We start from the raw sequence: 104,357 nt of genomic DNA, 5'->3' as shown, positions 1-104,357 counted from the left end.
CATTCTCTCGTTCTTTCTCTCTGTTCACAGTTCTTTTTTTTCTTTTTTCCTTTTTCCTTCTTTTTCAGATCTGTAAATCGCCGTCGCCGGCCGAATCCTGTTGCAGGAGGCCCTCCTCCGCTGATATTGGAGATCGTTTCCCCCTTCGTCGAGCACCACCATATCGACGCTTGGTACAGCTGGCGGCGGCGCCTCCCCACCTTGTCGCCGCCTCCGTCGGATTTCTACATGGAGATTTCCCTTCTCTCGACGATGAATACCAATATATACTATATTAATTGGTAATTTTTTTTTTTTTCTCGAATTAATTGTCGAACTAGCAATAGAGTATGTTATGGATCTGATTTTCAATTCTATTATTTGTTTGTTATGAACGCATACATTGATTTTCAATTATTCTGGATTTTATTAAATTTTGTGTTATTCTGAATGTTTAGATCTGGAAAACTCATTGAATTACGAGATTAGTCGGTTGTAGTGCAATGTATTTTACAGAGTAGTCATATTTGACAGAGTAGTCATGTTTAACAACTTAGTTACATTTGTCCTTTTTTTTGTAGTGCTGCATATGTTCAACATTTAACAGTGTAGTCATATTTAATACACAAGATCGAACGGAAGATTAAGGGCGGTCGGTGCAACCGAGTTGGATACCGCAACAAAAAAAACATGTTCGATGGCCATTGTTGAAAGATCACATTAGTTATTTATTGTTTTTTTTAGTCATTTTTTTTTTCTTTTTGCAATGTATTTTGGTATTAATATTGCAAGTTTTTTCAAGTGCTGATTACTTGTAGTCACGTTACGCAGAACCTAGTCACATAATAGTCATATTCTCACTGTCCTGTTCAGTCACTGTTATACAAACCGTAGTCACATAATAGTCATATTCTCGTTGTTTTTGTTAAGAATCATACTTCTACTGTCTGTTAATTATAATATTTTACAAAGCACAGTCACATTCACATAATAGTCATATTCTCGCTGTTTTTGTTAAGAATCATGCTTCTACTGTCTGTTAATTATAATGTTTTACAAAGCACAGTCACATTCACATAATAGTCATATTCTTACTGTTATCTTAATAAATATGCTTCTACAATATGTTAATTACACTGTTATACATCGCGTAGTCACATAATAGCCATGTTCAACTATAGTTATAATCGGAGTTGTAAATCTGTCGAGGAAAAAAAAATCAATTTTTTGTTTAAATATATATATATATTTTTTGTTTAATCAATTTTCTAATAATTTTTTTTTATTTTTTAAAAAATTTTCTAATAAAAAATATAATTTAAAAAAAAATGGTTAAAAAATCCGAAAATAATAAAAAATAAAAAACATAATTTTTTTTTATTTGATTTGCTAGCAAATTTTTAGGAATTAAATTATTGTTATGGAAAGAGAGAAAAAAGGAATAATTGAGACTAATTATGCTAATTGACATAAGGGTAGAATTGGAAATACAAATTCTAGGGGTTTATCACAAAGAAAGATTTAAGGGGTGGACATATCACCATTTATTATCTATATGAGGGATTTATTGCTAATGACCCCTTTTTTTAATTAGTTGGCTAATTTCAAGGGATTTGAATATTGAGTTGGAAAAAAATTACTATTATTTTGGCATTATTTAAGGAAAGGGACGTGTATTACTGGGACGAATTATTTTTGGGTAGGAGATTTTCTAACTTCAGAAGGGTAGTATTGGAATTAATATTTATAGGGGTTTATCACAAAAAAAGATTTAAGGGTTGGACATATCACCATTTATTACTCATCCAAGGGGTTTATTGCTAATGACCCCTTTGAAGAAAATGAGACAAAAGTCAACGACTGGGCTCCAGGCGGCTGCTGGGCGTGCGGATGTGGGTCCCGCAACTCAGAGCTTGAAAGCGACGTGGTGCTGTTATTATAGAAAAATTTAATTTTTCTAATACATTAACCAAAAACTAGTAATTTCGTTCGTGCCATAAACGAAAAACATATATTTTGATATATAATTACCAATATATTTATGTTTTTTTCAAAAATCTGCACATAAGAAAATAGTATATTTTCCAAAAATTACAAAAATAATAAAATAACTAAATAATTAAGTAATATTTTTTAGGAATATTTTTAATTATTTACCAATTAGTAACATAAATAACTTCAAATATTTGTCCATATTCATTTTTTTTTTTTTGCATTATTTATTTTCTAGGGTTCGTAATGCACAAAGCATGACATCATTTTTGAATCATAAACAATTTGTTTTTCTCAATTTGTTACATACTTTTATTTATTTATTTGTTTTTGCAAAGTGAGAGAGAATAAAACAATGAAAACTTTTGAGCTGTTAATTTATTTTACAAGTATCTAATAGAGAGATATTGTGGACAAAACGAAGTTGGATGGGCCTACGCCCTAAGGCCCACCATGGATTCATCTTTCTGCAGCTGTCATGATTGGAAGCATATGTCAACTGCTCCAGTTACAATCAACACCTTAATTATGAATTTTCTTACACATTCTTCTTTGCAGTGTCAAATTTAGTGTGATATTCTTCAGTTTGTGCCCATTTTTACCACATTCAAGCTCCACAGTTTGAAACAAAATGATCATATGATGTGTCTCTTGGCTCGTAAATATCAGATTGTAGTGCATCAAAAACTGCATTTCTGCACAAAACGAGTACAAACTGGAGAACATTCCACGGAATCTAGAAGATGATGTTGAATTTGACGCCAGAAATATGGACGTGTAAGAAAATTCATAATTGAGTGGGGTGTGGTTGTAATTACCCATACATGATGATTTTTTTTTGTAATTTGACCTTACTATAAGGGGTGACCGTAATTTACCCTTTATATATATATATATATATATATATATATATATATATATATATATATACACTTAAGTACTAAACTTCATTTGTAAAAAAAAATTGGTGATTGTGATTTACGAACAAAATATTTAAAATAATTATTTGTTTTAAAAATTTTGAAATTTGAGAAATTTAAAAGAATTATAGTATCTGTTAAATAAATTTTAATTTTTATGAAATATATTCAACATCCTAGTATAATAAAATAAAAAACCTCGTGTTCTTTGTAATAATGGATGTTGTAAAGCTCGAAATGTTTTAGATAGTGTCAGGTGTCAACCGATTAAACCTAAAAATGATTAAATTCCAATTTTCTAGAGAAGCATGAATCGAACTCCCACTCCGCAAGCCAGCACGAACGACACAACATTACTTCGTGTCCTTTACTGGGTAAATTATAACCGCCTCCATGATATAAAGTGTAATTACAAAAAGAATCCCATTTTTTTGTGAAATTACATCCAACGCTCAGTTGTAAATTTCTTACATCCACCAGAACCACCACCTACTACAAAAGAGTGTTGACGTACAAAATCTACAAACTGAAGATGGTGGATGTAATTATGGGAAAATGAGGGGGGTTTTCATAAATAGACCTTACCCCGGAGGGACAATTGTAATTTCCGCTCTTTATTGTTGCTTTTGTACAATTTATTTTGGGCCTTGAATTTATTGGGTTGGTACCAACCAAATAAAATAGTTTCTAGACCCATATCGAATATTATAAAATTAAATATATTTAACCCACCGGGTGAGAAGTTGGAGCCCAGTAGGCCGAAATGCAATATCATAATAAAGTTGGGCCTCAGTTAATTATTTATTTTATTAGGTGGATCTGAACTGTAGATCTACACATAATCACACACATTATGCTTAGTGGATAGTTATTTAATTAAATCTAGCCAACTCCTTAAAGTAAGTTCAAATTACAAAAATACCCCTCATGTTAAGGTAATCACAATTACCCCCTTCAACTATGTAATTTCTTACAAAAAAACCCTTCCTTTAGTAGGTAATTTTGACATTGTAAAGGTGGACGTGTAACACGATACATAATTGAGGGAGATGATTATAATTTGCGCTATTAGTTACGATAATCGAATCAAGACTCCCCTTAATTAGAATTCTCAAACGGTTAAAAACTTAAAATTAATTTCAAGAATTATTGTAACTTTCATATTTAAAGAAAAAAAAAATATTGGATATTTAAGGCATGTAATAATTCAGGAATGGAACAGGTATATATATGTACCACTAATATGAAGCACTAAACCGACAAGTGTCGTAATAAAACAGTAAAAAGAAGATAAAAGAGCAGTTGCAGAAAAAACCCCATAATCACAAATTCATCGACCATTGCTCATATATTTTACATTCACTGCATGCATGCATTACATTAACTGAATTGGTAAATAAAGATTGACGCAAACTTTGGCTTTTCGTAGCTAAAGGTGTACTATGTGTTATCCCTTTATTTTCAACAAGTGGAAAACATTGAATTAAATAAAACATATATATATTGGATTTATGTGTGGTGGATATTGGAATGGAATTTTCGAATTTTCCTATTCAGAACTGAAAATATCTGAATTTGGAACTATTGTTGCCCTTCTGATTTCTGATTATTTTTTGAACGGAATTGGGATTGTATATAAAATTATCGAAATTTCCGAATTTTGATCTGATTTTAGTTCCGTAATAATTTTCTTCTATAACATTCTACAATCATTTTCTTATGTTGAACTTTATTTTTGATGTATTCCATTTTGCAAGAAAATTATGCAAAGATTAGAGAAAATTAGCGCAAATTACGGCCACTCCCCTGAGTTATGGTCAAATTATGGCCACTCTCCCTCCTGTTTGGGTAATTATAGCCACCCCTCAACTATGATTATCTTATGAAAAAAACCCTCTAACAGTTAATTTAGGGATGTTAAATCAGTAAAACCGAACTGAAATTTCGGTACGCCAACATTTCATACCGTTTAACGAACTAAATATACGATTTGGTTCGGCAAATAATCGAATTACATAAATTTTATGTATAAATATTTAAAATGAGGTGGGTGGCTGTAATTACCCAAACAAGAAGGATTTTTTTTCATAATTTGGCCATACCTCATGGGGTTGGCCATAATTTGTCCAAAAAATTATGGAAATTCCTATTATATCCAAATTTGGAACAAGAAATTATGAATTAATGTTTTTTTCCGAAATATCTGAAGTTCCCCAATTCCGAGGCTTTCGGATATCGGAATGGATTTTTGAATTCCGGGTTTTTTTGAACGAAAATTGGAACGCGTTTTTAACTTCCCGAAGTACATTAAAATCTTTACGAAAAAATCATTTCCGATCTGTTCCGTCCGATTTTACACCCTTAGATTTATGTGATTATATATGTCACCCCACCTTATCAAAAGTTCATCTTTTCTTGGAAAAGCAAAGCATACAATGTTGAAATGACTTGCACTAGTACAAAACAATGTACTGAATTTATGCTGCCATTTTAGATATATATATATATATATATATATATATATATATATATATATATATATTAGGACATGTACTGAAAAATATATAGCATGATAGAAAACTGACCAAGAAAAAGTAACACAAAAGTATTATTACTGTGTAAATGTAGGGCTATTGAGGCTCAAATGTTATAAATGGTGCCACTGAACTAGGGTACATTAACTTATGGGCATCACTGTTTTATTGTTATTTGTTTTTTTTTTTCAAATAAAATAATTGACCTTATAAGTTACGATTACGCTAAATCCCGATTTTATCGACCAATTTGATTACTGCAAAGTTTTATATTCTTCTAAAGAGAATGATTTTTTTTAATAAATTATTAAAGTTAATTTCCGCCGTATTTGAGGTTTCGCTGAGAGTAGTGTAGGCTTTTATTTAAATCTATGAGTCATTCTCGATCCAAAACTATTTCGTACACATATTCTAGACCAAATTTATTATTCTTCGTTAATTTTTCAGATTTTTACGACTAGTGATATGATAGAAATAAATCTTCGAAAATGAAAACATCGAAGCCATTCGATTTTCTTTAACTTTTGTGCTATTTTCTTCACTTAAAAAAGCTAGAAATATTAAATTAAACATGTTTAAAATGTCTAGAAATTTGTCTACCTAATTAACATGCACCTAAAAAGGGCAAAATCATAATTGATACATCATCATTATAACTAATTAATCTACATGTACGTAATCCCCACACATCAAAAGCATATAATTAGTTACATATATTCAATTTTATACATTAAGGGAAAAAAATGGTGCAACCTTGATAACCTAATTCATATGGTGTCATAATCCTAAGCAAATTAAAGCAATTGCATGTGACAAAAAACACTTTTTGCATTGATTTTGTGCCTCAATTAGGCCATCAATTTGAAAGTCTAGCACGTAATTTTATTGATTAATAATAAGGGCTAAATACAGTTTGCACCCTTAAAGTATAGGGGTGGTAACACTTACCCCCTTAAAGTTACAAATGTAACACTTACCCCCCTCATTAATGAATTTAAAGGTAAAACTTTGACTTTGAATGATGTGACATTTTTTCTTCCCAAATTATCCTTCTAGCTATTATATAAATAATGAATATGTAATAATAAAAAATTCGGCAACTTTGCAAAAACTAAATTTTATTATTTCAATATTGTAAATTTACGAATGAAAAAAATTGAATTTTAGTTTCATTTTTGCTTTACCTTGTGTTCATTTATAGCTAATAAAAAGTTAACAATTATTCGAATTTTAATAATGATTTTATAGTTTATATAGTTATATTAATTCGTATATGACTCTAATATAATCATCTGACTTTTTATTTTGAGAATCACAAAATGTATTCAAAAGTTAATAAGAAATTATAATTTAAACGTCTAAATATTTAAATATTTTTTTATTAAAATTTATATTTAAGTAACTGAAATAAATTTTCAAATCAATAATTATTATAAAAAAAAATTGGACGTTTAAGTCTTGAAATTATTTTTTTTCTTGCAAATGTTTAACGTATTTTAAATATTTTTTTTAAAATATTGAGATTTTTATTTATATTAGGGTCCATAGTAATTAAAATGTGGAGTTAAACATAAATCAAAATATTTTTTTAATAATTATTACATTTTATAAAATTTAGTTTTTGAAATATTATTGAAAATATATTATTATATATGCATTAATATAATAGCTACAAGAACAATTTGGGAAGAAAAAATGTCACATCATTCAAAATCAAAGTTTTATCATTAAATTCATTAATGAGGGGGGTAAGTGTTACATTTGTAACTTTAAGGGGGTAAGTGTTACCAGCTCTATACTTTAAGGGTGCAAACTGTATTTAGCCCTAATAATAATTATGTCACGTTTTAGGCCGGACTCTTATTAGTGCCCGTTTGGCTGAGCTTATTTTAAGCAACTGATAACTTCTAACATCTGGTAAACTGTTTTAAAAGATGATAAGTTGTTACGTCTTATTTGCAGAATCAATTTTTTAAAGTATTTAGATAATAATTTTATAAGCTAATTTTACTCATTATAAAATCTTAAATAAAAAAGTTTGTAGCTTATTTTTTGAATTTTTAAGATTCTTTTGAAAAACAATTACCAAACACTTTGGAAGAGCTTATAAGCTCTTTTTAACGTTTTATAAGCTATTTCTAACATCTTATAAGTTTAGGCAAATTACGACCAACCCCCTGAGGTATGGCCAAATTACAGAAAAAAGAAATCCTCTTGTTTGGGTAATTACAGCCACCCCCTCCTTTTAAATATTATCACATAAAATTTATGTAATTCGGTTATTTACCAAACCAAATCGTATACTCAGTTTGGTAAACGGTATGAAATGTTTGCGTACTGAAATTGCGGTTCGGTTTTACCGATTTAACATCCCTAAATTTACCTCTGGAGGGGTATTTTCGTAAGATAATACATATTTAGGGGTGGTTGTAATTACCCAAACAGAAGGTGGGTTTTCGTAATATGACCATAACTCAGGGGTGACCGTAATTTGCCCAATAAAATTAGCCAAACATACTCTAAGAGTACCTTAATTTTAATATTTAAAAAAAAAATTGGATTAGTGATTGTATTAACTATGGCAATATCTACCTTTTGGTATGCTAGAATAGGGACACGAGTTTTGGGACCAGATAATTTGGTCTCTTAAGTAGGATTAATGTTTGTTAATTAGAAGATTAAGGAAGTGGGGCATTTGCCCTATTTTTACGTGGGCTTAGGTTTGGTTTAATTAAGATTGTTTGGGGATTCTTAAATAAGTTAATTAACCCACCTCTTTCCCTTAATCATGGGACATTATCTTGTGTGAACGTGTGTTTATGCTCAAGATTTTCTTCTGTCTTTTGTTATTTGCCATTATATGAACAACTTTAGAATTAATAAGTAATTATTAATGGGAAGACAGACATGGGAAACGGTATATCCCAAAAATGGGGATGCAGAAGTTTGGGGGAAACGTTTAAATATTAAAAGTATATGGGTATATTTATAAATATGCTATGTAAGCAATATAAGTTTTTATTTTTATATATTTTCATGCAAACATAGTCAAAATATAATTTTTCTATCAACTATCAATTTGCAATTGATCGTTAAATCATGTAAATAATTAGGGGATCGACAAAAATATTTGAAATTTTGCTATTGAAATATGTTTGTTTTTTTTTTTTAGAAATTGCAAAATGGCCCATAGGATGTTCGGCAATTGTCTTCGAGTATCCGACACGGAATGTGTCCGAAACATAGAATCTTAAGAAGTTGAAGTTTGTGTGCTACATAGAACTGGTATTATTCAACCAAAATTTTGATGGTTTATCGTTATGAAAGGGAAAAAAAATACCATTTTCATCCATTAAGTTTGCATCAATTTCACATTTGGTCTCCTATGTATTAAAAATTAAACACTTTTAGTCATTTCCGTCAATTTTTCATTAAAACCAACGGAATCAAATCATGTGGCCCTCACTGCCTTAGCTGACGAACTAACAGTAAATTGACGAAAATGACCAAAAGTGTTATATTATTGAAATATGAGGGGTCAAAATACATTTTTTTAAACGTAAGGGACCAAATGTGAAACCAATGTAAATTTTGCGGAATAAATACCGTAATTTTCCCATTTCGAAATTATCGAGAGGTTTCTCCGTAGGTAGTAAACTTTTTCACTTAGTTTATGTCGACAAACATCACATCTTCACCACAATAGAAGGTGCTTCGAGTACACATAAAGCTTAGCTAGCTTGCATCATTAATTATATATTTAACCACATTGATTTCAGCAAACCCTTAATATGTATTTTCGAAACTTTAAACGACAATTAATTAATTATTTTGAAACACAATGCGGATTTTAATGCATGGGATATTAATAAAATTTGTTTATTTATTTATTTTTTCCACTCGTAAAATAATAATATGAAGATAGTCAACGGTCAAAGATATGCACAACTGTTATTATTGTCGCCCACATCGAAAAAAACCATTCCCAGAAATCCTCAGAACCTCATATCTGCACCAAGCACCACACACCTTCCCTTGTTATTGTCTCCTTATTCTCTTTATATATATATATATATATATATATATATATATTAAATTCCGGTGTAAATGAGTCGGTGAAAAAAAATAATTAGGGTTCGAGTATTCAGAAGCTAAAAGTTAGAGAGATAATGGTAATGATTTGATACGTTTTGGGAGTTATTTTTATTTTATTTTGGGAAATATGTTAGAGAGAATAATTGAGACTGAAAGTAGTGTTTGTTTATGATTTGAAATAAGACAAAATAAACTGTAGCGGCCAAATCATGTTTAAGAATGTTAGGAAAATATATTTTAGAAGAAGAATTTGAAAAATAGAGTGATGTTCGTTTTTTTTTTTAGAAAAGGGTATTTTTAATAATGTTTTTTTTTTACCTTTTTTTGTGATTTGCAAATAATATGCACTTATTTTAGTTGAAAAAAAAATAAAAGAAATAATCATTTTATTTATCATGTGTGACAACGTCGTGGTAAAGATAAGATAAGATAATACTAGTGTAATGTAAAGACATGCTTAATTTTCAGAATCCACTTGATTTTATTCTTTTTAAGGTAAATTACATCTATACCCTAGAGGTATACTTAAATAAGTTTAGGGTCCCTGTAATATCGATAATTACAATCACCCCTGAAACATTGTTAGAAATCGTAATGGAATAATGCATTGGATGAGTTATTTTCGTCTATGGTAGCATTAACATCCCCGCGAAAAAACTTATATAGTGAATATCGGTCCCCAATACACAAAATCTTGACTCCGGTAATTATTTCAGGGGTGTGTCTGTAATAACCAATACTACATGGAGCTTAAAATTATTTTAGCATACCTCAGGGGTGTAGGTGTAATTTATCCTTCTTTTTAATCATCTTAGAAATTACATTTTGAACTATTAGGCATTAGCGGTTAATTAATCTGCAGCTGCGGCGTACCGTACGAAAGGTACAGGTAAATGTAATCCCGGGAATGAAAAAAAAATATAGTCCCCTTTTTTTGTGTTACCGGGAAACGGAGCTGCCGGTGTGTGGAGAAACACCCGCAGTACAAGCACGCATGTAATGTGTGCACACAGTGCGCGGGTTTTACTGGATATTGCCGGTCAATTTCCTGCAACCCAAAGCCGCCATGAGAGATCGAGGAAGATGACGTGGCATTATTACATTTTTGATTTTTCACCACTCAATGAGATTTTCTTTTATTTTAATATGTGAGAAATAAATATTAATTTATTTAGAGTATTAAAAGTCTGTACATTTCTTGGTTACCAAGATTAGGGGTAGTAAATTAGCTGAGTTGGCTCGCGAATTCGATGAGCTGAGTCGGCTCGTGAACTCAACGAGTCGGTTCGACAAAAGCATCCCTTAAGTAGATACAATCAGGGATTAAAATTAAACAAAAGTACTCAACTGAAAATTGTTCATATATGTAAAGCTCGTTTTTTTTTTTAATATGATAAACCAAGTTTTATATATATTTTTTCATTCGATAAAACTATTTAACTCGAACTAGATAAATTAAAAGAAGAAAATATGTACGCAAAATAACAAGTAAGCTATTTCGTGCTAGACTTGTTTGATAATCAAGCCAAGCTCAAATACAACTCTAAAAACTCAATAAATGTCCACAAACCTTTGTGTTCGATACGACTCGGTTCACTCACACCCTTAAGTCGTAACTGCAATTTGTGGGATTGTAACAAATACAAATATATATTTATTATTAGAAATTAAATAAATAAAACATATATATATATATATATATATATATATACACACACACACACAGAGAGACAGAGAAACAAGAAGGAACATGAATTAGGCAGAGGGAAATAAACGGCTAACTAATTTTAGAGTTTGCTAAAAAACATTTGCTATAAAGTTTCACGTCATATTAAAAACAGAATAACAAATTTGCCACTAATCCCCATCTCTCTATAATCACAATCATGCCATCCCATTTATTTAGTTACTTATTTAATTATTTAATTAATTTATTAATTTTAATTTGTTGCTCAATTTGCGGTTTCAATTTTCAAACCATACAATGTGGACCCCACCTTCATCTCTTCCGCCTCTATATAAACCCCACTTCTCCCCTCTCTCTTTCCCAGCACCTCCGCACTTTCTCTCTCTCTAGCTCTCTCTCTCTCTACATATACATACACAAATACACACAGAACGTACGTAACACACGCCACCATGCCTGAAGCACCAAAGCAAACTCAGAACAACCACAGTAGTAATAATAATCACTACAGTGACGTGGCACTGGCCGACAACAAAAAGACGAAGCTCGATTTCATCGAGGAAGTCACCAGAAACGCCGGCGAAGTACAGAAGCGCGTCCTCGCCGAAATCCTGTCGAGAAACGCCGGCGCAGAGTACCTGAAGCGGCATAACCTCCGCGGCGGCCAAACCGACGGAGATACCTTCAAGAAAACAATCCCCGTCGTCGCCTACGAGGACGTTCTGCCGTACATCAACCGCATCGCCGCCGGCGACTCCTCCCCCATCCTCTGCTCCGACCCCATCTCCGAGTTCCTCACAAGGTTTATTTTCTATATATATACTATCATTTCATATTGGGTTGTAATTGTAATAATATATTATAGGGCAAATTTCATTTCACCCCCTACATGTTTTTAATTTTTACACTTTACGCCCTAAAATTTTAAAAAAAGTGAATGTCCTCCTTCAAAGTTTGTATTTTCACACTTTAACTGGAATTGAGTGATTTTTTTAAGTTGCCCTTTTAAATGTTATTTTCGTTGCATGTTGGCTCATTAAAAATATTAGTTTTCTATACATTGCCCTTTAAAAATATTTTTTTTTCTGCATATTGCCCCTTAAAGTGTTATTTTTTATTGCACGATGCCCACCGAAAATTAGTTTTTGTAGCAAAGTGCAACCAAAATAATATTTCGTAGGAGAGTTGTCTATTTTCTGAATTTTTAGGACGAAAAGTGCCAAAATGAAAAATTTAGAGGGGTGATGTGCATCTTGTCCTGTATTATATACTATAATATTTTATTTGAAAAATAATGTAGATAAAAAATAGTCGCACAAAGTAATAATTTGAGAAAAGTGGGATTTTGGTCCTTCATGTTAGTCTACTTGGGGATTTTAGTCCTCTAAGTTATTCTATTTTAGTTACACATGCAATAACTTTTGAAATATAGCATTTCCAGTCATACTTTGCTTGAATTTTTTTTTTTTTTTTTATTTCGTGATCTTAATTTTAGCTGCACAGATTCTTTTTATAAAATAAAGATTCATTTATAATAATTTAATGAAATCGTTAGCCACGTAATTTTAAGCAAAAATAGGACCAAAAAAGCTAAATTTGCAAAGTTAATGCATTTCAAATTGAAATAGGATAACTTAGAGGAACAAATCCCTAAATTGAGCAATATATGGGGTCAAAATTAAATTTTTCCTTAATAATTGCTCACTTCAAGTCAGATAAAAAAAAATCTTTTATATTTTAATATTTTACGAAGTATCTTTTAGTTATTTTATCTCTAGATATACCAATTAATTTATATTACGCTATTTCAATATTTATTTAGTAATATTTTAGGGTTAATTATGAAAACACCTAAACTTAGATAAAATTACAAAAATCACCTCCACCTATTCGTAATTATCAAAAACCCGCTGAGGTTTGTTTCTGTCTTACACTGTGACTTTTCACTGATTTCTTTTATTCCACAAAATAGACTTTACACGATTTCATATATTTTCTTTTATTTCTCACATATTTTAATTTAAATGCTAATTTTTTATAATTTTTTAAATCAGTTCCGGAACATCCGGAGGAGAGAGAAAAATGATGCCAACAATCGAAGAAGAACTAAGCAGAAGATCTTTACTCTACAGCCTACTAATGCCGGTTATGAGTCAATTCGTACCCGGTTTGGACAAAGGCAAAGGAATGTACTTCCTTTTCGTAAAATCCGAGACGAAAACCCCGGGCGGGTTGTTGGCCCGGCCCGTTTTAACGAGCTACTACAAAAGCTCCCACTTCAAGGAAAGACCCTACGACCCGTACACCAACTACACCAGCCCGAACGAAACCATCCTCTGCCCCGACTCGTACCAAAGCATGTACTCGCAAATGCTCTGCGGCCTTTGCGAGCACGCCCAGGTACTCCGGGTCGGGGCGGTTTTCGCGTCCGGGTTTATTCGGGCCATACGGTTCCTGGAGAAACACTGGACGCTACTCTGCCACGATATACGGACTGGGTCGGTGAATCAGCTGATCACCGACCCGTCCGTGAGGGATGCGGTTGCCCGCATCCTGAAAAAGCCCGACCCGGTTCTGGCGGATTTTGTTGCAACCGAATGTGGGAAGGGGTCTTGGCAAGGGATTATTACTCGGTTGTGGCCGAATACTAAGTATGTGGATGTTATTGTGACGGGGACAATGTCGCAGTATATTCCGATTCTTGATTATTATAGCAATGGTTTGCCGCTTGTTTGTACGATGTACGCTTCGTCGGAGTGTTATTTCGGCGTGAACCTTAATCCGCTTTGCAAACCTAGTGAGGTTTCGTACACTATTATTCCGAACATGGCGTATTTCGAGTTCTTGCCGGTTCAAAAAGATGACGAGAAAGAAGAAGAATTGGTTGACTTGGTTGATGTCAAAATCGGACATGAATACGAGCTTGTCGTCACCACTTATGCCGGTAAATTTTCAATTACAAATTATCTTAGATTTTATTGCATGTAGTACTGTTAGAATTATTTCGTGCAAATTAATTATAAATTTGTGTCCGATAAATCCCAGATTCAGTTTTAGCTACTGTTCTACTGTTTTACGAAGAGTTGCAACTGTTAATGGAACAGTAATAAAAAGACACAAATTTTAAAGTGGTTCGGATACAATTGTACCCTACATCCACGGGGACCTGCAAATGAAATTCACTAATTTTTAGTTTTACGAATACAGTAATAGGACTTAATCGAAAATGCAAAGACTCCCTCTTTGTCGACGCCGTTCTTGTATCCTACGCTGAATTGTCAATCTTCACTTTGCAGCACGTCCCTTTCCGCACGGTTGAAATTTCTTCAACGCTGAGTCCCTCAGTCGGCGGATCGACCTCCTCCCGAGATCTTCTGAGTTCTTCTCCCGAAGAACCGATCTTCTTTTCGCGTGAAAGAAGCAAATCGTTTGCTGTGTTTTTCTTCTCGAATAAGATCACAACTCAGGTGCAGCAACGCAAGAGCAGAAAAAGTTTTTCTCTCAAATAAAAGGGACAGTCTGTAATGACGTTGATGCTCCCTTCTTATAATTCCTTAGTTGTATTGGTAGAGCCCTACAAAATTAGAGCCCATTAGGTTAGATAAATTCTTCACGTAAGGAACAAGGAATTATGACAACAAGGAAAGTCTTAGTCAAATAAATTCCTTGTTAATAAAACACTAAGGTAATTAAATAAATTAATGACAAAATAAGAGTTTAAAGAACTAAGGAAACTTCCCTAGTTTTTATACACGTTTTTCGCACACGTGTTGAAAAACCGAAATAGAATCCTCTCGGATTCTAACAATCTCCCCCTTTGTCATCTATTTATTATAATCAAGTCCTCCCCCTTGATCAAATACCTGACAAAACATTAGACTGCATAATAGAGTAACTGTTAGAACAGTTAAAGGAAAAAGCAGTTAACGAAACAAGAAAAAAATTAAGCCTAGCAGACTATTAGAGGCCGTTGTTCAGAAAATCAATTCGACAACCACAAAAAAAAAAAACTACTCCAGAATATATTCAGCATCAACGAACAACTCCTCGTCATCATTCGTATCAACTTCAGCTGATGTACCATCAACTGTTGGAACAGTTGGAGCAACAACAGTTCAGTAGTAGTTCCAGCAGATGCATCAGCTCCCCCTGTATGCAGTTCCTCCTGGGTTGATGCGTCGTTGTCAACTCCCCCTCAAGAATAATCTCCCCCTTTCTGAGCAAGGGCAGTAAAATAGTCGAGTTTCTTCTTTGTAAAAAAAAACGACCTCGACAATCAGAGACCCCACTAGGTAGGTTGGCATAAAAATTATGAACCACTTGACAGACGCCACCGGGTTTGATGCTCTCGGAGAAGGAACCGAGAATTAAAAGCAGCGACAGCAGAGATAGGCACCACGGGATCCGGTGCAGAGTGACCTGCGGTGGTGCAAGTAGCGGAAGGCGAGGCAGAGTGAGTAACGCGTCGACGAGAGCGGCGAGGTGGCGGGGTGCAGGTGAGGCCGGTTTGGGTGGTTGCGATGGCGGTGCACACGGTGGTGGTGACGATTGGGCCGCCGGCGAGTGTGGCAGTAGAGGAGATGGTGGAGAATAGATGAACGGTCACGGCGGTGAGACTGGCGGCGACAGCGGTGGAGAAAACCTAGGGACCAAAATTTTCAGCGGAGGCGGCCGTGAGAAGGAGTGGGGGCTCCCAAAAGGCAAGAGGCACGGCATCCAACGGCTCTTCGAAGGCAGGGCGGTCATCGGAGCGGCGTCGCGGCGGAGGAGCTGCCGAAGACGCGGTTGCTGGTCGAGATGATCGTCGTTTGGACGAAGAAGACGATCCACCGGTGCTTTTTCGTTTCCCCATAACTGTGCTCTTGGATTCCTTTGATTTGAGTGCAGATTTGAGATTTGCTGCAAAGGAGAAAGAAGGAAAAGAGAGCAGTAGAGAAGAAAACCAATTTGGAGAAAAAAACGAAAAAGGGGCATAAACATAGGTAACTGTTGGTCTTCTCAGGGGTATTTTAGCAATTTAGGAAGATTATAGTGAAGAAATTGCAAGTATTATTCTGCCAGTAAGGAGAGCAATTTTATAAAAATTAAATTCAGGTACAGCAACTCTCAACCTTCACATATGAAGCCCAATCACAGTTCAAGAAAACTTCGAGAAGAAAAAAATGTTCAGAAAAGTGGGTGACTTCAAAAAAATGATTGCCGCCAAAACATATACGAACCCACCCCGTTTTTTTTTTTTTTTTTTTTTTTTTTTTTTTTTTATATATATATATGCCTAATATGCAGAATTAAATTACTAGGACGAGAAAAATAAACGTGAGAAAACGAAAGAGAGTATGAGTGAGTAAACACGAGTGAATAGAATACTATTAGGACTATCAAACCCATGGGGTTTATCTTCAATTTTAACAAAAAAGCAAGCTCCGAAATACAAACTAACAAGACTAACAATAAATTTAATACTCTCAAATCAAGCACAAAAACGCTCTTATTAGGTAGCATACACACCCTACTAATGGTAGCTTTTTCATGAAGAACAGAGCAATTTAATTAGCGAGATAGTTGCGGTCGTGCAATGTGTAGTTCCCTGGGCTTTCTAATTGAGTCGTATGGTGAGGGTTCGGTCATGAGGTTTACCGGCTCAACTCAAAAAGGCTTCGAACTATTCACTGACCATATAAAAGTTTACAGTGGTCGTGCAATGTGTAGTCCCCTGGGCTTTCTATTTGAGCCTTGTAGGAGCTTTCGGCCACGTGATTTACTGACTCAACTCAAAAAGGCTTCGAACTATTCACAAACCGATTTATTATATATAGTTTAAACAAAAATTCAAGAGTAGCTTTCACTCATTTGGAGAGGCAGCTTTTCCTTATGAAAGTGTTAAACCATGACGAGATTGTGAAGAGTATTAAATAAACTAAAGCCTCTATAGCCATCATTCGGGGATTGATGAAGTTTTACCTCACAAAGTTTGAAAGTACAGATAGTATCCAATACACAAGAGTTTTCATCACATGCAGCATGACTAATGCATAACTTAGATGAACAAAATGCAGTATGTGTGATGTGTCCATAAAAACCTAAAAGTTGCAAGTCTGGACACAGACAGTTGCAACAGTTTATGCAGCTGCACAGATCAAACAATACAGATTCCAAGCGAATTTCGCAAGGAATCGAACCTATGTGCATCAAGGGGTTTAGTAAAGATGTCAGCAAGTTGTTTTTCTGTTGTGACATACTCTAATGAGACAGTTCCTTCCTCTACCAGATTTCTAATGAAGTGGTACCGGATTTCAATATACTTAGTTCGAGAGTGCTGTACTGGATTCTTGGAAATATTAATTGCACTCATATTGTCACAATAAATATGCAATAAATCTTGACTAATACCATAATCACATACCATTTGTTTCATCCATAAGAGTTTTTTGCTGTACCAGGACACGAGATTGTTCCCAAGATAGAAGCATCCTCCAGTTGTGCTTTTTCGATCATCTGCATCACCTGCCCAATCAGCATCGCTAAAGCCTCGGGTTTGAATTCCTTCTTCTACCGGACCAATGACTTGATCCACTGGATGATTCTTCTTGACTCTTCTTGAGGGTTCCTTGTGAGTTTGATCATCCAATTCGAGAGGCCTGACTTCAGCTTCGTCTCCTGTTTCAGAATTGACGTCACTTTCTTCTGAAATGGTAGAGGCTGCATCAACTGTTGGAACTGTTGGTGCGACACTGAAGCTGTTTTCCGATTCCTTTGTTGGTTCCTCTTCCAGTAGTCCAGCAGAGACAAGAATATAGCAGTTGTCAGATGATCGAGTTCCTTGAAAAACACAATTCTCGTCTTTGTCTAATACTCGACATGTGAATTTGTTGAATCTGACTTCAAGATCTTGATCACATAACTGGCTGATGCTTATCAGATTTGACGTGAGTCCTTCTACAAATAGTACATTCTTCAGCTTTGGGAGATTCTCATGATTTAGCGATCCTTTCCCTAGCACTTCACCATTTTTTCCGTTTCCAAAGGTAACAGCTCCACCGGTGATTTGTTGATAGTTTTTCAGAAACTCTTTAACACCGGTCATATGTCGTGAACACCCACTGTCAAAATACCAATCATTAGTAGTACTTGCTTTTAAAGAAGTAATCGCAGATAAGCATTTAAACGTGGACTTTTCATCCCAAATTTTTTGCTGAGGTCTATTGGAAATATCGATTTTATTTTTGGGTTTTTGAGAGGGTGAAGGAAAATAATCAGCCCTAGCAGAGTAAAGAGAACGAGCCACAAGCTTTTTCACAAGTTTTAAATATTTGAAGCATCTAGGACGTATGTGACCTGGATTTTGACAGAAAAAACAAGTGGGAATAAACCTTTTCTTTGAATTGTGTTTCGTTGCTTCAACAGTTGCAACTGTTTGTGAGACAGAAGCTTGTTTAACAAAGTTGATTTTTCTGTTTTGATCTTCCTTTCGCTTTAGATCAACTTTGGGTAGCTGACTCCCTCCTATGCCTAGACGATTATAGTTTGGCTTGTTGTTGCTTAAGATTTCATCTAGATTACCTCTACCCAAGTTCAATTTTGCAATTGCTTCTTGAGTTTGAGTAAGTTTAGCCTGCAAACTATTTTTCTCTTGATCACTAGATATGATCCTTTTCTCAAGAGTAGAGATTCTTACCTTTAGTGTCTTGTTTTCCTCTATAAGCACAAACTTCTCCTTTTCCAGGAAGTTATTTACCTTAACGACGTCGAGCCATTTTTGGTACATTTTTTCATATACCTCCTTTACTTCATCCAAGGTTGGTTCTTCCTCATCACTGCTGCTGTTTAGATCCTCTGCAAAAGAAGAATTTTCGTTTAGATTTTTGTCATAATCAGAACACATATTTTCATACCTGGATTCTGTTTCACAGTCTGTTGCAACAGTTGAAGCAACAGTTGATTCTGAGTTGTCCAGAGGAACTTTGCTGCTGAATGCTACAAAGTTAGTGACTTGATCGTTGTTTCCTTGGTCATCATCAGATTCTTCTTCATCGCTCCAAACAGTAGTAAGTGATATTTTCTTCTTTTTCTTCAGGGTGTTTGCGCATTCTGATTGAATGTGACCAAATCCTTCGCATTCTCGACATTGTATTCTTCTTGGTTTTGACTCCTCTGAGTTATCTTGATTTGAATTTCTCCTCGAATTTTGAAAGTTCACGGTTTTCCCTGTGCTTGGAAGATTTCCCCTTTTACCGATCTTTTTGAGAAATTTCCCAAAATTTTTTGATAGTATTGCCAAGGATTCCTCTACCGTCTGCTCATCTTCTTGAGTTGACGAATTTTGGGGTGTTGCATATGAAGTTTCTGCTTGAAAGGCTATCTTCTTTTCTCTAGGCTTTTCACGATGATTTTCACCATGATTGAGTTCTTGTGCCAGAAGTTTCCCCATGAGTTCGTCTAGTTTGAGCGTGTCAACATCTCTGACTTCTTCAATGGCAGCAATTCGGTAAGCAAATCTTTCAGGTAAAGAGCGCATCGCCTTTCTCACCAATTTGCTTTCAGAGTAAGGTTCACCGAGTGCATATGATTCATTGGAGATATCACATAATTTAGCATGGAAGTCAGTGATCGTCTCATTCTCTTCCATCTTCAAATTTTCGAACTTGGTGGCCAGCATTTGTAACTTCGACGTCCTCACAGTTGACGTTCCTTCGTATGTGACTTGAAGGATTTCCCAAGCTCTTTTAGCAGATTCACATGACGCTATTAGTTTAAATTGATTATCATCAACACCACTAAATATTGCGTTTAGGGCCCTTGAGTTGTAGTTTGCGAGTAGTATCTCTACGTCACTCCAATCTGCTTCTGGTTTGAAAGCTTCCATTTTGTCTTCTCCTTTGACCATGGGAGGTGTCCAACCAGTTATGATGGCGCGCCATGCTCTCTCATCTATGGATTTGATAAACATCTTCATTTTTGATTTCCAATATGAGTAGTTTGGTCCGATTAGGAGAGGTGGGCGAGTAGTTGACGATCCTTCTCGTTGAGTATTCATATCTGCACAAAATAAGAGTAGTTAGTTCCCAAAATCTCACTAGATGTATTTAGTGACAGGCTCTTGATGCCAATTGTTAGAATTATTTCGTGCAAATTAATTATAAATTTGTGTCCGATAAATCCCAGATTCAGTTTTAGCTACTGTTCTACTGTTTTACGAAGAGTTGCAACTGTTAATGGAACAGTAATAAAAAGACACAAATTTTAAAGTGGTTCGGATACAATTGTACCCTACATCCACGGGGACCTGCAAATGAAATTCACTAATTTTTAGTTTTACGAATACAGTAATAGGACTTAATCGAAAATGCAAAGACTCCCTCTTTGTCGACGCCGTTCTTGTATCCTACGCTGAATTGTCAATCTTCACTTTGCAGCACGTCCCTTTCCGCACGGTTGAAATTTCTTCAACGCTGAGTCCCTCAGTCGGCGGATCGACCTCCTCCCGAGATCTTCTGAGTTCTTCTCCCGAAGAACCGATCTTCTTTTCGCGTGAAAGAAGCAAATCGTTTGCTGTGTTTTTCTTCTCGAATAAGATCACAACTCAGGTGCAGCAACGCAAGAGCAGAAAAAGTTTTTCTCTCAAATAAAAGGGACAGTCTGTAATGACGTTGATGCTCCCTTCTTATAATTCCTTAGTTGTATTGGTAGAGCCCTACAAAATTAGAGCCCATTAGGTTAGATAAATTCTTCACGTAAGGAACAAGGAATTATGACAACAAGGAAAGTCTTAGTCAAATAAATTCCTTGTTAATAAAACACTAAGGTAATTAAATAAATTAATGACAAAATAAGAGTTTAAAGAACTAAGGAAACTTCCCTAGTTTTTATACACGTTTTTCGCACACGTGTTGAAAAACCGAAATAGAATCCTCTCGGATTCTAACAAGTACGACTGCGTTATATCGAATTACTAAACAATTATCCATGTTATTAATATTAGCAATTAAACTCCTTAGGATGCTTTGTCTTTTTACGTGCAGGGCTATACAGATACAGAGTCGGGGATATTCTCCGTGTCGCCGGATTCAAGAACAAAGCGCCGCAGTTCAAATTCGTCTGCCGCAAGAACGTCGTTCTAAGCATCGACACGGACAAAACCGACGAGGTGGAGCTCCAAAACGCCGTTAAAAACGCAACGAACCATTTAGTACCGTTCGGGGCCTGTCTAGCCGAGTACACTAGCTATGCCGATACAATTACTACAATTCCGGGCCACTACGTTTTATATTGGGAGCTAATTCTCGGCTCCAATAAAAATAATAATAATAATATCAAGATTGTTCCTCCGTCCGTTATCGAAGATTGTTGCCTCACCGTTGAGGAATCGTTGGACACCGTTTACAGACAGAACAGAGTTTTCGAGGCGATTGGCCCGTTGGAGATCAAGATTGTGGAGAGTGGAACTTTTGATAAGCTCATGGATTATGCTATTAGTTTAGGTGCTTCGATTAATCAGTACAAGACGCCTAGGTGCGTTACATTTGCACCCATTGTCGAGCTTTTGAATTCGAAGGTTGTTTCGAGTTTTTTCAGCCCGAAATGCCCGAAATGGACCACTCCGGGCCTTAAGCAATGGAGCAATATTAATTGATCACTAGTATACTTAATTTTTCGTCCTACTTAGGTTAAACCAAAAAATATTTATTTATGTATCTTTTGTCTTATGAAATTTTATGGTATTTAATCATGATGGTTGGTGTTGTATACAAGAAAAAAACAAGTTTCTTTTTCAAGTGTCACTCCAATGGTTTATTTTAAGTCAAAAATGTCATATATATTATCTGAACATATATATGGGGTAAATTACGATCATCCTTGAGGTAAGGTAAAATTTCAAAAATCTCCCCTCATATTTGGGCAATTACAACCTCCCATCGACTATGAATTCTCTTAGACGTCCACTTATGGTGTCAAGTTCAATATAATCTTCTAGATTCCTGGAATGTTCTCTAGCTTGTACTCGTTTTGTACGAAATTGCAGTTTCTGATGACCACAATTTGGTTTTTACAAACCAAAAAACACATCTTACTATCATCTTGTTTCAAAATGTGGCTCAAATGGGGTAAAACGGGTACAAACTAAAGAATATTCCACATAATCTAGAAGATTCCACTAAATCTGACAACGCAAAGGTAAAAGTGTAAGAAGATTCATAGTTGAGGCGGGTGGTTGTAATTACCCAAACATGAGAGGTGTTCTCATAATTTGACCTTATCTATGGGGATTACCGTAATTTATCCGATATATATAATATCATACAAAGAGCAAGATAGGAAAAAAGATAAAACATAATTAACAAACCAAACGACAGATAGGATAATAAAATGATCCCTATTCAGAAATTGTTCCACAGTTTGCCCCTGCAGAAAATTAAAAAAATATATATATATTTGCAGGATTTCTTCAGAAAAATAGACAATTACTGTACCTGCACACAACATATATATTTGCAGGATTTCTTCAGAAATTGTTCCATTTTATTCTTTTAATTATAAAGTATATAAGATAAGATTTTGTCAAAACATCCAATAACATGGGATTAGAAATATCGGGCTTCCATGTGAGGCCCAATCAGCCAATTTGAAGGCCCGATTATTGTTGCGTACCAAAAAAAAAGAACTTTTTCTTCATGAACTAAAATAATGTAAATATTTATTTAGTAAATGAAATATAATCTAGCAATATTAATTACTCCTACAAGAATAAAATAATGTACTATGTATACTCTATCTCAAGTTATTTCTTCTAATAATAAGGTTGAAATGTGGTCATTTTTCGAATGTAATTAAAATGACAAGGGATCATGATATAAAAGAATTAATTATCGAATTTGACTTTTTATTTTCGATTATCTGTGCAGTGCCCAAGAACTTCAGTGTTGTCCTTGAGGGTGTTGACTAATTTTGAAGACATTACAGTGCAGTTTGGGTATCGTGAGATTAACGAAGCTACGAATACACTTACAAAGATGGGCATTATTTTGAAAATCAATGAAACCAGATATTTTGAATCATGTCTTCCGTTTTTTTGACTTGCAACGTATTTGAATCTTATTCTCGCATATATTTGTTGTCCTTGTACCAGAACCGTTATCTTTGAAGTAAAAGCATTTCAATTGTTCCTATGCTAAAAAAATGTAGAAATATGTTTGTCTTGTCATTATAGTATTAACAAGGGTAAATTACAAACACCCCCTGAGGTATGGTCAAATTACAAAAACACCCCTCTTGTTTGGATAATTACAACCACCCCCTCAACTCCTCAAATTTAGTGGAATCTTCGAGATTATATGGAATATTATCATTTTTTTACCCGTTTTATCCCATTCAAACTCTACATTATGAAGCAAGATGATCATAATATGTGATTTTTAGCTTGTATATATCAGTTTGTGGTCCATCAGAAACTGTATTTTTACACAAAACGAGTACAAACTAGAGCACATTTCACGGAATCTAGATGATTATGTTGAATTTGGCACCATAAGGGTGGAGGTGTAAGAAAAAAATATAGTTGAGGGGGTAGATGTAATTATCCAAACAAGAGGGGGGGGGTTTGTAATTTGATCATACCTCAGGGGGTGTTTGTAATTTACCCTATTAACAAACCTCATGGATTTAATTAATGGTTATTTTGATTAGATCAACTCATATCAAAAGTCCAATTCCATTGAGAATTGAGAAATTGTCCTCTCAAATCTTTTAAAAATAAAATTAAATTTCAATAATTTATTTTTAGAATTTACACCAAATAAAAAAAAAATGGATATATAATAAGTTTGAAGCAAATGTGACACGTGTCATCTTCTGGTCTTTCCACGAATATGAGAAGTCTCTTTCCTCGGTACAATATTCTCCCCCTTCCTTTTCGTCTTCAATCCACAAAATCATTTTCCCCCTTATATATACAAAATTTATCGATCAATATCCAAATCAGGGTTTCATTTTCATTCCCTAATAATCCTTAATTCTCCAACTATGGGAGGCGGAGCGATCAGGGCGGCGGCCAAGGTGGCGGGGATGACCGCCGCCGGCGGTCTCCGAAGTATATCGGCGGAGCATTTTCCGGCCTCCGTCTCAGCCCGAAGGGCCGTTTCAGCCCGTACGGCGGCGTCGACGCCGGAGGAAGTAAAGCTGGTGGCATCGTCGAATTCGGGGGTTGGGATGCAGAGGCCTTGCTCGGAGATGGACGATTGGGTTTTCGCCGGAGTGGAGGAGGAGCAGATGGCGGCTGCCGCCGCCGATCCGATCCCGAGGCTCGTGTTCGCCGGAGTGCCGACCATTCAAGAAGCCAAAGAGGCCACTTCTGAACTCTCGGTCGCCCTTGAAAAGTATATTCTCTTTTTATATTCTTTCTTCTTTGTACTGAGTTTGTTAAAAAAATCGAAAAAAAATAAAAATTTAAAGATTGGATTTTTAAACCATAGTTTCTCTTGAATTATTACCTAATTGTCCGAATCTTATGTTGTTATGAAGCTGATTAGGGCTTCTGCAATTATTCAATTCAGTATCGATTATGCGAATTGTTGTAGTTAAAAGCTCAATTTCCGAATTCTCAGGGCGTATTTGTCACCTCCTAGTTCAATCGGATATGAGGGCTCGATTGTCGGAGATGGCGACTCTAGTTTGTCTGTTTCGGACAAGCAAATTATAGAGAACAGTGGTTCTGTTTCCAATGCAGTTCCAGCCACCGCGATTATGGCGTTTCGGTTGCTACACGAAAGTCCTATGGCCAAGGTTTCTAAATTACCTTCGACTTTAGTCTCGTGAAATTTCATGTTATATTCGGTTCTGAACGTTTAAAAAGTTGGTTCGATGGGATTGTCGGATTTCTTGTCTTTCTAGTGAACCGAAATGTTTGGAAGCGATTTGGGGCTTATTATCGTTTCATTTTCGGAGAGATTTTTTGGTCGAAGAATTTAAACATAGAAGTAATGTTTGTATAAGAATAAAGTGATTTTTTTTTTTTTTTTTTATTGAATATACATTTTTCATAATGAAGTAGTGGAATCATGATCGAATGAGAGGGAATTTCTTGGAATTTTCTAATGGAATTAATTATATTCGATTTCATCTATCTTCTACTACTTGATTATTATTAATTTGATTCTTTAATCGTTGGTAGAATGTTGTTGCCTCTATTGCTTGTGATCCAAATGTTTGGAATGCGGTTCGACAAAACCAAGAGCTCCAAGGGTTTCTGCAATCACAAGGGGCAAGTAAGTGAATTTTAAGTTCTAAAAGAAAAAAACCATGATTTGAAATGATGATGTGGGACGAAATCATTGTTATGAATTTTTTATTTTTTCTTCATTTGTAGGTCTGGTTTTCTCCGATGAAAATTCGTATACAGAGCTAGCCGAAGACTCCGAACCGATAGATCATTCAACTCCAAAAAGCGTTGACTCGTCGTCCGAGAACGGAGAAGCGGGGCCCACTAATGTGTTTACGAATGTCTTTCAGAAGATAAAGAATAGTGTGGTTGATATGATGAGCAGCTTGTCTGATTACTTCCAAAGCTTCTTTGGAGGAAAGGGCGGAAATGGAGTGACGTTAAATTCCGACGGAACTGCTAACTTAAGTGCCGAAACAGTTATGCAAGGTTCGTTTATGGGGTTGGCGATCATGGCCATACTTGTGATTCTGCTCAAACGTGCTTGATCGGGTCTTTTGTGGATGAATTTGTCGAAGTTGCGTCTAGAATTTATTTTATGTCGAAAACTTTTGGGAGTGATTCTCCTTTTTTTTCTTTTTTTGGAATAAGTGGCTAAGATGATGGACTTGTTACTTGTTAGTGTTGATGTTTGTTAACAGGTGTTTGATTAATCTTTCATATCTTTATTTGCTTATCTGAATATTCTGAGGAAATTCAGGCATGGCTGGCATATATTTTTTTTGGTAAAAGATTTTTTATATTATGAAAAATTAAGTGATTGTTCTAATACATATCCATATCCATATATTACTTGTGGACTAAGCATTAAAAGAACACGTGTCTTTCTCTTGTTATTATTTAGCATGACAAGGCTCCTATGATTTGTTTGTATATATATAGAGGCATTTCTATTGAGAAAGAGACAGCCTTTTATTAAGCAATATTTTCTTGTTCGTGTAATCAATTTTCATACAGAGAGTTGTTTGTTTAGCAAAGTGGTTATATTTAATTCTATATATGTTGAGTTATTTATTATTCTATAACACGTTATCAGCACGAGTTTTTGCTCGATAGGAATTTGCTATTTTCGTATTTTTCTTTCTATTTTATTTTACGAAAATCCAGATCCTCGATTTATTGTCGAAAAGACAAATGAGAATGATTAGCGAATACTTCGGTATTTTATACGCTATCATTTCTCAAAGGATATGACGGATTCGTGTATATTAATCTATTGCTTATTTATTTGTTGAATTGCTGTTGAAATTTATATTTGCAAGCTTGTGGATCCCAAGCAGTATTATAAACACGTGCTATATCAACAGATCTGTGGGCCGACTTAGAGGCCAAGATATAAACTCCGAGCCTGAAGCTCGTGGAGTTGGGGAAACAATAATCTCCGTTTAAAGCCGATTTAGAGGCTATCAACTCCGGGCATAGTACCCGTAGAGCTTAACAGAGACCGTATAGAGGTCATACTATAACTCCGAGTGAAAAACTCGTTGAGTCAAGACGTGATAATATCCGTCAAAAGCCGATTTAAAGGCTAAATATCTGAAAACAACTCCGAGCCTGAAGCTCGTAGAGTCATTAGACGAGGTAAAACCCGTCAGGAGCCAACTTAGAGGCTATTAATATTTAATCACAAGTCCAAATTTAAGGGTTTTGGGTTATTTTGTACCCACTGTATATAAATGTCTCTTGGAAGGTGTGATTCCCAAGATTGAGTTGTTTTGAATAAACCCACATGTACATATCTCCCTTGGAGGATAAATACCCGAGGTCGAGCTGATTTTGTTGCACGTACATGAAATTATGGACAAATATGACTATTGCCTACTCGATAGTGCAACTACACACTCAATATTCAATAATAAAATATATTTCTCGAGTGTGACTTTGTGCAAGGCACAAGTTAAAACCATAGCAGGTTCCGCGGAAATAATAGATGGCTCCGGGAACGCAACAATTGTGTTGTCTAATGGTACCACTTTGCATATTGAAAATGCATTGATATCCGGTAGATCAAATAAGAATCTACTGAGTTTTAAAGATGTGAGACGCAATGGGTATCATTTAGAGACACTGGTTGAAAATACCGTGGAGTGTCTATGCGTCACATCATATGTCATGGACAAAAGAATTGTTCATGAGAAGTTCGAAGCTACAGCTTCTGGACTGTATTGTGTCCAAATTCGAGCTTTCGAATCCTACGCCACTATGCCATGGAAACTTGTTAATCCCGATATACACGGGTTATGGAATGATCGACTGGGTCACCCAGGAACGACTATGATGCGTAGGATTGCACAACATACTAAAGGACATCCATTAAAAGATACAAAAATCTTGATGTCCAATGAATATTTATGTGAATCATGTTCACAAGGAAAGCTCATTATAAAACATTCCATTGAAAATGTCGGTTATGAATCACCATCGTTTTTACAACGTATTCATGGTGATATTTGTGGACCAATACACCCTGCAAGTGGGCCATTTAGATATTTTATGGTTTTGGTGGACGCATCTTGTAGATGGTCCCACGTATGCTTATTATCTACGCGAAATGTTGCATTTGCGCGTTTGCTAGCACAAATTATTAAACTCCGAGCACATTTCCCTGATTATCCCATAAAAAATATAAGGATGGATAATGCCGGAGAATTTACATCAAAAACTTTTGATGAGTATTGTGCAGCACTGGGAATAAATATCGAGCACCCAGTAGCATACGTTCACACTCAAAATGGACTGGCGGAATCTCTGATTAAACGCGTCCAAATGATTGTTCGTACTTTGCTGATGAGATCTAAACTCACTAGTGCAGCATGGGGCCATGCAGTATTGCATGCATCAACACTGATTAAATTACGCCCCATTGCTTATCATATGCATTCCCCAATGCAATTGGCATTCGGCTTTGAGCCCGATATTTCGCACCTTCGCACATTTGGTTGCGGTGTGCAAGTGCCAATTCCTCCTCCTCAGAGGACTATAATGGGTCCCCAACGCCGACTTGGCATATACGTTGGGTTTGATTCACCGTCGATTATTAGGTTCTTGGAACCAATGACGGGTGATTTATTTACCGCTAGATTTGCGGATTGTCATTTTGATGAGACATTATTTATACCGATTGGTAAGGATATTCAGAATATCCGTGATAATGATAAACAAAAACCAATCGAGAATCTCACATGGTGTGAGCAACATTTATCTCATCTCGACCCACGTACCTCTGAATGTGAAAATGAGATTCATAGAATCATTCATTTACAAAATATTGCCAATAGACTTCCTGATGCATTTAATGATGCCAGTAAAGTTACGAAGTCTTATATTCCAGCTGTGAATGTGCCAGCTAGGATCGCTGTTCTTGAAGAACATGCGAAAATGAATGATGATCCCCCACGACAAAAACGGGGTAGACCTATTGGATCAAAGGACGTTGTTCCTAGAAAGAGAAAGGGGAAAATCAATGAACCCTCAAATGAGGCGATTCCTAGTGAGAATGCTCCAGATGAATCTGTTGAGCCTGATATCGAAAAAGCGATATCAAATCCCGGGAATACCGAGAATCCCATAAGTTATTGCAATGAAATATGGGATAGAAATGAGATAATCATCGATAATATTTTTGCATTCTCGGTTGCACAAGAAATAATGTATGATGATTATGATAGTGAACCGCGTTCCATAATGGAATGCCGCCAAAGAAATGATTGGCCTAAATGGAAGGAAGCAATAAAATCTGAATTAGCTTCCCTAGAAAAACGGAAAGTATTCGGGCAAATCGTTCAAACTCCGGATAATGTAAAGCCCGTTGGGTATAAATGGGTATTTGTCCGTAAGAGGAACGAGAACAATGAAATTGTAAGATATAAAGCCCGCCTTGTAGCTCAAGGTTTCTCCCAGCGGCCTGGGATTGATTATGATGAGACGTATTCACTAGTGATGGATACGATCACTTTTCGTTTTCTTATCAATATGGTCGTCCAATAGGGACTGGACCTGCGTCTAATGGACGTTGTAACGGCCTATCTATATGGTTCACTAGATTCTGATATTTATATGAAAATTCCCGATGGATTTAAAATGCCAAACTCTGGCGCTCCTCGTGAGCTGTACTCAATCAAATTACAGAGATCATTGTATGGTCTAAAGCAATCCGGTCGCATGTGGTATCATAGATTGAGTGAATACCTTATCAGGGAAGGTTATAAAAATGATCTTATTTGCCCATGCGTTTTTATTAAAAGATCAGAAACCGGATTTGCTATTATTGCGGTTTATGTAGATGACATGAACCTCATTGGCACTCCTGAAGAGTTGGCCAATGCTGCTGAATATTTAAAGAAAGAGTTTGAGGTCAAGGACCTTGGAAAAACCAAACTCTGTCTTGGTATTGAGCTTGAGCATAAAAATAACGGCATACTTATACACCAATCTGCATATACTAAACGAGTGCTCAGAAAGTTTAATATGGTAAATTCTAATTCATTGAGCACCCCTATGGTTGTGCGCAATTTAGATCCTGAAAAGGATCCGTTCCGACCTAAAGAATTTAATGAAGAGATACTTGGCCCAGAAGTGCCGTATCTAAATGCTATCGGAGCGCTAATGTATCTAGCACAATCCACTCGACCTGATATCGCTTTTGCGGTAAATGTGCTTGCGCGATACAGTGCTGAGCCTACCTGGAGACACTGGAATGGTGTTAAACATATTTTTAGATATCTCCGTGGTACTGCAGATTTGGGATTATTTTATTCAAAGAATGCAACTAACCAAGGGTTAGTTGGTTATGCCGATGCGGGATATAGATCTGATCCCCACAAAGCTCGCTCACAAACTGGATATTTGTTTTGTTATAATGGTGCAGGTATATCTTGGCGATCTACCAAACAGACATTGGTGGCCACCTCCTCAAATCATTCAGAAATAATAGCTCTTTATGAGGCAGGGAGAGAATGTGTTTGGCTACGATCCGTTATTTCCCATATACGAAATTCCTGCCAATTGCATCCAGTTACAGACACGCCCACAGTCATTTACGAAGACAATGCTGCTTGTATAGCGCAAACAAGGGGCGGATACATAAAAGGTGATATGACCAAACATATATCACCAAAGTTCTTCCACACACATGAGCTTCAGAAGAATGGAGAGATCGATGTTCGACAAGTTCGCTCATGCAACAATCTTGCTGATTTATTTACAAAGTCCTTACCGACTTCTACATTTGAAAAGTTGGTATACGCCATTGGAATGAGAAGAGCCAATGTGAAGCAAGATTGACGGCCGATTTTGGAGGTTATACTGTTCATTTCAGGGGGAGCAATAGTGCGCTGCACTCTTTTTCCCTTTTTGACTGGTTTTGTCCCGTTGGGTTTTCCAGCAAAGGTTTTTAATGAGGCAGCTTATGCACACGGCTTGGATTGAGTTATGTACTCTTTTTCCCTTCTGGCCGGTTTTGTCCCACTGGGTTTTTCGGCTTGAGGTTTTTAACGAGGCATACGACATTTTACTCATCCAGTTTACAGCCGATACACTAATGCTTAGTCCAAGGGGGAGTGTTCTAATACATATCCATATCCATATATTACTTGTGGACTAAGCATTAAAAGAACACGTGTCTTTCTCTTGTTATTATTTAGCATGACAAGGCTCCTATGATTTGTTTGTATATATATAGAGGCATTTCTATTGAGAAAGAGACAGCCTTTTATTAAGCAATATTTTCTTGTTCGTGTAATCAATTTTCATACAGAGAGTTGTTTGTTTAGCAAAGTGGTTATATTTAATTCTATATATGTTGAGTTATTTATTATTCTATAACAGTGATAAGTTTGTTTTTATCAAATTATGGCTAAAATCGTTGAAAATAACTAAGGTCACCTCAAGTCACCTCTTGAGGTAAAGTTAAATTATAAAAGAAAACTCTTTTGATTGGGTATGAATCTTCTTATACATTCATCTTTGCGGAAGAAAATACCGGTTTTATCCGTTTCGAGTTTATATTATGAAACAAGATGATCATGAGACTTGTCTCTGGACTTGTAATCTGCATATTGTGGTGTATCGAAAACTGCATTTTCTCGTAAAAAGAATACAAATTAAGGAACATTCCACAAAATTTAAAAGATTTTGTTAAATTTGAGCTTATATAAGGACTGGCTGTAATTTACCCTATATTAAATCATTTATTGTACTTCATAGAAACAAAATTCAATATTTGGTTACAACCATGTAATCCAGTCACCAATTATTCCAGGTACAAAAGTAATTAGACAAAAAAAATAAAAAAATAAAAAAAGAAAAAAAAAAAGGAAAGCAACAACAACTCCAAGTGTAAGGCACATTTCGGTCGACAAGCTGCTCTGTTATGCAACGACCGATGAACAGTTGGCATATCGGTAATTTCCTCAGTCCTGCCCGCCCTCACAAGTCATTTGCATTGTAGGGTTCGATGTTTGTTTGAAATCGTGAAATCGTTGTAGTGTTGTTACATAGTATTGCCGTTGATGTATAATATATCCTCCTTCGATAGCTGCATCTTACCTTTGTCTCTTCTACTGTTCACTCTGCCCTGATCTGGTTGTCCTCTCTAAAACAAAATAAAATAAATGACGCAAGTCAATATTTAAAATGCTAATAAATTACTTAATTAATCGAGAATTTATTTAATGAAAAACTAACCTTTCTTAAAGCGAAAGAAAGATACAAGTAGGCCGCATCCCATTCGTCTGGCGATAATGTACCTGAAAGCAACCGAATTAGCAACTTGATATTTGTTTTATTTGAATAATAATTAGGGAATTAATATTTTAAGGCTAAAATAAAATCGTACTTTGGTCGTCTTTACCGTCACCCAAAGCACCGAGCCTACGCATGAGCTCGACAAATTCGGGTTTCTTCAAGTACTCGCCCACAAACACGTGTGAGTTTTTGACGAATACTAACTCCAAATCATGCTGGCATATTTGGAATATAAGTATGATTTTTTTTTTGTTAAAATCGGAATAAAAAGATTTATATGAATACCTCTTCAGCCAATGCTTTGAAGACGTGAAAAGGGACGACCCACTCGGGACAATCCACAGCATCCTGCAAAGAGATATTACACAAACTCCTAACAACCGGAACTTTTCTGGATATATATATATATATATATATATATATATATAGAGAGAGAGAGAGAGAGAGAGAGAGAGAGAGAGAGAGAGAGAGAGAGAGAGAGAGAGAGAGACTTTTGGACCAAGAAGGCAAGTAGTCACATACCTCCAAATGGAACTTGTACTTAATGCCGAAGGGACTTTTTGTCTTAAATTTCTGGAAGAGAAGCAAAACGGAGAAAAAGAAATATTGTAACCAGAGAGGCTAACCAAACAAGAAATAATCTTGTCGGAAAAAAAGAATTTACCTTTCAGAATTTTTTTTTACCGAAAATAGAACGTGTCGGAAAAAATTAAGAATTTACCTTGCTTTCGAATTCTTCATCGAAATTGATCCAGTACACACTATTACCAAATTCTAGCCCCTGAGCTGCATCCAATTCGGAAAAGATTAATACAAAACAATGAAAAAGATCTTTACATTTACGACTAAAAACTGATTTATTCTAGAATCGAACAAATGACAACAAGATAAGTAAAGATCACGAGAGACAAAATAAAACCTTCTCTAAGCTTTTTGATAATGACATTTGCATCTGGCATTGTTCCGATGAAAATGCCACCTGGCCGAAGTAAAGCCGATACGTTGGCCAAGGCCCGCCTCGCACGTGCCTCAGTAGACCATGAGTAATGCATGGCAAACTGCAAATTTTCAGTTACGAACAATTTTATATTATAATCACAAAACTTGATAATTCCAGCTATCATTATTTAATCGACGAAGCAAAAGATGTTTCCATGTGAGGAAACGCAAAAAGTAAAAACTCACCTGGCAGCTGCAAATATCGAACGGAGCATCTTCTGCGAGAATCTTATCCAGCGGGACCTACAATGACATGAATTAGTTACTAATTTCGACGACAATTAGTTGAGCTGTGCACAACTATCGGAAGCGTAATTTTTAATTGAATAGAAGATAATTAATCTTTAGTCTGAATTTTACCTCAAAGCAGTCTCCACAAACGAGTCTGGCTGGAAAAGAGAACTTCTTTCGACGTTGATGATGGTCTGCATCGCCATTATATCGAGTGCGACAGTCTTCTATCTGATATCGGAATAACCATCGATTTTTTTTATATCAATTATAAAAGCAAATGCATGCTTGGCAATAAATGAAAATAATTGAATTTAATGTTGCCAAAATCATGACAACTGACAATGAAAAGGGAGTTTAAAGAATCGATTTTTTTTACCGAGCCATCAGCTATATCGATGCCGACGTAATAACCAACCCTTGCTTTGTCCCATTTGATTAGATCACCGCCCTTGTACGAATAAAAGATTGCAAATTAACAATTTTGCAAGTACATATATCTGTCGAACGAATCTCAAGATATATATCCAGCTTGTAAACTACCTTTCCACACGCTAGATCAAGAACTGCGTCTCCTCGTTTGGCGTACAGCTGGATTAAGACACTCTTTATCTATTGGATAACAAACGAATGAGAAAAAACACTTCTTGCTAATATACTCGATTGAGAATATCGGTAGTGAACTACAATTAAATTTCAATTAAGTACCCAGTTATTGAGTTTCTTCAAGTGAATAATAGGGCTTGCTTCTCGTTCTTCGAGAGTCTGGTTCGTTCTTGCACTGTAATGATCAGCCACTTTCTGTGCAAATATTTTAGTTGTCTCGTCTTCTAAAAACTCGTCATCGCCTAAACACAAGAAAAAAAAAAAAAGGTACTTCAATTTTACAAACACGAAACAAAAATGCTGACACCCAGCACAAAATCGAAACTTAGCAGCCAAAAAACCGACTTCTGATGCCCAAATTTATATACCCAGCACCAAAATCCAGAAACCGAAAGTTCGCAAACAAATTCGCAAAATTTCCTTACAACCCGAATTCAACGAGAAGTTGTAAACAAATTTACCCTAATTTATAAGAAATTGCAATTTTTTTTTCATAAAACCCTAATTTAGCAAACGAATTTGCAGAACTTCTCTTACAGCCCCAATTCGTTTTTTCCGTCTAACCTCGACGAAAATACGCATCAAATTGAAGGTTAATTCAATAGCCCATCACGAAAAACCAAATTAATTTCGTTAATTAATTCAATAGCCCATCTAAACAGAGGAAAATCGGGCGCCCTAATTCAAAAATCGGATTGAATACCTTCAGGGTTCTGCTTTAATTTGGAGTGAGGGGGCCCTAAAGAACCCGAAGAAGAAGAGTCTTGATAACCTCGCTTCATGTGTGTGTATGTAATGTGTATCTATCTATATACAGAGTGTGATCTAAGAAAACCAGTTCCGATAAATTAGCGGAGGGTTTTTGGTGTAAATAAGCTGAGTAAAAGAAAAGCGAGGAAGAGAGAGAAGAAGAAGAAGAAGAGAGAGAAAGCTGTGAGCGTTATTTGGCAGAATGATAGGAGTGGAACAAAAACGGAGCTAACATATTGAAAATTAAATTAGAGCAAAACAAATTCGAGTTTTTTTTTTATTGATTTTAATTTTAATTATATAAGTTTTGATTTTAGAATAATATTTTTAATTGAAAAAAATTTATGTTTCTATTTTTTTGGATTCGACTAGTAATATAGTTCGATAATTTAATATTTTGCTAAATGAATATAATTTTGTTAGTCCCCACTCTCTTAACTAAAGGGGTTTAATTTAAATGTATATGAAATTTCAAATTTTAATAGAGTTGATTTGCTCGACAATAATACATTTATAATTGCATTATCATGTATTTATATTAACATTGCATAAAAAATAAAAAAAATAAATAAAGAATTCCGAATTAAGATTAAAAAAAAAATACTTACGAATTTTAACTCGAGCTTTTATTATTTTAATTATTTTATTATTTTATTATTTTATTTCTCTCAATTAATATTTTGTTAATTTTAATTAATCCAACACATTTCTTTTATAGCCCATTTTAAAAACAATTAATTATTGTGCTAAAAATAAATCAGCTTTATTTGCACACAAAAAAAAAAAAAAAAGCCCAAAATAAAAAAAGCCCAATCCTCCAAAACCCTATTTATATTCCTCCGTCGTTCATTTTCACTCTCCACCGCCGAACAACACACACTGAGAGGAGTGAGAAAAAATGGGTCGTGTGATCCGAGCACAGCGTAAGGGAGCAGGATCCGTATTCAAGTCCCACACGCACCACCGCAAGGGCCCGGCCCGATTCAGATCCCTCGACTTCGGCGAGCGCAACGGCTACCTGAAGGGCGTAATCACCGAGATTATCCACGACCCCGGCCGCGGCGCGCCGCTCGCACGCATCACCTTCCGCCACCCGTTCCGGTTCCAGCACCAGAAGGAGCTTTTTGTCGCCTCCGAGGGTATGTACACTGGCCAATTCATCTACTGCGGGAAGAAGGCAAATCTCGTCGTCGGAAACGTATTGCCGCTCAGATCAATCCCGGAGGGTGCCGTCGTTTGCAACGTCGAGCATCACGTCGGTGACCGTGGTGTTCTGGCTAGGGCTTCTGGAGATTACGCCATTGTTATCTCCCATAACCCTGATAATGGAACCTCAAGGTATAATTATCATAAGTAATTAATTTATTTGGATCGTAGCCTGCTTAATCCAAATAAATTAGAAAAAAACATTATTGTTTTTTTTTTTCCTAAAAAAATTAATTTATTTGCAAATAATTGCTATTTTATATTTGGGGAATTGTTTAGGAACTGTTGATTTAAGCAATTCATAAATTTTCAAAACTTGTTCGGAAATGTGTCTCATGTTAAATGCCAGACTTCATTTTTGCATTAACATATCAAAATGTCTTGATTATGTTTAGTTGAAATTTTCGGTTATTAAAAAAAAAAAACTATGCAGATTGTTCATATTCAATCCTGATTTTTCCGGTTGGTATTGATTTAATCTCTAATAAATTTTTAAATTCTTGGATCAAGTCTTTAATATGCTACTACTATATTAGTCGTTCGACCGAACACAAATCTGTATGGGTGTGTGTGCGCAAATGAATCATAATCTCGTGTTATGATGTTACTTTAAATTGCTTTTGCTGATCACAAAATGAAGATTTTGTTAGTTTGACGAGTCCTTTTTACTTTCCGATTGAAGGATTAAGCTTCCGTCGGGTGCCAAGAAGATTGTACCCAGCGGATGCCGGGCAATGATTGGCCAGGTTGCCGGAGGTGGCAGAACAGAGAAGCCTATGTTGAAGGCCGGAAATGCATACCATAAGTACAGGGTGAAGAGGAACTCATGGCCGGTGGTTCGTGGTGTGGCTATGAACCCAGTTGAGCATCCCCATGGTGGTGGTAACCACCAACATATCGGTCACGCTAGTACGGTACGCCGTGATGCGCCACCTGGACAAAAGGTTGGTCTTATTGCCGCCAGAAGAACCGGTCGTCTTCGTGGTCAAGCTGCTGCCACAGCTTCTAAAGCTGATAAGGCTTAGATTTTTTTTACTTATTAATATTTAATTTATGGATGGAGATTTTTTCTAAAGTTTTGTTTCGATTTTTTATTCGACTTAGATTTGCATTGGTGAGTACTTCTCGTTTGCTGAGGATATGTATACTTGGTTTTTTTGTTGGGTTATGGAGATTATTTTTTACTCTTGATTCTGGCTTTGGATCAAGACAGTATTTTTCAGTGTTATATATATTTAGCTGTTTTTTTTGTTGATGATGTTCATATACTACTATCAATATATATATATATTTTAATAGTTCGTATATTTATTAATTTCCTTAAAATGTGTACATCAACCTTAAGACAATTATATATTTTGTCATGGAGAGGTTAACATTTGTAAGTGTTTGATGTAGTAATAATTAGATTTCATGATCAAAATTGCCACTTATTATTGGTATTATGATTCAACTTTTTAGGGCAAAATACCCTTGTATTATTTCCTATGTAACACTTACCCCTCGTACTATGAAAAATACACTTACCCTCTTATTTTAACGGTCAACATATTTGACTCTTAACGGTATTAGAAGTAAAATAAATTTAATATATTTTTAATAATCCTTACTATGACACATTTTCTTTATTTAAAAAAAATATTACATGTACTATGAATATATTAAATAAATACTTAAGATACCACTTTTTTTTTTTATTTTGAATTAAATATAATTTACTTGTTAAATATTTATATTAAAAATTAATATTTAGATAATATATTTTTCATATATTATTTTATACAACCAAGTAGCAACTATAATTTTTCATATTCTGGATTAAATTATTTAACTCATTAAACATTGTGTACATTGAATTTTTAATATTTATTTGTAACATTAAATTACGTATAATGAATCCTAGATGTAAAAGGCTTAAGTGAATTTTGATGTTACAAATAAATAAAATAAATCATTAGCATATATCGTTAAAAAATATTACTGTAGAATTACAATTTTTAATACAAATATTTAATGAGTAAATATTTTAATTATATATTTAAAAATTTATGCATTTTAAATATTTTTTTAATATATTTATCCACAATGAAAAAATATTTTTTTAATAAAAATAAGGTGTCATTTCTTATGAATTATTAAAAAGTAATAATATTTTTCTTATTTAATCAAAATTTAAAAATATTATTATCTTAAATATTTATTTAATTTATTCACAGTACATGTAATATTTTTTTAAATGAAAAAAATGTGTCATTTAGTAAGGATTGTTAAAAATATATTAAATTTATTTTACTACTAACACCGTTAAGAGTCAAATAGGTTAACCATTAAAATAAGGGGGTAAGTGTATTTTTCATAATACGAGGGGGTAAGTGTTACGTGGGGCATAGTACAAGGGGGTAAAGTGTATTTTGCCCAACTTTTTATTCGAATCTTACCATAAATGCCAACTAAACATTTTTCAATAAATGCCAACTAAACATTTTTACATTAAATTTGTCGAGGTTATATTGTACAAATAGAAGTGACTCTAATACATGGAGCTGTAATCTATCTTCAATGGCTTAGTCTCATGACAGTCCAGCCCTTTGTTCAGAATATCGAAATGGAAGTAGCACCAGCCCTTTGTTCAGAATATCGAAATTGAAGTAGCACCAACATGGCAACATGTTTCATGCACAAAAATATTCACCCATACTCAAAGGCTCAGTCTCATGACACAGTCCAACCCTTTGTTCAGAATATCGAAATGGAAGTAGCACCAACATGGCAACATGTTTCAGGCACAAAAACATTTACCCATACTCAAAAACCCTAGATCTATTCATTCATTACTGAATTGACTAACCAACATATGCACAATCAATCAGGAACACTCTCAATTATTCACCAAATTTAGCATTTTTCATTAAGATATATTCAATCTACTCATAGAAGACGAAGATTGAAGTCAGAAGAATGTTTGAATATGAGAGGAGTGTGTTACCACTGCCCCTCTCTCTCTCTCTATCTGTATAAATAACAACGGAGGCAATGGTATGTAGCATTAAATGTGCTATTTAGTGTCAAAAAATCACCCATTCTCAATAAGGATTGTAAAGATGACGTCGGTAAAAACAAGGGATGACAGAGGTACAGTGAAAATAGGGAGGAGATGAAAGAGAAAGTGCAAATAAAATGAGAAAGATTAGGATTGGAAGAACCATTTGAAGAAATAGTTGGACGATCAAGATCAGTCAAAAATAAGAACGGGTGGTGAAGATCACTCAAGATGAATTCTTAATCCGAGTCTGGCATGAATCCAATGTTGAGATCCACTTAACGAAAAATGAAATCGAGCTCATTAAAAATAATTCATGTTTGGGCCCAAATTCCTCACTACATGTCATCAAATATACTACAATACCGTATTTCAACATTTATAAAAACTACAATTAAAACTAAAACTAAAATTAAAATTAAAATTAGAATTAAAATTAAATATCTTAACATGTACTAGAGCAAAATTATTGGGCCGTGTAAAGCCCAAAGCCCTCACTAATTCTGAGAAGCACAAATTTACTGTTTGCACGTGTCCTTTTTTACACTCCAATTCTTCTCTCTCTAGAAACCTCTCTCTCTCTCTCTTAAACCCCCAACCCCTTCCAGACGAAGGAGCTTAAACCCGGAAAATGGCGATGAAGGCGGCGACGGCGGCGATTTCAGCCAATTATCAGATGTGCAGAGGAATTAGGGCTTTTTGCTCGTCTCCGTCCACCTTCCCATTCAACTTACCCAAGACTAATATCGAGAAGCCTCCTCCCGCTGAACCGTCTACCAATCTCTTCGTCTCCGGTACTTTCTCTCTCCTCTCTCTTCAATTTCTCCATTATTAAATTTACTTTTCACGGCTGCATTCAACGTTCCCGCGCTGTCATTTTGCCCTAATTGGTTTCTCGAGTTCGATTCGTCGCACTTTAATGGTTTCCCCATAGGGTTTTGTTTATTCCTCAAAGTGATCTGAGGTTTTTGTTGTCAATTGAAGGAGTTGGAGCTATGGGAATTTCACTGATGTAATTTAATTACATTTACATATCATTTTAGTTTACTGTATGTTGTTTGTGAGCTGCGACGCAGTTTCGATCCTTGGATACTTACTTCGATTCACCTTCTCGATCATTGTTTATGAATACTAAGTAGAAATTTTTAATCTTTACGATATTGTCTAGTAATTGCTTTCAGATAATAATTTTGTCCCAGCATCGAACCTTCACTATCGTTTCGATTTTTTGAGGTTAGACATTGTTTAGATACCGTCCCGACACAATCGAACCATTTATTGTAGATGTTCAAGATGACTATCTGCAATAAATTACATTTTTTTGTTCACTTCTTGTGAGAACTGATTACAGGTTGTTGTTTAGTTTAGCGTGTAAAATAACGTAATAGAGATATTGGTTTGAGTGTCGAGAACAAATTAATTTTTTTTCTCCCACATTGCACATTTATAATTCTCTATGATCGACGATTGCAGCCTTTCTATTTCATAATTCAGTTAAATGTTCGATCATCTACGAAATTATAGGTCGTTGATTTATATACGTTTGTGGGTTTTTCAGGACTTAGCAAACGTACAACAACAGAAGGTCTTCGTGACGCCTTTGCTAAGTTTGGTGAAGTTCTTCACGGTACGTTGGTTCTTTTTTTGTTTCTAATTAAGGATGAAAAAAAACATTATAGTACGATGCTAAAAGAATTCCTAAATTAATTTTGCTATCTTGTTTCTTCACGCAGCTAGAGTGATGACCGATCGTGTATCTGGATACTCGAAGGGTTACGGTTTTGTAAGATACGCAACTTTACAAGAAGCTGAAGCAGGGATCAAAGGCATGGATGGCCAGGTGAATTTAAAATTTTCAAGAAACCGTATTTCATTTTTTTTCTAGACTTTTCGATAAATAATATAAATAGCTAAAATCGAGTGATTTTTCTTATTTTATTTTACTTTTTTCTTTTTATAGTTTTTGGATGGTTGGGTTATTTTTGCCGAGTATGCGAGACCAAGACCTCCTGTGCCCCCTCTAAACAATAGACCTCCTCAGGGTCAGTGGTGAAAAGAATATACACAGAGAACAATGGTACAATTTTTCAACCCAATTCAATATTTCTGTCTAGGATTCAAACACGATTTGGTAATTATGCCTATTCATGTCGGGTTTAAGGTATTCATGATTCATACCAGAGTGTTGGTGTTTGGAAATGTTTTAACTAGAATTGAACTTGTTTTGGCTATATATGCATTCGATTGGGAAAGCTCGTTTCCCCGCTATTTATTTTCCTTTTTCTTAAATATTTGTCGACTCTTTTTGGTCATGCAAAGAACGTTTGGATTTTCATTTAAACTTGTCGAAATATAGTCACCCATTCGCCCATAGTTTTAACAATTAGACTTGCAGTGAAGTAGTTACCGTAAAAGTTGAATTTGTCGACCTTGATCGTCATTTCCGTGTAAAAATTTCAGAGTTCATTAGTGATCGAAGTATACGCTATCTTGAATTCCTTAATTTTCTTCTATTTCTTCCCCAAATAATTCGAAGTTGACACACGGGGGATAGAAGGAATGTGACTATCGTGTTGCATTATGATTCATGTTAGGCATAAGCAATATTAATATATATTATCAGTTTCTGGTTTTTTTCGGGTTTTTTTTGTTTTTTTTTTTTTCGGAACATAATATGATTAGTAGATGTTAGATTTTGAATTTTGATCTGATTTTAATTTTCCAAAAACAGTTTTGAAAATTTCCATTTTTCCCCGAAAAATTACACAATATATTTTTTTATTTTATATTATAGATGACTAAAAATTAAAAACGGAAAATCCAATTCCGCCGTTTTTTAATTTTTTATTTTGTTTCAAATTTCTTCAAAACTGATTGAAATTAGTGACATCAGTTTTTCACTGTTCTATTTCGACCCGTCCAATTACCACTCCACACACACACACCGACAAAGTAGCATGTTGGTAAATATCTTGCACGTTGGATTTATTTGATCATGGGCTCGAATTACCCGGATGGGAATTGGGGAACCAGAAACTATCTTTCGCTATAAATAAATAAATAATACGTGTATGGTATGGTGAAATATTATTATTCTATTTGATAAGATGTAGTAGCATCAAACGAAAAGATATTTCAAACATTCTAGGACCACCTAATAATACTTGGAACATTGTACGTGGTGGAATATGTTTGTAGCACGGTAAGTTCTTCCCCTTCATTAACAGTCACCACCACCACCAGTCTGTATCTCTCTTCTACATCACTAAATTGTTCAGACAATATATATGTATTTATGCAAAATGTACAGGTGGCAGGGAGTGAAGAGAAGGGCCAATGGGTGAAGAGCATATATATATGCCTTCATCTACAAGTAAACTATAAATACTTAATTCGAAAGTAACTTCACAATTGATATTTTTTTTAGCTGATTTAATTACAAACATATGCAGTTGGATGTTGCGTAAATTAAACAAGAAGCCACACGTCTGCGTTTCTACACAAATTATATATTTATTTTAAAAAAAAAATATTTGGATATCGAATCCATGTCATTTGAAAATTCCGTTTTTGTTCCACTCCTGTTGCTACACCTGGTTATTTATACCGGGCGTTTGTTAACCGATCTTGACCATCCTAATCTCCCATGGACTTGTGGAGTTGACTAAAGTAGGTTTGCCCTTCGGAGAGGAGAGAGGACAACTTTTTGTGCACTAATGACTAACTTAATTAAGCTAATCTATCCCTAATAATAAAATTAGGGATAAAGACACTAATTGATGATAAAATAATATCTAATCTAATCCAATAATAATCCCTAGATTCTCATCGCCGCCTTAGCGACCGCCGACGTCGAGGCAAAAGATGCAATTTTAATTACACATGAAATTGTAATTTGGTCGTGTTCTATATATAAAAATAAGGGGCTCTTTGAGAAAACCCCCTCATTATTTTTTTTAATTGAGGGAGGCCCAAAATATTTTAGTCCATTTGAGAAAAGTCCACACCCATTTTCAGCCATTATGCTTTCCAGCTTTGTCCCCACCCGCCACATCATCACTGGGTCACGCTCAGCAATTTTTTTTTTTTTTTTTTCCGTTTTTTTTCTTAATCGACTATGAAGCATAGTCGATTAAGCCTTAATCGACTATGCTTCATAGTCGATTAAGGAAATTATTTAATTATTTAATTTTTTTTTTGTTTTTTTAATTTTATTTTTCTATATCAGGTGTATTAATCGACTATGATGAAGCATAGTCGATTAAGAATCTGCTACTAAACATAACAAATTACAACTGCGAAAAAATGCAAAATCAACTATATTTTAGAAAGAAAAAAAAAATATACAAACGTTATAAATGATTTATACAATTGAAACAATAAACAAGAAATCCAAAAAAAATAAAAAGAACTGGAGTCGATCAACCTTAATCGAATACCAGAACATAGTCGATTAGCTTAATCGACTATGAACATGTACATAGTCGATTAAAAAATAAATTCTATTTAAATTAACCTTCCGATATGCTCAACACCGACTTTGGAGAAGGGATCGCCCGCCGCACTTCCTCCGGCCGTTACGTCAGCTACTCACACGACGACCTGGACAGCGAACTCGGCAGCAACGACTTCCTCAACTACACTGTCCAGATGCCGCCCACACCTGACAACCAGCCCAACAACAACACCACCGGCAACAACCCCGGCTCCGCCCAAAAAGTGGAGGAGCAGTTCGTCTCCAACTCCCTCTTCACCGGCGGCTTCAACAGCATCACCCGCGCCCACCTCATGGACAAAGTCATCGACTCCTCCTCCGACGCCAATTCCCACCACCCCCTAATGGGCGCCGCCGCCGCCAAGGGCTCGTCGTGCTCCGTCAACTAATGCGACGGCAAGGCCATGATCGATACCCTGCCGTACGAATTTGTGTGTGTGTGTGTTTTTATGTGTGCGAGAGAAAGAGGAGAGAGAGAGAGAGAGAAAGAGAGAGAAGAGATAAGAGTGAGAAAGGGTGGTTTGGGAATTATTAAATAATATTTGAGTAAAATATTAGGTAAGGGGGTTTTCTCTAATTATTTTTGGGAGGGGGGTTTTTCTTAACTCATTTACCTAGATGAGGGGGGTATTGCTAATTATCCCTAAAAATAATTAATGCTAGGTCAACTTAAAAACTCCAATGAATGTTCGTAGTTTTTTTTTTTTTTTTAAATATATTATTTTTTGTATCTCTTTTCTTTTTAATTTTGTTATCTTTTATTTTCATCTTTTTTTCTCCAACGAGGTTCATAGCAAATCACATTTGCTCTCAAAAATCTTAATCCACTCTGAATTTTTTTAATCTTTTGTTACCAACACACGAATTCTAAGCGGCATATTTGTTAGATCAAAAAACAAAACTTGTTGGCGAGTTTCGACCTAAGAAGGAGCTTAACAAATCAATAAAAATGTGTGTCTACGATAAACAAAGATTAGTTGCCGTTGCATCTGATTTAGGCACAAGTTTCGTATTTTTGACAAAATAACGTCATCGAAAACTTAAAGAATAAAAAAAGGATTTGAAAGAAGAAAAATAGAGTGAGTGTCGGACTTTGATTTTTAAATAAGATTTCCTACGCATTTACTAAAAATCATTAATTTTCTATCAGGTAGTATCCTTATGTCTCGTTTGGTTGTCAAGATAAGATTAGCTAAGATAATATTAACTAATCTAAAACTCAATTATTTTATCGGACATCGAGTGCAACAAAAATTTCCTAAAATACAAGATAAGTCATGATAACATAATATTTGCGGTTCGACCCAGCGAGTTATTGAGAATACCAAATATCAAATAACGTCTGATTATTTATTTAATAATGGTTAATTTCCCCAACAAAAAACGATGGCCTTACATTATTATTAATATAACTAGATTTTTGGCCCGTGCGATGCACGGGAGTGAAGTAAAATTAATACAAAGTAAAGTTCAATTTAAACGATAAAATTGAAGTTTTAATTCATTTTGATATTTTGCTATGTATATTGATTATAATTCCCATCCATAAACTTTTTTTCATTTTGATATTTATTAATTGAACTTTATATTTATTATGTAATATGTGTTGTATATTTATCTTATCTCAGTTTATGTTGAAGTTTGACGAATCGTTTTCTTTATCACCCATAACGGGCTTCAGTAAATTTACTGTAAATCAATGATGCCATTAAGAGGGTGTTTGGCTAAGCTTATAAGATGTTAAAAGGAGCTTATAAGATGTTTTAGAGCTTATAAGCTCTTCCAAAGTGTTTGGTATTTTTTTAAAAAAAGATCTTATTTTTTTTTTAAATAAGCTGCTGGAGACCAAATAAGATCTTTTTAAATAAGTACCTCTCCCCACCTTTTTATTTAAGATCTTACAATGAGTAAAAATAGGAAATAAGCTCATTATCCAAGCACTCTAAAGAGTAATCTTAAAAATAAGATGTAACAGCTTATCAGCTCTAAAAATATCTTATCAGATGTAAGAGCTTATCAACTGTTTAAAATAAGCTTAGCCAAACACCCTCTAAATCTCAAGAGTTTATGAGGAACAACTTTACTTTTATTAATAAGATAAGAACCAAATATTTTTGTAAACAATTAAATTTTCCATCAAATTAATATTAAGTAAAAATGACAATTTTGGTGAGAAAAATACGTAAATTTGGGGCGAAAGAATCTGGATACTTAACGAATTTTATTAAACTTGATTATATTAAATATATTAAAACAAAAAAATTGATTAATTAAATAAATGACAGTTATAATTTATAACTATCAAATGAGTGAGAAAATTTTCATAGGGTTTAGCAGGAACAACCTTACCTTTATTATTAAGAGAGGAACTTTACTTTTATCAATAAGTTTTATAATCATAGTCGAGTTTATTAAATAGTAATTAGAACAATTAAATATATTTACTTGTCCTTGTAGTCCAACACTTCCTTCAAATCCTGATTGATCAATAAGTTTGACACATTCAGAGCATTCGATAAACCCGTTTTTCCTAATTTTTATGTGGGTGTGAAATAATCAACAATATAATCTTACAAAATAAAATAAAACAATTATGACTGATCTAGGGTTCAGGGTTAAAAAATACCTAAATAAGTCTTGGTCCTAAAAAATTGAAGGATGGCCACAATAGGTCCATTGTGATCATCTTTGAGGAGATATGCATCGATTCTTTCGGCAAAAGCTTCCCACAAAGTGCATCTAACAGTATTTTTCCTGAAAATTAAGTAAATTGTTATGAATAACATTAAGAGATCATCACACAACGATCTATATTTTAAATACTCTAAATCTTGGACGACAATCTCCAAAAGCTTGCTTTTCTTGTCCTTGTCCTTTATATTGATCTCTTTTATAGGGTCTTTCTCAACCACGTGTGACGTGACCAATTATATCTGCAACATTAAATAAATTAGCAAGTCAAAGGAAAACACATCAAAATTTAATGATATAATCAATATCAAATTAGTAGACTAATATGAGTAGTTACATACCAAACAGTAAGCTCTCATCCACGTTCTGTTTGATTGTGTCAAAGCTAGCAAACTGAAAATGGGTTGATGGAATCTTATCGACTGATGTTTCGATAACTTTTCTGTGCATACCATAAAGTTCAGTTTAACTTATGTGTTGTTGCTCTAAAGCCACCATTTGAATTAACCACAAAGAAATTCTTTACAAATATAGTTGGTGCCTTCTTTTATCAACTCTTCATACTTACGAATGAGCATTTTTTTTATGCTAGCATGAATCCGCACACCTTGAGATAAATGTCAGACGGATAATTATGTTTTGAATACTCGAAACATAAATATATAAAACATAAACATAATAAAAATATAAAAGCACATTCACCTTCTCGTCAATAAAAATCATTTCGATGTCAGCATTCTCTTTCGGATTCCACTTATCTGGTACGAACCACAAACGTATGACCTGAACCAATATTTTCCAATCAGTCTTTTTGTCCGAAACAGTAATGAAGGACGTGCTGGTAACCATGTTTCCTATTTCTGATAAAGAACACAAAAAAATATTACAAAAAAGAATTAAATTATTATAAAGAACAAAAAAAAATATAAAAAATGGAATTAAATTGTGATAAAGAACACAAAAAATATTAAAAAAAAAAAAGAAGAAGAAGGAATTAATCTAATACTTAAAAAAAAAAAAAAAAACAGGAAAAAGAACCGTGAAGGAGATGAAGTGCATAGGAGAGATGAAAAGTGGGGGTCATGGGGAAGAAGAGGTAAAGCAATAAACAACAATAAATATTAGACACGGTAAAATTTAGAATTAATTAAATAAAAATTGAAATAATAAAATAATAAAAGTAAGAAATAAACAATAAAAGTAAAAAATAATTAAATGACAACAAATAAAAGTAAAAATTATTAAATGACAAATATAACTATACAATGAGCGGGAAAAAAACCCTAGGGTTTCACCAGAACAACCTTACTTTTATTAATAAGATTGATCAAATTTCGAACCTATCTTTATTCACCAAGTTTCAAGCATAAATGGCAAATATTTAATACACATTAACTATATTATTACCTATTGTATCAAATTTTATCCTTATTTAAAAGTTTCTATATATATTAATAATAAATAAAATAACACGCACGCAGTCCTATCACAATTTGAATTACATCTTCTCTCCCAAACAACGGCGCCACACACAGAGACGTATAACAGAGAAATATACCAATTCGGGTCAATCTCTCTCTCTCTCTTCTTAAACCCTAACAACTATATATATACCCCATTCGGGTCACCCGGTTCGTTTAATTATCTTCTCTCAGGAATCATTGTTTTCCAATCTTCTCTCTCTGTTTATTTGTGTACGCAATTATGAAGTTTTTATTGGAATTCGTCGCGTGTGGTGGGTCGTGGTCGTCGGCGGACGAGACGATAATCACGGCGGTGCAGGAGGAGCCCCAGCGCCCAATTGGACGGAAGCAGGGCAAGGGGAGGGGCGGCGGCCGCGACTGGCGGCCTTCGCTGACGCCGATTTCGGAAGACGTGTCCACGGCGGAGAGGGTTAACAATGTCGAGCGGACGACGGCGGCGGCGGGGTGGCGGCGGACCCTCAAGCGGAAGATTTCGTCCGTGTCTCAAAGAGATCGGACTCGTTCTTCAGATTGCGATTATGGCCGGTAAAATCTTCTACCATTTACTTTTTTCTTTTTTTTTTTAATTCAAATTTTGGTGTTGATATTATTAAGTTATGGTTTCGTCGATTAAAAATTATATAGCCGGAATAACACTCAGCAATTCCATAGCTCATGAAATTAATAAATAATAGGGTAAATTACGGTCACCCGATAGTTACGGTTAAATTATGAAAAAAATCATCATGTTTAGGTAATTACAGTTGTCCCTCAATTAAGTATAATTACTTTACAAAAAAACCGGTCAGAGGTAAATTGAGGGATGTTAAATCAATTAAATTGAATCAAAATTGGTATGCCGTTTACCGAACTGAATATACAATTTGCTTCGGTAAATAACCAAATTACATACATTTTATGTAAATTTTTAAAAGGAGGTTGTAATTACCCAAACAAGAGACTTTTTTTTTTCGTAATATTGTGTTTGAAAAAACTATCTGAAACTGATTGTATTTTAGAACCTCGACAAATTAATAACCTTCTTAGATAATAGTTGTGTTTGAAAAAACTATCTGAAACTGATTGTATTTTAGAACCTCGACAAATTAATAACCTTCTTAGATAATAGTTTCTTTCGATCCCGACTTCGTAAAATTGTACTAAATTATTAGTTCAACGTGTAGAGAGGAGTTCAAATAAGAAGTTATTTCTTTAAGATTATATTTTTATGTCATATATATATATATATATATATATATATAATAGAATTAAAATAAAAAGAAGCCCCGCACTCATGAGTTCAAATTCGAGTTCAAGTTTTTGTCGAGTTGATCCATCCAGCACACGAGTCATCTCAATTCATTTAAATGAAACAAAAATGTCAATATTACTTGTCATTTTCTTTTTTGACATTTATATTTCTAGTTTAATATTTACTTTTATTTTTTGAGTAATTAATTGAAGAAATATTAATTTGTTGTTATTTATGTGGTTTGCAGGAGAGCTCCACTTCCACATGTCATGCCAGCATTTTCTCCAACTCCATTCATGTTTTGAAGTATAGCAGCCTCTCTCTTAATTTATTTTATTCTCATTTTAGAATGTGTACATATTTATACATAGCTTTGATACATATTCACATATAAAGTTTATTCTATATTACATAATTATACTTGGTGAAGTTTCATAGCTAATATCCAATCATATACACTAGGAATATAGACGAGCCGAGCTTGCAGTTTTTTTTCTTTTGTTCGATCTCGAGCCTAAGCCATTTTGTGTATTTTTTTTTAATGTTTATTGATATTATTAGAAATTTTATTGTTATAAATTATAATTAAAAACAGTTTATTATTATTTATATGAATTTATTATTTAATTTTATATTAGTATATTTAAAATAAAAGCCGTCTCAAGAGCTCAAGAACAACTAATGATGAGTTCGGGCTCAATTCATCAAAAACGGCTCAAGAACAATTAAGAATGAGTTCGGGCTCAATTCATCTGAATATTAATTTTTCTGATAATTAATTCGAGTACTACACAGTGATAAAAACAAAAAGCTCAAGAGATAAATAGTTTCAAACACAGAATCAATTAAAACGCAGCGTTTAATAGGTAAATAAGACTTAAAAAAAAGTCATGTAAATCGAAAAGAGAGATATTTTATTGATTCCAACCAATTAGAAAAGGGGGAAATTCATTTGCATACTTCTTCTTCTTCTTCTTCAGGAGTCGATTTTCCTCCACGGAAAAAGTCGGCGAATGTAGGCAGCTTCATCTCACCTTTGTACGACATCGGAATCGTGAAGTTTCCGATCACCGGCAGATCGATAATCAGCCCTAATTCCAGCACGTAATCGATGTCCCAATCGCCGCCGACGTCGCGGATCAGGCTGACCATGGCGCCGTGCGGCACCTTCACCGTCACCTCGAGCATGGTGTCGCCGTTCCCCTTGATAGATCCGGGATCGGGGATTGTGCCGGAGACGATGCATCTGTCGGCGCTCTTGACGGCGTAGGCGATCTCTCCGATCGGGATCGGGACGGAGTATGGATTGGTGATGGAGATCTTCGCCAGGAGAGTTATTCCGTCGAGTCCGAAACCCTTGAAATCCACGTCGGTGATGTCCGCCTCCGGCTTCGGCATGTTCGCAACTTTTCCGGCGACGTAGTTCTTCGCTTGCTCCAGAATCTCCATTGTTGATTGATTGCAATTGAGTGAGAATTGAGAATTGAGTATTGAATGAATTTACAGTGAGATATATATTGTATATATATAGACACAGTGTGTATGTATAGGCGACGACTGTAATATATATAGCAAGGGGACGCGTTATTTAGCAGCATGGATGGGTAGTGGGGAATCCGTGTTTTGAGATCCGCATTTTCAATTTTTATTTATTTATTTTATTATATAGAATATCTACATTTTCAATTATTATTATTATTATTATTATTATTATTATTATTATAATATGCACTAAAAGATAAAATTCAATTCTTCTCAAAAATAGATATTTTGTTTGAGGGTATGTCGGCTAAACACTCGAATCATATTGAAACGGAGTTTTAATCGAGTCGAACTCAATTTGAGATTGAATTTGTGTACATGTTTTATGATTTTTTCTAATCGAGATCGAGTTGAGCTTCAAACTTGTTACACGAAAATATTAGTGACAAATTGAGTTCAAATAAGTGTGCTCGAATGTAATATCAACTATCTTGATTTAATTTCAACCATGTATAAAGGTCGTTTAGAACTTATACCCGATAAGATACACCAATTTGGTGAGTACATAGTGAAATTCATCGAGTGTAAATCTAAATGAAGCAAAATATAGTCACACACACACACACACACACACAAGTAATCGCAAGTCCATTCCACTCGTTCGAACCGGTAAAATAACAAGTTCTTTTTTTAACGATTTATTATAATCCAAAATTCAGGTTGAAATTTCACGGGTCTCGATTTCTTATTTTTTATTAAAAATTTAGAAAGTTCATTACCATATAAGCCCTAAATCGACCCTATACTAACATTTTTTTTGTAACATATTTCAATTTTTTATTCGATTTTTGTCAAGTTGAAAATTCCAAATTTCGTCGATTTCGAAATAAGTTTTCTTTTATTTCCAATATTCAAATTTTCAATTTCCGACCCGTTCGATTTTTCAGCAGACTTTATATACAAAAAAAGTTTTTATTCCAAAAAGTTCATTAGTTTTGGAACCAGCTCAACAGAAATTGAAAACTTTGTTCCACAAGTGCAACTCTTTGAAAGTTGTTGCGTCGTTGCATATTAAATAAAGGGAGCCAAATGAAAAACATATAAAGTTAGAGGACTAGTAAGTAATTTTACCAATTTTAACATAATATTACGTATACTTGAAATACTCACATGTAAAATTTGGGATTTTGGGGGAAGAAATCGTTGAAGGAAAAAGGTTACAGATGGATGAAGAAATGGCGGCGAGGGTGTCACCGGAAGCAAAATCGAAGCTGGAGAAGAAATACCGCCTTCCAATTTCAGTCCAAGCTTTTTCTCTGGCCGTTAATGGCGTTCGATTCTTCGATCGCAAACATCAGCCCGGTTAGTTTATTTATTTTCAATTGCCTCACATTGTTCATATTTGTTGATTGCTTCGGATAAAATCGATGATAAGGAACCCTAGAAATTTCGATCAGAGTGTAAAAAAAAAATCACGCCTTTTATCACTAGAAAATGTTATGTGATGATATAACTTTTTTTTTTTTTTTAATAATTATAGGAGATGAAACCCTAGAAAAAAGCGTTGAAATATTGGAATGTGCATGCAAGCTGGTGCTCGAAAAATTGAAAAACTGCGCCCACGAAATCGAGTTCAAAGACAAGGCATACGAGCTGCGCCGCGCCCTTGTCGAACTAATTGAACTGCACAGGGACAAGCACCCGGATAGCCAATTATGGGTGGCTCGTTTGAAATCGGAGCGCGATTCTGCATCATTCTACATGGGGGACTTCTTATATCAATGGGACTTTGCGTTCGATCTGTTTCTGGACGAAAGAGCACCGAAAAAGATTAAATTGTACAGGGAATACGCGTCGAACATTGCTTCTCTATACTGTCCTGTGCTGAATAAGAGCATCTTGAAGGAACCGTCTGTCGTACCCCGTGAAAAGTCCAGTAACATTGTTCGGTTTCTCGATGATATACAAAGCCAGCTAATTAAACGTTTCAAGTGTCTCTTGACAGTCGAGGCGTGTCATGTTGCTGAGGTTTTTTGTCCATTTTAATATTTTAATTTTTATTTTTTTGAACTTGCAAGCTCTGATTTTCAACTTCAACTTCATGGAGGTGTAGGTGCTGAGCATGCGGACCGATGTCCCGGTCACTCAGATTCTTCCGTCAATTAACGATCCCAAGAGAAAGGCTATATACATGACGAAACAGAGGGTGGTGAATCAAGAACGCGCGATAAATGAAATTTACAAAACGTTGTCCGTAAGTGGACCGATTACTACCCGCCCTAGGGGTTCGTTTCTTCTTTTGGGTGGTTCTGGAGTCGGTAAAACAGAGATCGCAAAGGCTGTTGCGCTTCATTGGTATTGTGACGCAAGCAGGCTTGTAGAGATAGATATGTCAGAGTACGCAGAGCCGCCTCAATTGGAATCAGCAAATTGTGATCTAGTTGAGTGGTAAGTGCGTTGATTCCATTAATCAAGCCTATCGATTTCGAATTATTAACCGCTTTTGTACCGAACTTCTTCTTTTTTAGGTCAAAGAGAATGCATCATGAATTTGGAATCGTCTTACTGAGATTGTGGCGAAACGACCTTATTCAGTTATTCTTCTCGACAAAGTTGACAAGGCTTCCTCTATTGTCACAAGGATTCTCGTTGAGGTTTTGAGTTACAGTGCACCGAGTGATAGTAAGAGGAGCATTGTTGACTTCTCCAAGTCTATTATTTTTATGACATCGAGTGTGGGGTCCACACAACTTCCGCCGTTATTGTCGAGTAAAAATTGGAATGAAGATGTTTTGGAACAGCTTAGGCGCAATCCAATAGAATTCTACAGGGCCCGTAATTGTAATTTAAGGGACAGTTATGAAAGAGTTCTTCCCGAGGTTGGGATTTTTTTTTTAAATAAAGTTGATGTCTGGTTTCGTCAACTGTACGTGAGCGAATTCTCCTTTTGTTTTGTAATGGAATCTGTAGGCGAGAAGAATCTTCGATGCTGAGCTGTTAAATTCAGTAGATAAAATTCTTGTCGTGAGGAGGTTTGAAAATAAGAAGGCTGTTGCGAGGCTGTTGCTTAGGGAAATTGTGAGAGATATTTATGGAGAAAGATTTGTCGTGCATGCGTCTAATGCTGCAATAGATGCCTTATTTCTCAAGGCACCAACCGTACATGTAAGTAGTTTCTATTGAGTTTATTATTTGCTAGTTCTTCGTGTTTTAATTTATTGAAGAGGAAGAAATTGTCTACATGTGAATCGCTTCGTCTCTTTTAAACCGTAACTTCATTCACCTTGTGATCGTGTTTTTCTTGTTTTTTTTTTTTTTTTTGGTAGCTTGAAGCTGGAAAGGCTTTCCAAAAAGCATTGCTCGAGCACGTTGTTCCAAAATTAGCAACCTCAAAAGGTGTAGACAATGCTTCTGTATATATCGATACGTTTGTTGGAACTTCCGAGCTATCATTCAGATTCCAAGTACATGGAAAAAATGCTCCCGATTGGTACTTAAAGCTAGCAGATGGGACATTCGATAATTTGTTGGTCGGCTTAAAGAAGAAGGTGAAAACAGTGTATAAGATATTCAACTTTCGTAGAGAATGCTTGCGCGTGCTGCTTACTCCCCATAGTTTATTTTTGTTGGGAAATTTATTAGCAAATTCTTGCGACGGGCTCTTAAAGTGTTGCTTGGGAGACAAACCACTAACATGCGTATTTAAAGAGGTATGTTTATTATATTGTTTATATTCCATAACTTATATATATGCATGTATGCATATCGACTACACAACCAAAACACGTATGCAGAGAGCATCTTGGGACAATATTCTTCCTACAATTGATGAGAAGAAGAAGACGTTGAAAAGTCTTGTCGTAAAATTGAAAAAAAGAAACGATAGTGGTATTGCTAAAGTAACTAGTATTATACTAGATGCTCTAGTCAAAAAGAGCGACGACGCTGCGTCATTGGAATCGCCTAATTTGCCAGATAAGCACTTCCTCGTTGGAGGTTTGAACGGTGGTGCTAAAGCAGGGCTGATTAGTTCCCTTAACGAGTCGTTAGGGGAATCGCTCTTCGTGTATATCAAATTGGACGATAATTGTAGAGGCGAGGAAGTGAAGAACTTTCTTATCGATGAAGTGAAGAAGAGGCCAAGTGTGGTCGTTTTGTTCGACGGAATCGAGTTTGCCGACGACGTGCTCTATAAGAGCATACTCGAGATTCTTGATAAGGGTACACTCGATGAGGTTGACTTTTGGAGAAGTATCGTTATCCTTTTAACGGATGTGGAAAATAAACCTTGGAGTGCTGAGGCTGCGTTTAACTGTCGACTGAATGTTACGTCTATTATGGCCGTGAATCAGGTTTTTTGTTATTTCTTTTATTCTTTATACTTCTTTTTTTGTAATTTTCCCCGGGAAGGAAAAAAAAATTGTTGATATTGGATTTTGTTTTGGTATTTATGTTTTGGCAGAGTGTGAAGAGATTTAGGACGGAGTTGATGCATCGGGTGGATGGGATAATTGTTTTTAACCCTGCGGCAGAGGACGACGACGGGCCTTTTGTGCGTATTCCTGGTGGCAGCTGCTGCTTGAATAATTTGCAGTTATTTCGCTGTGCCACCAGCTTTTACCACCCTGGTTTCTCTTTGTAATGTTTGAACCATATATAGAGGTCTTGTATATCATATACCCGATTAGATACGCAAGTTAGTTGACAACACATGTACATAGTGATATTAAGTTCGAATAAAGCAAGATATTCGTCACACTAACAAACACACACACACACACTAGTCAAATTGAATCGCAAGTCCCTTATTACAACCGTTTGAATCAGTGAAATCATAAGTTTTTTTTTTTATTTTTTATTTTAACGATTTTAATTATAGCGAAACTTTAGGTTGAAATTTCACGGGCCTCGATCTCTTATTTGGTTATTTATTAAATTTTAGAAATCTCATTACCAAATAAGCCCTAAATCGACCCTGTACTAACAATTTGTATTGCATTCGTGTTTCTCGATAACTCACTCATTTTTCCCTTCTTTGGTATCTTAATTCCCTTCATTTATATAACAAATTTCAATTTTTGATTCGAACTTTTGTCAAGTTGGAATTTGCGAATTCTGTCGATTTTGAATCGAGAAATTTCAATTGCGAAACAAGTTTCTTCATTCCAATATTTGAATTTCCGATATGTTCGATTTTCAGCATTATCTATAACTACGACGTTATATAAAATATATATATATTGTAGTTCTAAGCAACCGAATCGTCATCCTTAATCTCACTCTTGAAACAACCGATGTGGTAGAAACACTGACAGTCCGGAAAACCTTGCACAATGTAACCGATGGAGAGCTAGGGTTTGCAGTGGATATGGTTTCTCGGGGAGAGAATCGGCTACTGGAGAGGAGAGGAAGGTTGATTGCTTTTTGGGGTTCTGGGTGTCAGGTCTACTAGGGTTCATGTGTCCATATATATATATATATATATATATATATATATATATATATATATATATATATATATGACTAATCTTATCTTGTCAACCAAACGATGTCTTAGTCAATTATAACTGATGAAAAAATAAAGCAACGCAACTTCTTAATAATATCGATGGGAGTAAAAACCCAAAAATGGTCATCTTGAACAAATAGTCTATCTCAAATTGCTCTATATGGGAGATGTATATGTACCTGAATGATAAGAATTGATTCAAGTTCAATGTGAAAGGAATCTTGAAATTCCCCACAGTCGACTAAGTTAAATATCTATTTATTATCCCCACCACCAAACATACCCATAACATCCTTAGCAGAACCCATTTGCTTCATCAAGCTTTGCAAGCCGCCCATGCCGCCAATCTGATTCAGCATCTGAGGTGGCAGCGCCTTGCTCAGTTGCTGCGCGTTCATATTTCTCGATAGCGCACTCATTTCTCCCTTCTTCGGAATCTTCATTCCCTTCATTTTCCCCCAAATCTTTGCCAAACGTTTATACTCTTCCAATAGTTCCATCACATCCCTCAATGGGCGCCCACACCCTCTAGCTATCCGCATTAATCGAGACTCGTTCATCATCTTCAGATTTGAACTATCCAGCTCTGCAATAGTTTATATGTTTTCTAATAAGTAACAAATATAGCTCTAGTGGAAATGGGTATTTTGGTAATTAAACTTGCCTTGATTAGTCATCGAGTCCATCATTGTCATATATCTTTTAATCTTAGCCTGGCTTTCCTTTTCACGTCCTTCGGGCATCAACTCTTGGCTAAATCCCGGAAGCATGGAGAGTACCTAACGAAGAGAAAATGAGGCTTAGTTACTTAAGCAGCAACCCAAAAAAATTAGAAATTTATTGTCAAGATAATGGCGATATAATCGAGTAATTGTTTTCACAGCATTCTTGGGCAGTCTATATAACATGCTATAGACAGGTTATTCCGATAATTCCTCTATTGAGAGTTGAAGATTAAAAATGAAATGAAGCTAACGGAACTCGAGTAGTGTAAACATGGACTCACGAGAAAGAAGAGGGATTAACCTGACTCATAGGACCCATTTTAAGTAAAGTCTGAAACTGCTCGTACAAAGTCCTGAAAGTAAAGTTGCCTTGAGAAAGCTTCTCCAGCTGTTGATCCTTCGGAACAACTTCTTGAATTCTTTCAACGAACCCAGACCAGTCGCCACCACCCATGCCTATAATAATATATAGAGATACACAAGTATTAATGACTTAACGGCAAAAAAAAATGTTTTGCAACAAACGATGATTAGGGAATGCCAACCTAGCAGACGGTTAACAAATGGCTCGACATCAAATACTTCGAACTCGTCCATATGTTCACCCGTGCCCATAAATATCACTGGACTTTTTGTTGCTGCAACTCTGCAAAACATGTTTGCCACAGTAAGCAAATCATCGAGTTTGGAATAGTTTAATTGATAAAAGAAATACAATTTAGATATATCTGGAAATCTTTACCAGTAATATTCTAATTAGAGTTTCTTACACCCTGATACTAGATACTAGAGACGGATCCAAAACCAAACGAACTTATATCAGGAGATATTATGTGCATCATTTGCATATTTAGCTAATATTATCATTAACTCGGAAAAAAATGTATAAGCTCTTTTTATAACTTACGCACTAAGAGCACCACCTCCCTTAGCATGCCCGTCCATCTTAGTGACAATTACAGCTCCAACCGCAACACTTTGCTTGAATGCTTTAGCTTGATCGAATGCAGCTTGACCAATACTGCTATCCATGACAAATATCACAAGATCTGGTTTCTGGAATTTACAAATGATAATGTCATTATTATTAGTATTATTATCTTATAACTAAGTCGAAATTAGAAACAAAGAAACAGGCGAAGCACAGAAAAGCACACCGTTGCTTCATAAACTTGACGCATCTCTTCAAAAAGAGCTGCTTCCTGCATGTGACGTCCACTGGTATCAACAATTATGAGGTCACAGTTTTCCTTCTTAAACCTTTCAACCCCTTCTACAGCAATGCTAACAGGATCCGACTCCGTGTAGCTGTAAAAGAATATACCATTTCATACTAGAGGACCAAAAGACATTACAATGGAAGCATGAAACAGAAACAAGAATCCGACTCCGATGAAATATTCCATATTGCAAAGCCACCTTTTGTTTAAGAATCAATATGCATACTTATCCTCACCTAGTAATACATACTCACGAGCATAAAATAAATGTTCATTCTGACAAATTTATCAAACTTCACTCTTAATCTTCACATAAACAGTTTCATGGCATTACTGATTGACAAATGCAACCTTTTGTACTTACTGGGCACTAATGAATTTATAAACCCAAAAAAAGAAATTGCCGCTTTGATTCATACATTGCTAATCCCCGCAACAAAAAAAAACATCAAAAGAATGTAATCATCCTTCATTTTTCATGGGATAACAAGGATTTTTTTAAACAAACACGAAGAAACTAATCCACCAAATCATAGCGAAAAAATGATACCTTCCATAGAAAGGAATTTTGGCTTTAGTGGCATTCTGCTTCAACTGGTCGAAAGCACCAGCTCTGAATGTATCTGCACAAACCAAGGCAGGTTTCCATCCCTTCTTCTGGTGGAAGTATGCATATTTGGTACAAGTAGTTGTTTTCCCCGACCCTATAATTAAAAATCAAGCATACGTCAAAATTTGACTCCTTCCTCTCAAGATATCAAAATTTACGATATCATCAATATCACATGCTCAGTCCCATTAAATGTGTATTTCATGATTAAACTGTGAGTCGAAAAGTTGAAAATTCCACCCAGAATGACACTATATACCACGCATAGATTACTAATACAAAATAAACAATATAGTTTAACATCATACCTTGCAACCCAACAAACATAACAACGCTAGTTTTCCCTTTCTTGGGAGCGAACGAAGGCTTCCCTGGATCCAATATCTTGCATAGCTCCTTCAAAATAGCCTACAAAAGGGGGGCACTAAATTCTATATTATAAATAAACATAGCAACTCACTAGTCAAAACTATCTAAACAAAATCCTCACACTCGCAGTCAAACGGAAAAAAAAACACAAATTTAATTACTCAATCCCAAAGCAAAGCAAAAGCTAATTGCATCAAGAGACTCTTGATTTCGTCATATGCTATCATATCCTCAATTTTCCCTCTTTCCGATTTTCGACAAACAAATGCATAAAACACATCCAAATTATTGAATTAACAACGCTACATTAAACACTGGGACTGAAAAACCACACCCTCATTTTATTAAAATAAAGCAGGGAAAAATGAAAAACCTTTGTGCTGATCAAATTCCAAAATTCCAAAATTCAAATCGGGGAAACCTGTTTGATAATGTTGCGTTTATTATGGCCGGCGGCGAGAGCGTCGAAATCGACGATCTTCTTGATATTGGTCTGCATATTGCGAACGAGCGTGAACTGCACGTCAGCTTGAAGGAGTGCGCGCGTGATCTCATTGAGGCAATCATTCAAAACCTTCTCGTCGATGATCGTCGCATTGTTCATCTGCTGAATCGCGCGCGAAATGCTGCCACCTAATTGCGCGAGCACCATTTTTACTGATTCACGGTCGGAATTGCGATTAGGGTTTGTGGGGAACTGATTTTGCTTTAGAAAATGGGGGAAACTGATGAATCGTATAATTTTAGGCGTTTTTCCTATATTATTATTGCACTGCATATATGTATTTAAAGTTTGGATTAATTTCTCTTATACCCTTATATTATACATATTGTTCACTTACCTCCTTTATATTATTTTAATCTTCACTTTTACCTCGCATGTAATATTAACACCTTTAAATACCCCCGAAATCAATTTGTTTGTCAATAATGCCCTTTCTCAATTTTATAAAGAGGTCTTAAGATATAGGTCCCTAGTGACAAAACTAATTAGAACTAAATGACAAGCTCAACTAAACATTTGTTTCATATCTTTTATTAAATTCATTCCGAAAATGCTCTTTCACTCATCTTTATTTTTTCAATTTACACTCTGCATTTGTTTATATTATTATAAACAATTTTTTTTCTTCTTTTTGTTAAATAATTCAGCAGATTTCAAAAATACTATGGTATACTATGTTATACTATGGTGTACTATCATTTCTACATTATTATTAAAAAATATTTTTATCTACAATATTATTAAAAATTACAAAACAAAACTTGTTTTTCCTTGTTGTTAATTCAGTATATATATATAATATTTTATTTGTTGTAATACTATAGTAGACTATGGTATACTACGGTGTACTACCAAACCCTAGCCACCGCCAACACACAACCCTCGTCAACCCTAGCCGTCAACGTCAAACTCTAGCAGCCAACGTCTACAGCCGTCGCAACCGTAACCTACCAACTTTGGGAAAACCTAGATTTACGATTTTGAACCCAAATCGAGAAAAATCTCTTGAAGATCAAGATCGAATCTCTACCATAACTACATCCCCGCCGCCATCTCAACCACCACAGCCGGCCGCCATCTCGACAACCACACCCACCGGCGCCGAATCCTCCACCACAGCCCCCGCCGCCGCCCACAACACCTCGCCGCCATCTCAACCACCACAGGTCGCCGCCGCCTCCTCCACCCCAGCCCCCCGTCGCCGCCTCTTCCACCCCAGCCCCCGCCGCCGCCCACAACACCTCGCCGCCATCTCAAAACAAAGCCCATCGCCGCCACCTCCTCCACCCCAGCCCCCGCCGCCGCCCACAACACCTCGCCGCCATCTCAAAACACAGCCCGCCGCTGCCGCCTCCTCCACCACAACCCTCGCAGCCGCCTCCTCATCCACCACAACCCTTGGCTTCGACTATTACCAAATTAATTAGCAAGAGAGAGGTATAGAGATAGAGAGGTGAGAGAAAGATGGAGAAAAAAAAACGAGATTGAAAAAAGAGATTAGAGAACGTGTGAGAGAGGGACGGAGAGAGAGAGAAAGAGAAACCAAAAGAACGAAATAAATCTGAATTGTAGAAACGAGAATATGTAGGTTATATAATTTAGGGTATAAGGGCAAGATAGGGATTAAAAAAAATTAGGGACGTGGCTCATATATTATTTCAAATTAAGGACTTAATTAAAAAATGAATTTGAACTTGTCATTTAGTTCAAATTAGGTTTCGTTTGAGGGGCTCATAGCATATTACCCCTTTTATAAAATCCTTTTTTTTTGTACTTTTTTTTTGCATAAAATTTAGGGTAAAAAACTCGTTTAATCTAATTTCGTGGAGGTGAGAAACTAAAAATCTAGGGTTTCACTAAAAAAAATCTAGGTGTAGACACATAAAATTAATTAATTGGTTAAAGACAAGTAATGGAGATAAATACCAGTTAATTATTGACCAATAGGATTGTTTATTTTCTTCCAAGTTATAAGAGATAATTATCAATTTAAAGAGAGCCAATCAAATCACGCCACGTCATCAAGAATATTTTATGTAGGACTTTTATTCTACCACTATAAATAGAGACCCTCCCTACACAATTCAACACACAACTCAAGAAGAAGAAAAACCGTAGGAGAAAATTCTCTCAAATTAAGGGCGTTCTTCAACCAATCAAGATCGAAGGAAGATTGAAGGGCCAAATACATCAAGAACTCCAAGATCTTCAAGTCAAATCTCGAATAACTCCAAGATCTTCAAGTTAAAACTCGAAGAACTCCAAGATCTTTAAGTCAAAGCCCGTCAAAGTTCAGCGTTCGATTCGAGATTCAAGTCGCAAGACCCTTGGAAGACGTTATTCAAATCCAAATCAAATCTAGAGAAGATCAAGTCAACGACCCGACTCTGAAATTCAAAGTGAAACACATATTTTTCATGAGAGAAGAATTAGATGATTAAATTAGAGTTTGTAACCCCCAATATTTTATTTTAATTCAATAAAATTATTTTTGTGCAAGTTTTTCTTGTTTGTTTAAATCGCAGATAAGAATTTGTTGCTACACTAGGGTTTCTTCAGGTTAGATTAGGGTTTAACATTATCACCCGCTAGAAGAATCGTTGCAAGAATCAATGGAGGAGGAATTGCTAAAGGTGTTGAAAGGAGCAAAACCGAAGTTGGAGAAGAAATATACCGTTCGGATTTTGGTCTGCGCTCTTCGTCTCGCCGTTCACGGCGTTAAATACTTCAATTCCGGCAAACTGATCTCCGGTTAGTTGATTATTTTTAATTCTCTGTAATTACGATTGATTATGTTTTTTTTTTGTTTTTTTTTTTAATTTTATTTGAATCAAAATTTCTCAACGAATAATTTTTCAGAAAAATCAACCTTCGAAAAAGGTCTCCAAATTTTGGACGGAGCATGCAGGATGGTGGAAAGCAAACTCAGAAACTGTGTCCACGAGATTGAATTCTACGAGAAGGCGTATCAACTGCAGCGAGCGCTTGTCGAACTAAATGAGTTACACAGGGAGAATTATCCGGCTACCCAATCGTGGGTGAATCGTCTAATTCTGGAACGTGATTCTGCAGCACTGTACATGAAAGATTTTTTACTGAGATGGAAAAACGTTACGACTTCGTCTTTGTTCGATTGCGATATGCTGGACGAATTAATTATTACACCATGGAGTAGTAGAGTGGCCGATGATCAGTTTCTGGATGATATACGAGGCGAGCTAATCGAACTCACTACAACAAAATTGGCTTTTAATAGCACCATCTTATAGCGTTTTTTCAATAAGTGTTATAATAACTTTTTCGGCTTAGAAGAATTAAAAAAATAAACGCTATAGATTAGGCGTTCCTAGGCCCAAGCCTTTTTTCGGTCTCTCAAGAATAAATTAGATTTTTGGTGAGAGAAAATTTAAAGTATCTTTACTATCAATTATTTCCTCACGAAGCCGGTAGAGAATGCTTCTCTCGTCGATCTGCCGACCAACCCGACCCTATCGTCTTCCCGTTTCTCTTCCTTCCAGTCCAGATCGAAACAACTTGTTCTCACATCTTGTTTTCACTATCTATTTCTCTCATTAATTTTTTACTTTCCTAGTTTTAATTTATTTGTCAAAATCCCTAATTCTACTCAATTCTTTTCCTTTTACTTTCGGTTGTAATTGTTCCTGCTGGGTAAAGTATGGGTTTTATGATTCCCATATATTTTATAGCCCAATTTCTTATGGAGTTATGTGAAAATTGCTTATGGGGCTTTTAATATGATGACTGTGAGAAATCGGTTCTTCTCATAAGGTTTTTTTATCCTTTCTACAAGATTCATTTTGTTGAACAATTTTGGTTAGTAAAATTTATATACATATGACACGCATTTTATCATTTGCGGCATATTTTATTTTACGAAAAAATTATGAATTTGATCTTCCCTCTTGTCTTGTGTAGCTACTTTGCCGAAATTATAAGCAAATTGCACAGATTCAAAATGGAGAAATGTTTTCGGTGAGTACTCTTCTTAATGACTTGGGGACTAGTTCACTAACTGCAAGTGTAGGAGAACTTGTATTATTTTTATTTTTATTTTTATGTTTATTTTCATTATGTGTTCATCTTAATATTGATAGTTTTGGCATGTTATTCCAATGATTTTAATATTATTGATTCATTACCTAAAAATAGGTGTACCTTTCCATGTGTTTAGAAGTATTTATTGATTGGGTTACTGATAACCGTTGAAGTTCGGTTCCAATTTTTGACTCATGGTATGGCCTTTTATTAGGCCTCTTATTTATGAATGTAAACTCTTAATGTGAGTGGTTGTAAGTTCTTCATAATTTATTTTGTAAGTTTTTACTCAAATGTGCAGTATATGTAGTTATTGCTTGTAGATCTAGTCTATATCAGCTTATTCAACGATTTATGGTCTTCGTTGCAGGGCATAATGTCTTTGCAGTAGTCATCTTTGCTACTCCAGTGAATTTCAATCACCCTCGCTTCATGGTTGGGTTGAGGAATCCGGCCAACTGATAGTGTATCGCTTTGAAATTCATAATTTTCAAACTTTATTACCGGTTGAAAGTGAGGTAAACTAATTACAAACACATATTTCCCAAATCACTTGATGTTATACTTGTTGATAAAAGTCTGTACACATGTAATTATATAGTACATTTCGGAGTGCCAGAATATGTGTTATTCAATATGGGAAATCGTATGCATTTTCTATCTGATGCGAACATCATACATATACTGCGAATGCTAAAGTGCACTAATCCATACGAGTTGTTTCAATTATTTAGTCTATGTTGAAATGTACTTAATCAGTACCTTGCAAAGCTTTTAATATTGTATTTCTATGTCATCTTTTACAGAAAAACTTGGAACCTTCGGAGTTCAGCGTAAGTGCTTGCCGACTTGAAGACATGACAACATTGTAGATCTTTAAATTATAAGTTTTTCTTCGTTTAAATAATGATAAGTGCATTGTAGACCATATTTTTTTATTGAGACACTATTTCTTTTCTTTTTGTTCTACAAGAATATTGAAAGATAGTGTTAGCCTTTTTATGTTCATGTATTAACTTGGTTAAAATATTAATGATAATTTTTGGTGATATTTTCCAGATCTCTTACAAAAATAGGATTATTATATTATTATGTTCATTATTTTGTTGAACAAATTTATTAGAAAAATTGATGTGTTCAATAGCATTAATTAAATAAAATTAACCATTTAATCATAGCTCACAATCAGACGCTATAGTATGACATAGCATTTATTTTAGGCTATAGTTGCTAAAACGATAGCGCTGAATACGTTCTATAACAGAGTGAATAATAGCTCAACACAAACGCTATGCCTAGAAATTTTAAAATAGCGTTTACTAAACGCTATGGAAAAGTTCTGGCCTATTATAGCTCCGGCAGACATTGCGTTTGTAAAAGCGCTATAATATCCTACTATAGCGTTTTTCAAACGCTATGGATGACGCTTTGTGGCGTAGTGACTTTTCCAACCTATCTTGACAGTCAAGGCTTGTCATGTTGCCGAGGTTTCTTTCTTGCCATTTTAAGCAACTTTAGTGCTTCGTACTGTCGGTTTTTACTTGGCAACTTTTCTTTGATACTTTGTTCTTAATACGTTTGTTCAATCGTTCTAAATTTATGTTATTACACATCTGATGTATACGACCCTCTGCGATTATTAGGTGGTGAGCAGCTTGACTGATGTCCCGCATACTCAGATTATTTCGCATATTACCAGTCAGATGGAAAAGACCATATATATGATTGGCAAGAGGGTGGTGAATCAAGAACGGGTGATTAATGAAATCTTTGGAACGTTGGGCTTGCATAGAGATATGGTTACGCGCCCGAGGGGTTTGTTTCTTCTTTTCTAGACATGGTAAAACGGAGATTGCAAAGGCTGTAGCAGAGCACTGGTATTGTGATGTAAGCAGGCTCGTAGAGATAGATATGTCAGAGTATGTGGTGGAGGAATCACCACCTTGTGATTTATCTGAACGGTAGTTCATATACTTCTCAAATAATTTGTTTTCCGGGTTTTCTAACCCCTTTTGTATCTATCATGCTCGTGAACATTTTTTGTTTTAGGTCAAAAATGAACCATCGGGATTTGTGTTTGTGGAAACGTTTTACTAGTATTGTGGCAAAACGTCCTTACTCGGTGACTGTAACATGTGGCGTCAGAGGGTGTCCGGTTGTTTTCAATCTGTATACAGAAATTGTCCAGTTTTTTCTGCCGCTAAGGCCAGATCATGAGGAGTTCATGCCTCCATATGATGGTGGTGGTGATGTTGTTTGGAATGAACCGCCATTGATTTTGCATAGAATTGTTGAGAGGATTAATTTGGTCACAATCAATTCGTTGGTTCACTCGGTTCCAATTGAGGCATATGGGGAGACATCGGTTTCTCAGGGAGGCCACCGTGAGTGGGACGACGGTGAAGATTTCCCCTAAAGCGACGTCGTCGTCGGCTGTGGGTAAAATAATTTATCTCTCTCCCCCTCTCTCTCGCTCGTACTGAACTTGGCATTAAATTTTGATAAAGAAAACTAAACCCCGAGAGAGGGAGAGGGAAAAGGGAGAGTCTCCCTCTCTATCTCTCTCCCTATCTCACTCGTACTGAACTTGGCATTAAATTTTGATAAAGAAAACTAAACCCCGAGAGAGGGAGAGGGAGACACGGCCACGTGCCGGTTTTAGGCCCGGAACCGGCCCAACCCGTTGACCGGCGAACCGGTCCGGGACCCGTGAACCGGCCCCTCATCCCCGGGACGGGCCCGATTCTATGAATTGGTGAACCGTGAACCGCCGGGCCAGCTTGGTGGTTCACCCAAATTTAAAAAAAAAAATCAAAAAAGTTCAAAAAAAATAAAAAAAGGGCCGGTGAACCGGCCGTTAGTTGCTATTTTTTGAATTCCCTCCCCCCCCCCCCCCCCCCCCCCATTTTTTCTTATAAATACCCTTACACCCCATTTTTTCATATAAAATTAAGTTAAAGTCATTTTTTTTATTTCTTTTATTTTTTTTCTATTTAAAAGTAATTATTTTAATTTATTTATCTATTAAGTATTTTTTTTTAAATATGTATATATAAATCAAATTTTCCGGGCCGACCCGTGAACCGGCCCGGATAGGCCCGGAACCGGATTGAACCGGCGGGCCGACCCGGCCAGTCGAACCGTGCATATTACGGGCCGGTTCCGGTTCCGAAAAAATTGAACCGTGAACCGGTATGAACCGGCCCGTGATCGTGTCTAGGGAGAGGGAGAGGGAGAGTGAGAGTAAGAAAGTAAAAATAAAATAAAATAAAATAAAAGAAAATAAATTATTTTACCCACACCCGACGGCGGCGCCGCATTAGGGGAAATCTTCGCCTTCGTCCCACTCACGGGGGCCTCCGTGAGAAACCGATGTCTCCGCATATGCTCATCTGGAATCAAGTGAACCAACGCATTGATTATGCCCAAATCAATCCTCTCAACAATTCGTTGTAAAATCAGTGGTTGTTCATTCCCAATTACATCACCGCCACCACCATATGGAAGCATGAACTCCTCATGATCTGGCCTTAGCGGCAGAAAAAACTCGACAATTTATGTATACAAATTGAAAACAACCGGACACCCTCCGACGCCACATGTTACAGTCATTGCGCCTGATTCTCTCAGTTGATTAACACACACAGTGTGGAAATAGTGCGAACACATCAACACCATGTACTCCAACTCGTGACTCTCGAGTTCCCCTCTGCAATTCCCACAAGGCTCCGAGTCAATATTCTCTATTATAGCTTTGAACTTTACAGGTGTCAAATCAACGTTGAATTTACCCTTTCTTTTCCCCTTTCCTCATCCTTCTCCCTATACCACCTTGCCCTTCCCCTTTTCCTTTCTCTGCCGCCGCCTAACCCTCGGTGGAGAGTCGAACTCCATTCCGGAGTGGGGAATGTATCCAAACATGCCATTCAAAAACCAAAACGTTTCAGATCCACCGGACATCTCAGAGGCTCCATCACCCTGCACTCCTTTCTGTCTTTCTCCCACGCCGCTGCAATTTTCTCGAAACAGGCTTCATGAAAAATGTGCTCACACTTCAACTCCAACAATTCCTCGAAACACACGAAGCAAGCTACAACTTCCGATTCGACGAAGGTGTAGTAGCATACCGTACATCGGGTGTTTTTCTCGTTGTATATCACCTTATCGGAATCCGACACGAACAAATTCCGTACGCTCGAAATCGCACATTCTCGAATCCAATCCTCTATCTCTTCCTCCGATACAAACATGAATCGAACGTGAGAGAGGATTGAATCTTCCTCCTCGACAGAAATGAGCGCTTCTATCAACGCCTCCATTACTTGTTTTGTTTCAGATGAGAGAGAGGGTGTTTTTTTGCGTAGAGAACGGTGGACTGTGTATGTTTTGTGGGAGGGGGAGGGGGGAAGGGGGAGAGACGAAGAATATATTATAACAAATTCTGGGCGCGTGGGGCTCCATTTCATTTTCGTTTTTATATTTTATATATGGGGTTATTTTATAGATCCGATCCCCTCATTTCCAAATTATATAGAACTAACTACCAAGTGGATTACACTCTAGAGGAAACCCCCTTCATTTCGAAAATATTTTGACATACCCCCCTGGGCTACCCTGAAGTTCCTATATACCCTTTTAAAATCAGTTTTAACCCTAGCCATTCACGGTCTCTCTCTTCTTCTCCCAAATTCAAAATCTCGCCTTCACAAACCTCCCACCAGCGAAATTGCTTCTGTAGCCATAACTCTCTCTCTGGTGGTCGGAATTTGATGGTTTAACTACCGTTGGATTCCTCTCGTCGAGCTCTTTCTTTTGGTGATGATTTCATTCAGTTTCGAGCGCTGATCTATTTCTGCAATTTTTTTCATTCGAGGACGGTGGTCTTGCCGGAGCATTATTTTGTGTTCCACCCGTCAAAATTTGACGGGTCACCCATCGTTGGATTCGTCTCGTCGGGATCCATATTTTGATGGTAATTTCGTTTATTTTTATGTTTTCAGATTTATTTCTATATTTTTTGTATTTGTGGGCGCGCGGAACTGTGGGTGGTTATTAGCGGCGTCTAGGGTTTTGGTAGGAGGCAAGGGGGGTGAGGAGTCACTGTCTATTTGATTTAAAATCTGTAGCATTTCCCAGCAATAACCTCTCTTTCTATCTCTCGATCTCTTAGTGTTTGTTGATTTTTGAGTGTTTTGATATTTTTCTTCAAATTTTGTTGATTTGCACTAAAGTAATTTCTTTTTGTTTTTGATTTTGCAATTGCATCTTAATGAAGGCCATTGATCCTTTCCTTGAAGGTGTCAATTTTTTTTTTTGAAGTTACATCTGATTTGTTCAACAGACTGTATACATTACTATACATTATTATAATAACATGTAGTTACATATGCGTATATTTATGTATTTTCGATTTGTATTTTTTTGGTTCTGATGTGATTTATAATAAAAATATTGAAATTTGTAAATTTTTGTTGGGGTTTTATTAATTATTTTGTATAAGTCAGTATTCGTGTGTGTATACAATTGGTCGACTAAAAATATGAGGAAAAAAACGAACATAACTATGAATTACTATAGGTACTATAGTTACATGTAGTTATTTTCAGTAATGTAAACATATTATTTTGAAAATTTAAAAAAAAAATTAATATATATATATATATATATATATATATATATATATATATATATATATATATATATATATATATATATATATATATATATATATATTTAACAAACAGGTTTATAAAAAAATAAAAAAATAAAATAAAATAAAAAAAGTAATAAATAAATCAGCGAAAATGATAAATGCAAAGGGTAGTATAGTACTTTCGCTTCTCCAGGGGTATGTCAAAAGATGATTTGGGTTTGGGTTATCCCTAGTTTATTTGGTGACTAGGGGTATGTAAAATAATCTCTTTAGAGCAACTCCAACGGGGTTTAAATGGGGTATCAAATCCCTTAACCTCCATTTGACTCCCCAAATTTAAAAACTCTATCCTCCAATGGGTTTATTAAAATAGGGTTCTATTTTGATAACTCAAATATCGGGAAGTAAAAATATATCCTAAAGAAATAATTATCAAATATTCTCCTAGAAAATAGGAGCACATGAAAAAAGAAAAACCTCAACAAAATTGAATTTTCTTTTCTTTACGTAAAAATCTCAACAAAATTAAATTAAATTTTCTCTACGTCTTCAATAAATTTTCACTGGTCAAAAAAATCTCAACAGATTTTTTTTTTCTAGGTCTTCACCGAATTTCCACGGAAAAAAAAATTCTTCGTATAAATAATAAGTTTGCTACATCAAAATTCTCCACACAATCATCCAAGGCCGACTCGGTGTATTAATCACCATTGAAGACACTTGCAGTAATTTCTAGGTTTTCTTAATTTTTTAATATTTTTTATGATCATAAACTCTAAGCACTTTTTAATACTTTTTTAATTGTTTATGATTGTTTGAGAATTGTACTTCTTTACATTGGTTGCACGTTAATGATAGTAAATTTAGATGAAGATATATAGATAATTTAATCACTACATATATATATAGATTAAATCTTATGAAACTTTAACATATTACAGTGACTAAATAGTAAAAAAAATTATTTATTGATAGTCTAATTAAATAAAATAAATGGTGAATTTGTTCAGGAACGTTGGGATGTGCTTGATGGTGTGATGAGGTGAGCTAATTTTCTTGTTTTTCCTCTTCCACTTTTTCTGTAGATGGATTCAAATTACTATGGGGGTTTCACTAATCTCCTTAATGGCGATATGCCGGCGTACGAAGAAAGCTCTACGATCAACTCCACTATAGATGTGGGAACACAACTGAAGTCGAAGTTTCAAATAAACAAAAAAGGTCGACAAATTTCTCTCGTGAAGAGGATGTTTGTATTGTTTCGGCATGGCTAAATACAAGTAAAGATGCTACTCGTGGAAGTGCTCAAACATCTACCATGTTTTGGAAGAAGATTTATGATCAATTTGTAATGAATTGCGGTCAACGAGTGCGTACGGAGCAAAGCATAAAACAACGTTGGCATGATATAAATGCTAAATGTGCAAAGTTTATTAGTTGTCTTAAACAAATTGATAATAGGCATCAATCTGGTCAAACTGATCATGGAAGAGTAATACACTCATTTTATTTTCTCTTTTCAACTATTCATATTGATATTATTATTTATTTATTTTAACTTTTTTTTTTCATAGTTAGAAGAAGTGAGAAAAATGTATGTTGCCACCAATAAACATCAATTCAAGTTTGTGCATTGTTTAGATCTTTTGAAACATGAGAGGAAGTGGCTTGTTACTTGTGAAAGAAATAAGCAGGGAACTACTAGTTTTGAAAATCTTGATGGTGTCTCAATCCCATCAGAAAATCAAAATGGATGTTTTGCTAATAAGGATCGGCCTTCGGGTAAAAAATCTTCAAAAGAAAAATTGAAGAGAAAAGAAAAAAGTTCAGAAGGTGAAAAATCGTCTACAATGTTACTTATAAATGAGCGTTGGGAAGAGAAGATGGCTTTAGAGCGCGAAAAAATGATTCAGCGCGAGAGGCTTATAGCATCGAATGAAAATGTAAAATGCATAGAAGAAGAGCGCGTCGATAACGAAATTATGTTGAAAGACACTACTGGAATGGGGGAAACTGAAGCAGCTTATTGGAATTTGAAGAAAAATAACGTATTGAGAAAGAATGATATAATATAATTAGTTTACTTCTGATAATAATGCTATTGTGCTATTTCTTACAAAATAATGTTATTGTGCCATTTCTAATAACAGACTACATAGGATTTTTTTTTTTAATTTATTTACAAATTTTGTGTTTGTCTTACATTTACATGGTTTGAGCATATTGCTATGAGAAAGAAATGAAAGTTCATTTTAAAAAAGTCATTTCCACACCTTTATTCTTACGTATGCAAATTGAAAATAACATACCATCGGTTTTATTTAAATAATAGAAAAGAAATGTCAAGTGTTAATTTATGAAATGCAATGTAAGAAAAATAAAGTAAAAATCATGATCGTTCTATATAATGTAAATTAAGAATGATCTTGACCGTGTAAATTCCATAAATGTTCAACAAGTTCGTGCTGGAGTTGAGAATGAATTGTACGATCTCGTATTTGATGATGTGTCTGAATAAATTCCATAAACTCATTTGTGCCCTCACATGAATGTCGTACATTTGGAGTTAAGTCATCAAAATCAGTACTACCCGGGCCATTTTCATCTTCGATAACCATGTTATGCATGATAATACATGCTTTCATTATATAAGATAATGTCTCCTCATCCCAGAATCTTGCTGGTCCACGCACATTATTAAAACGTGCCTGTAGTACCCCGAGAGCTCGTTCTACGTCCTTTCTAGCAGATTCCTGGGATTGTACAAAATATTTGGCTTTTACACCTATTAGAGCTGGTATTGTTTTTACAAAAGTAGCCCACGAAGAATAAATGCCATCAGCTAGATAATAGCCCATCGAATAAATATTCCCATTTATTGTAAAACTAATAGGGGGACTATGGCCATTGGCTAATGCTAAAAAGATGGGAGATCTTTCTAAAACATTAATATCGTTTAGCGATCCCGGCATTCCAAAAAAAGCATGCCATATCCAAAGATCATGCGAAGCAACGGCCTCTAATATAATAGTTGGTGTGCGACAATGACCCGTAGACATACCTTGCCATGCAGTTGGACAATTTTTCCATTTCCAGTGCATGTAATCGATGCTCCCAAGCATCCCTGGAAATCCACGTTGCTCGTTGACTTGCAATAATCGAGATAAATCGTCCTGATTTGGTACTCTTAAGTATTTTTCGCTGAAAATGGCAACAATCGCTTTCACAAAATGTCGTAAACTTTCAATAGAAGTACTCTCACCTATGCGTATGTGGTCATCCAAAAGATCGGCAGGTACTCCACATGCGAGTATTCTATATGCAGCAATTACTTTCTGAAGAGATGATAAACCAGAAACGCTTAGAGCATCATTTCTTTGAACAAAATAGGGATCGTAGGCCTCAACGCTAGAAAGAATCCGAGAGAAAAGGGGTCTGTGCATACGAAATCGTCTCCTAAAATAACCTGCATGATACGTAGGATTATCAGAAAATAATCACAATAGAGTCTTTTGTGACCTTCGGCTCTGTCACGATTGACTACGCTTCGACCCAGAACTGACACGCGGTAGTGCCTATGTTGTCTTTCTCTCTCCAATTCCTCCTCTTCGACAACCGTTAGCAACATTTCAAGATCATCGGAATCCGAGTCGGATAAGAAATCCATTAAATTAATGTGACCATGCATGGTGAAATAACTAAATACAAGATAATGGAGTTTTAAAACAAGTGATGTAGTCGAGGATCTACATCACAAACATGTTATTATATATTATATAGAGGCAAAAATATAGAATTAATGTAACCAAAAATTATGAAGATATGGCTTGAAGAAATCAAACCAAGACTTTGTCATAAATTATTTAATTTATACGTAATAATATTTTTGGTACAATTCAGTCAAAGTATTGCGGATTTGTGGAAAATTTGAATTGTTCAATTATAAATCTCAGTTGTGGTATATCCACATGCACATCATGATAAACCTTTTTTTTTTCTCTTTGAAAAGGTAAAAACTTGATTAATATTGATTTTGATGAAATTTTACCACAAAAATCGGTTTGTATGATTATTTAAAATGAATTACAAAATAAATAATATATAAATAATCATAATTTTTTTTGATAATTATTTTTTGATACTTGTGGTTGGAGTTCACTAGTTGTATAGAGATATCAAAATATAATCTTAGTTATCAAATGAGTATTTGATAACCCCATTTGATAACAATAGGTTGGAGTTGCTCATATATATATAGAGTTAAATGCAAAAACACCCCCTGTGATTTTCCTAAACACCAAAAAACCCCCTAGGTAAAATTAAGTGACTAAAACCCCCCTGTGATTAGTAGTCAAAGTCATAAACCCCCCTCTATCTCATTTGTGTCATGCACGCGCTACCAACGCGACTGCTGGTGCGTTTTTTGTGTGAAAAGACGCAAATGCCCCTCTAAATCTCTCTTAGTTTTTCTACCATTTTAAACAAAAACAAAAGAAAAAAATCACTAAATATAAATGAAATAATTAAAAAAGAACAAAACACAATAAAAAAACAAAAAAAAAGAAAAAAAAGAAAAAAGAAATCGGAATTTCTTCCTCCCGTCAAACTGACCAACCCCTAATTCATCTTCTTCGCCCATTTTGTTGTCCGACATCGCCATCTTCTCCGACGTTGCCCAGCGACCGCCGCCGCCGTTGCTGCCGCCGCTGCTGCCGCCGCTGCTGCCGCCGCCGCCGCTGCCGCCGCCGCAAGTTCAGATCTTCTCTAAAGTCGTCGCCAATCGAGGTCCGGCGAGCTACACTTCGTCGAATTCTCCGACGAATAGCAAAGCCCATCGCAAAATCCTCTCAAACACAGCTGCCGTTGCAGCCGCCGTTGAGCTATGAGCTGAGAAATTGAAATTGAAGTGTGCGTTTTTTTTTTTTTTTCAATTGGAGAAGAGGGCTAAATTGAAAGTGCTAGGGACTGAATTGAAAATTTTGAAAATTTCATTTAAGTCATAAAATTCTAGAGGTTTGATATATTTATCTGAAGGGCATTTTTGTCTTTTCGCGGGCGGTCAACAGACAAAAACAAAAAAGGGTCGAGTGTGCTTCATTGAACACTTGTTAGGGGGTTTTTGGTGACTTATTTTTTCCCAGGGGGTTTTTTGGCCTTTAGGAATTACACAGGGGGTGGTTTTGCATTTAACTCTATATATATATATACACGATCATCTGTTATTACTAAATTACCCTGCAAGATACTAAACTAAACCGCCTATTCCCAATCACACACTCTCTCCTTTAATTAACCAATTAACCACAAGTTTAACTCCTAACTAAATCTGTGACTAAACTGGGGTAAAACTTGAGGGATGAAAATGAGATTTATCTTATTTGACCATTGAGGATTCTGACAATTCAAAAATGATAGAAAATAAATAATCCAAAAATAATCTAAATCATCTTGTATTAGATTTAAAATTCTTAATATATTTATATATTAAGAATAACAAAAAAATATATATATAAAGATTTTGGGTTATAATAATAAAGTATTTTGATTTATAGACTTGTATTATATTTACAATTATTAATCGATTTATATATATTATTGATAATAAGAATTAGTTAATTTTATCTTGAGTGTGTATATATATATATATATATATATATATATATATATATATATATATAAAATTGGGATAAAGGCAAATAGGCCTATGACAAATAGGGACATCCAGCTTTTTTGTCTTTCAAATAAGGGTTTATTAGGGAAAACCCCCTTATTCATATTTTCTAATGAGGTAGATCCAATTTTTTTTACCCTTTTTGAGATACACCCAATTTTGCCAACTTGGCAAAATATATTATATAATTTCCCTTTAATACCCCTGTTTTATTATTAAACGACATTTATTTCCTTTAATACGTGATTTGAGATTTGCTGATACGTTGCCTAAAATCACGGAATAAATTTACGTGAGATCATTGGCCGTTATATCAAATCGTGTACAATATTTTTTGAAGATTCTCTTCATCGTTCCAGCGGGTTTTATCGTCTTTGAAGATTTCTGCACCGTCGTGGAAATAGGATCGATTTTTGAGCGTTTGTTAATTGTTGGACGTTGTTAAGCGGGTATGAATGCGTTATTCGTTTTTATTTTTTGCTCAATGTCCATGATTGTCGTGTACGGTGGTTAGATTTTTTTAAGAATTGTGTTGATACTTGATTATATTAAGTAGAACGTTTTTTAACAAAATTATTTCGTCATATATATATCGTTTTTTTTGGCCGATGATGTTTGTTTAGAAGAGGATTGACAGAGTTAGAAGAGGATGGTTCACGCAGATCGGACCAGAGTTGTTTTATATGAGCTTCGTAGTTGGTTTATGCAATAATCGGAATAATTGTCCGCTGTGGTCGAGTTCATGTTTTTATCCCGATCGATAGTTGGTTTATTTGTTTATAACAGCCGATTTAAGTGTGCTGGGTAGTACATTAAAATATAGTTCATAGTCTTTTTTAATTTAGCGTATGGATTTTGCATTTTAAGTTTATTTTTGATGATATTAATGTATTATCATTCAAATGTATTTGCAGTCTATTTAATCATTTTTTAGTATTCTGCATTTTTTATTTTGTTTCATGATTTTAGGTTTTTTTCGATGGCGAATTTCGTACGGATTTTGTTGAGGTTTGGTGGGTTGGTTGCTATAAAGAGGTGTTTACGATGTAATGGCTCGGTAACTTCGGTTAAGTGTTAAACCGTTGTAATACAGTAGTATACTATTATGAATACCGTATGATACTACCATTTTCATTTTATTATACTATTATGAGATTATTAATGTACTAGAGTTTTTTAACTCGACATATTGGTTTGATTGTGTTATGATGTGTTTTATGTATTTAATCAAAACCCTAGATTGAAATTATGAGATTATTAATGTACTATTTTATTGGTTATGTGGAATACTTTACGTTGGTGTTGTTTTCAATGTTCTTGTCATTTCAGTGGTATATTGTTTGTAACACAATTTCATATCACTACTATAACCGTAATATACTATCATAGCAGATTAATGTACTATATTGAAATTATTAATATACTATATGTGGTTGAATAATACGGGATCCATAGTCAATTAACGAGATCCATAGTCGAATTAGATCAATAAGATAGTCTATTACATGATATAAGGAAAATTACCCTAATTGATTAGTATTTCAAACAAACATATTATTCAGTTTCCATATATATTATTATTTTTTCATATATATTATTATTTACCCTAATCGTTTTCATATAATAAGGAAAATTACCCTAATTGATTAGTATTTCAAACAAACATATTATTCAGTTTCCATATATATTATTATTTTTCCAATAGTCAATTAACTAAACTCGAATTAGATACATGGGATAGTCCATTAAAAGATATGAGATAGTCTATTAATTTTAAAAACAAATCCGCCGCCGTCACTTCTCAAATCTAGGGTTTTGATGATTTTTCGGCCCATAGTCGATTAACGAGATCCATAGTAAAATTATACCAGTGGGATAGTCTATTAAATGATATGGGATAGTATATTAATACAAATGTAATTCGACTATGCATCTCGTTAATCAACTATGGGCCGAAGGATTTGATATTATTTCAAAAGGTAAAGTAACGGGATTTGTGGGATTTGATTGAGGGTAATTATGTAATTACGAAAAGCTTGGGCTTTTATCAAAATGGCAAATTTAAATTTGGATCTACCCCTATTATTTGAATGTTTAAGGGGGTTATATCTAATAGACCCTTCAAATAAATCCAGTTCATCCAAACTTATTTGCAAATAACAAAAATCCTTTTATATATACCAAAATTACCCCAATTCATTGAAACCCAATTTAACTCCAATTTCATGATTTACACCCCAATTTAGCCCAATTTCGTCAATCAACCAATTTTAACCCTAAATTCAATTTTGACCCCAATTTTGACCCCAATTTTAACCCTAAATTCTTAGTATTACACATTGACCCCGGATTTAAACAAATATATCACATTAACCCCCAAAACTTTTTTTTTCAGAAAATAATTTTTTTTCTGAAATATTTTTTTTCCGGCCAGATTCCGGCGTTGACTTTTTTTTTTTTTTTTTGAAAAACATTTTTTTTTCCTGAATTTTTTTCCGGTCGGTCAACTGCCGTTGACCGCCGGGTCTCCGGCGTTGACTTTTTTTTTTATATAATTTTTTTTTCTTAAAAAAAAATTAATTAATATTACTGTCTTGGCTGATAAATTACTGTCTTCGGCAGTTATTTAACTGTTAATTGATTTTTTTTTTCTTCAAAACTATTTTAATTAATATTACTGTATTCATTGCTAAATTACTGTCTCCAGCAGTTATTTAACTGTTGGAGACAGTGATTTAACTGTTAATTGACTTTTTTATTCTTAAAAAAAATATTTTTAATTAATATTACTGTATTCGTTTGTTAAATTACTGTCTCCAGCAGTTATTTAACTGTCGGAAACAGTAATTTAACTGTTAATTGACTTTTTTTTTCTTTTTTTTTTCTTAAAAAAAATATTTTAATTAATATTACTGACTTGGATGCTAAATTATTGTTTTCAACAGTAATTTAACTGTCTTAGACAATAATATTAATAATATTACTGTTCGGAAAAATAATATTCATAATATTACTGTCCCAAACAGTAACATTACTGTCTGAGACAGTAATTTAGTAGCCAAAACAGTAATATTAATTAAAATATTTTTTTTCTAGGAAAAAAAATTTTAAAAAAAAAAAGTCAATATCGGAGACCGGCGGTCAACGGTGGTTGACCGGCCGGAAAAAAAAAAAAAGTAAACGCCGGAATCAGGCCGGTAAAACAATATCTCTGAAAAAAAATTATTTTCTGAAAAAAAAAAGTCTTGGGGGTTAATATGATATATTTGTTTAAATACGGGGTCAATGTGTAATATTAAGGAAGTTAGAGCATAATGGGTGGAATTGATAAGAATTATATTATTGAGGGTATTTTAGACTAAAGACATGGGATGAGTTTAATTGAGAGACTGTTTTTTTTGTGGACCAAAATGTTTTTAAGTCCCATGTGATGGGCCTTTTTGCCATTCGCCTTTAATAAACATTGCATTAAATTAATTGGATTGAAAAATTTAATTTACAAAGATTGAAACATGGTTGAGTTTAAAAAGTAAATTAGACAAAAATAAAAGCAACTTGAACCACAAAAAAAAATAAAAAAAAATGACTTGGCCAAAAAGAAACGAAAGATTTTAAAATATGATTTTCTCGTAAGAGATTCAGTGTTGAAGTTCTAATATTAAATGGTCGATAAAACACGATTTTACAAGATTTAATATCGAACCGTAGAAAACCGCACCAGTGAGTACCTGACAGAAAAAATCGTTTCCTGCACATTATCTTCTCCCAATCCCCTCTGAATTCATAATCATTCACAGTTGTTCAAGCAAAATACACACAGACAAAGAAGAAGAAGAAGAAGAAGAAGAAGAAAATGGCGGCTCTACGGAGTTCGTTTACGTCGCTAAATCTGTCGGCAAACTCTTTCCTCGGCCAAAGCTTCGCCCCCTCTATCCACCTTCCTGCGGTGCGTTTTCAATTTTCCCCCCTTTTCCTTCTCTTTCATTTGTAGACACACATTGCGAAACTAGTTTCCTCGATTTTTTCTTATGAACTCTTGAAAATTATCGATTGTTTGTCCATGATTTTGGTTTTTCCGACAATTAAGACTCTTATTTAGTGAAATTAGTGACGAAATTAAGCAACGGCTACTAGGTTTTTTTTCCCCTATGGCTAATTAGGGTTTCAATTGAGCAGTTGCAAGTGTAGGGATTGGCCATCTGCATCTAACTGTGTGTGTTTGTGTGTGTGTGTGTGTGTGTGAACATTAGGCCTTCTGCAACTGTTTTTACTGGCATTTATCTAAAAGAGAGTGAAATTTGAAGGAGATGAATTAGGGATTTGGCCATACATAAGTGTATTGCTGGATTTGTTTTTACCTCTGAGTTATTGCACAATATCCGAGCAATGATTTATCTAAACTAGTCGGACGACGGCAGATAGATAGATAGATTGATGTACTCAGCTTGAATATTTTCGCTGCAGATGTGTGTATTTTCCATTGGTTTTGTATGATTTCGGAAGCAACTTTTGTTTGTCGTACTAATTTTCGGTTTTCCTGTACCAGGTTAAATCAAAAGAGCAGCCGATTCCAATCGTCTCAAAGGTTAATATATATTTTTAGTTTCATTTACCATTTTTTTCCGTATCCTTTACACTTGCTATACTCACATTCTCATTGCTTCCCAACTATAAAATTAAACGAACTTCTTCGTGAAATTTTGCATCGAGAGGTAGTATAGAAATAACCTGCACTTCTATATTTCTGCTATGTGTTTCTACATGAGAAGTTCCGAGATTTACGAATTAACCACGACCGATAACAGCAATATAAGTTGATGAAAATTCTGTTTCAGCTTAAACGATGGGAGCGAAAAGAGTGCAAACCAAACAGCTTGCCAGTGCTACACAAGATGCACGTCAAACTCGGGGACACCATAAAAGTCATTTCTGGAAAGGACAAGGGCAAAATCGGCGAAGTCGCCAGAATTATTACACACAACAGCAGCATTGTAATAAAGGATATCAACTTGAAGACGAAGCATGTGAAGAGCAAGGAAGAGGGAGAACAAGGCCAGATAATCAAGGTCATTTCTCTCTCTATCTCTCTCTCTCTAGGATTTTATTTACTATAGATACATAATTTGAAATTGAAAATAATTTTCAGATCGAAGCACCAATTCACAGTTCAAACGTGATGCTTTATTCGAAAGAGAAAGATGTGGTGAGTAGGGTCGGTCATAAAACCCTCGAAAACGGTAAACGAGTTCGTTATCTGATAAAGACCGGAGAAGTTATTGATAGTGCAGAGAATTGGAAGAAAGCTGTAAAAGAGAAATCGACAGAATTAGCTCTCAACGCTTAGGAGACGAGTTTCTGTAATTTTTACATCATTTAATTGAACTCATGCAGGTTTTCTTTTTCGTCAGTTTAATTCCTTTTTGCAATTTATTTATCGAAGTTGCTCTGGCCACTCTGTTGAGTTCTTAGTTTGAAGTTTTTAGAAAGAAAAAAAAGTTGGCCAAATTAAAATTTTAAAGCATATTGGATATGATTGTGAAGATGTGTGTTATTAATTTGTTGTTTTTTTTTCTGTTATATGTTGAAAATGAAGTTTTTAAATTATATTTTATGCATTATAAATTTTAGTAATAATGTGTTAAATGTCGAAAACATGATACCATGTGGTTTTTCAAAATAATTGGGTCTCTTGCTCAATGCAATCGAATAAAAGGAGCAGGCGTTCCTTCACATTGCACGACGCTCTCTGCATATGCAGCACCAACATAAGAGAACAACTCCCGATACGAGAAAAGATCGTAAACAAGAACACAAGGGAGAAAATAAAAGATACCTTTTCATATGTAAATTCTATTGGTGGATTAGGAAATGGCGACCTCATTAGCAACTCAGTACTGCAATGAAAAGGTAAACTTCTCGACCGTGGATGAAATTTGACCAGAATTATCGGAACTATTTAATAATAACGATTCTAGTGCAGAATCGGATGCTTGCACAACGATTCTTTCTCCAGTAAGAAAGTTGTTTAGGCTCATACACACAACGTAAAACACCAATCATACATGGTGTAGTATATAGTAAATTCCATCAAAGGGCTCTCGTTCAGCAATATCACAATCGAAAAAAAGACGAACTCATAAACGTTTTTTCATCTCATCTCATCTTTCATGTACAGTGATGATCACGTTCCAAAGATTCAACCAGGATTGGCTATGCGGATAATTTTTATTTTTCTCATATTAATTAATTGCGATTGCAATTATTTAGTTTGTATTAACAAGTAGGGTTGTATTTTTTTCTCCATCAGTCCCATGTTATATGTCTTTTTAGAGAGTTTTTTTTTGTCCCAAATTATTTGTCATAAGGATATATTAGTATTTTCCTATGCCTTTCACTATAATCTATACACATTTATTAATTTTCTTAATATGTATGTAACAACCCAAACGTCATATGATTTCTAAGTGACAATTTTTAACTAATTAACGTGTCTTTTATAACTTTAAGTGAATATATATATATATATATATATATATATATATATATATATATATATATATATATATATATATAGTTACCGGTGCAACACACGCGCATAATTAGTATTTGATAATTAGAATACCGGTTTGTTATGATGCTACACCCGATAAACTTATGCCTCGTTTGGCCGGGAATTAGTCATTATTAATTGAATAATTGGATTTTATTTGATGTTTGCTATTTTCGATAACTTTATGGATAGATCCATCTTATCTTAGCAACCACACGAGTCCTAATATTTGACAAAAAAAAAACGATTAAAAAAAAAAACGAACAATGCATGAACAGAAAAACGGATAACATGAATCCCATAGTAGCTCCAAAAAGCAAGGTTTGAAAGCAAATCATCCAGCACAAACTAGGAAGTAAAACAGTGGATTCTTAAAACAACATCTAAAAACGAAAGATAAAAATTGTACGGGTCTTCTCGGCATCAATATCAACTCTTTCGGGTACTAGAGGCTGGATAACAAGTCCATCGGAAATGTGGCATCGACGCAGATCGAATTCATCGTACAGTATCTCGCCTTCTCCGTTTCCGATACAAACAGGTATCTTATGGTGAGAAGAGCTTCATCCATTACCATCTGTTCGTGTTCCTCTCCAGAAATGTATATGAACCGAAAATGCTCGATTATTTATTCTTGCTCTTCGCACGCGACTTTGTCTGTGAATAGGTGGAGAGAGAGAGAGATTTACCAATCTACTGATCAGAGAAATCTCTAAAATAATTTGTACAGGATTGAAGATAACTAGAAAGCAAAGAGGAAAAATCCAAAAGAGGATTTTTTTGACATCCATTCAATACCTTTCCTGAATAACATCCTTGTGGACCATACATTAATGCTTCACATCTCTACAAAGTTACTCAATTCAATCGGCATCATCTGCAAAAGCTTAAAAACGCAACTTTCACTTGACAAAACATATAAAACACGAATTGTCAATCCGGTTAAACAGCTTGGTCCTAAATCTTTTTACATTCTGCCAATACAGAAAACCATAGAAAAGTACGTGAGAGATAATTCGGGAGCATATAATAATATATTCAAATAGAAAAAAAAAACAAGCAATTGTTTCAAAGCATCACCAAACAAAATTTAAGAAACCTTGTTCCGAATAGAGACACGACTTTAAGTTCCATAGTTGATGGGTGATTGTAATTAACCAAACAAGAGGGAGGTTTTCGTAATTTGACCGTACATCATGGATGGCCATGATTTACCCTATAAAGTATACCAAAAACATTTTCCTAAAAAATATTATAAATTTATATATAATTATATATTACGCAATTTGAAATTTTAACTAACTGACCGGCAGTGCTATGGCTCGAGTTCTATCGTCTGTTTTACGATATGTTGCTTTCCATGAATATTAAGAAATTTTACTTCTAAATCTAAGTTATTGTAAAGTTTTCATAAAGTTCGGTTGAATGGTTGATTTTATACAGATTGTTAAAGTGTATTATGTCACGGACTTGTTCTCTTCAGCCTCTTCCGAATGTGTTGTGAATGCTAAGTGATGGAAGGATGTTGGATTTTTTTTTGATGATTACGAATGAGTTTTATTGTTTAAGTACTTGGATGTTGGATTTTTGTTGGATGATTACAAATGAGGACCCTACCCCTATTTATACTAGGTCACCTTCTTAATGGACGGTGTAGATCTATTTGATCTAACGGCTAAGAGTTGTTCACTAGTACACTCCAAAATATTTCTACAAAATATCTACATGGGATGGTTCTAGAAAGCTTTCTAGAATTAATCCTCCAAGAATCTCTACATATCTCTATACATTTTGGGTCAACTTGGGTCTAACCATATTTGGGCTAAGTCTTGGGCTTCTTAACCTCCCAACCCAAGGGAAACTGGCAAAGGGTTGGGCCGAACTGGCGGGCCGTGACAATTAGTACTTTTTTTTATTTCACTTAGCTTTCGATTTAATAATTAGTACGGAAATTCTTAAATACCGACATTGTAATAAAAATCGGAATGATTCATCGACTTCAAGGGTAGATGAGGTAATTGTGTTAATGTAGACCAATTAGGACAACAGAGCCCAATTCGAACACTGGAGAGTGGAATCTTTGGATTCAGTCGACTTTTTAATCTCGATTTTTTGAAATTTTTTGGGTCATCTCTTGTTTTTGGTTTGATATTTGAAACACGTTGATTTTCATAATGTTTTTAACTCTCTTATTTTTCAAACTAAATTTTAGTTATGGTTAAGTGCTTAGTGGGTTAAGTAGTGCTTAGTGGGCTAAGTATAATACTTAGTGGGCTAAGTAGTGCTTAGTTGGTTAAATTGTGGATATTATCTTAACTACTAAACTAACTCACTAACCCATGTTCTTGAGTGCTCTTTTAGTTGGTTTTCTTGCAGATCATGGGCTGATGAGTGGAAGCTTGGAATGTTTATAAATACCGACTTCAAGACTCAAGGAAAGTTGTGTATTCTAAGAAATAAAAACCGAGAGCTGAAAAGAATACATGAGATTTTTAGTGTGTTTTTAGAATCTGTTTTACGTACTCCTCATGAGTACATTCTTTACGTACTCCTCATGAGTACATTCTTTGTAGTCTAGATTGTTTAGTATATATGTTTCTAAACTTGGTTGTAAGAATGATCAAGATAGTGGTTCATTCATAAGAAATAAGTTCTTTACGTACTCCTCACGAGTACATTCTTTGAAATCTAGAATTTTTAGTATTTATCTTTTTGTTTCTAGATTTGAATGTAAGAATGATCATGTTAATGATTCATTCATAAGGAAGAAGTCTTCGTACATCTTCTCTTTGTATTCTTGTAATATTGTTTTAATATAATTTTTCCGTCCTGTAACGGGCAAATTCACAAGTTTTACTTGTGAACATTTTTAGATCTGAGTATGGACTTTATATTTCCGCTGCATGTTTATTCAAGTGTCATAACACTTAAGATAACATCTCTGTATTAAATGAATTCGGGACCATAAATTCTTTTAATATTTTTGAAGTTTGTAGGATTAGCATATTGAGTTCTGCATGAAATAGATAGATTGATGTATACAGCTTCAATATTTTCGCTGCAAATGTGTGTAGTTTCCATTGATTTTATATGAATTCGAAAGCAAATTTTGTTTGTCGTACTAATTTCCGGTTTTCTTGTACCAGGTTAAATCGAAAGAGCAGCCGATTTTGATCGTCTCAAAGGTTAGTATTTTTAGTTTCATTTATCATCTTTAATTTCCATATCGCCTATGCTTGCTATACTCACATTCTCATTGCTTCCCAGCTATAAAACGAAATTTTGCATCGAGAATATTATAATAGATACATAATTTGGAATTGAAAATATTTTTTCAAGTCGAAGCACCAATTCACAGTTCAAACGTGATGCTTTATTCGAAAGAGAAAGATGTGGTGACTAGGGTCGGTCATAAAACCCTCGAAAACGGTAAACGAGTTCGCTATCTGAAAAAGACTGTAGAAGTAATTGATAGTGCGGAGAATTGGAAGAAAGCTGTAAAAGAGAAATCGAAAGAGTTAGCTCTCAACGCTTCGGAGACGAGGTTCTGTAATTTTTACATCATTTAATCGAACTCGTGCGGGTTTTGTTTTTCGTCATTTTATTTCCATTTTGCAAGTTATGTATTGAAGTTTTTAGAAAGAAAAAAAAAAGTTGGCCAATAAAAATTTAAAGCATATTGGATGAATTGCAAATTTTGGGGTTCATTTAAGCTTTGCATACCACCACAAAGCAAGGAAGAAGAGCCTTAGGGCTAAGCAAGTAAAGCTCCTCGATTTCCGAATCACTACCTACTTTATCGGCCAACGAATCGTATAAGTTGGAACTTTCTAGAATGTTCCGCAAAGGCAAATGAACCCTCCCGGCAATAACCCTACACACGATCAATGCTTTTCTCACCAAAGGCTCGTTCTCGCAGTCGATCTCTATTGACTCAAACGCCCTTCCACTCGTTGAAGCCGTGAAAACTCCCATTTGACCTAATTTGATATCCGTGTTCGCGGAAACTCCCATTAGATCACCTAATTTGATTTCCCTCCTCGCGGAAACTCCCATTAGATCACCTAATTTGATTTCCCTTTTCGCGGGGAATCCGTTTCTGATAATGATGCAAACGCAGCATCTTCCGGACGCGCATAGTCCGGAAGATCCGTTGATGCCTAGAGAACATTCTAGAATGGTGCCGTAAAACATCATGAGTTCGTTGCCATCGGCTAAGCAACGAGGATGTTTGTTGGGGTGTTCATTGGCCTTCGTTTTCACCATCTCCCTATAGTCTTCGAAGCGAGTTAGGGTTTTTTGCGTGTTGTGAATTTTCAAGACCCTTTCTATTGTAATGCAACGACTCTCGGGATTGAGCTTGCTCGATCCGCAGATGATTTCGACTATTTTCCTTGAAGAATCGTCTTCCGTGAGTTCGGTTACTGCGTGGAAAGTATATTAAGAGGCCAAATTTTGTGAAAAAATCTTTGTAAATCTTATTTTTTTCGAAAATTTCAAAATATATGAATCATAACAATTTTCGAAAATATGAAAATCGGGATGAATTTACACTTTCCAAAATTGTCAGAACCGAAATTGGAATCTATTTTTCACTTCCGTAATTCAAAAAGAAAAAAACCAAAAACTTTCCGAATATTTTTCAATCCGCTCCGTTCGATTTTTACCTCAAAGTAAACTCAAAACTACTAGCTTAATCAACTAAATTAGAGACATTAATTAATATATTAATCAACTTACCAGCATGATTAGAGAGATGATGAGATTCAAGATTCTCCCAGTTCACAAACTGCTCTCCACACGTGTGGCATTTAGCACCACCATTTTCACCATTTGTATACAATTCTGAAAATTCATTTTCTGTGAAAATAATATTTCCACTATTTCTTGTGCCACGTGTCCCCACAAATGCACCGCCACCGCCGCCGCTTCCGATGGATATTGGGCTACAGTTGGCGGCGGGGTTTTCCGGTGGCCGCCGCCGCCTGCAGCTCCGATGGGTCATACATTTTTTCAAATTTGATATGGACTCTAAACAACAAGAGCTGCCTTTTTTCTTAACCGTCGGATCATGTACATCCGACGGCTCTGATTTGCAGTGCAGAGATTTCTTTAGAGATAAACAAACCGTTGTATTTGATGTGTCTTTCTTCTTCTTCTCCCCCATTTTGCTAATTACTTCAATCAAACCTTCTGCATGAAATATATTATATATATATATATATATATATATATATATATATATATATATATATATATATATATATATATATATATATATATATATATATATATATATATATATATATATATATATATATTGTGTATTTTTTGTAAGTTGACTTCTTGGTCAAAGTCAACTAATACTATGGAGATTTCAAGAGGAGATTGACCAAGTTTTTTAACAATCTTTCATTATCATTTGGCACCTGATTTGAATATCGAAATAGATTTCTTTGGGGTTAATAAATTATTTGTTTTCACGAAATATTAAATTATCGAGAATTTAGTAATTATTAATGTATGCATTAATTAATAATTTATAAATTTATCAAAACTATTATTAAATTTCAATTAATATATTACGCAGTTTAAGATGTTGCCGATTTAATCGAGTCTTTTAGAGAGTTACAGAGTACGGAAATCAAATTCAAAGAATACAGATGTTGTGGATGCAATGAATCTTGCGATTTCAGTATGAACTATATATGTTCTTACAAATTGTTTTCGTCGTAGTAAACTTCAATCAAATTATAACACGGATTCAAATTTTTGGAGGAACTGTTAGATGGTGAAAGCACGGAAAAAGTACATAATGAAGTTTAATTTTCCGAAAATTATCAAATGGGAAATATTGTTGAAAATTAAAATCGAACATAAAATCAGGAGTCCATAATGAAAAATATTGTTGTAGAATCGAAAATTTATGCATTGAAATTGATGAAATTCTTTCCAATTTGCACTCCTAAATATATATCTATTTTCAAATTTTGGTTGCAATATAATTATATATTTATAAAATATTTTTGTATAATATGTCGTATTTTATACTATACGGTCATTAACAATAAAGTCGGTGTACATATACGGATACATGTAAATGTATTTAAAAACACGTTTTTCTTACATGTGATATTTTTTCCGTTCTTACTTTAACGCAAATGCGATTTTTGTCGCCTCGAGTGTATAAATACGTATTCTTATAAGTCATAGTTTCTCGATTCTTCTCTATTTAAGACATTAGCGTCTTTCGTTCTTGTTCTCATTTTTCATCTTTATTAGTCGGTCGGCGATATTTTCTAGATCTCAATACATTACGCACAATTTTATTATACCCGGCCGGCATCGAAGTAATCAAGACTCTAAGATGGTTTTGAGCTTGCGAGAAAACCTAAATCGGAAGTGTATCGGAATAGATCTACAGATCTATTCCACATTCGCCTTTTTTTCTTTCTTCAAGACGATTGAAGCGTTTACATCTATCTTTCTCGTTTCATCACGACTATCATCTACTCGGCGTAATAAAAGGTATACATTATTTTTACCAATTACATATGATAAAATTATGATATTTAGATTAACAAATTCACATGGATCTTGGAACTTATTAGCCCTAATTTTTAAATTTTCATTTTTTAATATCTTATTAGATCCATTTGAAAGGTTCATGCTTAATTTTTCCTCTTTCATTTTAGTTCCAATTTCAATTTTTTTCAATTAATTAGCTCAATTTTCATTAAATGGTTTTATTTCTCCCCATTTTATTTTATTCACTTCACATACATTTACTTTCCTTTTTTTAACAAAATAATCACCAATTACAAAACTGCATCAGAAAATTTCACTCTCGTGTAATATTTCACAAATTACACATATTTTTGTAAATCTTTACATAAATTTATATTTCCCATTGACTAAATTGTTATAATCATTAATTTTTTTATTACAAAAAAAGAAGAGGAAAATAAAATTAATTTATCATTTATGAATAAATCTATCTACAATGATTTCTATTTCCTTATAAAAAAAAATAGTCAAATTACCATTATGACACAATTCAACTGGGATTCTGTATTTACTGTCACCAGATTTTCTTAAATTTATCGTATGACGCTTTTGCCACTAGGGCGGAGAAATCCAGACGGAGAAAAGCAGCAAAAGTTGAGGGACAGAAAAGTAATATCACTCCCCCCATCCCAAAAATTTCAAAAATCGAATTGGCAAAATTTCGCCCACCAAAAGTATTCGTAATCAGGCGGTGAAGATTTCAGCTTCCTAATCCGACCGTCCATTAATTTCCTTATCAACGGCTGCGAACGTCGATCCGCGCCTTTTCGATTCATTGGTCCAGACTTCAGACCCGAGGCCTATATAAACCCCCACCGCTTCTCGTTTTCTGTCACTCGAACAAATTCAATTTCACAGTTGAACGATAAAATTCACTCAGCTCTTTTTTTCTTCTCTGAATTTTGAAATGGCGGGTCGTGGTAAGACTCTCGGATCCGGGTCGGCGAAGAAAGCCCAGTCGAGGAGCAGCAAGGCGGGGCTCCAGTTTCCGGTCGGTCGTATCGCCCGTTTCCTCAAGGCTGGCAAATACGCCGAGCGTGTCGGCGCCGGAGCTCCGGTTTATCTGGCTGCCGTTCTCGAGTATCTCGCCGCTGAGGTAATTTCGCCATTAATTCGTCGAATTCGATGTTTTTCTCTGAAAACCCCCAATTCTAGATTTTCTCAAATCTAGGGTTTACAAAATTCCCATTTTTACCCAAATCTCAATTTTCGATTGGATTTCTTTTCTAATCGGACAAATTCGATACTTTCTGTTCCCTCTTTTCTGAAAACCCCCAAATCTAGGGTTTCAAAATTCCAATTTCTTCTTTTTTTTTTACCCAAATTAACTTTTCGAAATTTCCCCAAATCTTAATTTCTTTTCTAATTGTATCGATCCGCAGGTGTTGGAATTGGCCGGAAACGCAGCGAGGGACAACAAGAAAACCAGGATCGTGCCGAGGCACATCCAGCTGGCAGTGAGGAACGACGAGGAGCTGAGCAAGCTTCTCGGTGACGTCACCATCGCCAATGGCGGAGTGATGCCGAACATCCACAACCTGTTGCTTCCCAAGAAGGCCGGCGGTGCATCCAAGCCAGCCGCCGATGAGGACTAGATTGGTTGTTAAAAAGTTGGAGGGGGGTATACATGTCTTTTTAAGTAGTAGTGTCCTGTTTTTTTTTTCTTTTAGGGTTGAATGGGATTGATGAGGATTCCTTGGCTGGATTCTCATATTTTCCCATTTTGTCCTTTTGAATTAATGTAGTTTTACTGTAGCTGTTGTTTGGGTATGCTATGTGCATAGAAATGTTATGATTATGAAGAAAAGCTGCATTTATGGAGATATTAATTAATGAAACTTTCTTTTAGTGTTTATTTAAATTTTCGTTGTCTCTCTCTCTATATTGGTGATAATATTTTAATAAATATAGAATAATTTATTTATTATTTGGTTTTAAAATGCATAATTTATTTTTGTTCTTTGCTTTTTTCTTCTTGAATTTAGCATTAAGATGGCTATTTTTAGGATTAGTAGGTGTAGGTGTAGGCTGTCAAAATTAATTGGGTAAATTGCACTTAGCCCCCTGAGGTTTGAGTTTTGTACACATGATCACCTCATACTTTAATATAAGCTTGTAATATTTGTTAGATTAATTAATGGAATTAATGATTGGTTGTAGGGCTGGGCAAAAATTACCAAATACCAATTACTACGGTATACCTACCACAAATTACCGAATAAATACCGAACTATCGGTTACCACTACATTTGGTACGGTATTGGTACCGTACACCGCAACTTTGTATTTTTAAAATTAGTTAATATATTTTTCCTTCTATATTATTAAATAAAAAAAATATTGTCAACAAATATTATAAAAAAAATAAAAAACAAGAATAACGATATGATACATCCTATATATATTATATATACATAATGATAATTTTTTTATTATCTTCATATATTTATGCAAACTCAATATTTGGCCCTCGTTAAAGTTGTTTATGTCACACCTACTTCTGTAGTTTCAAAGTTCAATTAATTTTTTATTGGTGGAGTATCTTTTTTCCATAATTTTCTTCTCCCTTTCTTTTCTCCCCTGAGTTCCCAGCCTTTTGTTTCATTTGCATTACTGCAAAAAAAAAAAAAAAATTATTTCTCTTACTTAAACCATGAAACTTTTTTGCTCATTATAAGTTTCTACAATTTTTCTATAGATATCTTAGTAAGCATTAGTTAATTAAAGCAACATATGCTACTACGGTCGTATAATGTATATTCATGTAGATTGCTTGAGTACCACATTCATTTGCTTAATTTGTTGTATTTATGCATTTATTTAGTATTCATCTTAATTATGGTATCATCCGAGTTCATCAAAAAAATGATGTACGGTAGATTACCACGTACCGATCATACCGTACCGAAACTAACGGTATACCGAAACTAACAGTATACCGAATAACGGTATACCGCAATTGTTGGTACGGTAACGGTATAGAATTTTTCAATACCGAAAGATACGGTAGATACACGGTATTGAACAAAATGTTCGGTAACCGTACCGAAACCACCCCTAATTGGTTGTGTAGAAATAAAAAAAAAATGAATATTTATGATACGGAATAAATATTGAATTGCTATCGTAATAACAATGGCAAATTATTTTTTTATTATGTTTTTATTTTTGTCATTCTTCTCTCAAGTTTGTAATAATTGTACAATTCTTTTAATTGGGACAAAGACTCAAGTTATAAGAACAATTCAAGTAAATAAGGCTGGTCGGATTGTTAGGTGTCTAAATTGCCACTAAATGCACATTTGAGTTCAATTTTTTTTCTTTTTTTTTTTCTTTTTTTTTTCTTTCCCTTCTCTTATTTGGGTTATTTCAGGCCGAAAACGCATCGCGTAAAATCTCACCATACACGTAAATAATTGTGTGTGAATCTACGGTGCAAAACTAGGCGTGTAATTTTCACCAACGAGACCATCTAACATACATCGACAAGTCACGAAAATTTCGAAATTCCATCATTTCTGTACACTGTCACAAAAAAAGAGCAGATCTTTACATTATTTACTACCTAATTCTAAATAATCAAAAGGCATACAAAATAAAAATAATGACAAAGAAGTTACAAACTTGGGATTTCCAAAAACTCCCACATTTCTAATACACTACAATGTGTATACTATACAAAACTAGTACTAATCATCATCCGAACTCGAACTCGAACTCGAACTATCCATTCTCCTATCGGCAATGGCCGGAAAAAGAAGATGTCTATGGTCCGCGGGGCCCGCCTTCCTCTTCTCAGGCGACGCCTCTCGCTTCTCCAGCGATGCCTTCCGCTTCTCCGGTGGCGGTGGTGGCGGCACCGCCGCCACTGCCGGCGGCGTACTACTCTCTTTCCTACTTCCCCCCTTCTTCGGCACACACTTCACCTCCTTACAAACCTTATCCAAAATAACAAGAAAATCCCTCACAACCACACACAATCTCAACCCTTCGTCTTTCCCCGAATTCCCATGGAAATAATCCGCCGTGCTCTTCATCAACCTCATAATCCTCTTCTCCTCCTCGAGCAACCCCATAACCTCCGCCTCCGCGGACCCCACAAAACTCTCCAAAGCCCTTTTGAACCCCTTCTCCTCCCCCAGATCCTTCATATCGAAATTCAAAAAATCCCGCGTCTTTATAAGCGCGTGGCCTAATTTCGCCACGTTGCTCGTCAATCCATCGACGTCCAGAATCGCGGCTTTCTTCACGTTCTCGAGCTCACTACTCAAACCGGAGACAACTTGGAGGCCGATGCTTCTTAAATTCTCGTCGGAATCTTGTGCGGCGTCCTCGATTAGGTCGTCTGATTTGAAGCTCGACATGCTCCTCATTTCTCGGGCAGCTCGGGCAGCCCGGATCCCCTCTGACCGGATTATTTCTTGGACGACGAAGTGGAGGAGCGTGGTTTTGCCGTCCACTCCTTTTACGTCGGATAGTTTTAGGAGGGTGTCGAGCTTGAACGCTTGGGCCCCGCCTCGGAATGTTCCATCGTTCATTCGGTTTCCTGTTTTGAGGACTGCTTCTAGAAGTTTCATGAAGAGTCTGCTCTTTCGGAGTTGAGTGCAAGCAGCCTATGGAGGAGAACATTATATAATAAAGTTAGTCATCAAAACGAGACTTTTTAGAGACAAATATACACTAAAACACTTCTAGGGGTATAAAATGAGTTTACTGCATTTAGTACCCCTGTGTTATATCGAGTTGCTAAAAAAGTCTCCGTGTTGTAAATATTAGAGAAACTCCCAATATAATGTTTTTTTTAAGCGCATAACCCCCTAAAAAGTGCATTTTTAGGCGGTAGTTTGCTAACAGAAAAAAATGAAAAATCATGGAGGATTTTTGCTAATAAAATAACATGGGCAATTTTTAACAATTAGAAAAAAATTCAAGGGTGCCGAATGTAATAAACCCTGTAAAACATCAAACAATATGGGAAAGAGAGAATAGTTATTTTGAACAGAGGTGGGGGGCCACGGCCCCCCATGTATCCTCGTTAACGAATAAGAGATTCTACTAGGAACAGGAAGACTCTTTTACCTCCAAGACCATAAAGGAATCTTTTAACGTTAACGTTTCCTCGTGAAGAGTGCACATAAAGAGCAAAGAATCCAATCTTTTGAATGCGAACGGAATCTCCACGAGTACTTTCAGAAATCGCTCCGCGGGGCCCAGGTTAGAAGGCAGGCCGTTGTATAGCCTCAGCTTCAACTCTTCTTCTGCAGTGGGGGCCATCTTCAACAATGTCCGAATAAGTTCCGAAGGTAGCTCGTTACCTGCTATTCCGGTTCGAAGAAAAAGGTTGGTAAGACATTTTTTTTATTAATTAATTAATTCTTGAAACTAACAAAAAAAAAAGCAACGGAAACAAAAATCACCTTCTTCCAGTGCGTCACAAACTTCTTCCGTAGTCACGTTTAATGCTTTGAGCAGAATCGAAAGATTCTGTGACTTCTTGGTATCTATTATTTGAATGAACTTTCTCGAAGAATCTTGAGAAGGGGAGCCTATTTTTGTACTGGTTTTTGATGGGTCGGGTGGTAAGTATCCGAACAGACTTTCCATCATTTCTTCATTGAGTCTGTTTTTTATATCATTGACAGGTTAATTACATGTTTCGAATTATTTAAATAATATTAAGGCTCTGTTTGGTTCAAGGAAAATGATCAGTGAAAAGATGAAAATATTAGGTAAACTGATTTTAAATAACAAAAACCCTAAAATGCTTTTTCCTTAGCAACCAAACGTAGTTGAGATTTTCAATTTTTTTATTTTCATTTGCTTTTGCATTTTCATTTTCACCATTTCAAAATCCATGAACAAAACAAATCCGTAAAAAAAAAAAATTAAATAAAGAGGGGCAAAAAAATTGGACTTACTGAAACGACCCGGCTTTGATCTCGTTCCACACCATCGCATTGTCGGGGCTGGCCAATACCTTGTCCCAGAAGAAAGGCTTTAGCTTAGCTTTGGAATAGTCGGTGGAAATCAACGGGTGATTTGGCGCAGGCGGTACATTCCTCCGGTGCTTCGGGCCGGCGCCAGGTGGCGGCGGCCGGGGAGGAGGTGGGCCCCCATTTGGAGGTGGCGGCCCACGTGGGCCCCCAGGCGGAGGTGGCGGCGGACGTGGGCCCCCCGGCGGAGGTGGTGGCGGAGGTGGGCCCCCATTTGGAGGTGGCGGCCCACGTGGGCCCCCAGGCGGAGGTGGCGGGGGACGTGGGCCCCCAGGCGGAGGAGGCGGTGGATGTGGGCCAGCTTTTAGAGGTGGTGGAGGTGGTGGCGGTCCACGTCCAGGCGGCAGGGGAAGTGGTGGACCACCACTAGATCTCAGTGGCGGCGGTGGTGGTGGTGTTGGTGCTCCAGGAGCTGATGGTGGTGGCGGTGGAGGAGATGCCGCCACCACAACTGGCGGAGGAAGTGGAGGAGGAGGAGGAGATGGAGGAGGAGGAGGAGGAGGGGGAGGAGCCACCACAGGTGGCGGCGGTTTAGGAGGAACTATCCTTCCGGGAGGCGGCTTTAAAGGAGGAAGGCCGTTCGGACCAAAGATGCTAGGTGGCGGATTTTCTGCTGAGGTGGCGGCGGCAAGTGGAATATCGACTTTTATATTGCTAAGAGAATGTTGAGACTCTGCATATTTGCTCCCAAAAGACTGATTACGAAGCTTTTCTCCATTCATTGAGTTTCCGAGACTGAAAGACTTCTGTGAAGATACTAAAAAAAATTCGAAAAAAATAAGCAAATTAAAATACGCGGAAAAAAGAAATAATAAAAAAAATAAAATAAAATAAAATAAAAAAATTTACCATTGGAATTGCCACTTAAGCTTAAGCTGAGAAGGGGTTTTTCGTCATTTTTACCCCTTCCGGGATTAACTCCAAAACACCAACAAAAGAGAAGCAAAGCAATTGCAAATGTGACACAAGCAGTTACAGCCACTGCAATAATAATGGCTTGCAACGGAGCGGAATCTTCTGCAGTTGTTTTTTGGGATAATTTGCGCCTTCTAGAAGAAGAATATTCATTCTCCCGATTAATAGGGAGAAGGATATTCTTTTGACGTGAACAATCTAGAAGGACTTGTTTGACATGGGGGCACAATGCATTGGGATTGTCATGCAGTTCTTTTCTAGACGACCTACATTTCAAGAATTCCTCTTCACTGTCACTCGACGGCCTGTCCTCTGAGAAACGTGAATCGAGATCTTTTAAGGTTTTGTTGGCATGTAATAACGCACGTGTGCAGTTTGCCCGCAATAATTCGGCCTGCATTCAAGAACTAGATTAGGCACTGCATTTCTTCTTGACATGTGTGATTAGCAAGGCATGAAATTTCCCGTCACTAAAAACGGGGTTCGTAATTTTCAATCAAAACATATTAGTTTGAATTATTGTCAATAAAATATATATCACCAAAGGAGCTCCTGTAAAATGACAAGACTTCATTCTATCCAGTTTCGAAGAGACACGTATCGTTTTTCAACCACATACTCTTGAAAAGAAGACAACTTCAAAAGCTAATGCTGATCACAGTATTAGACAATCTTTGGCTAATATTTGGCCTCCAAAACGATAAGTTAAATAGATCAAGAAGCAAAAAGTGGCAGACATGTAATTAATTCTTCTAATAATTCGAACCGTAATCTTTTGAAAATTCTCACTCTTAAGTTTCGATGTCCTATATACACTTGTCTGAAAAACAGGCACATAAATAAAAGCACACAAATTGTCAATATGCAGAGTCAGAGCTATGTACCATCTCATGATTTATCTCCCCCGAGTCGAAAAGACAAGCCGACAAGGGTTCTTGTTCTTCCTCGTTCAGCTCGGTTTCGACACCCATAGCCACCATAATCGAGACCAGAAGAACAATAACCGTAAATAGATAATTTCTGCTAGTAATTTTCTTTTCTTGAATCCTCATCTTCCCCAAAGGTATAACAAAATGCTTCTCATAGCACCAGACCAAGAATAAAACAGAGACAAACACCAAAAGCCCCTTTTTATTTCCTCCTTAAAACATGTCCAAAGATCAAACATTTATTTTTTTTTTTTCTTTCTCAAGAACAGCTCTCACATGGACATTTAATCAAGCACCTTGTCTGCCCACCTCAAAATTACGCATGTGAATTGGGGCGGAGAACTGCACGCGCCACAGGGGCGGACGAAAACCTAGAAATGGGATTGCCGAAGATACACCCATGGATAAATTCTTGAATCCGCAATTGCATTATGTATGTATATGTATATATACACACACATTCATATATACGGTGGAAGAATGCGTGACCCGACCAAGAAATTTGTTTTGGAGGAAAGTGGAAAATTCTTCCCTCTGTTCGAACGTAAATCGAACGGAAAATCCGACAAAATCCTGATGAATTATCTTCTGGTATTTGGTAATTTTATGTTCTTCCGAATTTTTTTTTTTTTTTTTTTTTTCTTGACCTATTTCTTGATCAGTGTGATTTAATTTTTTGGTGGCATTTTGGTTTTCTTGGAGCGAGAAAAGTACGCGGAGAGTAGCCGTTTCGACTCGGTCCGAGTTGAGGCGTTTTTTTTATGCGTTTTATATTATTTGTAGCGCGCGCTTTCTTATTCTCTATCCGATTTTAAATTATACTAATAAATTAATTAATTTTTAGGGTAAATAACACTTAACCCCCTCTGGTTACAAGTTTTTTCAGATGACCCCCTGGTGTTCTAATATCAGCACATAACCCCCTTATTGTTTATGGGATAACTTCCGTTAGTTATTCCGTCAAACTTAACCGCGTGTATCAAACTTTAAAGGGGTTATCTGCAAAAATAAGAGCACAAAGTTGTCATCTACAAAAATAATTACTTTGACATTTTGACACAAACGGTTGAGTTTGCAGGAAAAACTAACGGAAATACCCCATCAACCACAAGAACTTATCTGCTTATATTACAAGTAAAATGGGGTCATCTGCAAAATATTGTAACCATAAGGGGGTTAAGTGCTATTTACCATAATTTTTACATATGTAGTACGGACACGGAAACGACGATATTACGCAATGGGAAACGACATGTCTCAAAAATGGGGATATGGGAAATTGGGGCAACATGTAAATATTAAAAGTGTGGGGTATATATATATATATATATATATATATATATATATATATATATATATATATATATATATATATATATATATATATATATATATAAATATGCTATATAAACATATATATGATTTTATTTATATTTTTTCATACAAATATATTCAAAATAAATATTCTGAACTATCATTTGCAATTGATCATTAAATCGTTTAAGTAATTTGGGGGCAACAAAAGTATTTGGAAATTCGCTATTCAAAAATATTTCTAACTTTTTAAAAATTGCAAAATGGTCCATGAGATGTCCGGTAGGTGTCCTTGAGTGTTGGACACAAAATGTGCCCGGAACGCGAATACGTTAAAAAAGTTGAAATTTTCGTACTACATAGATTTTTACGAGTACGCATAGGAGTAAAAATTGGAACAAAAATTTTGAATTCGGTCTATTCCTTCGTAAAAGTTCTTATTTTTGGAATTAGTATTTTCTATAATGAATTTAAAATTGAATTACTGATCTTCTAAATGTTGTGAGTCTTAATTGGACAAATTTTTGATTTTCGATCCGAAAAAATTTCAATTTTAAAACATGTTTGTGTTCGATTCAAACGGGACGTAAAACCTCGTTTTTCTAGCTTTGAGTGTCCAAAATTTGTTGGCTCTTTCAATGAGCATCAGCCAAAATAATAATAAAACTACATAATTAAAAAAAAAAAGGGAGAGCCATGAGTGATTTTATTTTTTTAACGAATATATGTATTTCCTTTTTTGTTAATAATAATTGAAGCAAAAAATAAAATAATAATAATAACTAAAAAATAAGGAGTAGAGAATATGGACCAACTTCTCAGAAATTAGGCCTGTAAGTTCTTATGGCCCAAAAAAAGCCCAATATAAAAATTAATATAAATTGGAGATGCGGGGTATCGATCCCCGTACCTCTCGCATGCTAAGCGAGCGCTCTACCATCTGAGCTACATCCCCATTGATGTTCCTTTTTTTTGACAATATATCTATTTAACTTATAACTTATAATTTTCGTTCGCTTTTATTTATGAGAGAAGAGTTTACAATAAATAATAAATCAAAGAAACGTTAACATCAATGGGGATGTAGCTCAGATGGTAGAGCGCTCGCTTAGCATGCGAGAGGTACGGGGATCGATACCCCGCATCTCCAATTTAAAATATTTTGTTTTTTTATTTCTTAATAAAAACTCTTAAAAATATATATGTGAAGCCCAATTTACAAGCCCAATTAAGTACTATGGGCTATATATGGCCCATAGTTTGTATTTCTAAATTTTAAAAAATATATTTTTTTTCATAAATTAAATTATAAATTATTTGATTGATAAAGACCATCAATATATTGTAAGAGTTATTACATTAATTGGTACAAGTAAGAAAGTGTGTAATCATTTCACCCAAATTTAAATGTCTTTGTTAACAATTTCTATTTCTAATAAACATCTAAGTGGTTTGTGAGTTATTACACGCTAACACGATTTATCTGGTCGACTTGTCAATAATTTCTTTTTTTTTTTTTGATATAAATTAGCTAATTATTTTAGTTTATAAGTTAAATTTTGTCGATTCAATCTTGGAGTTACTACTTTTAGCATGTGAAACAAATGAATAAACTTTTGATCCAATATTCTTTTATTATTGGAGGCCGTCATATAGTAATTAGTTGTGTCACACTAAGTAGGGTGTTCACTCGGTTGGTAAACCGATTCAAATTTGGGTATATGTTAAATATCGAATCAAAAATTCGGTTCGGCATCCGATATATGTTTTTTAGAATTCCGGTATTCGGTGCGGTCTATAGTATTGATGTCCACTATACTGTATCAAATATAATAATATTTAATAAATATTTATTTTCTTCTTATATTTTAAATTATTTAAGGTTATAGTAAATTATAGAATACTTTTAGACTGATAATTTTTTTCATTATTTACAAATTAGCCTCTGTTGATAATCTTTTTATGTTTTTTAGGGTCACTCATTGAAATTTTAATTTCATGTTCAAGAATTAATTAATTTATATATATATTTTTTTACATTTTAAAAAGTATAAAAATATATATATTTGGCTTTACCTTTACCGCTAACGAACCGATAAAACCGAATTAATTCAATATAAAAATGTACCGAACCAAACTGTCGATAAACGGTACAAATTCCCGAAATACATAAATTTTGTTTTACCGACATTCTAGTACAGTTCGTTCAGTACAGTATTACCGAACGAACACCCCTACTTGTAAGATTTGAGCAAGTCAACCAGCAACTATTCCAAATTGCCGGCTCATTAAATTATTACACTATAACGAAAAAGTGTTTTTCGCCATTTGTATCATTAAAATCTTATTAATATTCCCACTTTGCTTAACTTGAAAGTGATCCAAAATGTTTTAACTAATTCCCTGCACATAAATAACAGCCAAATTATTTATAATAAAAAAATAAAATATCTTACTGTGCAATTCAAGTTTTCCAAAGTGCCTATTTAATATCTAATTTAGTTTCTTTAAAAAAATTACAATTTAAAAGTAAATTTCATTACAAGACCTCAATTTCTCAAATAATAAGTTAGGTTCATTTCATTACCTACAAAAAAGAAAAAAAAAAAGAAGAAAAAAAGGCAAGAAGTGAACATCAAAGAGAAGAGGAGTCACTTATTAAGGTGTAGATTGAATGATTGGTTTTGAGGTAGGAAAGTTACAACACAATTGTTTTCCTTAGACTAAATTTTGCAATAATTTGACAATGGTAAATTACGGCCACTTCTGAGGTAATATTAAATTATGAAAAAATTCTTTATGATAGGGTAATTACAACCACCCCTCAATTATAGATCTTCTTGCATGTTTATTCACTAGTTTGTTCTTGTTTTGTGCAAAATGTAGTTTCTGCTACATCTTATGATCACCTTGTTTCAAAATGTGAAGCTCGAATGGCGTAAAATATGTACAAACTGGAGAAAATTCCGCATAATCTAAGAAGATTTCACTGAATTTGATGGATTTTTTTTTTCGTAATTTGACATTACAGGGATTACGGTAATTTACCTTTAAATGTTTGAATTAAGTTGAAAACACACACACACACACACAACAAATGAATAGATTGATCAACAACTATTATTTACCTCATTAAATTAATTAAGTTTTTTATTCACCTTATTATGTGTGAAGTAAAAAAGTTTTCTCCATGGAAGAGTAAAGTAGAAATTCTTGGCACACACTTGACGCAAGTTAAAAGAGATATTTGTTTATCAATATGCAAGTGAGGGAATAATTTGGCCAGCTTTAGATTATATTTATTAATAAATTGATTTATATTTATAATTAATTTGGACATTTAAATATATTTGGTGTTGTTCCTAATTTACCCGTATAAAAAAAAAAAAATTAACCTCAAAACACGTTTTATGTAAATTTTCAGATTTGCCTGACAATTACACTCTGACACTTTCGTAAAAAAATTGTGGGTATAAATAACGTGTATTTATAGTCGAGACTTAGAAAATTCGTATTTTGTCTATATTCAATGTGGGACAATTGTAATTATTTAATTATATTTCTTTTTATATAGGGATATATAAATCATACCTTTTGAGTATAGAAAATATTGATTCTAATTTAATGGAAATATATTTTAGAAAAATCACAAGAAATTTCCAAAAAGAGATAAAATTGGAAAATAAAGAGTGATTGAAAATATAAAATATAAGGATAAATTACAACCACCCCTTGAGCTATGGTTAAATTACGAAAACATCCCTTCTATTTGCATAATTATACCTATCCCCTCAAATATGAATTTTCTTACACATCCACTCTTATGGTGTCAAATTCACCGTAATCATCTAGATTCCGTGGAATGTTCTCTAATCTGTACTCGTTTTGTGCAAAAATACAGTTTCTGATGCAAAACAATCTGATATTTACAAGCCAAAAAACACATCTTATGATCATTTTGCTTCAAAATGTGGTGCTCGAATGGGATAAAACAGGTTCAAAATTGAGAATATTACATATAATCTAGAAGATTCTACTAAATTTGAAACCGCAAGGGTGGACGTGTAAAAAGATTTATAAGTTGAGGGAGATGTTTGTAATTACCCAAACAATAGGGGGTTTTCCGTAATTTGACCATACCTCAGGGGTGGTTGTAATTTACCCTAAATATAATAATCAAATTCAAGGGGAGGGTTATAATGGTCAATACACATTTACAACGAATCTCTCTGGAAATACCGCCACCATCCATTTCAAAAAAATTCAAAAAACCAAAACCCTTTTCTCTCTCTCTTCTTTCTCTCACTACAAACGCTCCAAATTGCTTTCATTTTCTCTCTCTAGCCGGATCTCCATATCCGTTACCACCAGTCAACCTGCAAATTTCACCAAAATTTCCAATGCACTCTACAATGGAGAAGTGGGCATAATACTTCTTGGTTCAATTTCATTTTCCAAAGGATAGGAAGAACACTGTGCCCCCTTTTTCAATATTAGGGTTTACCAGAAAGAATTTCCCCCCAATTCCCCTGTATGTAATCACTAATCAGTGATTCATCACTCCCAATCATCTCTTTTTCGTTCACTGTTGTTTGCTGATCGCTGCAATTCAAAGCAACGGTACTATTTTTTTTTTTTTTTTTAATCTTTGCTTCCATTGCAATAAACTCACGGTCCCACTAACAAAGTTTGAAATCGTCCACTCTCTCTCTCTCTCTCTCTCTCTCTCTCTCTCTCTCTCTCTCTCTCTCTCTCATACTTCTCACTCTCTCTCTCTTCAGCCCACATTCACCGCTCTTCAATCGTATGGCTTCCAAGAACCAGAACAAGGCTCCTTCGAGTCCACAAGTGAGTTCTTCTCCCTTTACAGATTTAACCCTCTTTACTTTCTATTTTAATTCTCGAAATTTATGGGGGTTTCTCTCTCTGGCTCTTGGTATTGTGACATTTGGTGCTTTTGATGTGTGTATATATTGAGATTTTAAAATTAGGGTTGTGCATTTTAGAATATCTGTATTTTGTTTTCTGTCTTCTGAAGGTCCGGGAGTTCTAATTTTTTAATTTTCATGGGGAAGAGTTATTGCTGTAATTAACTTTTATAGGTTTGTTATGGGTCATAAAAATTTCTGATATTTCTTTTATGATTTATTTTTTTGTGGGTGTTGCTGGTTTCGACAGAGCAAGTACAGCGTTGATGAGGTTTCTGTAGATAAGAGAAGGAGGATTGGAAACGCAAAGATGCCACCCAATGGTGGGACAAGGATGCAGACACGGCAAGCATTTTCCGTTGTAAATGGGGGCCAAGATCTGCCCCCCGCTACTGCACCACCAAGCCATTCTGGTTCTGAAGGTGGCATAGTTGAGTTCAGTAAAGAGGATATCGATGCATTACTCAATGAGAAGTTGAGAATTAAGAATAAGTTTAACTTTAAGGTATGTTAAAGTGGACGATTTTTGGTTTCAGCTGAAACAATTAGTTCCACAGCTTTCAACATTTGGATTTTATATGACATTACATTTTCTTTTTGTTGGGATGTTTGATGTTTCTGCAGGATAAAAGTGAGCTAATGGGGGATTACATAAAAAGGCTTAAGCAATGTATTAAGTGGTTTCAACAGCTTGAAGGAAATTATGTTTCAGAGCAGGAGAAACTAAAGAATCTATTAGATGTGGGGGAAAAGAAATGCAATGATATGGGTAAATTAGCTCTTTATTTATTTTGGGAAATTTTGTTTTTGCTTAGAAGTGTTCTAATTATTAGTAAAAAATATATATGGTACTTTCTAATCTGATATTTTTGTTATTGCTCTTTCAGAGTCGATGATGAAGGCTAAGGAATATGAGTTGAATTCAATTATTATGGAGTTGAGGAAACATTTGGAGGCATTGCAAGAAAAGTTTGCAAAGGAGGAAGCGGATAAATTGGTATAAGGCTGACCAAGATTCATTGAGTGCTGTCTTTTGGATTTCTGTTATTCTGTTTTCTTTCACTTAACTGTCCAATAAATTAATAGGAAGCATTGGATTCTTTGGGTAGAGAGAAAGACTCTAGACTAGAAGCGGAGAGATTGCAAGCTTCCCTTTCAGAAGAGCTGAAGCGAACTCAACAAGACAATGCCACTGCCAATCAAAAGGTATGTAATGAATGCATTATTAACTGGTAACATTTTTCTTGATGAAATTCAATGAATAGCTTTGGTGAAAGTTGTCATATGGGGACTGTCTTTCTTTTGCAGATACAGTCTTTTAATGATATGCACAAGCGTTCACAGGAGTACACCATAAGTTTGCAGCAGTACAATAGCAGACTTCAATCAGAACTTCATGCGACAAACGACACACTTAAGCGTGTTGAGAAAGAAAAGGCAGCTGTGGTGGAAAACTTAAGCACTTTGAGGGGGCACTATACTTCTCTGCAAGAACAGCTTACTTCATCACGAGTAAGTAAATTTGTAGATTTTATTACTTTCCAAAGGTATCTACTTTTTATCCTATATGGCACAGTAAGTAACTTTGCATGTTCTAAATATGAGTTTAAGTGGTTGCTTTTATATAAGGTATGGTTTCACATATTAACAGTACAATTTTGAATGGGCTTCTTTTTATATAGCTCGGTATTCTTTTTATATTTCATCATTTCTTGACCATGAGTTTAGGTTGTGCTTGAAAATTATCAAACTCTAAATTTTCTTAGAACTTTGTGTGTTAGATTTTAGTGGAATTATTTCTCTCCAGCCTAAGTTGCAAACAAGGGGAATATACATGTTTCCTGCATTGATATGATTTTCCTGTTTTTTTTTCATTTATACATTTGGATCTAGTTCTTGATTAGCGGGAGCTTTGTCTGAAGCTTGTTTTGCGTTTTTAGTTAGTCATGTTCTCCAATCATTACCTAAACATGTCAAATTGAATGTGACCTTGATGAATTGCGAGTTGTAACTTGAGATACTGTTGAGTGTTAGCACTTATATCACATCAAATTCATATACGATGGTGCCTATATAAATTGGGCAACGCTCTATGGCGTATTACCATCCATGTCTTATTCATCTTAATAGAGAATGTGGACTGTTAATTTTTATTTAGCTTCTACTTCTTCTGTCTATTCATGCATATGCCTGTTCATGCTTGATCTTAAAAGGAAACACAAGCTGAGGTGATCAAGCAGAAGGAAGCTCTAGGTAGTGAAGTCACATGCTTGAGAGGTGATTTACAACAAGTAAGAGATGACCGTGATCGACGGTTGTTACAAGTCCAGGCTTTGTCAGATGAAGTAGAAAAATACAAGGACTGTACTGGAAAATCCATCGCAGAGTTAGAAAGCCTGACTTCTAAAACAAATAACCTGGAGGTTTGTTTCTCAAATTCATGTTTCAAATAAATGACTTCTAAT

At 35.0% G+C, this 104,357-nt stretch overlaps 15 protein-coding genes, 2 long non-coding RNA genes and 2 other non-coding genes across 25 annotated transcripts in view; 13 read left to right on the top strand and 6 right to left on the bottom strand.

Moving 5' to 3' along the window:
- The first annotated feature begins 11,467 nt into the window (after positions 1–11,467).
- LOC105961989 (indole-3-acetic acid-amido synthetase GH3.6) lies at positions 11,468–21,979 on the top strand. Its single transcript, XM_012986250.2, has 3 exons — positions 11,468–12,009; positions 13,262–14,151; positions 21,227–21,979. Exons 1-3 carry the CDS (start codon positions 11,660–11,662, stop codon positions 21,835–21,837), a joined length of 1,851 nt encoding a protein of 616 aa, XP_012841704.2. The 5' UTR covers positions 11,468–11,659; the 3' UTR covers positions 21,838–21,979.
- Positions 21,980–24,038: 2,059 nt separating this feature from the next.
- LOC105961990 (hypothetical protein) lies at positions 24,039–26,072 on the top strand. Its single transcript, XM_012986251.2, has 4 exons — positions 24,039–24,577; positions 24,806–24,983; positions 25,372–25,465; positions 25,567–26,072. The coding sequence occupies exons 1-4, from the start codon at positions 24,225–24,227 to the stop codon at positions 25,905–25,907; spliced, it is 966 nt and encodes a 321-aa protein (XP_012841705.2). The 5' UTR covers positions 24,039–24,224; the 3' UTR covers positions 25,908–26,072.
- Positions 26,073–31,578: 5,506 nt separating this feature from the next.
- Positions 31,579–34,967, bottom strand: LOC105961991 (mRNA capping enzyme family protein). Its single transcript, XM_012986252.2, has 13 exons — positions 34,703–34,967; positions 34,102–34,241; positions 33,937–34,005; positions 33,773–33,844; positions 33,523–33,624; positions 33,349–33,405; positions 33,083–33,221; positions 32,885–32,949; positions 32,686–32,736; positions 32,449–32,511; positions 32,255–32,378; positions 32,104–32,165; positions 31,579–32,011 (listed from the first exon to the last, which is right to left on the bottom strand). The coding sequence occupies exons 1-13, from the start codon at positions 34,779–34,781 to the stop codon at positions 31,910–31,912; spliced, it is 1,125 nt and encodes a 374-aa protein (XP_012841706.2). The 5' UTR covers positions 34,782–34,967; the 3' UTR covers positions 31,579–31,909.
- Positions 34,968–35,510: 543 nt separating this feature from the next.
- Positions 35,511–37,146, top strand: LOC105961853 (large ribosomal subunit protein uL2z). The gene is made up of 2 exons (XM_012986117.2): positions 35,511–36,087; positions 36,638–37,146. Exons 1-2 carry the CDS (start codon positions 35,648–35,650, stop codon positions 36,978–36,980), a joined length of 783 nt encoding a protein of 260 aa, XP_012841571.2. The 5' UTR covers positions 35,511–35,647; the 3' UTR covers positions 36,981–37,146.
- Positions 37,147–39,521: 2,375 nt separating this feature from the next.
- Positions 39,522–41,330, top strand: LOC105961992 (organelle RRM domain-containing protein 2, mitochondrial). The gene is made up of 4 exons (XM_012986253.2): positions 39,522–39,789; positions 40,554–40,622; positions 40,729–40,835; positions 40,956–41,330. Exons 1-4 carry the CDS (start codon positions 39,627–39,629, stop codon positions 41,046–41,048), a joined length of 432 nt encoding a protein of 143 aa, XP_012841707.2. The 5' UTR covers positions 39,522–39,626; the 3' UTR covers positions 41,049–41,330.
- Positions 41,331–47,664: 6,334 nt separating this feature from the next.
- Positions 47,665–49,438, top strand: LOC105961994 (uncharacterized). Its single transcript, XM_012986255.2, has 2 exons — positions 47,665–48,190; positions 49,144–49,438. Exons 1-2 carry the CDS (start codon positions 47,886–47,888, stop codon positions 49,199–49,201), a joined length of 363 nt encoding a protein of 120 aa, XP_012841709.2. The 5' UTR covers positions 47,665–47,885; the 3' UTR covers positions 49,202–49,438.
- A 215-nt stretch (positions 49,439–49,653) lies between these two features.
- LOC105961993 (desiccation protectant protein Lea14 homolog) lies at positions 49,654–50,568 on the bottom strand. Its single transcript, XM_012986254.2, has one exon. The coding sequence runs from the start codon at positions 50,343–50,345 to the stop codon at positions 49,845–49,847; it is 501 nt and encodes a 166-aa protein (XP_012841708.2). The 5' UTR covers positions 50,346–50,568; the 3' UTR covers positions 49,654–49,844.
- Positions 50,569–51,539: 971 nt separating this feature from the next.
- On the top strand, positions 51,540–55,113 carry LOC105961996 (uncharacterized). Of its 3 annotated transcripts, XR_016033244.1 has the most exons (9): positions 51,540–51,740; positions 51,919–52,406; positions 52,492–52,826; positions 52,907–53,257; positions 53,349–53,543; positions 53,705–53,926; positions 54,021–54,088; positions 54,173–54,730; positions 54,841–55,113. XR_016033244.1 is itself a non-coding variant. In XM_088822238.1 (5 exons), the coding sequence occupies exons 1-5, from the start codon at positions 53,102–53,104 to the stop codon at positions 55,018–55,020; spliced, it is 1,473 nt and encodes a 490-aa protein (XP_088678364.1). In that variant the 5' UTR covers positions 52,907–53,101; the 3' UTR covers positions 55,021–55,113. The 3 variants fall into 3 exon arrangements, 1 of the variants encoding a protein (XP_088678364.1); XR_016033243.1 differs by having other exon boundaries at positions 53,705–54,088; XM_088822238.1 differs by lacking the exons at positions 51,540–51,740; positions 51,919–52,406; positions 52,492–52,826 and having other exon boundaries at positions 53,705–54,088.
- Positions 55,114–55,946: 833 nt separating this feature from the next.
- LOC105961997 (signal recognition particle subunit SRP54 2) lies at positions 55,947–59,587 on the bottom strand. The gene is made up of 9 exons (XM_012986257.2): positions 59,233–59,587; positions 58,751–58,850; positions 58,383–58,536; positions 57,770–57,920; positions 57,520–57,668; positions 57,158–57,258; positions 56,914–57,068; positions 56,552–56,666; positions 55,947–56,473 (listed from the first exon to the last, which is right to left on the bottom strand). The coding sequence occupies exons 1-9, from the start codon at positions 59,461–59,463 to the stop codon at positions 56,142–56,144; spliced, it is 1,488 nt and encodes a 495-aa protein (XP_012841711.2). The 5' UTR covers positions 59,464–59,587; the 3' UTR covers positions 55,947–56,141.
- A 2,258-nt stretch (positions 59,588–61,845) lies between these two features.
- On the top strand, positions 61,846–62,585 carry LOC148768737 (uncharacterized). The gene is made up of 2 exons (XM_088821332.1): positions 61,846–62,067; positions 62,176–62,585. The coding sequence occupies exons 1-2, from the start codon at positions 61,929–61,931 to the stop codon at positions 62,583–62,585; spliced, it is 549 nt and encodes a 182-aa protein (XP_088677458.1). The 5' UTR covers positions 61,846–61,928.
- An 81-nt stretch (positions 62,586–62,666) lies between these two features.
- On the top strand, positions 62,667–64,375 carry LOC148768736 (uncharacterized). Of its 3 annotated transcripts, none has more exons than XR_016032898.1 (4): positions 62,667–63,150; positions 63,253–63,309; positions 63,743–63,890; positions 64,179–64,375. It is a non-coding gene; the product is annotated as an uncharacterized LOC148768736 (long non-coding RNA). The 3 variants fall into 3 exon arrangements; XR_016032897.1 differs by having other exon boundaries at positions 62,669–63,105; XR_016032895.1 differs by lacking the exon at positions 62,667–63,150 and having other exon boundaries at positions 63,159–63,309; positions 64,179–64,372.
- A 5,271-nt stretch (positions 64,376–69,646) lies between these two features.
- LOC148768735 (uncharacterized) lies at positions 69,647–70,677 on the top strand. The gene is made up of 2 exons (XR_016032894.1): positions 69,647–69,750; positions 70,111–70,677. It is a non-coding gene; the product is annotated as an uncharacterized LOC148768735 (long non-coding RNA).
- Positions 70,678–78,389: 7,712 nt separating this feature from the next.
- On the top strand, positions 78,390–80,236 carry RPL24 (Translation protein SH3-like family protein). The gene is made up of 4 exons (XM_012986258.2): positions 78,390–78,642; positions 79,243–79,281; positions 79,532–79,762; positions 79,843–80,236. Exons 1-4 carry the CDS (start codon positions 78,550–78,552, stop codon positions 80,038–80,040), a joined length of 561 nt encoding a protein of 186 aa, XP_012841712.2. The 5' UTR covers positions 78,390–78,549; the 3' UTR covers positions 80,041–80,236.
- Positions 80,237–84,954: 4,718 nt separating this feature from the next.
- LOC105961855 (uncharacterized) lies at positions 84,955–86,413 on the bottom strand. The gene is made up of 2 exons (XM_088821331.1): positions 85,987–86,413; positions 84,955–85,670 (listed from the first exon to the last, which is right to left on the bottom strand). The coding sequence occupies exons 1-2, from the start codon at positions 86,411–86,413 to the stop codon at positions 84,955–84,957; spliced, it is 1,143 nt and encodes a 380-aa protein (XP_088677457.1).
- A 1,052-nt stretch (positions 86,414–87,465) lies between these two features.
- LOC105962000 (histone H2A.6) lies at positions 87,466–89,674 on the top strand. Of its 2 annotated transcripts, none has more exons than XM_088822236.1 (3): positions 87,466–87,774; positions 88,373–88,909; positions 89,196–89,674. In XM_088822236.1, exons 2-3 carry the CDS (start codon positions 88,721–88,723, stop codon positions 89,406–89,408), a joined length of 402 nt encoding a protein of 133 aa, XP_088678362.1. In that variant the 5' UTR covers positions 87,466–87,774; positions 88,373–88,720; the 3' UTR covers positions 89,409–89,674. The 2 variants fall into 2 exon arrangements, with proteins under 2 accessions (XP_088678362.1, XP_088678363.1); XM_088822237.1 differs by having other exon boundaries at positions 88,335–88,909.
- Positions 89,675–91,255: 1,581 nt separating this feature from the next.
- LOC105961999 (uncharacterized) lies at positions 91,256–95,899 on the bottom strand. 2 transcript variants are annotated; one of them, XM_088822234.1, is made up of 6 exons: positions 95,606–95,899; positions 94,656–95,115; positions 93,732–94,563; positions 93,231–93,433; positions 92,893–93,131; positions 91,256–92,426 (listed from the first exon to the last, which is right to left on the bottom strand). In XM_088822234.1, exons 1-6 carry the CDS (start codon positions 95,771–95,773, stop codon positions 91,503–91,505), a joined length of 2,826 nt encoding a protein of 941 aa, XP_088678360.1. In that variant the 5' UTR covers positions 95,774–95,899; the 3' UTR covers positions 91,256–91,502. The 2 variants fall into 2 exon arrangements, with proteins under 2 accessions (XP_088678360.1, XP_012841714.2); XM_012986260.2 differs by having other exon boundaries at positions 92,893–93,128.
- A 1,947-nt stretch (positions 95,900–97,846) lies between these two features.
- Positions 97,847–97,919, bottom strand: TRNAA-AGC (transfer RNA alanine (anticodon AGC)). Its single transcript has one exon. It is a non-coding gene; the product is annotated as a tRNA-Ala (tRNA).
- Positions 97,920–98,041: 122 nt separating this feature from the next.
- TRNAA-AGC (transfer RNA alanine (anticodon AGC)) lies at positions 98,042–98,114 on the top strand. The gene has a single exon. It is a non-coding gene; the product is annotated as a tRNA-Ala (tRNA).
- Positions 98,115–101,165: 3,051 nt separating this feature from the next.
- Positions 101,166–104,357, top strand: part of ATK3 (kinesin 3) — a 6,001-nt gene continuing 2,809 nt past the window's right edge. The window contains exons 1-8 of the mRNA XM_088822235.1: positions 101,166–101,584; positions 101,746–101,812; positions 102,143–102,397; positions 102,517–102,661; positions 102,780–102,889; positions 102,979–103,098; positions 103,201–103,404; positions 104,106–104,315. Of these exons, the coding sequence (XP_088678361.1) occupies positions 101,771–101,812; positions 102,143–102,397; positions 102,517–102,661; positions 102,780–102,889; positions 102,979–103,098; positions 103,201–103,404; positions 104,106–104,315 (1,086 nt within the window). The 5' untranslated portion in view covers positions 101,166–101,584; positions 101,746–101,770. The remainder of the gene's footprint in view (positions 101,585–101,745; positions 101,813–102,142; positions 102,398–102,516; positions 102,662–102,779; positions 102,890–102,978; positions 103,099–103,200; positions 103,405–104,105; positions 104,316–104,357) is intronic.

Source organism: Erythranthe guttata, chromosome 8 (genome assembly GCF_056151865.1).
Source record: "Erythranthe guttata isolate IM_541 chromosome 8, IM_541, whole genome shotgun sequence".
Classification (NCBI taxonomy): domain Eukaryota; kingdom Viridiplantae; phylum Streptophyta; class Magnoliopsida; order Lamiales; family Phrymaceae; genus Erythranthe; species Erythranthe guttata.
Note: the sequence above shows the minus strand (reverse complement) of the source record. Positions and strands in the feature narration are given on the sequence as shown.

What these genes read in the sequence shown, in the direction of transcription:
- LOC105961989 (XM_012986250.2), top strand. Translation starts at nt 11,660, where the DNA reads ATGCCTGAAGCACCAAAGCAAACTCAGAACAACCACAGTAGTAATAAT. An exon ending in ATCTCCGAGTTCCTCACAAG is followed by an intron (nt 12,010 to 13,261) that starts GTTTATTTTCTA and finishes TTTTTAAATCAG; the next exon opens with TTCCGGAACATCCGGAGGAG. An exon ending in TGTCGTCACCACTTATGCCG is followed by an intron (nt 14,152 to 21,226) that starts GTAAATTTTCAA and finishes TTTTACGTGCAG; the next exon opens with GGCTATACAGATACAGAGTC.
- LOC105961997 (XM_012986257.2), bottom strand. Translation starts at nt 59,463, where the DNA reads ATGGTGCTCGCGCAATTAGGTGGCAGCATTTCGCGCGCGATTCAGCAG. An exon ending in ATTTGTTAACCGTCTGCTAG is followed by an intron (nt 57,069 to 57,157) that starts GTTGGCATTCCC and finishes ATATTATTATAG; the next exon opens with GCATGGGTGGTGGCGACTGG. An exon ending in AAATGGGTCCTATGAGTCAG is followed by an intron (nt 56,667 to 56,913) that starts GTTAATCCCTCT and finishes TCTCTTCGTTAG; the next exon opens with GTACTCTCCATGCTTCCGGG.
- LOC105961855 (XM_088821331.1), bottom strand. Translation starts at nt 86,413, where the DNA reads ATGGGGGAGAAGAAGAAGAAAGACACATCAAATACAACGGTTTGTTTA. An exon ending in TCATCTCTCTAATCATGCTG is followed by an intron (nt 85,671 to 85,986) that starts GTAAGTTGATTA and finishes CTTTCCACGCAG; the next exon opens with TAACCGAACTCACGGAAGAC.
- LOC148768737 (XM_088821332.1), top strand. Translation starts at nt 61,929, where the DNA reads ATGGAGGAGGAATTGCTAAAGGTGTTGAAAGGAGCAAAACCGAAGTTG. An exon ending in TTCCGGCAAACTGATCTCCG is followed by an intron (nt 62,068 to 62,175) that starts GTTAGTTGATTA and finishes ATAATTTTTCAG; the next exon opens with AAAAATCAACCTTCGAAAAA.
- LOC105961996 (XM_088822238.1), top strand. Translation starts at nt 53,102, where the DNA reads ATGACATCGAGTGTGGGGTCCACACAACTTCCGCCGTTATTGTCGAGT. An exon ending in ATGAAAGAGTTCTTCCCGAG is followed by an intron (nt 53,258 to 53,348) that starts GTTGGGATTTTT and finishes TGGAATCTGTAG; the next exon opens with GCGAGAAGAATCTTCGATGC. An exon ending in TAACATGCGTATTTAAAGAG is followed by an intron (nt 54,089 to 54,172) that starts GTATGTTTATTA and finishes ACACGTATGCAG; the next exon opens with AGAGCATCTTGGGACAATAT.
- LOC105961999 (XM_088822234.1), bottom strand. Translation starts at nt 95,773, where the DNA reads ATGAGGATTCAAGAAAAGAAAATTACTAGCAGAAATTATCTATTTACG. An exon ending in GGGAGATAAATCATGAGATG is followed by an intron (nt 95,116 to 95,605) that starts GTACATAGCTCT and finishes TCTTGAATGCAG; the next exon opens with GCCGAATTATTGCGGGCAAA. An exon ending in ATTCCTTTATGGTCTTGGAG is followed by an intron (nt 92,427 to 92,892) that starts GTAAAAGAGTCT and finishes TCTCCTCCATAG; the next exon opens with GCTGCTTGCACTCAACTCCG.
- LOC105961853 (XM_012986117.2), top strand. Translation starts at nt 35,648, where the DNA reads ATGGGTCGTGTGATCCGAGCACAGCGTAAGGGAGCAGGATCCGTATTC. An exon ending in CCTGATAATGGAACCTCAAG is followed by an intron (nt 36,088 to 36,637) that starts GTATAATTATCA and finishes TTCCGATTGAAG; the next exon opens with GATTAAGCTTCCGTCGGGTG.
- LOC105961991 (XM_012986252.2), bottom strand. Translation starts at nt 34,781, where the DNA reads ATGAAGCGAGGTTATCAAGACTCTTCTTCTTCGGGTTCTTTAGGGCCC. An exon ending in TTTGTGGAGACTGCTTTGAG is followed by an intron (nt 33,406 to 33,522) that starts GTAAAATTCAGA and finishes ATGTCATTGTAG; the next exon opens with GTCCCGCTGGATAAGATTCT. An exon ending in TCAAAGCATTGGCTGAAGAG is followed by an intron (nt 32,379 to 32,448) that starts GTATTCATATAA and finishes CAAATATGCCAG; the next exon opens with CATGATTTGGAGTTAGTATT.
- LOC105961993 (XM_012986254.2), bottom strand. Translation starts at nt 50,345, where the DNA reads ATGGAGATTCTGGAGCAAGCGAAGAACTACGTCGCCGGAAAAGTTGCG.
- RPL24 (XM_012986258.2), top strand. Translation starts at nt 78,550, where the DNA reads ATGGCGGCTCTACGGAGTTCGTTTACGTCGCTAAATCTGTCGGCAAAC. An exon ending in CGATTCCAATCGTCTCAAAG is followed by an intron (nt 79,282 to 79,531) that starts GTTAATATATAT and finishes ATTCTGTTTCAG; the next exon opens with CTTAAACGATGGGAGCGAAA. An exon ending in AACAAGGCCAGATAATCAAG is followed by an intron (nt 79,763 to 79,842) that starts GTCATTTCTCTC and finishes AATAATTTTCAG; the next exon opens with ATCGAAGCACCAATTCACAG.
- LOC105961994 (XM_012986255.2), top strand. Translation starts at nt 47,886, where the DNA reads ATGAAGTTTTTATTGGAATTCGTCGCGTGTGGTGGGTCGTGGTCGTCG. An exon ending in TCAGATTGCGATTATGGCCG is followed by an intron (nt 48,191 to 49,143) that starts GTAAAATCTTCT and finishes TGTGGTTTGCAG; the next exon opens with GAGAGCTCCACTTCCACATG.
- LOC105961992 (XM_012986253.2), top strand. Translation starts at nt 39,627, where the DNA reads ATGGCGATGAAGGCGGCGACGGCGGCGATTTCAGCCAATTATCAGATG. An exon ending in TACCAATCTCTTCGTCTCCG is followed by an intron (nt 39,790 to 40,553) that starts GTACTTTCTCTC and finishes TGGGTTTTTCAG; the next exon opens with GACTTAGCAAACGTACAACA. An exon ending in TCAAAGGCATGGATGGCCAG is followed by an intron (nt 40,836 to 40,955) that starts GTGAATTTAAAA and finishes TTCTTTTTATAG; the next exon opens with TTTTTGGATGGTTGGGTTAT.
- LOC105961990 (XM_012986251.2), top strand. Translation starts at nt 24,225, where the DNA reads ATGGGAGGCGGAGCGATCAGGGCGGCGGCCAAGGTGGCGGGGATGACC. An exon ending in CTCTCGGTCGCCCTTGAAAA is followed by an intron (nt 24,578 to 24,805) that starts GTATATTCTCTT and finishes CCGAATTCTCAG; the next exon opens with GGCGTATTTGTCACCTCCTA. An exon ending in TCTGCAATCACAAGGGGCAA is followed by an intron (nt 25,466 to 25,566) that starts GTAAGTGAATTT and finishes CTTCATTTGTAG; the next exon opens with GTCTGGTTTTCTCCGATGAA.
- LOC105962000 (XM_088822236.1), top strand. Translation starts at nt 88,721, where the DNA reads ATGGCGGGTCGTGGTAAGACTCTCGGATCCGGGTCGGCGAAGAAAGCC. An exon ending in TCGAGTATCTCGCCGCTGAG is followed by an intron (nt 88,910 to 89,195) that starts GTAATTTCGCCA and finishes ATCGATCCGCAG; the next exon opens with GTGTTGGAATTGGCCGGAAA.